The sequence below is a fragment of the Mauremys reevesii genome, linkage group 2 (assembly GCF_016161935.1).
Source record: "Mauremys reevesii isolate NIE-2019 linkage group 2, ASM1616193v1, whole genome shotgun sequence".
Taxonomy (NCBI): domain Eukaryota; kingdom Metazoa; phylum Chordata; order Testudines; family Geoemydidae; genus Mauremys; species Mauremys reevesii.
In genome coordinates, this window is record NC_052624.1 from 209,776,706 (window position 1) to 209,884,140 (window position 107,435).

The 107,435-nt window shown below is 43.1% G+C and overlaps 1 protein-coding gene across 5 annotated transcripts; it reads right to left on the bottom strand.

Moving 5' to 3' along the window:
• Positions 1-862: 862 nt before the first annotated feature.
• Positions 863-82,683, bottom strand: AQP4 (aquaporin 4). 5 transcript variants are annotated; one of them, XM_039525739.1, is made up of 6 exons: positions 79,557-79,643; positions 68,513-68,927; positions 67,521-67,685; positions 66,184-66,264; positions 8,956-9,026; positions 863-2,166 (listed from the first exon to the last, which is right to left on the bottom strand). In XM_039525739.1, exons 1-5 carry the CDS (start codon positions 79,586-79,588, stop codon positions 8,985-8,987), a joined length of 735 nt encoding a protein of 244 aa, XP_039381673.1. In that variant the 5' UTR covers positions 79,589-79,643; the 3' UTR covers positions 863-2,166; positions 8,956-8,984. The 5 variants fall into 5 exon arrangements, with proteins under 5 accessions (XP_039381673.1, XP_039381674.1, XP_039381672.1 ...); XM_039525738.1 differs by lacking the exons at positions 863-2,166; positions 8,956-9,026; positions 79,557-79,643 and adding exons at positions 61,854-64,210; positions 72,805-72,948; positions 82,623-82,683; XM_039525737.1 differs by lacking the exons at positions 863-2,166; positions 8,956-9,026 and adding exons at positions 61,854-64,210; positions 72,805-72,948 and having other exon boundaries at positions 79,557-79,615.
• Positions 82,684-107,435: the final 24,752 nt, after the last annotated feature.

A 107,435-nucleotide genomic window follows, 5' to 3' on the forward strand; every position in this document is an offset into this window, starting at 1 on the left:
ATGCCGCCCCACGCGCCTGCTTGGCGCTCTGGGGTCTGGAGCCGGCCCTGAGTGCAACATGTTACAGTGCTCTTCAGCTTATACCCTTTTAATGTGCTTTGCTGTGCCATGTAGACAAGCCCAAAGAGCTAGATAGTGACTTTAGGCACTGCCCTGAGCAGAGAGTGGTATGTGAATTGCATCACAGCATGAATAGCCTCAGCAGACACTGTGACTCAAAGACAACCCGATTCACAATTCAGTGCCTACTACTCTGTCTTTGCTCATAGGTGTGCAGGGTGTATTTATTGCTAGTGTAGATACATGGAGGGTAACCTATACCAGAAGTAATTTGTTAGCTCCTACTCTTCTGAAAATTCTCCATTACTTCCACAAAAGTTGTAAGAGTTAAGGGGATCCACTACAGGCTTCAGCATACAGCACTTGCCTCCAAACTTAAGGTACCCAAACCATACCACCAGATTTTTAGACAGGAATGATGTATCATAGTGACAACCTACAATGAGGTCAACTACAGTACCAAGAATCATGTCAACCAAACAAAGCTTCTACTATTGAATCAGCTTTCACTGTTCCTTCTTTCTGGCCAGATGCAATTGGACCAACCAATTCAGAACAAAAGCCATTTACTTCTACGAGTAGTTCATATTCTCTCTTGCCCCCTCTTTCCTCGTATACACACACAATGTTGGTGCAAGGTTTTGTACACGGTCACATTAAAATTTTGTTAATCATCAAATTTAAATGCATCAAAAACAATGAAATCCCGATCTATGTATTTATCTGTCCAGAGCTTAATCCTGGATTGTGCCTAGGGAGAAATATTCCATTTTCCTATATGCTTTAAAAAAGTCAGAGACAATATCTTTCACCTCATTGTTTATAACTGATGTGCACATTTAATCAAGCAACCTTTGGACCAGATCTTTGTCTGGGGTAAATCAGAATAGTTACAAAGGATTCAATGGGGTTATGGTGATTTATACCAAGGCATCCAGTCCTTTGTCCTGTTTCTCTAACACAAACATTAACATTATAAAATTTTGAAATACCTGAAGACATTAAAAAGAATTGCATTGTAACAATTAATCTGATGTGTTGGAATATATAACAGGATCCCCCATATACGTCTCCCCCTTATCCATTGTTTTGTATATCCATTGCTTATCAATAGTGGAATGTGTTCCAATTCACATCAGTACCAATCCACATATTCCTCATTTACAACTTACTTGCTTCACCTTTTGTGTCTTAGCAACCATTGGCAGTGCCCTGCCTCAGCATCTCCTGTCTGCCAGCAGCCACGTGGGTTGCCGATCAACTCCTTCTCTTCCCTCCCAGCACCTCCTGCATGCCACTGAACAGCTGGGATGGGGCATGCTTGGAGGAGGGGGCGGAACTGGGCGGGAAAAGGTGGGTGGACCATTATTTCTTATACGGAAACATTCCCCAGTATCCGTCATTTCAGTATCCATTGCCCTTTTCAAAAACACAACCCTGATGTATACCGGGGACCCCCTGTACACATCTTGTTATAGCCAGGGTTGTTGCAGCCATGTTGGTCCTGGGATATTAGAGAGACAAGATAGGTAAAGTAATATCTTTATTGGGCCGTCTTCTGTTAGTAGAGAGACAAGCTATCGAGTTTACACAGAGCTCTTTTTCAGGTCTGGCTGTATACAGGATTACCAGACTTGACAGGCAATGCAATTGTGGTTTTGTTTGAAGGAAGGTTTTTCTATAGCATTGTGTATCTCCACATTAGTGAACACAATGGAATTCATTTTAATCATTCAAGTTTTCAGAGCTTGTATTATGCCAGATGCAAATCTGACCATTTGTGGCAAATATTTTGTCTAGACAAAACAAACAAACAAAAAAAATACAAACAGATTTGACATTAGCACCAGCTTTTCCTCCTGGTACCTGGCAGAGGGCAAATCAAAGCAGCTTTCCACTCCTCTGTTCATTTGCTGAGCTTCATCTTAGAACTATACTGAAGCTGCCCCTTTCTTCACTTGTGTCACGCTTTGAGTAATACAGCCTATCAGCAAGTCCTCCTCCTTGGTTATTGGCAGCTCACTTTCCTGGAATATTGCTGTAATATATCTTCAGAGGAGAACTTCACTCTAAGGCTGTTTTAGTGTAATACACTCTTCCTGCTTTCTAAGATGTTATTATAAGAAAGAAAAAAGGAAAGACATTATACGACTGAAGCAAATTCTTTCCCAGAAATAACAGTTAAATATACTAACCGATTTAGTTTATCATATGAAAATTATGTTGGCATCAGGAGAATACATCTTGCCATTAAATATACATTCTCTCCCTCTACGATACTATAAAATCTTAAATGTCCACCTTTAAGAATGCAGTTTCGGTGGGGAGAAAGAGATAAGTAGTACAGTAGCTATGTTGCAGAAATAAATCAAGCTTGTCTCCTCTGGAAAAACACACCACCAAAATGTACTAATACCACATGATCCTGCCAGGAGATTTCCCTCTTAAATAAACTCATACTGCAGAGTGTAGCAAGAAAGTCTCCCCCCTGTCTGGATAGGCTAATTGAGAGTCAAGAATGATTTGAGCTGGTAGGAAAAGAGTGCTGTCATGTCATTATTATCTGCACAGAAGCAAACTTGCTGGAGTCTGTATTGCCCTAATAATACAACAGTGTGGTTTTGCCCAGAATGAATCCTAAGAAAATTTACAAAAATATTTTTGTAAGTTTCTCACCTGTTACATTTTTCTTAAGAGAATATATATTTCAGTGTGGATGACTTATTTTAGATTAAAGGACACAACAAAAAACAAAAATAAAGTCTTCAGGACACAGAACACAGTGTGTTGAGGGCAGGTTTTCGCTACTCACCGGATCGGCGGGTAGGGAATCGATCTATCGGGGATCTAGACGCGGATAAATCGATCCCCGAAGGCACTCTCCGTTGACTCCGGAACTCTAGCTTGTAAGAGGTGGAAGCAGAGTCAACGGGGGAGCGGCAGCGGTTGACTCACCGCCGTCTTCACGGCCAGGTAAGTCGACCTAAGATATGCCAACTTCATCTACATGAATAGCTACACGAAGTCAACATATTTTAGGTCAACCCCCGCCAGTGTAGACCAGGGCTCAGTCTGGATTTGTTTATGCAGTGAAGTTGCACCAGTTTACCATTCAGTCATTCAACTGATACAACTGTGTGTGTAGCCAGGCATCTTGAATTAGATCACAGGGAGTGCCCTTCTGGACAGGAAAGAGTGCCCAGTTTACCTTTCAGGGTGCTTTACAGTACAAAGAAAATAGACGCACCTTTACACCCCTACATACACCATACCGTCTATGGAGAAATACGATACACAGCAGTACTGTAAAAAGCAGTGTATGCTCACATTTTTGTTGAAGAAACAATAAAAACAGGACATTAAGTTTGATTTTCTCTAACTATTTGGATATTTGGCAAGGAACTAGACACCACACTGTCCAGGTCTTTTGCATGAAATTTTTAACATCAACTTTTACTTGTTTCCCTTGAATTCAAATATTTTAATGGAAATATAGGGGTGTCTACATGCTGCTGAAAGAGTTCTGCAGTTTAGTGTACATAAATGTATAGCTCCCTTAACATGGGTATAAATAGCAGTGGAGACAGTGAGGCCTGGACAGTCATTGAAAGACTCCGGTAGTGGGGGTATGGCTGAAATAGCTCTCTGCTGCTGGAGCCCTTCTCCTCCACAGGGAAAGGCTTGGGCAGAGGGGCAACAGGGAAAGGCTATCAACTCCCTGCATCTTCTCCGCTGCCTGGAAAGACTCTGGCAGCAGGAAGCAGTGGGAAAAAGGCTCACTGGCTCCCCCCGTTCCCACCAGAGCTCTTCCTCCCCACAGGGAAAGGCTCTGGCAGTGGGGAACAGCTGGAGCCATGGCCCCTGCCTCCCCTCCCCTGGCCAGAGCCTTTCAATGACACATGTACACCACACTGCAGTGGGGACCCAGTACACTAAAGGCCATCAAAAGTGATGGGTACTGTACATGCTGCCTTAGTAACCAAAAATAGCTCCACATTCCCCATGAAGGGTAATGGCCTAATCATGGTCCCAGTTGACTTCATGGGAGTTTTGCCTGTGACTTCTATCAAACCGTGATTAGGTTTTAAGTAAAGTTCTAAGTAAAGATGGTCTATCCTGGCATCTCAGAGTCTGGTGCTGCCACCATTGAAGTCAGTATTAAAACGATCACTCAGAGGCCCTAAGTGAGTAACCTTTCTGCTAAACAGGCTTTCTTAGCTTTATTTAGACTCCTTTATGCTCAATCTGACTCCTGTAGAGCTTCTTAGACCCCACCCCCCACCCCCAATATCTAAGGAAATCCACGTTGGAGAAATTTGCACTTCAGGAAGATGGAGGGTGGGGTAGGAAGGTTTAAGTTAAAGTAGCATGGGGGCTTCTGGAACATGCACCTTCTTCCCATTCCTTGGTGTGTAAATTACATCAACTTTCACTTAGGCCATGTCTACACATACAACGCTGCACCTGTACTGATACAGCTGCACCAATGTAGTGCATCTGGTGAAGATGCTCTACGCTGACAGGCGAGAGCCCACCCCCATCGACACTAAAAGAACACCTCTGTGAGCGGCAGAAGCTATGTTGGCAGGAGAAGTCCTCCCGCTGACATAGTGCTGTGCACACAAGCGCTTATGTTGGTGTCACTTATGGCACTCAGCGGGGTGGTTTATTCACACACTCCAAGCAACATAAGTTTTGCTGACATAGGCTGTAGTGTAGACATAGCCTTAGATTTAGTTAGAGTGGGGTAAATAGTTGTAATGGGGACTAAGTCAGTATAAGGGGATCTAAGTTACTCAGCATCTGCGAGGCTAATGGAGTTTAGTGAGCGTCTAAATTGACATAACACACTGGGGTGTCTGGAAGTGTAAGTCACCATCTGAGACTCTTTCTACACTTTCTTAAACTCACCTCTGAATTTGAGCTTCTCTGTGCAAGTCTGCTTCACATTTCAAAGGTAGCAAGTTCAAATCCTGCTAGGATTATACTTTTACTTACATGCTTACTAACATTTCCCGGAGTAAAGTGACCCTACAGATCAGTGGTCCCCAACCTTTTTGTGGCCAGTAGCACATTCATGTTTTCAGAAGAGTGTGGCGGGCGCCAACAATTTTTCAAGGCTTATTTTGCATTTGTACATTAAAAAAATCCGAAAAACATATTTAATATAACATGAATCCAGAGAGAAGAGAAAAGCCGGAGAGAAGCTATGAGGACAGAGAACACCGGCGCCTGTACCCTGCAGCCCCGGAGTTCTCTGTCCCCAGCAGGCGCGGGGCCGCAGCTTGTCTCCCCTGCTGGGCACTAGGCGGGCCCTGTGCCTGCTGGGAACAGAGAACTCCGTGCTCCCAGCCTGAGTTCTGTCCCCGTCAGGTGCTGGGCCACGGCTTCTCCCCCCTGCTGGGCACTAGGCGGGCGCACATAAATGCCCCCGCAGGCGCCATGGTGCCCGCAGGCACCACGTTCGGGACCACTGATAGATTAATTATTTTCCTTTTTCTAAAGCAAAGTTTCAGATCCAAAATATTTCACATTAAAAACCCCTACAAAATTAAAAAAACCCAAACTCTTCATCCATGGAAAGATGTATAAAAATATCTATGTTCAAATTTAACAAGAGACAATTTGGGATAACTTGTCCCTCCTTCTCAGGCCCATAAACCCAAACATGGAGCTGTGAGTTGAGGAGAAGCACTGGTTGGTTGTATTTTGTTTAACTTGACCTTTTAAACTGCCAACTCTTTTTATAGCTAAAACATCTTCATGTGGTTGAACTATTCTAATGTGAAATATTTTGGATCAGATCCTACAGAGAAGGCTAGGGAAAGTAAACACCTGAAACACACTCCCATTTAAATGCAAGGAAATGCCCAATAATGATTTTAGAATGGGATGGTCTCCCCACTCGTTTCAATTAACTATAATTTCCCATATTACCTAGCAAGGAAATCTGCCTTCTAGATGCAATGAAACTGCTTATTCCATCACACTAAACTTTCCCCCAGTTGCACTGGTAAAGCAAAGAAACAGCCTTTCCGCCCCATGGCATTATTTTCCATAGTTTTTTTTCCCCTCTGGGATCAGAGAGGTCACAAGTGGCTGGAAATGTACCGAAAACTCTATTAGTTTATTTTTTTTAAGGTGGAAAGCAGTCAGTGATGCCAGGAAATGAGCCCATTAGTGATTTTTCCCATATTCCTCTAGAGACATATGCCTAAATTATATTATACATACCAATTGCTGAGTTTTCTTGTAAAAACAATATAAACTGTAGAGTATAAACAATATACTAAGTAACTAAAAATGTGCAGTGGTTATTTATTTAGGGATCCCGATCCAGCACCCACTAAAATCAATGGGAACCTCTCAGTTGACTTCAATGACCATGGATCAGGTCTTTGAATAGGTCCTGACACTGGAGGTGAATAAAATATTAATCATTATTAGTAATAAAGAAATATTTGCCTTTGGGGGTCATATCCTGAACTTCTCAATCAAACTTCATAATCTCACTACCCACAAACACCTGATCGTGGAAGGGGATTCACACTGAGTCCCTCTTTCTCTCTCTCTGCATAGGCACCTTCAAGGGCTACTGGTTCTTGAGAGAGACTGGTTGAGATCAAATTTCCAGCAGAGGAGGAAAGGAGCTAGTTTTCTTGTGCTCCACAGCCACTTCTGGTCTACTGTAGAACTTCAGTCCTCTTGGTGCTTTTCTGGGCAGAAGTATCTAACTAGTTAGAGAGGTACTAATATGGCCATCATCAACACAGTATCCAAGCACCACAAATATTAATACATTCATCCTCACAACCTCTCAGTGTTTTCTTCATTTTAGACATGGGGAATTGAGGCACTTGTCCACAGGAAGTCTGTGGCTAAGATGGTAATTAAAACCAAGTTTCTTGAGCCAGCCCTGTTCACTAGACCATCCTTCATTATTTTAGCAAGCACTCCCTATGATTCTTCAGATTTGGCCTCAACTTACTATTTTGTTCCATATAGCTTTCTAGTTATGAAGTGTGTGTTTCATGAAATGGGTAAGATGTTTCTACAGGCCTTTTTTTTTTTTTTAAAAGTGGTGTTGCTATGTATAATACTTTTATTACCAGAGGCTGTGGAGTTACTAACCTACAAACATCTGCAATTATACTGCACTCCATTGGTGAAAACAATATGATCACATAGAAGAGGTCATGGGCCTAATTCTCCTCTGTCCTGCACCGCGTGTAGTCAATTACACAAGGGCAAAGTGGCAGTAGAATGCTACCACTCTGATTTGGTTGCGTTTTACACCCACTTTGCACTGGAGTAAACGAGGTGCAGGGCAATGGAGAATCAGGCCCCCAGTATGTGAACCAACCACTACAGGTTTCCTTTTCAGCAGCTATTCTTTTCGTTAGTGGTGGTGGTTGGCTGTCATGGGGATTGTTGTTTGGTTTAGGTTAGTATTTTTAATTGGAAAATGAAATAGAGTTTGGTTAAGAATTTGTTTAGAACTAGGAATCAGAAAATAATGTATTTAAAATATATTCCAACTACTAAACAACTGGAGAAATAAAAGCTGGCCTTGAGCCACAACCTGTTCGTTTTAGTCACCCAAGCAGTGTCACTGACTGCACTGGAACTATTTGCATGACTGAGGAAAGGAGGCTGTCTGTGTCTTAAACAATTTTCTAACATGCTTTACTAATGGATTTATTTTTAAAGTATGTGAGTTTTGTGAGTTGCAACTGTTGTTACAAATTGGCCACCCTGGTGCAAGAATCTTCTCCAGCCCCTTGTAATAGCCTTCGCTGTAGCTCTCTGCCTCACTGACTCTCCACTTCTTTTCAAATCTCATCAGAAAATATATTTCTCTCTGCTGTTATTTAATGCTATAACTGTTGCATTTTGTTGTACGTTGCAAATCATATAGTATAGTCTTCTATAAGTTATTGTCATCCTGAGAGATGTCTGTTTTTTCCCCCCATGAATAAATGTCAATATTTTTGTTCTTTTCATCCAAAAAGTCAGCATGGTCCAGTGGGTAAGATCTAGGAGAGGAAAGACATCTGAATTTCATCATGAGTTCTGCCACTGACTCACTGAGACACCTTGGGCAAGTCAGTTAAACATTCTGAACCTCCATTTTCACCATAAGAACGGCCATACCAGGTCAGACCAAAGGTCCATCTAGCCCAGTATCCTGTCTACTGACAGTGGCCAATGCCAGGTGCCCCAGAGGGAGTGAACCTAACAGGCAATGATCAAGTGATCTCTCTCCTGCCGTCCATCTCCATCCTCTGACAAACAGAGGCTAGGGACACCATTCTTACCCATCCTGACTAATAGCCATTTATGGACTTAGCCACCATGAATTTATCCAGTCCCCTTTTAAACATTGTTATAGTCCTAGCCTTCACAACCTGCTCAGGTAAGGAGTTCCACAAGTTGATTGTGCGCTGTGTGAAGAAGAACTTCCTTTTATTTGTTTTAAACCTGCTGCCTATTAATTTCATTTGGTGACCCCTATTTCTTGTATTATGGGAATAAGTAAATAACTTTTCCTTATCCACTTTCTCCACATCACATGAGTAACAACATGGGGATAATAAAACTTATCCACCCTTATAAAAGGCTGTAAGGTGTACGGATATAAAAATGTTATTTAAGAGCTTTCAAATTCCAACTTTTTTTTTTAAAAAAAAATCTGATTTCAGGAATAAGCAACTTGGTTTAGGAAGCTTTTAAAAGTAAATTAAAAAAAAAACTTTGGATTATACCGGGTATCCTAAATCCATTGAAGTCAAGCAAAAGATTCCTATCTACTTCAGTGGGCTTTGAATCAAGCCCTCAGCGCTGATAACACTAGCCAGAACTATCTTTAGTCAGGTATGCCCTATGCTAACTTACCTCACGTGCATAGTTTCAGCCACGACACCTCAGGATTGCTGATATTCCAATCTGTTGCCTCCAGCCAGTCTCTGCGCAAAAGAATAAATGGACACAAATAAGACATCAAGAATTATAACATTCAAAAACCAGTTGGAGAACACTTCAGTCTCCCTGGTCACTCAGTCAGCAGCAGGGGTGGCCCTCTTGCTACAAGGTGGTACATTCTCCTCCCCCAGGGAGATGATTACGGGACAGGAGCTGGCTTTGTCCAGCCCCTCCCTCTTGAGCTTTGTCCTTGAGCCCCGGGGCTACAGGAACTGGCTACAACCATCCCTGCCCCCAAAGCTGCATTTTTTTACTGCTACAGAGGAATCTAAAAGAGACACTCTCCTATTCTCCCAGCAGTCCAAGTGACTTCACCCCCACCCCCCGGGGCTTTTAGCACAAGATTCCTTCTCACTGTTAACCAACCATGGGACAGATTCTGTCACATTAAAGAAATCATTCCTCAGTAGAAACGGTGCAAAATTGTGTGCCACTGTAGCAACAGTCAGTTCAGCCTGCAAATGATTAGTTTGCATGTGTACTTTAGCTAAAAGGTGCAAGGACTTTGTAACTGCCCACCAGTTCTAATTCTGCCATTTTACCTGGCAACAAATCCTTCTCCTGGATTAGGTCCCTCCTGACCACAGAAATTTCAGCCCCCATATTGATGAGTCCAAGAAGCACTTTCCCATTCAATTTAACAGCATGCATATGCTCACTGCTTGGTTGTGTGGAAGCAAGCTTTACAAATCCTGTGCGGAAAGAGGCAGCAGCCAGACTCTGAGAAGCAGCAGCTTCCTGTGTTACTTGTTGCCTGCTTCCACTCAGCAAGGGACACTTATTCCTCAGGTGCTCAGTAGACATACAGTGATAGCACCTCTTGGGCTCCTCTGCCTGTACAGGAAATTTGGGATGAGTAACAGGGGAATGGGGAGGTGAACGCCCAGCCTCCTTTTTCCCCAGGGGCAAAACATTGATTCTGCTTTCCCCCAACCCTGTACCCCCTACCAAAAGCTGAGGGAGGGTCCTTTAGCAGTGGAACTTCCCAGAACCCAACATGAGCACTCTCCTGTAGCCATCTGGCCTGACCCTGTCACAGTTACTTTTTGTGCTATTTTATTTCTATGTAGGTTGTAGAATAAAATGGTGACTAAAAGGAAATAGTGATTATCTTATAGCATTCAAACATCTCTTGTTCCCAGTTAAGGATGGGCCTGGTGCTAGTCCGGGACTTTGGAGACCTGGTACTGACACAAATTTCCTCAGTGAGCTTGAGCAAGTCATTTAGTTTCGCTGTGTCTGAGTTTGCCATCTAAAATGGGACCACCACCACCACTTCCCTACCTCACAAGGATTTTGTGCGGACACATGCAGTAAAAGGATTGTCAGGCACTGAGATACTATGGTAATGGGGTGCCACATAAGTACCTCAGACAGACAGGTAATTCAGAATAGCATTCAAACAAACCTTTAGAAGTTCCCTTTGAGGCTGAAGTTTGAAGATTTTTCAGTCCAAACTGCGCCTTTTAAATAATGTTTTAAGTGGCTAGAAGAAGATGAGCCTCATATGGCCATTTCATTCTAAGGGCTTATCTACACTGTGGGGTAATGTGCACTAAGGGGAAAGAAGGTTGATTTCTAAAGCATGCCAACATATTGCACATTAATTGGTCCTCTGAGACCCTGCTGGTGTGCACTAAAGCTTCCCTAGTGAGCTTTAATTTAGTGAGGTTTCCAAGAGCTTTTCAAAGTGCACTAAAGTGTTGACATTAAACGGTCCATGTAGACTCTGCTGGTGTGCACTCAAGATTCCCTAGTGCCAGCAGGGCCTACCTGGACCATTTAACGTGCTTTAGAAAGTGCATCCCCCTAGTGCACATTGCCACACAGTGTGGACAAGCCGTCAGCATTTATTACAGCATCCCAACTATAGCAGTGTAAGTGCTTGAACCAACGTGCACTGACCCTGATGCCCATTAATTTCAGTTGGTTTTGGATTAGGCCCTAAAATAATAATAAACAGACTTCAACAAACAGTACTTGCAGCCCTGCTATTGCTACAGATGCGATGGATAAAGCTGTTGGGTTCAAATGTTCCAGGGCAAATTGCAGAGGCTGTACCAACAGCTGAGAGCAGAGCCCTGAGTCCCAATCTGATACTCAACATTCTAATAGTTTATATTTGCTAATTCAGCCTCTACAACTCTGCAGCACCTAGTGGAAGGAAAGTCCTCTGTAAAATCTTGCCTTGCATGCTCTAGCAATAACCTTTATTTCCTCTTTATACTGCTACTAGCAAAATTTGCAAAGGCTATAGACTATTCCCTGCACATGTAGTCAATTTCCTGTGACCAGTTCAGACTCTAGCTTTCATGTGACCATGTCTAAGCTGCAGAATTTGTCTAAATTGGTCTAACCTTCCATGTACATCATTTCTAGTAGTTTCAAGCCACCCCATTTGGGGAAGTGCTTGAAAGAAGCTCCACTTTTTAGAAACTAGCAGACAGTATGGGTGGCCTGGAATCCTCAAAGCTGGGGGGAGGAGGAGGAAAAGAGAGAGAAAAAAAGAGCAGATCAACATCAGAGAAGCTGCAGCACTGTTCATTAGGGAACAGCCTGGAAATGCAGCTACCATTATGCTAGTGGCAATGTCTGCTTTTACATCTTAACTGAGGTAGTACAAAATTTAACTACCATTCACAAGGGAATCCCCCCACTTTGTATTCATGACTCAGACTGTGCACAGGGAAACACAGTGCATTTAAAAAAGAACACTAAATCTCTTTACACTGTTTCTGACACCAGATTTCTTTAATTAAATCACTAGTAGCTGAGGATGACCAGGGACTCAAAAAAGGTATTCAACTTTCTGCTGAGAGGTGCTGCAAAAACACTCCATTAAATGAGCTCTCTCTCCTCCTGCTGGACAGAGCAGAGAACTGTTGTTTATCATTACAAAAAGAATCCCTTTCTTGCTTGCTTTTCTGTAATTTATAATGTCCTGAACCACTTAGATACTATTGTGATGGGTTCCACATACAGACACAAGAAGATAGGGAAGTTCATTTTAAAAGCGTCTTTCTTAAAGCAGGTTAGCTTGTGTTTTAATCCCGGTCAGGAAAGCCTCCTGCCTTTTTGTTTGTTCCGAATATTAACGAAAAATACTCTGAGCTATTGAATCTGAGTGCTAGGTGATGAATACAATGTAAAATCCTTACAGTCTAAAACACATGCTTGTGTAAGGCAACAAAGCAATAGCTATTCCTAATAGCTAAAATTGTAGCATTTCTCCATATAGTTTATTTGGGGGAAAAGGTAGAGAAAACAAGCAAGCCAGCTGTTCGCATATATAAGTGTAAGGAAAAATGGCATCAGATGTGCTGTGCCATCTTTAAACTGTAAAGATGTGTGGGGTTAATAGGGTAGGAATGGAAATGAGATGGCTAGAGAGGGATTTGCTGTTTGCAACAGCTCCTTGAAAAAGAAAGTTCATTACAAAACTAACACTGCATTTCATCAGATTGTACACCGTTTGCCTGCTAAGAAAAGAACTTGCAAGACTATGTGTAACAGTGCCATCTGGTGACTCACATCATAGCAATGGGATGTCCTCATAAGTTTAAAATATTTAGGGTCAAATTTTCAGTGAGCCTCTTAAACTTGCAAATTTTGAAGATTTATTTAATCAGCTTTGCAAGTGCAAACCTCTATTTGCACAAACAGGTAATTGTATGCGCAAATCATCATTTGTGTGTAATTTATTCTTTAAAGGCAAATATCTAATTTGTATACACAACTGCCAGGTTTGCACACTGAATTAAGTTTTCTGGGTCCAAGGAAGGGGGAATGTTTTCTAATGCGGGTACAACAGATGCACTGAAGACAATGCAGATGCAAAAAAGACTGTATATAAACATGGTTGTGCAAGCACAACTAATACATGCACATTTTTGCAGTTGTTCCCATTTTACCTTCCTGGCTCATGATTTTGGAGAAATATTACTTGCTTATTACAATCTGCAAGCAATTCTTGGTGGCTGGGATTTCAGGCTGAAATCCATTAGACATCACTTCAGCCTCTAGAAGCTACTGTTGGTAACCTGGGCTGACTACAGGCACTGGGTTGCAGTTCGTTCTGGAGACAGCTGCAGCTCTTGATGCCTACCAGTTTAGTTGGCTTCCCTACTGCCTGTTCGCTGTGCAGAATAGGGGGTTAGCAGTGGTACCTCCTTCCCATTTCCCTTGAATGCCCATATGATGCTATGGTGGGGAGGAGCAAAGGTGAGCATGGGGGTGAGGAAGGAAGAAGGGACCATGTATCCAACCCTCTGCTGCTGCCTACATCTTCATGTCCAAATTTACTCTTTCCCCCTCCTCCACTACTGGTGTCAAGATGGTGGAGTGGGAGAGGGAGTTGGGCAGTGCCAGTGTTCAGGAGAGGTTGCTGGGACACAGCAAGAGGTGATGGGAAAGCAACCTTCTCATCAGTCAAAGAAAAGGAAGGTGCAACCTGTATGCATATTTTTGTATGTTTGATTGAATTTCCTGAAAAAGCTCACACACAGAAAAGTTTTGACGGGGTCCGACTCAAGATTTTGGAATACTGATAGAATATTCATGGTTTGAAATACTGATAGTCCAGTTCCAGCATGGTCAGCCTGCTAGATCCCTATTCCACATCTAAATTCTCAGGAGTATCTTAAAAGGTCACACTTTTTTGAATTGATATTAGGATCTTTAGCCCTGTCTTGTTTCAGCACCATGTAGGGTGGGAATGGGGAAAGTTTTGCACAAATGTTTGGAAGCAAACAGATGACATGAAAGATGGAAACATTAGAAATTAGATGTTTAATTGCTCCTGGGAGAAAAAAAAAATCAAATCTGTAGTGTGCATAATCCCTGAATGTTGCTGTGTCTCTTGTCACAGAATAAAACTACTCAAGGCATTAAGACTATCTTTGGGTACTCTCTCAGAATGCTTCACAATTAACTAATGCCACCAGATAGTAATACCCCACCTCAGAGCCCCTCAGTAGTGACTGAAGCAAAGCAAACTTGAGAAGTCATATTATGGTAGCTGCTGGTAATTTCAGGTTGCAGACAAATCTCTCTCTCTTCACTGCTTAGATGATATTTTACGTAAGTACAGCAGCAAAGGGAGAAGACAATATTAAAGAATCACAAAGAGTTTCTTTCTTCTAACACTGATCAAAGAACACTGTCAGAATAAGGAAAACAGCATTACCCCTAAAGCTAATGTTTCATTTTAGAGCTTCTGCCTAGAGGGCTGGGTATAGGTCTTCCTCTCTGGTTTCCTGCTACAGTTTTCAGGAAACAGAAGTCATATATATCCCATGTGGAGTTCAGGTACCTAACAAAGTCCCATGTTTCTGTAACCCTGCTTTATACTGCAGTATTTGACTTATTTTTTTAGTCAAAAAGGAAGGGAGAGAGAGCTTTTAGTTTGAATACTTGGGGCTTGTCTCCAGTTACCAAGGAATTGATGCGCGGTGATCAATCCACCAGGGGTCAATTTAGTGGGTCTTAAATCGACTGCCGCTCTCTGTCAACTCCAGTACTCCACCGGAATGAGAAGCATAAGGTAAGTTGACAGGAGAGATTCTCCTGTCAACCCAGCGTGGTGTAGACACCACAAAAGGTCAATCTTAGGTATGTAGCTGGAGTTGTGTAACTTAGGTGGATTGAGCCCTGTAGCGTAGACCTGCCCCTTGGTGTCTCTGCAGACATGCAGAGGGCAGGACAGTGGCCTAGAAACATCCAGAATGAGGGTGACTTAATATACAGTTTCAGAAAAGCCTACTAAAAATGCCTATGAAGGTTTAATTGTGGAGTCTCGCAGGTCCCACACATATCCACTGTTTGATATGAAGCCAAGTAGTCAAGCTTGAAGGGCATATCGAGTGGAGTCCCACGGGGATCAGTTCTGAGTCAAGTTCCGTTCAATATCTTCATCAGTGATTTAGATAATGGCTTAGAGAGTACACTTACAAAGTCTGCAAATACCACCAAGCTGGGAGAGGTTGCAAGCACTTTGAAGGATAGGATTAAAATTCAAATTGATCTGGACAAACTGAAGAAATGGTCTGAAGAAAATCTGATGAAATTCAAGAAGGACAAATGCAAAATACTCCACCTAGGAAGGAACAATCAGTTGCATACATACAAAATGAGAAATGACTGCCTAGGAAGGAGTACTGAGGAAAGAGATCTGAGGGTCATAGTGTCAGAAAAAAACAAACAAAAAAACAAACCATCATTCTGGGATGTATTAGCAAGAGTGATGTAAGCAAGACATGAAAAGTGATTCTTCCTAATTCTGATTAGGCCTCAACTGGAGTATTATGTCCAGTTCTGGGTGCCACACTTCTGGAACAATGTGGACAATTTGGAGAAAGTCCAGAGAAAAGCAACAAAAATCATTAAAGGTCTAGAAAACATGACCTGTGAGGGAAGATTGAAAAAAATTGGGTTTGTTTAGTCTGGAAAAGACAAGACTGAGAGGGGACATGATAACAGTTTTAAAGTACAAAAGAGAGTGTTAAAGGAGGAGGGAGAAAAATTATTCTCCTTAGCCTCTGAGGATAGGACAAGAAGCAATGGGCTTAAATTTCAGCAAGGGCGGTTTAGGTTGGACAGTAGGAAAAACTTCCTACTGTCAGAGTGGCTATAAATTGCCTAGGGAGGTTGCAGGGGGAACTAGATGACCTCTCAAGGTCCCATCCAATCCTACGATTCTACGATGCTATGATTCTAGGATTTACAGAACATTGGGATACCGTCTGTGATTAGGTGACAGCGTGGATGATAGCATCTTGGCTTAGGCAGATGGTGTGCTGTCTTCCTGTGTGAAAGCTGGAAGAGTTCACTTGGTGGGTTTCAAACCAACTAAATTATAGGATGGTGTGACACCGGCAGGACAGAAGCCAGCTCTTGACAAGGCTGCAGGCATTAGCTAAGAACTGACAGACTCATAGCTTGAGACCAGACCAGTTCACTTGTGTGTTAGTGTTGCTCAAAATAGGTATTCATTTTATAAGAATGTATTTAGTGTTTGGACACTATAGGATGTTTGTAAGGTGATGAATGCACTAATCGTATTTGTAATTTCTGTTTTCCGTGCTATAAGGAAACATGTATGTTTTTCTTGATAACTTTGACAATGTTTTCTCTAAACTTATGACCTCATATCGGAAGAGTGCTTTCCCCTCCCCCATCTAGAACTACTATCAAAATCAGATGGGCCATCAAGGAACATCATAATACAATGGATTGCATTGACTACAATGCCGAATACAATGCACTGGTGAGGCCTCATCTGGAGTACTGTGTCCAGTTTTGGGCTACAAGAAGGATGTGGAAAATTGGAAAGAATCCAGCGGAGGGCAACAAAAATGATTAGGGGGCTGGAGCACATGACTTATGAGGAGAGGCTGAGGGAACTGGGATTGTTTAGTCTGCAGAAGAGAAGAATGAGGGGGGATTTGATGGCTGCTTTCAACTACCTGAAAGGGGGTTCCAAAGAGGATGGATCTAGACTTCTCAGTGGTACCTGATGACAGAACAAGGAGTAATGGTCTCAAGTTGCAGTGGGGGAGGTTTAAGTTGGATATTAGGAAAAACTTTCACTAGGAGGACGGTGAAGCACTGGAACAGGTTACCTAGGGAGGTGGTGGAATCTCCTTCCTTGGAGGTTTTTAAGGTCAGGCTTGACGAAGCCCAGGCTGGGATGATTTAGTTGGTGTTGGTCCTGCTTTGAGCAGGGGGTTGGACTAGATGACCTCCTGAGGTCTCTTCCAACCCTGATATTCTATGATTGATTACTAGCCCTACTGCACCTTGGAAATGCTACGTGCAAGGAAACTTGCCCTGTGGACTTGGAGGCTTAATGAAGGAAATAAAACAAAGACAGATGGAAAATTTTCCATCTCTTTGCAGTTTGAATGCTCACGGAACCAGAGCCACCAAACTGAAGCCAGAGATCCCCAAGGGCTGGCTTCTGGGTCTGCCCTGAAAGACGCTTTGAGTTGACAGATCACTACACTGATCTGGGATTTAGACTGCAACTCATTTGTGCATATGTTTGCTTGCTTTAAGCTGTAACCAGCTTTTATTTCTTTTTTTTCCCCCCAGTTAATAAGCCTTTAGATATTTTATTACAGGATTGGCTACAGGTGTTGTCTTTGGTGTAAGATCTAAGGTACCAATTGATCTGGGGCAAGTGACTGGTCTCTTGGTACTCGGAGCAACCTGAATATAGTGTGATTTTTGGTGTAAGTGACCATTTATCACTAAGTCCAGTTTGTCTGGGTGTCAAGATAGACTGGAGAGTCTAAGGGGACTGTCAGTGACTCTGTGGTGAGACTGTTATAGTGATCCAGGAGTTCATGTTTGTTTCTGGCTTGGTGAAATCTAATTATAAAACATGCCACCAGGTTGGGGTGTCTGCCTTCTTTTTGACAGTCTGCCCGGAGGTAGGCACTCACGGTCGTCAGCCACTCCAGGATGCATGACAGATGGCCGGGGAGGAAGAGATTCCAGTTAACTCAAAATCTGCACGTAAACCCAATTTCATTTAAAAAAAATTAAAATAAAGATGTGCTGCCACAAAAGTGGAAAAAGATCATAAAAAGGAGTATTAAAGGAAAACACTAAAGTAATGTGTAATATATTCTAGACACTATATCTAATTATGAAGACTAATTCACATGAGTGTTTTAATATCTTAATTATAAAGGAAATTAACAATGCAGATATCTGACAGTCTGATGGTGCAAAAAAGACCAAACAGCTTCATTTTTTAAAAGGTTTGGAAACTAGAAAGCTCTACTTTTAAAAATTCTTTAATTTACAATAATCACTAACCCTTGCACAAAATATATACATTTGTCACAAGTGGTCCTAGGCTTGAAGTAGGAGCACAATGCCACTCTCCCTATGTGCTCCTAAGTGGTTACATCAGTCCATAAAGGCCTCCTCTCCGGCTGTTCACAATGTTCACCAATGTGCCCACCTCCTGCTGCCATATATGTGAAAGTCTCTATCCTTTGTTCTCAAAGATTATGCAAAACACAGCAAGCTGCTATCATCACGGAAAAAATGTTCCTCCTCAGCATCTAGCCTCGACATCAGGATCCTCCAACTACTTATCAGTCTTCCAAATGAGCATGCCATAATCCATTCTACAACTACTCAGGGTAGAACTGAAATGTTCCTTTTCTCTATCTCATTGGCCAGCAAAAGGCTCTGAAAGCCAGGGGCGGAGAGGATAAGCTGGATCTCCCAGAATGACTGAAGGAATGGCAATCCCATTAAACATCCATATAGACTATGAGTGACAAAGTTCTATTTGTTGCTCCATTAAGAAATCCAGAGCTTCTAAAGATACTGGCATCATGGACCTTTGTGGACCACACCACATAAATGTTGATAAACCATCCATGATCAGCCAGGTCTTGCATCACCAGAGAGAAATACCCTTTTCTGATGATGTACTCCAAGACGTGATGTTGGGGGCAAAGAATGGGCATAAGGGTCCAATCAATGACTTGTATACAATTAGGGGACAAACCATGCAAAGCCCTTAAATCACCTGCACATTGACTAGCCATATGTCCCAGTGGGACAGTGCCTTCTTAATAGCTAGCAGCCTTAATAGCAACCTCCATTACAACAGCCCTGATGGTTGATCCACGAACACCAATCTGGTTAGTAACTGACTGGTAGCAATCAGGGTTGTTGAGCTTCCAGAAAGGGATGGCCATGTCCGTTGCCGCACTCAGAGGAGTGTTCCTATAGCTGGTCCACCACCGTAGTTCTGGGGTGAGCACTGCACTGAGTTCCAGGAAAGTGGCTTTTGACATCCTGGAGCTGTGCTGCCATTGCTGGTCATCTCAGGTCTGCAGCACTATCCTGTCCCAGTACTAGTTGGTAGAGCCCCCAAAGTGGCACTCCACCGAGTCAATCTGCTCCAGGAAAAGATGTAGAAGTGTCTGATGGTTTTCAGCCTCCCTGTGTGCCCTCATCACCCTGATTTTAAAGGCACTGCATTACTTTAGATAGTATACCAGCTGTCTGTTTAGAGCCATGACCTTGAGGAGTGCAGCAATCATTTCCCCCATGCTGGCTGACAGCACTTTGAAAATGGTGTAGAATCACAGAGAGGAGGAGGATGAGGATGGAATGAAACAAGAATTATTCTGTTTGACCCTAAACCCCAGAATTCCATTGCCTTCTGGGTAGAAATCCCAGCATGTGGTGCGTAAAAAAATTCCAGAATCATACACAGCAGTGGCTGAGCAATGCACCACGGATGTCTAACCACAATGCTGAGCATTCATTTCAAAACTGCGGTGCTGTGTCCCCAAAGATACATGGTAAAATTAGCTTGATCTTAGATTACTACTTAATGAAGATACACAAAACCCTTGCTGAGTTAAAACTGTAGGCATGTCCTTATTGAGCCCACACACCTAAACAGGGGTGGGGCATTTCTAAAACGACTTTGAAAAATCCTTTAAAATACTTAGTCAAAGTCAAAGGCAGTCCTTGATAAGTCAATGGGAGATGTACCCTTCTACACCATGTTTTAAAAGCTATAAATACAGAAATATTTCTCACTCCCCACAGCATCCAATATCAGTCCATACACCTCAACCACCCAATACCACCACAGACACTCCTGTGCCACTGCATCATTCCCATCACCCACTTCAATACTGTTCTTGGCTAAAATACCCATGTGTGAATGTCATCTCTCCTCTCACCCCCCATCTATTTCAGTTTTGCACCTCCCCTGCAGTATAAGTGACTTTTTTAGTGGGTCCACAAGAAACCATCGCAAACACAGAGACTCACCCCTCTACTTCTCTTCCCTGTCTCTTGGTGCCCTCACCTGCCTGCTGTCTCTTCAGCTTTGCTTTCATCATTGTTTACCTATAACAGCAGCAATCTCTAGAAAAGTACAGGGAAGAGATTGCAAGTCAGTGCATATTGTAACAGGGCTGCAATTAACCCTTCTGTATAACTACTGCTAATTTGTGAGAAGGCATTCAGTGGTATTACATGGGCACTTAGAGCACATGCAGAGGTGCAGATATTTACTAAAGTTAATGCATGTATTTTATGTAGTCGGGCTAATTATGTAGTCAACAGATGTAAGAAACACCCTTTTCCTTCAACTGCAAAGGTAATATGCTGTCAAACAGTCTCATACCATTACACCAGTCGTCTCAAAGGAAATGGTCACATCAAGATGGCCATATAGCCAGAGTCCATCTGTGCTCATATCTTTTAAAGGAAGACAGAATGAACTAGTCAAGAAGAAATATGTCAAACAATTGTCAAATCTTCAAACAATCCCCAAAGCTATAGGTGAATAGATCCCTCTCCCAAGAGCACGCAGATATGCTTTATCTGAGAGGGATTGTGGAAAAAGGCTTTTTGAGAGTCACATTTGTTTGACAAGGACACGTCCAATAGTCTAGGAACCTAGCTTCATAGAAATGTCAGGCTGGAAGGGACCTCAAGAAGTCATTAAGTCCAGCTCCCCTGCGCTGAGGCAAGACCAAGTAAACCTAGACCATCCCTGACAGGTGTTTGTCAAGCCTGTTCTTTAAAACCTACTACGACAATCTCCCTTTGAAGCCTATTCCAATGCTTAGCTATCCTTATATTAACTAGCTATAAGGAAAAACTATCTAACCTAATTCTCCCTTGCTGTAGATTAAACCCTTTACTTCCTGTTGTACCTTCCGTGGACATGGAAAACAATCGATCACCATCCTCTTTATAACAGCCGTTAACATATTTGAAGATTTATCTGGTCCCACTTCAGTCTTCTTTTCTCAAGAGTAAACATGCCCCTTTTTAACTTTACCTCAGAGACCAGGTTTTCTAAACCTTTTATTATTTTTGTTACTTTTCTCTGGACCCCCTCCAATTTGTCCAAAATTTCTTATTGTGGCACCCAAAACTGGACACAGTACTCCAACTGAGGCTGCACCAGTGCTAAGTAGTAGTGGGACAATTACCTTCTGTGTCTTACAAATGACACTCCTGTGTACACACCAGAATGATATTAGCCTTTTTCACAACTGTATCACATTGTTGACTCATTCAATTTGTGATCCACTATAACTCCAGATCCTCTTCAGCACTACACTATCATCTAGCCAGTTATTCCCCATTTTGTATTTGTGCATTTTATTTTTCCTTCCTAAGTGAAGTACTTTGCACGTATCTTTATTGAATTCTGACCAGTTCTCCAGTTTGTCAAGGTCATTTTGAATTCTAATCCTGTCCTGCAACATGTATTCCACTTTCTAGGCATCTTTTCATTCTTAAGGGTTTAGATTAGCAGTTTATAAATTTATCATAGCAGAATCTATAGTTAAATTGTAATTTTATTATATAAAGATTAGGGTGAAATCCTTGCCCATTGAAATCAGTAGTTTTGCCATTGATTTAAACTTGACCAACATTTTATTCATAATGTTTGAATGTATTTAATAAACTATTTTATAAGTCAGAGATAGTAGACATCTTTTACAGGCTTTCATCCATTGTTCTAGACTAAAGGCAGTTTATTCTGAATGCCTACAGATTTTACAAATAAGAAATAATTTAATATGCAGATTTTTAATTTAACACATTTGCCATTGTGTTTAAACAAAGGACTTTTCAGTTTACAAATAAAATATTACACACACATGCACTTATTGACCAGCATCCAAGTCCAATTGAATGTAGTTTTAGTACTGTAAGTAGGAAGCCCCTAAACACTAAGTTGACAACAAATTCTGTCAGCTGGCAGTCACAAAGAATCTTTATTCATAATTTCACTGTCACCAAACATTCTCTTCAGCTCCTTCATCACACACTTTTCTACGTAAGCCTTGAAGCAATAGTTAAACATGTAGCTTCAATTTGTAGACCAGTGGAGTCATATGCACGTACTAGCTCCTCAGAGAAACTTCTCAGAAACACCAGGCATGTTTGTTTAAATGCACAAACCTATCGGGTCAGGATTTTCTGCAGAACTATATCCAAGTTGTTCTATATGGAGTGTTTTTCTACTTATATTAAGCCACCCAATTCATTCTGAAAATTAGTATTCTTTTACCAGTCATACATATAGTTTCTATTGTAGGTTATGGAAAACCTCAGCTAAAAAACTGAAAAAATTCTATGGATGTTACCTTAGGAACTCTAGGAGTGTGGAACATGTATAGATAAATAGCTGGCAAAAAAGAACTGGAAGATAAACATTCATTCATCCTAATCACATGGCAGGCACTAACTCTTGGACATAGTAGGCATCAACTCTTTTAATCAAGATAATGTGAAGGACCCACTCATGTTCTGCTTCCACTAGTGGAGCATATCCAGGCTGGTTGATGTGTCCTGAGGAGCAGCAAGAGCGAATTTATGTATAGGAGTTCTTGGTCCAAGTCCCCTGCTCCAAAACTTGATTGGATAGACAATATCCCTACGCCAGATACAATAAGGAAGAATAGCTTCCTGGAACAGACTTAACATAAGGGCTATTTTCTTTACTCACCAGACAAGGTAATATCACTTCTACAATATAAAGACTGCAATTACTAAAGTAAATGAGGGAGAGCACTAGCATCAGACAGGATCAGATAAGTCACAGTACTTTCCAATGCGCCACCCGCCACCGAAACAGAACCTCCATACACACAAATATAGACACTTTCCCCCCTTCCCAAATCTCCACACAATATGATGGAAGTTCTCACACAATGTAGATTGCATCAACTGTGTGTGGCAGATTCCTGACAACTGATGCAGATCCACAACACAACTCCCTGCCTCCCAGTGATATATGACACCCCCCACATTCCTCACAGACCCTCCTCACCAGCTGACAGTCTTTGCTGCTCCTCTCCCCCCATGAAGAGGGCAAATGTTTCAGCTGCTCTCCTATGAGAATAAAACAGTATTACTAGCCTCAAAAGCTTTAAAAAAAACAAAAACAAAAAACCCCCCCAACCAACCAGGGGTCAGCCCCAAATTTATTAGGGGTGGCCAAAATCATGATATTTTTAAAAAGAGACTAAAGCTTGATTTGAAGTATTTTTCTCCTCTGCCAATGTGTGCAAGAGAATTTCAGGTTGCACACAGTTCAGTTGACCTTCAATGCACACAGAAATGTGTGCCTCTCTCTGGTGGCTCAGATGGAGACTCTCCTTGCTATCACCTCTAAGATAGGGGAGATGCCATCCATTTCCTCTATTACTGCCTTACTCTCTCCCCTCTTAGTTTCCCACTTTCTCCCCTCACACCAATATTCCCCTCCTGTACAAGGGCTATAAAATGGATCTGGAAAATGAATACCCAGGAAACACAAAGCACTTTCTCTCCATCTCAAGGTTTCCAATTATTTTTCAATAAAGATTTATGTGAGACGTGCAGATTTTCTAACATAAGAATGTCTTTACAACATCAATCAGATCTATTTTAGCTGAGGGCAGCCTGACATCAGGCCCTTTGGAAATAATGGGAGAAGGTGGCCATTTTTACTAGGAAATTCTAAGCATAGAATCATAGAATATAGATTCATAGACTATCAGGTTTGGAAGGGACCTCAGGAGGTCATCTAGTCCAACCCCCTGCTCAAAGCAGGACCAATCCCCAAATAGGTTTTTGCCCAGATCCCTAAATGGCCCCCTCAAGGATTGAACTCACAACACTGGGTTTAGCAGGCCAATGCTGCATAACATAACATTTATCAGCAGAACTTTCAGTCACAGGACTACAGCCATTCCAGAAACAGCATATGGAACAGAGTTTCCTTCAACCCTACTTCTCCCTTGAGCTCCCTTCAGACACTAATTTGGAATGAGGGTAGGGCACACTTCCAAGAGCTTAAAGTCCTTAGTCTTGAACAAGTGTGTTGTATCAACCAGGCAAGTTACTAACAAACTTCAACAGGACTTGATTTTTAAAGTGGAAACCTCTTTACCAAGCTGCTGCTGCACCCTCTGTAACTCTCACTCTGTCTTCTCAACTCCTCCCCCCTCCTTCCTGTTTCCTATCCTTTCAGACTCCCAACAGCCAGTGCTCCCAGTTCTAATAATCACAAGCAACATCTAAACACCACAAAGTGGGAAGATACATTGGACATAAATGTCCAGTGAAAGAGTCAAAAGTATCTGTTAAAGACTATAATGGAGGAAAAATTCCAGAGTTGGAAGAATCAGCATGCAGAGGAAAAGTGATAAATCAAGAGAGTTTGTGGTGCTACACAGAGGCAAGCAACTGATCTTAGGCCTATGTGAGCTGCTTTGTGTCTAACAGAATGTATGACAGAGACAGAAAGACAACCTAGAACCAGATATGAAAAAGTGTTAATGTCATATGCAGATGTATTCACAGGAAACAGGTGCCTCCCAGTAACATGCAAGATACAGTTCAGAGATGATGCAGAACCAGTGGCACATGCTACATAAAGTGTTCCTCTTCTAGCCTCTGTCTTAAGGATTGTGGACCTGCAAAACATGACAGCAAATGCTATCATTTGGAGAATAGAACAGCCAGCAGATTGAATTCACTCGTTAGTAATTGTAGAGAAAAGAGCTGTGGATGAACCATAAGAACTGAACAAAACCATAAAAACAGAATACTTCCACATACCCACAAGAAGTGAACTGTTGTCTGATATGGCAAGAACCAAATTCTTCAGCAAATTAGATGCATTGGTGGATTTTGGTAGATCATCTTGGACACAGTGCTCTGATAGCTACACTTTCAACTCACCATTTGGCAGATATTGACTCCCAAAACTGCCTTTTGGAATACGAATGGCTCCAGAAATATTTCACTGTACAATAAGCCAGATGCCAGAGGGTCTGGCAGGCATGTGAGGTACATTGATGACATGGCACTGCCACTGAACATCAGCAACTACTGAGAAGAGCACTCCAGTCTCTAGTCAGGCTTCCAATGTCTCAGACTTCTCTCAGCCTGGGAGTATGTCTACACTACCCGCCGGATCGGAGCGCAGCGATAAATCGACCTCTGAGCGCTCTCCTGCCGAGTCCTGTACTCCACGGCCACAATAGGCGCAGGCAGAGTTGACGGGGGAGCGGCAGCAGTCGACTCACCGTAGTGCGGTGGTTTGACGAAGTGGGTATTCACCCACGAAAGCTCATGCTCCAATACATTTGTTAGTCTATAAGGTGCCACAGGACTCTTTGCTGCTGCTTTTACAGATTAAGTCTTCCAGGAGGTGTAGAGATGCCACAAACTCCGGAAGCAGTCTGTGGCTTCCCAGGATACACTTCCCACTGGAGGCAGAGACAAAGAAGGAGAGTAGTTGCAGGCTGCAGCTACCCTTGAGTAGTAGGAAGTTCTGTTACATCATTCTGTACATAATTCCTGTTCATAATGAAGTTTATCCTGAAACAGGCCTGGCCATCAGTAAAATATTGCAGCTACTTTTCTCTAACACTGTCTAGGTGAGAGCCACAGGGGAAGGAAGAAAAGGACCAAAGAGACTTTAAAGGAGCTGAATGTGCATTCCTCCAAGTCACACACCCAGGAATCTGGTTTGTATTGAGGGAGCAGCTGAAGCTACAAGTCTCCAGTGTCCCCCAAGGGCAGTGTTGCTGTAAGTACAGATACAAAGGACTCTAGTATAAGTGCCAAGTACTCCATTACAGAAGTACTTATACGTACAAGTATGCTGTGGAAATAGAACTTACGTATTTATATGTAAAAGCATGAAGAACAAGTGCAAGTACTTTCAGCTCCCATATTCCCTGCAATTGTCTGGCAAGAAAATGTCAACAAACACATAGTGGAAGAGTTTCCCCACTGCCAGTTGTAGTGACCAACCAGAAGGGAAGCAAGTGGGACTGCCACCCTCCTTGGCAAGGCCAATAGAAAAAAGCCCTGGCAGGCAGAACTCAAAGCCTGAAGCTCCCAAGATGGGATAGTGAGTTCTGGGGGCCCACCAGAATCCCAGACGGTTGGGAGGAATGTGATTGTTCAAACAAACTATTTTGAAAAAATACTTGCAGATTTAAAAAGTTACTTATGCTTCAAGTACCTTTAAAAAGTGTACTTAAATACAAGTTCCAAGTACAGAATATGTAAAGAATTTATTTACAAGTATGTAGAGTACTTCAAATACTTAAATATGTAAGTACACGAGAACACTGCATAAGAGAAGTTAGAAAGATAGATGCTCCAGCTCCCACTCTCTCTCCTCCCCTTAGTGTTGCCAACTCTCAATAATTAATTGTGAATCACTTGATTTTGCTTTCTGCTGCAGGAGTTTTTGCAAAAGCTCCTGTTGTCAGGCAATTTTAGAGCAAGTGCCAGAGATATCTTGTCCCTGAACTCTAACCTCCCTATTACAGTTTCCTGACCAGTCCGCTCTCTCCTGTTGACCTCAGCCTTGTCCCCTTCCATGCCCAGGTCCTCCCCAGATACCACCTTATCCCAATTCCATCCCATTCCTCCTTTCCAACACCCTGAGTCCTCTTTTACACCCACAATCTGCTATGCTCCTGCTCCTCTACCACTAGATTGGTTGTCTGGGACTTCCTTATTATCTCCATTTTCTGATCCTTTGCCTGGACATTTTCACCCGTTACTGAGGACCTGGCACTTCAGGGCCATCACTTCTCTAAGTTCTGAAGTGGACTTCTTCTGTGTGCCCTCTGGTTCTTTGTCCTTCTCCTGGTTATTCTAGTAATTCTACAGATCATTCTGTGGAGGGCACCTCGGACATGGATCATACATATAGTGGTCAAGGTCTGCTGTATATTTACTGCCTTGTACCACAACCTGTGACACTCACAGTTGCTGCACCTTTCTTGCTTTCAGCACATTCAGAATTGACATGTATTGAAAATTCTTGTTATAAAAATGTTCATCTTCAAAATGCTGGAGTTTGAAAGATAGTATCTGCTATTTTGTCTATTAGAAACTAATAAACAGCCTTTCTGTGTACAAACTGGAATGTCTTCATTGATGTTTTTAATATTATATGCATCACTTTGTGGAGGTTCTGGGAGAATGAAACTTAACAAGCAGAGTTCATTTTGTTCATAGTTGTTGTTGCTAGGTCTTAATTAGCAGGCTCAGCATAAACCATTTATTAGTCTCTTCTGATCTCCTGGGAAAAAATCCTGAACCTATTGAAGTCAATGGGAATTTTTTCATTAACTTCAATGGAATCTCTATTTAACCTCTGGTTTCTGCTTTGCCTTTGGAGTAAGGCTATGAAATCCCAAACCATAAACTGGTTTGGAGAGATCTTTTTCACATCTACAGCATAATGTAGATACTCCTTTCACCCTCTAGGGATGGGAGTGACCTGATCCTGAGTTACGTTCTGGCCAAAGAACTGTAACTGTATTGTGAATACAAGGAGAATAGAGAAGTTCTATTTTTGATGGCCATTTTTGGGATGGGATAGAGCTTACATAAAAGAATGATCATCTTAATTACAATAAAAATACTTTTATTTCCTAAGAATCAAAGCATTTTATGAATTGGTTTTTTTAGTGAATATTTTTGATGCTTGAATCTTTCACAGTGCCAAAACTATTGATGTTAATTTGTTAATTAGTACACATTTGTTGATATTAATTTGAGGGATCTGATTTGTGAAGAATTGTTCTTTGTTTTAGATTAAGAAAAGGGCAGATGTTTTAAACTCTTTGCTATTCAGACTCTCTCATTTGTTTCCAAGGGAGGGTCTGAAAAAAATAATCAAAGCCTTAACAAAAGATGACAATATTATAATGACAGGTTATCAGATATCGTTATGAATATTCTCAAATCCATTCCCCCTCATGTTTGCTGCTGCTGCTTGTACTTTTTCTCCTAATCCAGGCTGCACAACTTTCTAACCATTATCTTGTAAAATGTGTACAGTTCCAGTAATCACAAACATAATTTATAAGAGCAAATGTCATATTTCTAAAGTTCTTTGATGAAGTTAAAGGCCCATTTTGAATTATGTCACTGCTAATTAAGTCCAAGTTCTGGATCATTTTCTTATACAGGCATATGCAATCTATTTCTCACCTTGATACTGTCACCGGCCTCCCCCTTCCCACTCCCCCTTTTTTTATTACTATCTTGTGTTTGCCTTTTTATCTCTATAGTGGTCCCTTTGACATGAGTAACACGTGCCATCCATTCCTGGGTATTGTTTTGAGGCCACGTGGGAGACCACAAATTCCAAGATTTCTTATTAGTGTAGATTACAATGAGTTTTATGCTGAAATCCGTAACTAATGCTTATAAAGATCCCTGTAATGACTTGGAATATAGCTCTTAGCTTCATGAGAAACTGCTAAACTGATATCCAATTAACATTTGTCTTTTAATTTGGGACCAGAAACATAAGAAATTATTTAGATGGAACTTCATGTGACTTGTCTTTGTGACAGTTCTCAGGGTACCAAGGACTATGAGGTCTACTAAGGGAAAAAATCGATAGATACGCACGCAGCTCTTCAGCTGTGAGAATAGAGTGAGAGAAGTATCTTATATCGATCACTACCGATCCTCCTCGGGCGATCGGATGTCCAGGCTCTCTCCATGTCGACTCCGCCCGCCGCCGTGGTGTGGAGAGTGGGTGTCGTCGGGAGGCGCGTTAGGGGGGATATATATCGCGCCCAGAGATGAGCGCCGATATATATCCAAAAAAATCGAATCGCGCTACCCGATACGGCGGGTAGTGAAGACGTAGCCTGAGTCACCTTGTTACCCCTCTTGCCTCCAGCTTGAGGAAGACTTACTTGTGCTTAACTGGGTCTCAGCTTCCCAACACCACCAGCCAACTAGACACTGAAGTGCTCTGGACTCTGCCAGACCTTACCCTGCCTTGCAGGTTAACAGTAGCCGCACTCCAGTCCCCGAGCCCCTTCAAAGCATTCTCCTGTAGTGTCCAGCCCCTTATCCATTGAACACCCTCACAAATACCAGGTCTGCTGTCCCCAAGGGTACATTGTACACACCAGTTTGTATGATTCAACTCAGGATCAGCACCTGGCTTAATACAACATTGAAATATACATATAGTGAAAACAACAATTATCAAAGATTCAAGAGACAGTGAGTAAGGGCAATACAAATATCAGGTTACATATAAAACAACATTATAACATGCTTTCTAAAGATTACATTTAACTTAACAAGCTAACTTCCCATCTAAATAAGTTTTTTATCCTTCAAAGTTCTCTGCAGCGTTTCATCCAAACTCAGTTGAGAACCCATTGTCATGAATGTAACTGCACTGCCTGTTTACGTCCTGCGTGCAGCATGACAGGATGTCTTCTTTGTTGCCCAAATATAGTCCAGCAAGCCTTGGAAGCGTTTCCCCTCCCCCTGGGTTTCTATACTTGTTAATTATTGCATGCTCTTCCTTGTGGACTTTGCACCTCTGTTGACTTCATATGTGCAACCATTGTATTAGTCTGCAATGCCTAATTTAAATGCTGTCAGAGAAACAGGTGAATAAATATCTTCTGTCTGACAGGAAACCTGTTTCTCCACCTCTGCTGCACACATACCTAACTCCTTACATAGTATCTGTACATACATTTCACAGCAATATCAAAACCAGTGAGACCCTGACTTTTATTTAAGACCCCCCAAGACATTCTTTGGTGAAACAGAATATACATAACAGAATCCCCTGCTCAGTTCACACTAAGAGGTCCTTGGGTCACAGTCTTCTCCTAGCAACTCTTGTACCTTTTGAACATGTATTCATGAGTACTGCCAGAAATGGCACTGGTTCATGCCCTTTGATGGTGCATTACTTCTTATGAAAAGAACAAGTGTTGAGAATGACTCCACCTGTAAATGACACAAAATGAAAACCTATGTCCCTGCAGCAAAATTACTCTCCCTATTCTATTAATTATCAGGGGCCTATAGGTAGCATAAACAGATAATTTAAGGATTTTGATCAAGTTGGGTGGGGGGTAAGAGAAAGCTCTTTAGCAGGGAACATGTTGTGATTGAACTCATACCAAGTTTCAGAAACTTGGGGAGGAAAGAAGCATCCCTTTCTTAAGCACAAAGGAAACCTTTTTGCTACATTAGGGGACAGCATCCATTAAGCAGACTTCTCAGTCAGTGAATTCCATGTACTATGTTACCCTAAACTTCTAAATCCTGACATAGAAAAGTCTTAAAAGTGTATATCTGAAAGTACAGTGTAGTATACCACCAACAAAACCACATATTTTAGCTCCATCAATTTAAAAATTAATTGCTCTGCTGTCCTACAAAATTACGAAGTATGCCCTGTAAAACTGCCATAAACTGGCCAAATTACTCATCAGAAATAGCAGTTGCTGCCAGGAAGGTCTTTTCCTCAAGGGTTAGAGTCAGTGAGTGAAATCCTGGCCCCACTGAAGTCAACAGCAAGAAGAGCAGGATTTCATCCCAAGGCAATAAAATAAAATAATTTTAACAATCAGGGAGCACACACATGATTAATTTGCTTGGAATTATTAAGATCCCAAAGGAATTTTCTGAACAAGAAAAGGCCACTTGATGCAAGAGGTCTGACATTTAAGTTTCTCCTTTAAAAGCTAGCACTGCCATAATTTAAAAGAGGTATTAAACTGTTTGCATCTTCAAACTTTGGAATTCAGGGGTGAAAGCTGCATACCTCTGTAGAAGCCTGCCTGTAACTTTGTAAGCACACAACCAAACAAGAAGCTTTTTTCCTCCACAATTCTACAGCACTAGTACCTATAAAGTCTTTGTTATTTCTGCAATTGTAGATAAAAGAATTGAAGAATTTCTTTGCATATCTGAGACACAAATCAACATATTAATGCAACATTCAGATAACAAAAAAAAGCAAGAACCAAAGAAGTGATTTTTGTTTGGTCCTGGATTTTTTTGTGCTAGGGGATGGGCATATTCTGGTCATTGCTGGCATATGAACTAAGCACAAAATACTGATTTTTTCCCTTTTGTGGCTTTTGATTCTTTCCTTAATGGTGGACTCTAGAGCTGTTAGTAAGTTATTCTATCTATATCTATATTTTAAATGGCCCAAATTTATAGATTTACACACAAAACTACATTTAGCAGTTTAACATTTTCTTTAATTCCACACTGTTTTCAAAAGGTTATTAGTTCAAAAATCACACACCGCCTTTCTCAGCGATGGTGGTTTTCATATAAACACTAATAAGACCCAGTGTATTTTTAAAAGGTCATAATTCACATCGGAGAGATGTGGTTAATAGAAACTGCTACGAAATACAAACCCAACAGTATCCATTTCACAGACTTGCCCAAGAAGTACTGAATATACCTCACTTACATTGTCTTACTTAATGTATTTCAAATTATCCAAGAAACAGCATTTGCTTACGTTAGGGAGTTTATCCTCTTGCTACTAGGCAATGAGGTCATTCAGAGAGGGCTTACCACACCCAGGTATCTGATACACCATGCCCTCTTCTGGCCCGCCAAAGTACTTGCATATGTCTTGGTGCTTCAACTAAAGTTCCCATTTCAGGGGCTTTGCTTACTTAAAAACAGCAAACAGTTTATTTGGTCTTCCCAAGGTGCAAGGCATTCCTTTCCTGGTCAGTAGGGTATCCCAAATATATAGTCCTCTGGGCATAGTCCTCATAGTCCCACCATACTGGGGCTCTGTGGGCAGTCCTTCTCTCCTGGGAAAGGTTGTCTGCTTGTCATTTATGGAAGGCACAGCCACAGGCGTATGGGAACCCTCCTCATCTCCATAAGCCTTTGTCTGCTTTCAGGCTGAGCCCTTTTGCAGACTTTGCTTACTGGTCTCCTATGTGGCTGCTCTGGAGAGTTGTCTCCTCACAGTTCTCTCTTACTGTGTGAAATATACTCTTACAGGAGTGGCTGATATTGGGGGCGGAATAGGTGCTAAGACCACAGCTGCAGGTTAGGTGTCTGATGAATGCTTCTGGAGTGTAGTAAGAGGAGGCCCTAAGACAGGCCCGCACAACTCGTAAAGCGGCGAGGGCCACATTCCTCCAAAGAAAACAGCTGAGGGCCGAAACCTCCCAGCCCCGCGGAAACACCCCGCCCCAGGGCCGCCCAGCCCTGCGGAAACAAACCCTCCTTCCTCAGCGCCGCCCCACCAAAACAGCTGTGGGCCAAAAAGGAAGGTTGGGAGTGGGGAGGTGATACTTCATTTTAAATCAACCAGGGGCTCCCAGCTAAAGAGGTGGCTGGGAGCCCTCAGGGTCAAGTTAAAGGGCCCGGGGCTCCAGTGGCTGGGGGAATCCGGCAGGGCCAGCTCTAGGTTTTTTGCTGCCCCAAGCAAAAAAAAAGTTTGGCTGCCCCCCTTCCCAGCCCTGGGCTCCCCCCTGTACCCTCCTGCTGCGCCAGTCCTGGGCTCTCCCCCTATCCACCCAACCAGTGCCCTCCCTCCACCCTGCTGCTGCCCCAGCCCTGGGCTCCCCCACACCAGTGCACCCCCCCACCTCCTGCCGCCCCAGCCCTGGGTCACTGGTAACTCGCTCCCAGGGCGGGTTATTCAGCAGGAATTTTGGATGTGCACAAAACACAGACAGGATTGGTTCCCATATGGTTACAGAGCTGCAGTAAAGTGGAACAATTTTCAGCTTGTGTGATTGAAGGATATCTGGATGCATATTATAAGACTGTCCTCCATAAATGAGGAAAAGTTGAGGTGCCTATTATTTTTTTGTTCCACTCTTTCTTTCTATGGGGAATTTGCCAATGCAATATCACGGTCTTCCTTTCAAACAAACAAAAAGGCAATGGCTGTTGAAAATAGCCATTCCAGTCCTAATAAGCATTTCTTGCTCAATTTTATCCTACTTTTTCTACAGCAAGTTACAGTGGATCAGTATATTTGATTTGGGAGAAATGAAGTAAAAGCTGCCCAAACTGAGCTTGAGCACTCCTGAATTTTGAGGTGTTCAAATCTGGAAGGCAGGTGCTGGAGGGGAGGGGGCTGTGGGCTCCATGGAGGAGCATGGCAGCAACTGTCTGGAGCTGCACGGAGTCAGACACGCTGGTCTGAGTGGCACGGTAAGTGGGCTGGGGGTTGGAGAAGGGGTAGGGGGTTCTGGGGGGCAGTCAAGGGACAGGGAGCAAGGGGGTTGGATGGGGCAGAGGTTCAAAGGGCCAGTCAGGGGACAGGCAGCAATTGGATAGGCATGGGAGTCCCAGAGGTTTATCAGGGGACAGGTAGGGGGTGGGGTCCTGGGGAGAAGTTGGGGGGTCTCAGGAGGGGGCAGTTGGGGCCAAGGAGAAGGGAGGCTTAGATAGGGGCTGGGGTCCCAAGGGGCAGTTAGGAGCAGGGGTCCTGGGAGAGAGGTATCAGGGGACAAGGACCAGCGGTGCTTAGAGAGGGGATGGGGATTCTGGGGGGCAGTTGTCCGGGGAGGGGGCAATCAGCGGCCGCGGGCTGGGATTCAAAGGGCTCTGGGCTGCCGGCAGCCGCAGGGAGCCCTGAGCCCTTTAAATCCCAGCCGTGGCTGGGAATCTCTGCGGGCAGCCCAGAGCCCTCTGATTCCCTGCCGCGGCTGAGATTTAAAGGGCTCTGGGCTCCCCACAGCTGCGGGCAGCCCAGAGCCCTCTGATTCCCTGCCGTGGCCGGGATTCAAAGGGCTCTGGGCTGCCTGCAGAGCGCCGTGTGCGGGGGATTTAGAATCCCCCCGTGGGCCGCACAGTGAGGCTCCGCGGGCCGCATGTTGTGCAGGCCTGCCCTAAGATATAAACCTTGGTATCAGAGGCCTGGTATGAGGCCTAAACTAAAGTAATGGTCAAGACTTTGCTAACAAAGCAAAGTTAAGCTGTGAGCCAGAGGCAGGCCCTGCTCACAGAAGCTGGCAAGGAACGGGCTAATGCTGCAAGAAGATACGTACCTAAAAGGTACTGAACACTAGATATCAGAACATTCACATACTTGCACATTCCACACAGATAACAAGGAACAGGCTGGCCCATCCTAATGGCAGAGGCAAAAGGGTAATATGATGGATAGAGTTGTTTTGATCGAACCAACATGTACAAGGTGAGAGGCTGCACCTTACTACGTAAAGGGGTTGTACCTTGCTGCGTAGAGGGGTTGCACCTCAATACGTCAGGTGTGATGTGTAACTTGTTTGTACCGGTGTATAAGAATGCATCCCTGGGGCGGTGTCTTTGTCCAGCCGAGGGGGCAGTGGAAAGTCCCGCCACTGACTGAGCTGAGTCCATTGTCAAGGAGTACATATGTACTGGCTAGCTGTATCTTAGCAGCACCTTGGACTACGTTTGCCAGGGAGCTGGAGACTGTGCTTTTCTTCGACAATAAACCTAGTCGACGTGACTTTGCATCTTACTAGACTCTGTGGTTATTGGGGGTTCTCGTCGGGTTTGCTGTGTCAGCTATCTGCGCAGAGCTGGGACAGCACACAGAGGGAACACACGCACGCAGCTGAGTGATGTCAACATTGGAGAAAGCAGAGCACCCTACCTTACTGGTCTCCTATGTGGCTGCTCTGGAGAGTTGTCTCCTCACAGTTCTCTCTTACTGTGTGAAATATACTCTTACAGGAGTGGCTGATATTGGGGGCGGAATAGGTGCTAAGACCACAGCTGCAGGTTAGGTGTCTGATGAATGCTTCTGGAGGAAGTGGCTGGTGGTTGGGGTTGCTGCTGGGGGCTGCCTATGGCCATTGTGGGTGTGTGTTTTTCAGTGATGAGGTTCCAGCCATGCACCATTGGGAGCTGAGACAGAGGAACCCAGATGGATAAACAGAATGTGGCTTTGGACAATCAGTGTCCCCAGATAGACAAATGGCCTATAGCCAGCTGTGTTGAACAGGCTGATGGTAAAGAAGGTTTTACCTAATTGCAGCCACTTTTGACTTGCCGATTAAAATTAAGGACTGTTCCTCTCAGTTAATATCGGTGTTAGGTTTCATAAATGCTGAATAGCCATTGCTCATACTTTACAGAAGTATAACACATGGCACTGATGTATTCCTTTGTGTCTTCTTAAATACATTACTGAATATGGCTACAGGTACCTTTTAATCTGATAAGGGTTGCAACTTGTGAACCATTCAGATTTATTGAACTGAAAAGCCAAGCCAGATTCAGTATAATTTATCAGATTTTTTTTAAAGTAATACTTTGGATGCAAGTTTTGAAAATAAATATTTAAATATGGGTTCTTTGCATTTTATATAAACCAATGGAAAATTTTTTACCATTTAGGGGCAGTTTTGCCTTTGATGCAACACTAGCCAATCGGCTTTCTCTAGTTCTAAATGGCACAAGTGCAACAAAATCTGGAGGTGGAACTTAAAGCTTGATAGGACAGTTTCAGAACATCTGCAAATATCTGGCAATAACTAGGGTGACCAGATAGCAGGGGTGTGTGTGTGTGTGTGGGGGGGGGTAATAGTAGCCTATATAGGAAAAAGCTCCAAATATCGGGACTATCCCTATAAAATCAGGGCATCTGGTCATCCTAGCAATAACTAGGGTGACCAGATGTCCCATTTTTAAAGAGACAGACCCGTTTTTGGAGACTTTTTCCTATATAGGCTCCTATTACCCCACACCCCCGTCCTGTTTTTTCACAGTTACTATCTGGTCACCTTAGCAATAACTGACTGCTAAGAAAATTAGCTATATTAAAAGTAACATATACCCCTATTTGTTCCAGATTAGATGAAAAACCCCCAGTCATCTTCCTGTAGTTTCTTTGCAAAAGGAGCACATTATAATGGAGCTACATTGTCGACACTGGCTCCACTTAGTTTATAGATGAAGCTGAAGGTATAGTTTGAGAGACTGCCTTTCACCCTCTGGGTGATACCCTGCAATTGAAATTTGCAACTGTGCTTGAGTTAATAGCTCAATAGAGCTGAACAAGGGAGAAGGGCATTTTACGAGTGGTCGTCAGCTAGATGTTTTATGTTCACCCTTAAATCCAACAAATCGACTTTGTTGAAATCTGGGACACACCTCAAGGCTCACACAGTTTCTTGGGCTTTTCATGATGGGTTAGATTGAAGGCTATGGGATGATCTTGTGAGAGGGGTTATTATTTTTGAGAGGATTTGTGATGGGGTGGGACTATCCACTCTGGCACCTCCTGCTGGTTGTCATAGGAATTAGCTCTGCTCGCCAGGGCACCCTCCTCTGGCGATGCCTCACCATGTCACTTTCATTTCAGGACCCCCACCACTCAAGACTGCAGCATCCATTTCAGTGACACTGCCTTTGTACTGTGCCACAGTCTGTGTTCTCCCCTTCCGGGAGACTCACAATCTCTATCCAGCCACTACCTCAGCGGCAATTACAGTTCTTTCTCCCGGGGCCACTTCCCATGTGGCTCCAGCACCCTTTTCTGCCCTTACCTCAGGGCCTCAGCTTGCAGGCCATAGCAGCCCGCCAGGAGCTCTCTTTAGCTTGCCCAGTCCCTGCTTGCAGCACTGAATTGTCCCAGGTGCTGGGCTCCTTCCTCCTGCTAAGAGTCTGGTCTTCTCCCCTCAAGTTCCAGTTAGTTACTGAACCATACTCTGCCCTGCAGCCTTTTTTATATGAGCCTGCCGGGCCATGATTGGCTACTCCTCTCATCCCCTTTCTAATTGGCTGCCTCCAGCACAGCCTCCTTAGGGCTGCTTTTAACCCCTTTTCTGCCAGTGAGGGGCAGCTGCCCCATCACATGACTGAATAAATTGGTACTTTAAATTTTGAGAGACAGGTTTGGTTTTGGAGAGGGCAAGTGAATCTGGTACTGTGGGTATGTATCTTTGGTGCTGTATTCTAATTTTGTACAGGCAGCTGAAGTCTTGGATAAGTGATTTTGAAAACAAATCTAAAAGACAGAACAAGATACAATCCTGGAGGAACAGTCAGCCGCAGCTGCAACTGTTGTTAGTATTCACCTTACTTTGTTTTACCTAAAGAGTTTGTCAGACAACTGGATCTCTGCTAATCCAGTCAGCAAAAAAAACAAGTGAGCAATCTCATGTTTGATGGTTTGCATTTAAAACAGTTTAAAACTTTGTGATGGTCTTCCGGAGGAGAAGGAGAGAGAGTGTGTGTACACACTCTAGCCACCAGGATAGCAGTAGACTGTATTTCAGTTTGGTTTTGCCTTACAAGAGTAGAAATAGCACATTTCAAGTTGCTTGGTGGTTGTTTACAGCAGTGGGAATGCCCCCAACACTCCCTTTGGCTGCTCAGAAATGAGACTTACTAAGCAAGCACACAAGCTATTAACAAAAGAAGAAGTGCTTTACTTATTAGTCAATCTTCAGGGTGTCTGCAATACTAGAGCACTTTCCCCATTTATTTAATACAGGGACATCTAGCATAGGGAAGGCCAATAGCTCAAAACAGACATATTAATCACAGCCCAAGGAACCTCCTCTATACAAAACACAAACATATGTGCATAAAACCTTAACTTACTCCATGAGTATTTCCCTAAAATCTCCAAAATATCTTATGCAGTTAATGAAATTCACCTGGACCAGGCTGATACAGTAGAACCTCAGAGTTACAAACTGACCATTCAACCACACTCCTCATTTGGAACCGGAACTGCGCAATCAGGCAGCAGCAGTGACAAAAAAGAAAAAAAAAAGTGCTAACGTAAGGCCAACAGACCCCAGTCGTCGACAGGCAAGATCAAACCTGGGACCTCTGAAGCTAAATGCATGAGCCTCTACTGCATGAGCTAAAAGCCACGTGGCTGTTGGCTAAGGCTGTAGAGCAGACTCATTAATCTCTCTCTAATTAGTCTCAGTGCCACCTAATGGGACAGAACCCTACACCCTGGAGGTGTGTGGATTACACAAATACAGTACAGTAGTGTGTTAAACGTAAACCACTAAAGAAATATAGGGAAAGTTAAAAAAAGATTTGACAAGGTCAGGAAACTGTTTCTGTGCTTGTTTCATTTAAATTAAGATGGTTAAAAGCAGCACTTTTCTTCTGCATAGTAAAGTTTCAGAGCTGTATTAAGCCAATGTTCAGTTGTAAACTTTTGAAAGAACCACCATAATATTTTGTTCAGCCTTATGAACATTTCAGAGTTACAACCAACCTCCATTCCCAAGATGTTCGTAACTCTGAGGCTCTACTGTACTCTTGAAAGACTTCCTTCTACCATACTCATCAGCCTCAGTGCTCAGTAATGGTCTGCAACTCCAAGTCATGGTTTTCAACTTCTTGTCAGTCTCTCCTTGCACAGTAGTTCCCAAGAATCTCATGACGAAGCCAGACTTGGGGAACTGAGTCTCAGCCAAAATGGAACCCTTCTCTCCAGTACCTTCAGACATAGAACTGTGCAGGGGAGAGCCCCCATTCCAGGGGCACCAAGGCCCATACAGCCCAACCCTTGCCCCCAGCCATGTGGGCTTAGGGAAAGTAATCACTGCAGGGGTTTACCCAGAAACTCAGCCCTCAGCAGCAGAAACAGTCAGTCACAGAAGCACCTATGTACCCTGTGAGGTCATCAGTCCCCAGCAGCTTTTTACCACTCTCTGGATGTTCTTTCCCCTCTGCTAAATGCCTATTCTCTCCAACTCCCTCCTGTCATCTCCAGTACAATCTTTTTATTTGGATCTCACTTTGCCTGCCCTCCATTCTACCCTCCTTCTGCCCTGTATTCTTTTCTCCTATTATTCTTTCTCCACTCACTTCAGTGTCCCTCTACCCCATGTTTGCTTTCTGTTTAGCTAATCCCCTCAAACAACAAAGTATAAAAAAGCAAAAACCACACAGCTTGAAACAAACCAGCAAAAAAACCCATGAAACTAATACGATGTTTGCAACTCATCACAGTGCTTGCCCAGTTTGAAAGTTTTATCCTTTCTTCCTCAACTGTTTCCCTGTCTTGGCTATCAGAATGTAAGGTCTTCAGGGCAGAAGTTGTCCCTTACTTTACTACACTGTGAGGTTCTATTCTCAGCTGGTGTCCTTAGATGCTACCATATTACAAAACATCATAAAGAATAACAATACCCCATCAACATGGCATGCCAAGCCCATTCAGCTGGTTGTCTGAGATGTCTTCTCCCTTATTTCTGTCCCATTACTTGAATAGTTTGCTGTCATACTGTTTGGGACTGCTATGGGTATCACTTCCAGATAGAGTTCTGGAGGAAGGATGACTCTGCTGGGATGTAATGATCCTTTTAGCACAACTCTCTCGCTCAGCTACAATTTATTGCTCAACCCTGAGCAACCTGCTGTCTACTAAATACATGACACAGGTCACATCAGTTCCCAATTATTGGTCAGTACTTAGGGGAAATACTATTCCTATTGCCAGTCATATCACTCAGCCATGCTAGGAACTCAAACAACTTTTCATGATAGGTCATGATGACTCTCTTTGTTGCATCTTTCTGCTTTGTAGCATTTTTCAGGGTGGAACTCATCTTTAATAAGGCAAGAGGTAAAATCAAAGCATTGGTCAGTTTTAAGTTGAGCAGGGAGCTATTCTTTCCTAAGATTACATGGAGATCAACTTCTCTGGCTCTCCTGCTGCTATCTTCAGTTGGAATTTTAAAAAGATGATGTACAGAATGTGTGTTCTTAAAACCTCATCCTTTATATATCAAAATCTGCAGGTGTATTTCTAGAACATTGAGTAATGTAACATGGAACTCTTGTCTACCTGGAAGCAAAATTCCATTCCCCAAATAGCATCTAGACTGACACTCACTTATGGGGCTGAGGATCCAGGGAAACTTTCTTATTCTGTTGCTGTCAGCAACCATTTCATTTCCCTGTACATACAACCTCGCTCCTTAAACAATCTGTTTGCAAGCGAGCCACCATTTTCTGCCAGCTAGCAATGCAGTGTTACTAGTAATTGCAAAAGCCATTAATAAGAGAGGGGAAAAAAGCAAAAACACAAAAGGGAATAAATACTGTACATAGCCTGAAGGGTTTTCCCTCCCACACATGATTCACTGTTGTTCCTTGCCTCACTTGGGAAAATGTTGTCCTGCTGAAAATATACCTCAAAGGCAACTCTGCCTCAGAGACATCACATATGCATATTGATAACATACACTTTGTAGCGCCTAGAGATGTTTTTAACGAGGCATGCTGAAACATACGAGCAACTTTCTCTCTCTTCTCCTTCTGTGCACCACAGATGATTTTAAAACATGTTTCCTGGTGGTCTTTTTCCCTTGTGAGAAAGAAAAAAGATGCCACAGACAATAATTCTGAATGGCAGGAGCTGAGAGGAATGACTTTCCATCTTCCCCATTCTGGACACGTATGGGTGAAGGAGTTCCCTTCAAACCTCCAAATCAGCTTGTCCATTTTTCCTTACCACTACTCCAGAACCATACACAGATTTTTCAGTCAAGTTATAAATAGATATCCAGAAGGAAAGACCCTCCCCCAAGGGCATGTATTTATTTTGTGACTGAAAACAAGGGACGGGAAGCTGGTCACTAAACTGTAACAGGTTTTTTGTTTTGGCAAGGGTGGGAGGAACATTTCAATTTTCTTGATGCTAGATTGCCACCTTACCTGCTGTGTGGTCATTTTCCATTAACACGTGACTGAAAATCAATCAATATTTATATTAGGGTAGTACCCAAAGGTCCTAATCTGGCTCAGAGCCTCACCGTGTTAAGTGTTGTACAAAAGCATAGGAAGATGTGGTGACTGCCTGGAAGAACTTTTTGTTAGGAAGGTGAACCTGGTACATTTATCAGCGCAGTATAGTAGACACCTTCTACTCAGCTGTATTAGTGGATGCTCAGTGGTAATCAAAGAGCACAGTTTATATTTTAGAATGGACAGAAGAGAAATGGCTTTCTGCGCAGGAGGACTGCACTGTGACTGACATCCTCTTCTACATTCATTAAGAACCACCTAGTCACTCTATAGATATATTGACATTCAAGATCTGTAATGCATCATCTTCAAGTGTCTAAAAACAAAGTCTCAGCTTGCTCCTTCTTCTAAGCTACTCAACAAATTGAGTTAAACTGCTTTGCAGTATTATGGTAACCACACTTGTGAAATGCCAGAACAGGGGAAGGCAACCTATGGCATGCATGCCAAAGGCGGCACGCAAGCTGATTTTCAGTAGCACTCACACTGCCCGGGTCCCGGCCACTAGTCCAGGGGGCTCTGGATTTTAATTTAATTTTAAATGAAGCTTCTTAAACATTTTAAAAACCTTATTTTTAAATAACTAAATTAAAAATTAATAATTAAAAAAACTATTGCTTTACATACAGCAATAGTTTAGAGTGTGTGTGTGTACATGAATATATGAATGACTCCTAGAAAGAGCCTTCTAAAAACGTTAAAATGTATTACTGGCACGCAAAACCTTAAATCAGAGTGAATAAATGAAGACTCGGCACACCACTTCTGAAAGGTTGCCGACCCCTGTGCTAGAATTAGATGTGCAACTGATGGGGTTACAGAGAACATCAGAGAAGAAATTACACCATATATTGTATCTGCTGGCAACCAGAAGTCTTTCTTAAATTGATACTTCCAAAACCTACCTAGGAAAATGTATCCACGCTTGCATGAAAGTTTCCTGCCTTTGAGTAATAAGACCCATTATAATAGGTGCTTCAGCCCGGGGACATAACCAGGCTTGTCAGTCACTGGGAGCAAGAGAATGCACCACTCCCTCCAGCTGTGACAAATACCACAGCCTGGATAATTCTATCCTTTTTCCCCAAGTTAGTGATTTTGCTAACTATGCTTTGAAAAGGACAATAGTTTATCCTACTGCTGAGCAGATGAAATGAACCTGAATCTTTGGATGTCAGTTACCATCTCTTTCTGACTCCAGATGATCCCAGGGTAGGCCAGATCTATGGACTTCATTACTCGAAGAAAAGACATTTTCACATATGTTAACCTATTCTTCATCATGCTGATGTACACAGAGCCATTACAGCAGGCTTTTCACAGCACAGTGCCTGCAGGGTGGGAAGCAGGATCATATTTTAAAATATGGACATCCAAAAATGAGGTAAATTATACACATTTCATCTTCCCCTTACTAGGGCACAAAAGCATAGAGAAGACTTCTGCCAAAAATGGCATTGGATGGGAACTGGATGACCAATTTATAGAATTTGGTGAACTGATGGGCAGGTGACCACTGGACAGATCTCATGACAAGAGACATCGGACTTCTCTGCCAATTAAGTTGTCAGTGCTCCTAAGAATTGGACTGAGGCTTGATAGCAGGAAGGAAGATATTTCTTGAATTTTTGTGACAAAAAATGGAGTTTGCTTTGGGAATGAATGTTGCAAGTAATATTGTTGTAGCTGTGTTAATCCCTGGATATTAAAAAGACAAGGTGAGTGAGGTAATATCTTTTATTGGACCATCTTCCGTTAGTGAGAGAGGCAAGCTTTTGAGTTCTCACAGAGCTCTTCTCTGTCAGTTGTGAGGACTACTTGGGGGTGGAATCAGGACAAAGTTAAGGTTGGTTGGGTCACTTATCTGTGCATTTCTTACCTTACCATATTTTAAGTGCAACCTTAACTCTGAATTTCTGAGTTCATAATGCTTGGTTTGAGGATAATTACATCACTGTAATGATTTTTCCCTTAAGTTACTGAGACATACCCTTACTGTAAACTCCATTTTAATGTACCATTTTGCCTGAGAATTTCCTTAAGTTTTTAAAAATTAAAAACACATAATGAAACAAACATTTTCTGCACTAATGCTAAACAGGAAACCCAAAAGGAATGCTTCGTGCAATATTTCGAATGATTTGAACATATGTAATATCAACTGTAAGTAATTTTTTAAATTTTAAACTTTTAAAGGCAGATTTACCAGTACTCCAAAGCAGGGCAAAGCAGCCAGAGAGAACAAGCCAGTTAACTTGGGTTTACAGCTGCTTTGCATTGCTAGAGCAAGGCAAAGCATCTGCAACATGCAAGGAAATCTGGCCCTTATTTTCCAGGTGACTTACTGATTTGCAGGGCGGTATAAGTGAAACTAGTACTATGTAAAGTGGAGGGCAGGAAAAGCTCAGTCCTTGAATTCCATAGTCTCTGTGCGCTAAAGGCTCCTCATGCACTCCCGCCTCCCAGGAGTGCTGTCCCTGTTATGCATTAGAGCCAAGGCCTCTTACTACACCCTTTGGCATTGGCACTGTCTGTGTTGAATCCAATGCCCCCCATCCACCACCCGAGGGGAGAAGGCAACTGAGCTCTACAGTTAGGAGTCTGGCTGCTCGTGTGTTCAGGCACGATTTTCCATCTTCCAGCACTGTGCCCCTCATGGAGATGGGGGAGGGGCAGCCACTCATCCCTGAAGCTAGCTAGCCTCAGTGAGTCGCTCTGTGAAGGGCTGGAGCAGGAGACACAGGTCTTTCCTTTTTACCTCTGGCAAAAAGGGAAGCCTTCAGGGGCCCCAGCTGCTGCTAAAAACTACTCAGAAGGGGAAGAGGCATTAAGGGGGCAGTCTCTTGGAGAGACAATCCGCCCCATGATATGGCTGACAATTAGACAGTCACTTTACTGATCTGGATTATTACTCAGAAGCTTGAAGCAAACATTTGGAAGTTTTTCAAAAAAAACCTTTGCAGCTGGGAGGTCTGGCTGAGCCCCAGGCTGCTGGAGAGGCGGATAAAACTGGAGGAGCCTTCAGGAGTGACTGCCAAGGCATGAGGCATTCCTCTGCTGCCAGTGTCTGACAGGCCCGGCTCTGCCCTCAAGAGGCAAGCGGGGCTGGCTGAAGGACCCACTGTAACAGATCTGTGGACCTTAGCACGAAGAAGAAAAACAAACCAAACATTAATTTGGCTAACTAAAGGAGGTCACACAAATATGTTGCACCGTAATAGCAATCACTTCTGTTTAATGCTGTGTTAGCCAGTTGGCTTCATATTTATATTTGTTTGTTAAAGTTCTCTCACTCGTGTGATGTGTAGTTTATTTTCTTGACAACTTTTCGTTATTTAGCTTAGTATGGGCTTGTAGTTAAGGCACTGAATTGAGACTCAAATGATCTAGAGCAGTGGTTCTCAAAGCTGGTCTGCCGCTTGTTCAGGAAAAGCCCCTGGGCCGGTTTGTTTACCTGTTGCGTCCGCAGGTTTGGGCAATTGTGGCTCCCACTTGCCGCAGTTCACCGCTCCAGGCCAATGGGGGCTGCGGGAAGCAGTGATCAGCACAACCCTCAGCCCATGCCGCTTCCCGCCACTCCCATTGGCCTGGAGTGGTGAACTGCAGCCAGACCTGTGGACGTGGCAGGCAAACAAACAGGGGCTTTCCCTGAACAAGCGGCGGACCAGCTTTGAGAACCACTGATCTAGACTGCTTCAGATACAAACTTCCTCTGTGACCTTAGGAAAATAACTTTCCCTCTGTGTCCCCCAGTTCCCAATCTTCTGCTTATATGTATTATACCTGTCTCCTACCCTTTGTCATCTTGTCTGTTTAGACTGTATGCTCTTCAGAGCAAGGGCTCTCTTCTACTGTATTAAACCACCTAGCACAGTGAGGCTCTGACATTGCTCAAGTATTCCTCAATAGTGGATTTAGAATGTGTGTGTTGCATTAGGTTTAGACTTGCATTCATATTCTGGTAGAGCTCAGTCACAGAACTTTGTATCCCCACTGGAGAGCGAGATCAGGTAGATGGTTAGCATGCTGTGTAGTTTTCATTAAGAGGGTCATTTAAGGAGCTGATTTATTTTCTCTTTGATCAAATAATATTTGACTGACATTATTTCATTAGTTAATATATCTACTGTTTATTTGCTTTGCCTAAGGCTATGTCATTTCTGGATATAGTCTGCACATATATGACCTGCACATATATATTCTGTAAAATATAATGCAACTCTCCTAAGTATTATTTGTGAGAGCATTAACCAATATCACTACAGATCCTATGCATAGTTGCTGAGATTAGAGTATTTTCTCACTTTAAAAAGGAAAAAAACCCCAAACCTTAGATCTATATAGGCAGTTACTGGCACTGATTTGAGTGAGGGTTTGTGTGTTTAAGACATGGGTATGCATTAATCTAACTCCTTTGTCCATAAAAGGACTGATCAGAAATTATCATTTGTGAAAGTCTTAGAGGGAGGTTTGGTGAAAGAAACATGAAGGTCTTGAAGCTAATGACCCACATAAACAGCATTTAATATATTTAGCAAATGATGCTAATGGTGAGCAAAACCAAAAAATTGAAGAGGGAGGAGGGGCAAATACATTCTTTGACTGGGAAGTTATTGAATATTTATAGTCAGAGTACAGATAGTTAAAGGGAGGAAAATGGAGAAAAGTGATGTGGCAAATTTCCTGGCTCTGACACAAACATTGTTCACCTCATTACTCATGGTCACTACCATATTAGCCCAATCCTATTCCCTTTGAAGTAAACAGGAGAAGGATCAGACATTGTGAATGAAGAGCTGCGTTCCACAAGCAGCAGGAACAGCTATCCTATGGTACAGGAGACAGCATGCTCAGCTGCCACATTTCAGGTCAGATTTCCTTACAGACCTCTCCTAGAGGCACTCCCTGTTCATCCCCAATTCCCTCTATGACAGCGTGCCACCACACTGCCCCCGACTATGGACTACACGTTAAAAGCATGATCTAAAGCTCATTGAGCTATTTACGGTATATTAATCAGAGCTGGGGGAGTTGTTTAATTTTTAACAGTATGACCTTTTGATACACAAATACAAGGCATAAGAGAAATAAACAAACAAGTTGAACTAAATGACGTTGCATGTGACCTTTGATGTAAGCTTAGTGAGGGCCACAGTCTGATAACCTGACTTCCATTGAGACACCCCTTACTTGGATTCTGGGACAGCTTGTGGTGTAAAGTACTGCAATAAGGGTGGCAGAACTTGACTCAGTTGCAACGTGCCCATTGCCTGTCTCAAGTCTTTTGGTACCTCCACCTCCACTGCCAACCAAAATCAAGAAGTGCAAAGACAACTGAAATCCTTTTAATTAATCTTATCAGAGATCTTTACAAATCTCACTTAAAGCCTAGGCTCAGTTAAAATTTGGTTCTTATTTTATCCAAACTAGTTTGCCTTTCTCTAGTGAAGATAATCTGTCTTTACATTACTAACCAGAGGTACGGGAACGGAATGCTTTTTACATCATTGGGATTACGGACAGATTTGACTTAGACTGGAAAACAAAGATCAAAGCCCTGCGCCATTGCTGATGCTGCCATATCAACTGAAAAAAAAATATCATTAGCCTGTTTTGTTTGCTTTTTCAGTCAGATGACACAGGTGAGCAGGCCCAGTGGAGTGAATTTTGAAGGCTGTGTGCCAGATGTAAAGTATATACACAAATGAATTCCAGTAAGAAATACCAGGGTGTGTGCACATGGCTTCTAGGCACCATTACCTTAGTATGACAGGTCATTCTGGGAACAATCTATACTTGGAGTATGCAGCATTTACTATCAAGACAATCTTGCCATCATTTAGTAATAGGTTTTATGATGATAGTAACAGGTATAAAGGGGAGGAAGGGTATGTGAACTGCTGATCACCGCGTTGTCATCTTAGCTGTAGTTTATGACAAATAAAGTTCTTCACCTTTACAAGTTCTGCCCGACTCTAGAACTGTAAATCTGGAGTACATAGAGGACATCAAATTTCCTGCTGGCAGGTAAAATGTCTGGCATAGTGGAATATTGGGGACAGATGTGTCCAATTTAATGAAGGAGGATGTCCCATAGAGTGCAAAGGGTTGAAATAGCCAATGAGAGCAAAAATAATGTGTCAAGTCAGATGTAAAAAACTGTTGTAAACAGGGAAATAAAGAAGAAAAAAGTAAAAGGGAAGGAGATGAAATGAGACAATAGGTGAAGAGGGCTTGTGGGAAGAAGTGCTATGGGAGGGTGTGTAAGCTTGTCTTTTTCACCATCAGAAATTGGTCCAGTAAAAGATATTACCTCATCCACCTTGTCTCAGCTAAAACAAGTCATATGGATTTCACTGGAAGGGTATTTTCTATTGAAAGAGTCATCTTTAAATATACATAAGAAGTCCCTAACTATAATATTTGACTGACTCCACTACTCTAAATACTGTACTGCTACAAGAGAATATGGAAGGGATGTATTCTGTAAAGGGTTTGGGACATAAAGCATTGAATCCAGGTACATGCAATTTACTTGATGCAGTTGTTAAAAGGTGAATTTTTATTTTCTTTTTATATATATATATAAATAAAAAAAACAGGGGGAGGGATAGCTCAGTGGTTTGAGCATTGGCCTGCTAAACACAGGGTTGTGAGTTCAATCCTTGAAGGGGCCACTTAAGGATCTGGGGCAAAAATCAGTACTTCATCCTGCTAGTGAAGGCAGGAGGACTGGACTCAATGGCATTGCAAGGTCCCTTCCAGCTCTATGAGATAAATATATGGAGATATACCTATTTTTATATATAGACAAACAAACAAGGCTTTTTAGGTGTGAGTGCCAGACAAGTCAGCAGTATAGATCAAGTATGACAACATTTAACCTATATTTTAAAATTTCTTCAACTCTTTCAGTGCATGTGAAACATGGGAGATTTATAGCCATGCCACAGTTTCTTGGCACCTTAGAAAAGAAGTTGGAATCTCTGTCTTAGTATATCATATTTAACAATTCTTCTCTTTTCAAATCACTTTCAAAATAATGAAAGATAAAAAAAGATTGCCTCCCCACTGTATGAAGCTAAAAGAAACTGGTGTTACCATAAGGTGGCACAATGTGGCTGTCACTTAAAACAGAGCGAGAAAAGCTCTCTCACTAATGACAAGTGCCGAGTTCTTCCTATCCGAGATTGTACAATGTGCATGTAATGAAGCAAGTGCAGGAGGCTCTGATGAAGATTGACAAATGCTTGTTGTTTTTACCTTATGGTTGCACTGATTTTTTCCTCCTGCTTCTTGGCCATCTCTTTGCTTCTGCTTGTTTCTTCCCCTCTCTCATCTCACCAGTTCAGACCTCTTTGGTTGCTACAAAGTGAAAGTTTCAAAGCTGGCAGCTCTATTGAAGAAAAGTTAATATTTTTGCCTATAGTTTTAATGACTCAGGGATGTTGGGATTTCCTAGGTTTGATGTATTCTAGTCAGGAACGATAGCAGGATATGACTGATAGTCTCTCACCAGCAGCAAGTAGGTGAGCCGAAAAACTGCCTGGCATGCCCTTTGCTTTTAGGATGCCGTTGGCTAGGTCAGGATGCCAGAAAGGTTTGTGACATGTTCAGTGAAATGCAGCAGGCAACTCTAACCAGCACCTGGATCAATCAGTTGGAGGCATGCCACAGTACTTAGGCCATGTCTATACTACCCGCCCTGGTCGGCGGGTAGCGTTCGACTTCTCGGAGTTCGATATATTGCATCTCATCTAGATCCGATATATCGAACTCCGAACGTGCTCCCGTTGACTCCGGAACTCCACCACCGCGAACGGCGGTGGCAGAGTCGATGGGGGAGCCGCGGACTTCGATTCCGCGGCGTCTGGACAGGTGAGTAGTTCGAACTAAGGTAGTTCGAGTTCAGCTACGCTATTCGCGTAGCTGAACTTGCGTACCTTAGTTTGACCCCCACCCCCCAGTGTAGACCAGGCCTTAGATAGCAAATTGTGCTCCTTGCGGGAATGGTGCATGGGCTGGCAGGACAGCTGGACCTCCCTAGCACATAGAGCATTGACTAGGCTTCCTGCCCCGATGCTGAATGGAGGCAGGACAAAGGAGGAGGTAATGCTGGTCAGGATTAGGCTTGGTGCCTTATGTTATATTTGTGGAGTTTCAAATTGCCCCCACCCCAGCATTTTAAAATTGTAATTTTCATAGTGAGATTCAAATTGGAAAAACAATCTGAAAAATACAGTTAATCAACTGGAAGGAAAGAGCCAGCAAACAATAATGCTAAAAGAGCACTAGAGGTGACTTTAGGCACCAAAGTGGATATGATCATCTACTTATGAGTGGAAGGATAGGCCAATAGTTAGGGCACTAGCTTAGAGTTTAGGACACCTGGAGTCAATTCCCTGCTCTGCCACAGCCTTCCTCTGTGACCTTGGGCAAGTCCCTTAGTGTCTCTATGCCTCAAGTCCCCATCTGGAAAAATGGAGATAACAACACTTCCCTACCGCACAAGGGTGCGGTGAGGATAAATACGTTAAAAAGATTGTGAAGCTCTTTGAGAGCTACTGAGGAAAAAGCATATTAACATCTTCTCCTAGTCTGTCAATGGTGTGGAACTGCACAGGTAATAAATCAGAGCAGAATTTGGCCTGTTGAGTTTATAATGCAGCATGGCAGCAAGCAAAGGCAATTTTGAGTTGCATATTCTGAGGCATCCTAGAGCTGGGAGGTATTAATCTTTCTCCCTACATCAGTGTGACCACATCAGTAATGCTGCAATGAGTTCCAGGTGTCACACAACCACAAAGGCATTGACAAATCCAGGGGAGTTCATTTTTCTTGCCCATCTCTGATCAGAGAGCTGGCAGGATTGATTTGTAAAGAGAGTCCATGCATTAAGTACATGTAGTTTGGGTTACAGATTATCAAAGACAGACATGGATGGTTGTTTCTTATCAGGCTCCAGCTTACTTAATAATTACAATATCAGTAATAATAGCTAGCTCTTCTATCGCGCTTTTCATCATTAGAGCTCAAAGTGCTTTACAAAGGAGGTGATTATCATTGTTCCCACTTTACAGATGAGGAAACTGAGGCACGGGGCAGTAAAGTGACTTGCCCAAAGTCACCTAGCAGGTCAGTGGCACTGCTGGAAATAGAACCCAGGTCTCTGGAGTCCTAGTGCTGTATCCACTATGCAACCTGGCTTAGTTTCAGCTGCCATTATACAGTATGATATGCTGGCTCTTAATTGTTATGCTAGCTTGGGCAGAAGTGCTCTCCACAACAGTGTACATAAAGGGAAAACATTAAAAACTAATCAGAAGTCCATGCATAAGTGCACACAATGTATTTGGATTTGGGTGCATATTTACCACAAGTATCAGAGGGGTAGCCGTGTTAGTCTGGTTCTGTAGAAGCAGCAAAGAATCCTGTGGCACCTTAGAGACTAACAGACGTTTTGCAGCATGAGCTTTCGTGGGTGAATACCCACTTCTTCGGATGCAAGCAGTGGAAATTTCCCACAAGTGTTCGCGCCGATCAGAAAAATGTGCCCATTGACAACTCTGTAGGTTCCTAACAACACATCTGAATGCTCATGTTCCCAGTTTTCAAGACCAAATGCGTTAAGTGCTTGCACATTTCTGGCACCAGACACACTGCTCTAGATTTAAAAGTACATCCCAAAGGGCTTAGCTTCTTTACTGAGCACAGTTAAATTGGCCAACCTTAATACTATTAATTAGGATGCTAGTGCATTTCAGACTTGTACTTTTAATATATTTTTTCTGGACAGTAGTGAATTTTCCTTGCAGTAGAAAATTAAAACTCTGTTACAGCGTATTGATACGAATGGCCATCATAAATCAGGTGACGTTTTGCAGAGATGATAGCTCATTCCCCAAAGAGATTAGAACAAATATCATCTTCCCCTGAGACCATGAGCTCATCTTCAACTTTGGCCTGGTCTACACTAGGACTTTAATTCGAATTTATCAACAGTGCACCTGTTGACGCTCTGGACAGCAGTCCGAGCTTGGATTCTCTGGCCAGCCACACAGGAAATGTAATCATAGGAGAAGGCAGGCAAAAACACAACAAACATTTATTTTTTTTATTTTAACATTTTATATAAAAAAAATAAAAAAAATATATAATAAACATTTTTAAAAAAAAAAAAAAAAAACACAGCTACACAACACACAAGCAATGGAGCAATAGTCTCTGGGGATCAAAAAAAAGCTCTCGAGAGCAGCTGGAAAAGCCTCAGCAAGAGGTTTCTTGGGAGAGGTGCTTCAGGTGTGGCATGGTTGTGGAAGTGCTGCATCTAATTAGTCTAATTAGTGTACTGTTACTATTGTGCTGTGTGCTTGGACTTTTTATAAGAACATAAGAATGACCCTTAAGTTTAGTTTTTTTACTTTACTATTCTCGCTTAATATAACAGAGTTTTTTTTTGCATAAGAATGACCCGCAACACAGTTTTTACTTTGCATAAGAAACTTGGGGCTCAGAGGAAAAAAAAGCATGCAGGGTCTTTCCGTTCACTGGCGGAGATGCCGCATAACGCTCTCTTTTCTGCTTTTGCACATTGCCAGCAGGGAGAGCACAGCTAAGCACAACTGATAAGCACTCTGTACTGTAAGGCTTACCAGGACTTTGTGCAAGAGGGATGAAAAAGACGACATGTTCTCAGGAACTGATGGCCAGCTCCAGAGCGGAGCAGAGCAGCAGCAGTCGAGGAGAGAGAGAGTAGGCCAGCAGCATCGCACACACACCTGGCGGGAGGGATAGGTGTGGCAGGAAGAGACCAGCAGGAGCTCAACGCTGCTTGGTCTAAATGAGAGAGAGAGGGACACGCCCGCCCGGCTTGTAGATTCTGCAAGACCGCGCAGTCAGGAGGAGAGCCCCTGTTAGAACATACTGTAAATTGTATTTGTACAACCTCTTTCTTTACAGCATCAACCAACAGTCCCAACAAGTTCAAACCCATTACATTGTTAAAAGCATTTGTAAAAGCGTACTGACTGTTTCCTTCACGTTTCTGGTGTCAGAAGACTTTTTGTTGTTCTGTGGGGGGGTAATTAATGTCACTGCATAGCCCCACAGCCCATGCTGCAGACTTGGCTGCAGGGTCAAACTGCAGGCACACACAACTGTCACACTAGTCACTAGACAACAGTCTGTGTGTGGTATGCTATGCCTCGTCTTTCTTTGAGGTGTGCTTGTGCAGGAGGTCTGGGTGCCTGACATCCCCGAATGTAGGCAGGCTTCCCCTTCACATGCATTTGGACCGGGGGGATGCTGATGTCGAGCGAAGTCAAGGTCCGCCATCTCCTTGAGAGACGTCCGAAAGCACACCACCACCCCACCATTGCTTGCTCGCCGGTAGTTGAAGAGTTCCTTTTCAGTGTGCAGGCGCCTGTATAGGCTCATGAGCCCAGGGGCATAGCGGCGGGGGGGGTCCCCCGAGATCTGATAGGCATCTGCACATCCCCCCCCAACCGTTTTTTTGGTCGGGAAGAAAGTGCCTGCCTGGAGGCGTCTAAACAGACCAGAGTTCCTGAACACCACTTGCAGCAGCACCATTGAAAAGTAGCCCCGGTGGTTAATGCTGCTGCTGTGGCTGGTGCCCAGGCCAGGATAGGGATGATCTATAGCCCCCCCCCCCGTTGTTTGGGAAATCGCGCGCGCGAAGCCCATGATGACCTGGACATTTTCCGACAGTCACTACCTTTGAGAGCAGTTGACATCCTGAAGTTTCAGCTCCTGTGTGTGTGTCCAGACCTGCAGCACTATGCCCCCCCCCCAGTCTGTGCTTGTTTCGGCCCAGAGAAAATGCTCCACACCCCATGACTGACCCATTGCCCACATGATCTCCACTGCCGCATGCATTCCCCACAATGCAATGGGCAGCGGGGCGCGGGGGCTGGAAACCCAGGATAGCTTCGCTTCCAAAGTCTTCTGGCCCCGTGAATGTGGATGTGAATGGACTCAGAGTGTATATTTGTGTGTATTATATGATACTTATTATCGACTTGTCGAATCCACAAATTCGACTTAAGTAGATTCGAAATAGTCCTGTAGTGTAGACAAGCCCTTAGACTTGCTAATTAACAGCACAAACACCTTCCCCACCAGGCTACACTTGCAACTGTATTTTGACAAAAGCTTTGTAGATGACACGGAAAATATTTTGATGGAACACTGAGTTTGGTGAACAAGCAACACTACAATATATAGCAACTCTAATACTGTTACTCCAGTTGTTTGGACTCTCAAAAGAGTCAACTTTGAGGCCAGACAGGGTCTATGCAAGAAATCTGTAAAGAGAGACATTTGGTATCTATAGGTTTCTCCCAACTACTCTACCATACTTAGCAGGGGGCAAAAATCTTGTATGTGGCAACCTGGAAGGAAGTTTTGACCAACTGTAATTATGGTGAGGGCTCCCTCTCCGGTAGGTTTTACCAAACTCCCACCCCTTGCCTTGGGGTGAAGAACACTCCTACAGCCTTTGGGGTGACAACATTTTGCCCAGGAATTATTCCAATGCACACCTCTTTAGTCCAACACCTTTATCGCAGAACCTCAGTGTCACTAAAAGGGAGAGGTAGTGCAAACAAGACAGTATTGCCAACACTTGTGATTTTATCACCAGTCTCACAACAGAAGGTGTATGTCCCAAACCCCAGATATGGGGGTCACATATATACGTGAGAATCCCACCTTTTATTTATTATTAAAAAATAAGTTTTCAGCCCTCATGATTGCAGAGGAAATTGTAAAACTATGACTCGACTGCACACAGATTCACAATCCAGAAGGTAAATAAAAAGAAGCCAACATTTATTTATTTATTAAATCTCATGACCTTAAAGCCAATTGTATGATTTTGGGGGAGCCTAACTCATTAGTTTTGAATAGCCGGGTCTGGCCTTACTGGTCTAATGGAGCCAATACTACAAAAGTAACTCAAATGCTATCAATAAGCACACAGTTCAAACTGCCCCTCCACAGTTGTCCCACACTCACCAATCAGGTCACCTCTGTTCCTTTTGATGGTGACTGAATCTTGACTGTAATGCAAGCTCATAGTAGTCATGCATCTAGCTGCTCCCTAGGCCCGTCTCCCAGCTCCGAGCTCACACTACGGGCCTGAAGCATGATAGACCCTCCACAGCAGCCCATGAAATCTTTTCTCCAGTGGCGTCCCCACCCTCCAATGGAAGAACTGGCAGCAGACAGTAGGGGTGGGATTTCCCGCCAGTTCTCTAACCAACCATGGCTCTGGGTGGATGGAGAGGACCATCGCATGAACAATTAGGGTAGCCCTTCCCGCTGCTGCTGCTGCCACCAAGTGGAGTGCGGTTCCACAATAATCACGATACTCTTGAATAAGGTTTTCAAGATGACTTTGCTTTCCAGTTCACTGATGGGTTAGTTGAGGAAAAATACCTGCTTTAAAGGCTGTGGGGCCTGGCACATACACTTCTGCTAGGCACTCACCCTCACCATGTGTATCACCAACACTTGATACATTCTGAATAATTCTGGTTGTGTTATAAAAATGGAGATTAACAATGTTCTCATTGTTATTTGCATTGTATTTTTATGGGGGGAGTGGTGGTGGTGACACTACCAGGGAAATTTAGGAGTAAAAGCAATCCCTTTTTGGCTGATTTATTGTAGCTCTGAGCAAGAGTTATCCCTAGGTTTTATTTCCATTCAAGGTCTGTTACTAACTTATTGGGACACATCGACAGATCACAACCTCCCTTGTACCTCATGTTTAGCCATCTGTAAAACAACATAGCATTTAGCTACTTCACAACGGAGCTGTGGGGTGCAGTGTTTTCAAGGTGCTTTCAGATTCTTCGATGAACAGTATGCGTTAAGAGATCAGGAGCAGAAAGACATCAGACTTCAAGTACTTAGCAGAGAGCAACCTTCTATCTAGAAGTCCCTACTTTATTAAGATCCTCGTACAACTGGGCTTGGCAAACTTTTTGACGTGAAAGCCACATCTGGGTATGGAAATTATATGGCGGGCCATGAATGCTCACAAAATTGGGGGTTGGAGTATGGAAGTGAGGGCTCTGGTTGGGGGGTGCAGGCTCTGGGGTGGGGCCAGAAATTAGGCATTCAGGGTGTGGGAAGAGGCTCTGGGCTGGGGATGAGGGGTGCAGAAGGGTGCTCTGGACTGGCACTGAGGAATTTTGGAGGGTGGGAGGGGGATCAGGGCTGGGGCAGGGGGTTGGGACATGGGAGGGGGTCAGAGGTGCAGGCTCTAGGTGGCGCTTACCTCAAGCAGCTCCCGGAAGCAGGGCATGTCCCCTCTCTGGCTCCTACATGGAGGCACGGCCAGGCAGCTCTGTGTGCTGTCCCGTCTGCAGGCGCTGCCCTTATGTGTAAGAGCCAGAGGGGGAACATGCTGCTGCTCCCAGGAGCAGCAGCATGCACAGAGCTGGGCAAGCCCCTGACCCCGCTCCCTGGCTGGAGTGGGGAAAGCCCTGGCCCCTGGTCCCCAGCAGGAGCTTGAGGGCCGGAATAAGATGTCTGAAGGACCAGATGCAGTCCCCGGGCTGTAGTTTGCCCATCCCTGTTGTACATCATGTCCTGGTCCTTTCTGGGGTCTGGCAGATCAACAGCTTTATGAATTCAGCTCAACTACACAATCAATACTACATAAATACAAACCAATTATTATTAGTGCCCGAAGAATTCTGCATTTCTATGGCTAAGAAATAGGTCATGGAATCCACCCCTTGCTACAAAATTGACTCTGGAATCTAGGCTTTCATTGAGCCCTCATGTGAAATTTACGTTTGGTTCACATTTTCCAGGTTAACAAATGCAGTGTTATTTTCATTCATCTGCAGAGAGCCTGAAACAATAACTTAGGGAGGTGTGAACTGCCCTATTGTTCTCAATGGGTTGAAACCTAAAGACCAGAGTTTCCCATTGTTAGCTATTTATTTGATGTTCATTTTAGAACAAACATCTAAGGATACAAAATGACTGTGCTTATCTCAAATGTCTCCCATGCTCTCTCAGATGTCAAAAGTCCCAGCTATGCCCTCATCCCTGCTAAAACCTCCAGTTTGCCTCTAACTGACTCTGTCTATGATGCAGTTGTGTGTTGGGGACAACATACACTAAATTGATTTTAGTACATAACAATGCAGGGCTTGTATTATTCTGCTTTCGTGTTTGCTTTAAAAATGGAGGGGATTTTAATTTAAATTATGCTTCCACATAATTTCCAGTCTGCTACATCAAAGTCACAGAATCCCAGAACTTAAAGGCAGAATTTCAGTCCTGCTGGTAGTGAAGTTCATGGTGTCTTGATTATTAATATAGAAAATTATCAGCAAAATCAAAGTTCAAAAGTTAAAAGTTTCTATCAGAAACTCAGACATTTGCAACTTCATTGTTAAATGCCAAGCTCTGTTGAACTGCATAGAAAGAACTTCTCTCTGTGGAGGAAAGATGTAGAAATGGAGAACATATAGCAAAGGATGTAAACAGATATTGCAACATGATGATATTAATCATTTAAAAAAAAAAAGTTCAAGCATCCTCAATCCATATTCCTGGGTGAATAAGGAGAATAAGAGACATCACTGTGGTAAACTGTAAACTAATTGTGCTGTTGAAGTCTGAAAAGCGTTTCAGGATGCAGCATGTTGGAAAGATGGTATATAAAATAAAGTTGTGATGTACAGAAAGGACAATAGATATGTAAGAGGGAAAAAATCCTACATATACACAAAACCATGCTCCTCTGGCTGGAGAAAGAAAAAGATCATTTTGCTCTGGCCTTTTCTCCAGCACTCAGACAAAATAGCAATAGGTGTTATATTGAAAACCTTAGATGCTATAAATTTGTATCCTAGGCTAAAGGAAAGTGGTATTAAATGAAACTAGATAGAAGTTATTTACACTCAGTGTAATTAATCTATGAAATAAATTTTCAAGAATCACTCTAGGAGTGACCTGGATGGCAAACAGATCCAGAGGGACTCTCTGACCTTCTATATTAAGACTGCCTATGTTTTATTTTCCAGGCTTTTTCGAAGATAAAAGGTTGCAGGACACACAGCATTATACTCACATTTTACTCTCGAGGCTAACGCAGCTTCTGCATTGTAGCCTAACACAGTATGCCCTCCCCACTGTAGACTTGAACTGCTCTGGACAGCTGTGGGAAGGGGGGAGGGAAGTAACTGCATTTGAAACATTTGTGTTTGATTGTGTGCAACCTACCCAGCGCAGCTGGTCTGAGCCAGCTCTGAGAAGATGCTGTGCAGCTGTTTCTCTGGAGCAACACCAGTGGGCAAACAACAGCACAGCCAAACATCTCTATACATCTGCCTGGTCTTTGCAGTTCATTTTGTCCTTACTCTGTCATGTTTAATCATTACACGTTAGTCTTTATCTTACTATATATTCCTGGGTATATGCTCAGAAGGCACAGGGACAGCATACTGCTGTACTGGATTTCTCCTCAATTTTTCATTGTCAAATCAGAGCCCTGGACGTTGCCACAGAAACACATTAGCCTTTTCAAAATGTATTATTGGACCTCTGGGCCATTGCTGATTCTATCCACATTCTAAAAACACCAGGGCCAGATCTTCAGCTGGTTTAAATCAACATAGATCCAGTGAAGTTGAAGAATTTGGCCCCTGATAATTGGCGAGCCCATTCAGTTAGAATTTATTTGCACAGAATAAATAACATGGCAGCATGTCAATCTAAAGAGATCCCTGTCAAGTAGCTAGGCTCACAGATACCATGGAGATGGGAGTGGTATGAGAACCTGAATAGAACAGACTCATCATCAGAATTACAAAGGCTCAGGCATTTTTGAAAAAAAAGAAACAAAGAAAGAACCAAATGACTGCTGAGTCAGCCTGACCGGACATTAACTAATGAGATGCTGTTACAAAGCAAATAATCAATTGACACAACATAGCATACAGAATACCTGGACTTAATCATGATGTAAAAGGGAACAGTCCCCGGTTGCCTAATATTGGGAGAGCAGTACAGTACTTTACAGTGCTAGAACCTCAGGTTCTAAAACACAGTAAACCACCACATTGCCTTTAAATGGCTCAAGTGAAAAAAAGTCTACATGACTCTTCACAGGAAATAATGGACTTCAGCAACACAGAGAGGAACATGTCAAGGTTCTAGCACCTTAAGATACTGCACTACTATACCATGTCCTTTTATGATGGTGGAAGCATGGGAAAGATTAAGTCCTGCAGCTATGTCCAGTTGTACATTCACCCACACAAGCCTATTATACTTTATACCAATATAATCTTCTGAAAAAGAAGATGAATTGCATAGCTTTTTTGAGCATTCCTAGCCAAAAGAGAATTGGAGATGAAAAGTTTGACAGGCAGCTACCATATGTACTTACAGGATACAGGTTATGACCATGTTTGCTATGAGTGGAATAGTGAGCCCCATAGAAGGTGCCTCTTTTTTTCTCTCATAAATGACAAGGTTAGAGATTAACACAAGATTTGTTGCTCCATTGAAGAGTATCTTGTGATTTTAAGTGAGGTTATTTTTACAGTCTTTGTACTTGTATCAGTTGTTTTTCTAATTGGTAAAGGACTAAAAAGAAAAGAAAGAAAGAACGAAAAAGCATTAATAGCCAAGATAGTCCTATCAGACTGATAAAAGTTAAGAGGGGTTAAAATACATGAAACACTCTACAATCTACTCTTGATAAGAGTCCAAAAGAAAGTTTGATTATGAGGAAGTTGATTTGAGGAGTATTTTGATTTTGAGGAAATGAGGTAATTTTTATCAGTAGACTCCGTGAATTACCATTGATGAGGATACAGTTGCCATTGATCTGACACACTTTCCACATTTGCTGGCCTTTCTGTTAGCTCCTCAGCAAGTTTACCAATCATCTTCCAAGGTCTTGAGTAAAATTCTCAAAAGTGCACATGTGACTTATGAGCCAAATTCTCATTTTCTGGCTTGTCTGGCACTTAGCGCTCAGGGAAAGACAGACAATACGACTTAGGCACTTTTGACAAATAAAAATTTGAAAAATGTTACCCCTTGGCTCTACAAGAAAAGTGGAACTACTCTAACTTAATTTTAAATCGATTTACCTAAATGGGTGCAAACTCCTGATGTCGATGCACTTAAACCAATTTAACCCCTTGCCTAAATTTGTTTAGCTTGCGTCAGTAAATTTGTGAAGTCTTTCCAGAAACACATCCATCTGTTCACTGATGGGAGATGCTCTCTCTCACACAGTCATTCATTCTTTACAGCACAAATTTGTTCATTTGAAGGTCTCAGACACCTGCTGTTTGTTTGTATAATGTATTTTAGCTATAGTTTTAAAATATTTTCCAGTGACCAAATATATTTTTTTTAAACAGACAATAGTTTATTTACAATAGCTCAACACTATGAGATACAGCAATGCAAGGGAAATGCACCAGACAAGCACCTATTTATTTTATAGCATATATTTAAGTAGATTATTCCAAATGTTACATGTTGGAAGTTTAAAATACTATTACATTAGCTTTGATATTGTGGTGACTAATGTTTCAATAATACATAACTTTGTGGAAACATCCCTGTATTCAATTTGTTTTACACAATTTATCCTGAATTACAGTAACTTATACAATTATGACTTGGTTCATAAAATAGAATAATAAATACTTGAATGTATATTTTCATGCCTGTTTATTTAATGAGTCCTTGCACAACTCAGATGCGCACACCTTGATGGTGAGTTATATAAATTTGATAACTAGTTTGCATCTCTGATCTAAGAATAAAATATCCAGATTGTAATTTCTCTTATATAGTCAACATTGTCGAGTGTAGAATATCTGGCATACATTTTCATAAGCTGCAGACTAAACATTTGCAAAGCACAAATGTTACATCTTTGTAACCAAACATTTAAAAGATAGAAATATGTAAGATTATTTTAAGGGATATTTTTAACTAACTGCTGTAGCAGAGTACTGATAACTAGAAACAAAATATATTGCAGAAAGTTTGTGTACTAACACATATACTAGATATAAGCACAGCATGTGATATGAGATTTTTGGCCTACTCCTATTCCCATCGTAGTCAATGATACAGCTTCTAGTACTTCAATGGGGTAAGAATTACAATATATCAGAAGCTTCAGGAATCACATTTTTGCTGAGATCAGTAATCATTTGGGTGATAGATTACTTAAGGTATTTGCAAACTGAAAGTATTTGTTTAAGTTCACCCCACCTTCAATGTTCATCTTTTTCCTATGGTTTACAGTAATTAAAAATAAATATTTTGAACACAGTAGCCATGATGTGCATCTACTGTAAGAAACAATCCTATATTGACAGAGCAGATACAAGAAGTCTTCTCCATCTCTAGTTTCCGGGATTATAATGACACACCTGGTGTATTTATTGCAGTGACCGTCTGCCATAATAAACAAAATAAGTTTTAAGCTTTAAACTTTCCACATATCACTTAATAGGTCATTGGTTACATTACCAGCTGCAACAAACTTATAGCTGAAAAAATGTATAGCATAAGTGAACATGAAAGAATACTAAAATACAAATAAATATATTTTAAAAATTAAGGCAATCACACATACAAACAGTTAAAAAAATTGTGTAAGTCTATATTGTTTAACCCAAACATTGTATGTTAATGATACCACTATAAAACAACTTAGAAGCAACATAAAAATCAATACATCAGGCTAAATCAATTTCTTAGAGAGATCAAAGTGTGGCTTGGATAAATGGTGATCTCTCCTTGTGGTGCTGAAGAACAGATGATAAAGAGGAGTACGGCTGGAGTTTATTTTAGGGTTGGGTCATAAAACTCAAATCCAATGCATCTACTTGCAAAATGAAACAGCATACCTGATGGCTCTCTCTTGACCTCTGATTTTGCAAAACAGATCATAGAATCTCAGGGTTGGAAGGGATCTTAGGAGATCATCTAGTCTACCCCCTCCTCAAAGCAGGACCAATCCCCAGACAGATTTTTGCCTCCAATCCCTAAATGGCCCCCTCCAGGATTGAACTCACAACCCTAGGTTTAACAGACCACTGCTCAAACCACTGAGCTATCCCTAGAAGTGCATCATGGGTCAGAGAACAGGAGAAAGCCCTAAGAAAGGACTCAATGAAAACATACTTTAGGCCTTGATCCTGTTTCCATTGCAGTCAATGGCAAACTTCTTAATGACTCTAATTCAAATGGAATAGGAGCAGAGCCACTGTATCTCACTTTCTGACTCTTCCTTCCTAAGTCTATAGAGAGCAGGGGGCAATATTCTACATCAGTTTGTCCTATTTGTTTTGGCTGCCTCCTTTTTTCCCTTCGTTGTTGAACATTCTGTATCTTATCATTGTTTCTTTCCTTGTGTGAGGCGCTCTCCTGGGACTGGGTCTGAGTGTTTGCCATGCTTCATTTACAAAGAGTGTTACAAGGGGGAAAAAAGGTCTCTGTATTGACTTGGCTGGTTTCATGCTCACCTCAGCCACAGTATCTGGCTTTTGTCTAGACGAGCCATGAGTGCAAAAACCAGAGCCTTGTATCTAAAGAACATGAGGCTGTACAAACTTCACAAGTGATGAGTCACTGTATACTGTGCTTCTTAAAATATTGAAATGCAAAAAACAAAGTCTATCTAACAGTCCATGAATGTTGTACAACTTGTCCCTTTTAGTTAGCCTGTTGAAATCATGCATTTATTAAATGTTTAGCAAAATCTCTCTGGTAAGCATATGTAGCGAACTTGCACTGTTCTCTGCACAGAGATAAGAACATAAGAACATAAGAAAGGCCGTACCGGGTGAGACCAAAGGTCCATCTAGCCCAGTATCTGTCTATCGACAGTGGCCAATGCCAGGTGCCCCAGAGAGAGTGAACCTAACAGGCAACGGTCAAGTGATCTCTCTCCTGCCATCCATCTCCATCCTCTGACGAACAGAGGCTAGGGACACCATTCTTACCCATCCTGGCTAATAGCCATTTATGGACTTAACCACCATGAATTTATCCAGTCCCCTTTTAAACATTGTTATAGTCCTAGCCTTCACAACCTCCTCAGGTAAGGAGTTCCACAAGTTGACTGTGCGCTGCGTGAAGAAGAACTTCCTTTTATTTGTTTTAAACCTGCTGCCTATTAATTTCATTTGGTGACCCCTAGTTCTTGTATTATGGGAATAAGTAAATAACTTTTCCTTATCCACTTTCTCAACATCACTCATGATTTTATATACCTCTGGATTTCATCCTTAGCACATGGCAACATTCATCAATGCAATTTGAAATTGTCTTGCATGTTCTTATGTTTGAATTCTTGACTTTTGATGCGGCACTTGTATCAGATATATACAATTCATGAAAAATATCCCCCTTTCCTACAGAGACAGAAGCTATCAAAGAGAGGACGAGATCAGGAATACGAATATAGCATGATAATGCCTGGACTACTGGTTGAAATAAATTGGTGATAGAGATGCCCTTATGCAATGATGCACAGATTTGAACTTAGCAGTGGTCTATTATCCCATTACTATATATACATACATATACCCCTCTTACTCATTTTAATGAGTTACACACTTGCACATATTGTAAATCAAAGGACAGAGAAGTCTATTACATACAATCCACAACCTTTTTTTTACTGTAGTTAAATAATCATGAACAGATTTCAAGTTTTAGATATAACCTATACAACTAGGGTGACAGAAAATGGTGTTCCAACAAGCACTGTAATAGCATATTGCCAAAATCACAAAAAACCCCTAAAAAACAACAACAACAAAAAATCCAGTGCAGCTAGTTAGGAACAAAGCCACGAGCTTGTTAAAAAGATTCTATAACGGTTTTATGTTGGGTTAGCTACCTCTGTTGAAACACTTCTATAAAGGAAGGATTGGTCACTTGAGCACTTTTGCATGTAATATCATTGGGGCATCCCTTTCCCTGTTTCTCTAAAAAGCATCACATGCTTGCATTTCTTACTGTCAGATTTAATTAACAGAGAAAACTTTGCCACAGAAATGAAAGAATAAGATTATATGAACAGTGCCACAATCATTGACGCTGTTCAACTAACTAGAGACCAGTTTGCAAAAAAAGTCAAAACCAAAAGCAATCATATCAATACAACCTGTTATTACAAATATTTTCGAGTCAGTGCTTCAATGTAGTTAAAAAAAATTAAAAATGCACCTTTATTTTGCTAATAAATAAAAATAAAATTGTCAGCAAAGTGGGTGAGTAATTTAAATGTTTAGTTATATAAATTAGCATGGTGATATTTGTTTGAATAAGTGCACTGAAAACAGATAACGCCTCCCTTTCTTCTGATACCTGAACATTTATTTCCTTTTGCTTGAGTTACTGAGTAACATGTGGGCCTTCAGGTTCCCTGCATGACCTATAGTCAGCTAATACTAAATGGTCAATAGCTGAACCTCAAGACAACTTTTCACCAGATGGACAACTATGCTAACCTGCATACAATACATTCAAAGGTTTTACAGCATTATTGGAGTAGATCAGAGCCTTTGGCTTCAATATTTTTAGTTGTGGGGAATGGGAGGAAGGCAGTGTTTTTTACACCAGAACATGGATATGTAATGGATGAAAATTGGTAGGATGACTGACAGGAAGCAATTTTTGCCTATGAAAATACAGTTTTTTTCAGAATTTGTAAAGAAATAATGTCAGGATATATAAGAACAAAAAATGCTACCTTAAATTTGGATGACTCTGTTACATGCTGTACTTTGGCATTATTGTCACTGAACCTTGCAAAGAACACTTAATGGATAAGACATTCTAATCAGGGTTGACAACAGCCAATTAAGTGTCAGAAGAATAATCTGATAAATACGCCTGCATGCTATAGGCATTTGCAGATAAGTCTTAACTGTCAATCTGAATGTTAAACATCTCTATTTCCATCTTGCTTTTGATGGCCTTATTAAAATGGGAATACTATCAGCTCTTTCAAATTGACTTTGGGGATGCTCTCTCCCAAAAAAGGACATTTCTGAATTTGGAAGAATCTATGGGGACTCTTAAATATAGTAAAGTTCTAATCAAACTGAGCAGGTGTATAGCTTGGTGAAGCAACTACATAGCTGCTGTCATCTCCATATATTTTCAGATATTGCAGGTGTCTGGTTTACAGTAGATCTGTCTCTTTAATAGGTGGAAGGATATCTGTGGACATTCTAGTAGGCCGTTCTCTGCTTTCAGTGCTCCTTGCTAGTCATACAGAAGAGAGCACCTCATTGGTTGGATCACTCCCCTTCTTATCTTCACTCTCAATGTCAATCACATGAACCGTGCCAGGCTTCAGGATCAAGTCGTCAGTCTCTATTTGGCTCCTGCTATCATCCACCTCCACGTACTTCCCTTTAGACTGATGGGTAGCCTTACCGAAGACATCTTTAAAATGTCGCTTGAATTCAGTATCTGGGCAATATACATACTCATAAAGGGCACCTGCAAGGACTGCTCCTATTATTGGTCCCACCCAATAGACCTACAAGAGAGGGAAGAAATCCCACAAGGTACATGATGAAAGGAAAAATGTTTCAGAGAAAAGCAATTTAGTGAAGACTTTAAATGGAAGACTGTCCACAAAGCCCCTTGAGTAGAGAGCTTAACCGACCTCTCTTGCTCAGAGGTGGACATGATCTGAGCAATGAGGCTGTGTCTGTCTAGGTACTCCTGTGGCCTTTAACGCTGGAGAATCTGAACATTTTATAAACGCTGATGAATTTGAATTAGAAGTCTAACTGCCTCTTCTGGGTGAACAGAAATCAGGTATGCAGAGCTGTCTGCAATTTCAGAGACCAGGTTTGGATTCTTTTGAAAATGTGGTCCTAAAAATAGAAGTAGAAATATGTGTTTATGTACTTTGATTTGTTTTCTGCATTTATACACAAATGAGATGGGTAAGTGCTATCATCTCAGTTTTGTAGAAGGGAAATCTGAAGTACAGGGAGATTAACACCTTATTTTTTTTGTGTATAAATGCAGAAAACAAATCAAAGTACATAAACACATATTTCTACTTCTATTTTTAGGACCACATTTTCAAAAGAATCCAAACCTGGTCTCTGAAATTGCAGACAGCTCTGCATACCTGATTTCTGTTCACCCAGAAGAGGCAGTTAGACTTCTAATTATCCTATTTGCACACAAATCTGTGGTGTGCCAATTTGCTTCAACATAATTCCCAATAGTCCTGCAATACTAGTTAGCCATGTACTGTTACAGGTCCCACCTGCCTTTGCTAAGGGCAGGTGACTGTCTCTTATTTCAGGAGCAGAAGAGATCTTTCAAGCAGCTAGGACAGCAGTTCTGCTTCCCCTGGGCTGATGCTACAATAAATACTATACACATATTTACAGTTTTGGTTGTGTATTAGACGGCTTTAGATAATTAATTAATCTTGTGAATAATTACAGTTGTTTTAAAAGTTGAATAAACCTTTTGGTGGTAAGAGTAAATCCACTTCAGTACGTTGACAAATGGGGGAAAAGTTATGCATGGTGTAAGCGTTTGCAGGATCAGAGCCTATGGGCCTGATCCTACTCCAGTTGAAGGCAATGAAAGTTTTGCTATGAACTGCAGGGGCAATAACATGGGCCCATTGTTTCAAATGAGGAAATATAGATAAACACGAGAGTATGTGGCCTTCTTAAAAATAATATTAGAAGTGTCTCTAAAAATGCCTGTCATGGCTTTAATTAGAGGAAAGTAAGACATTACCCCTCTCTCCTAACACACGTGAATTTGTTTTTAATAATTATTTTATCCAGAATGCTTTAATAAACTATTGCATTGTCAGCACTGCAAAATCTATTAATCAAAAAAGCTTCCTACACACGTACTCTTAGTTGGGCTGATGCTTTCTCATCAAAGCAGGTAATATCTATGCTTTTAGCTGTGGTCTTACTCTTACAAGGCCAGATACTGATCCCATTATCTCACATTGGTGAGCAGTTACTCATGTATGCCCACTGATGCCAGATCAAAATGGAGAAGTTCTCATGTTGTATATCTGGCCTGCTTTTTTTAGAAGCATTTAGAAAATGTGAAGCCAGTGGATTACCTGAGTAACTACTCACCAGCTTGACTGAGGGGTTTGCAGTCAAGTTCAAAGTATCTTTCTTTCCAATAACAATTCTTTTGATCACATTGAGTTTTTTTGTTTTTAACATGTCCTGATTCTCTCTCCATGCTTGCAGCCTCCTCAAAAACCCAACCTCCAAATACACACTAGGCAATTACAATTCATCCCACACAGGACAGACCGAGCACAACTTTAAGACTTGTACTTTAGGCAAAGAATAGATCAATATGGTAAAGTTTGTGGCAGGTCAGTGGCCATCTCTCTCAGTGATTGTCTTTATGGAAAATTATGAAGAATAAGAAGAGCAAATGAAGAAAAAAATATAATTTGGTAGCTGGTTATTGCTATTGTAAACGAAGCATAAAAGCAGTTACCCAGTGGTTTTCCCATTTCCCCATGATAACGGCAGGTCCAAATGATCGAGCAGGGTTCATACTGGCACCAGTGTAGTTGATCTACAGTAAAAATAAAACGTTAATTATTGCTATTATTAGAACATTATTCAACCATTTACTATCGTCATTTGCTGTAATGCAGTACAGTAACTCCTCACTTAAAGTCGTCCCAGTTAACGTTGTTTCATTGTTACATTGCTGATCAATTAGGGAACATGCTCCCTTCTAACGTTGTTTGGCAGCCACCTGCTTTGTCTACTGCTTGCAGGAAGAGCAGCCCGTTACCGCTAGCTGGTGGGGGCTTGTAACCAGGGTGGACGGGCAGCTCCCCCATCAGCTCCCGCTCCCCTAAGTTCCCTGTGCTGCAGCTGCCCAGCAGGCTAGCAATTGCAGCTGTCCCTCTCCCCACTGCCATGAGCACTGCTCCCTGAGACTCCTGCTTGCTGTGTGGGGGAGAGGGAAGGAAGAGGAGGGGCTGTCAGGGTGTCCCCCTCCCCCCTGCTCCTGCACACCCCATCTTCCATAGAGCAGGGGGGACACACCAGGGCTCAGGACGGCGGGAGCTTGCAGCAGCTGTGGTCTCAGCAAGCTGATCTAATTAACAAAGCAGTGTACTTAAAGGGGAAATGCGTATATCTCCCTCATTCCTGCTGCCTTGTAGAGTGAGAGAATTAACCCTCGAGGGCTCAGCCAATTGCTATTTCATCATTTAGCAGTAAGCGAAATATCCCACCCTCTGACTCCTCCACCTCAACCAAGCTTCATAATCATCATCACTGTGTACCAGTATTAAATTGTTTGTTTAAAACTTATACTCTGTGTGTGTGTGTGTGTGTGTATATAGTCTTTTGTCTGGTGAAAAAAATTTCCCTGGAACCTAACCCCCTCATTTACATTAATTCTTTTGGGGAAATTGGATTCGCTTAACATTGTTTCGCTTAAAGTTGCATTTTTCAGGAACATAACTACAACATAAAGTGAGGAGTTACTGTATTGTCACCCAAACCACTTTGAGCCATTTCTGATTTTGTATTCCTGCCCACCTTTGTAGTATCAGACTATATTATCATTCTCCAGGTCACCCTTCTAGTGAAGTGACAGAATTAACAAAATTAACATATATATAGACAGATAAAGGCCTGATCCAATGCCCTATCAATAGAAAGCCTCCCACTGACTTCAATGGGTTTTGCAATGGATCCCCAACAGGCTACTAAAGAATTACAACTCTAAAGGCTCCTGGAGCTCCCACCTAGTTCTGGACTAGGGACAGTGGAAGAAGGGCTCTATTATTTAAACAGAAGTCATTAACTTACAGCAAATAAATGTCCAATTGCAACAGAAAATCCAATTGCTAAAGCCACTGAACCAGTGACATCGCTTCGTTTTGAATCACAGCTGGCAAAAATAGTAAAAACCAGCTGGAATGTAATTATCAACTCCACCAGGAGTCCATGGCCAGCGGAAAGATCTCCATGTACCTGGAAAAAGAAACAACCCCCGAAGATGAAGCAAAGGTGAGTTTGCAGTTCAAAAAGCTACTACAAATATTAATTGTTTTGTGATTTAAAATGTTTAGTCATGCAGAGTGATGAAACGACACTGTACTTTGGAAAGGTATGGATTCATTTTCTACACTTTTTTTTTTGACAGCCATGGAAAATTACTGATGGACTGACCAAGAAAGTTCTTACTGTATTTTAATGTAGAACTTCAAAGCTAGACTGCATTTATTACATATCGAATTTGCAAATGCTGCACTTAAACTTGCACAACTTTTTTTCTTGGGAGCACTGTAATTTACTATTCAATTATAAATTCATTAATTAGCCCTGACTTAATTAATTGAAATTTCAATTAAAAATTAAACAGCGTGTGGCTCAAGTGCATTTTTAATAAGTCCTGCAACAGGGCTAACTGATGGCATTCCTTATTAGTTTAGAACAAAGTGGAAATCTAAGGCACAATCTATTTCAGAAGTGTGTCATTTTAAATTGATGTTTTTTCAATCACCATCATAATGGCATAGAATTAATTTCAGAATTCTTCTTGAGATTGTATTTCATGCATGTATATTTAAACTGTGAACATAGATTAACATTACCTGCTGTTACCAGATTTGGGGGAATTCTAGAAGAGAAATCTTCTGTAAAAGAATTGCTCAGCATAAACCCATCCTAATGAGAGATCTAAGCCACATACAGGAGTTGTAAATAAACCAGCAATGCACTTAAACCATCACTTCTACTTTCTGGGTTTAAACCTGACACTAAAAAGTTATTCTACTTTAAGGAGCAAAAGTTGTTACCATAGTAACTCCCAAGCCTCCCACCAAACTTGGGGGTGTGACAAGGTAGAGAATTCCTGCCCCTACTATGGCACCCAGGCACTGGGCAACAATATAGAAGACAGACTTGGCAAGGCTGATCTTCCTAGTGCAGACCATAGCAACAGTCACAGCAGGGTTAATATGGCCACCACTGATGTGTCCAAAGCACTGCACCATGGTTGCAATGCTCAGTCCAAAGCAGAGAGCGATAAGGACCATGTCTACAGGCAGAGGCTTTTCAGATCCACCCCAGTTGATTGTAGAGCCAAGGCTGAGAAGGACAAAAATTAGCATGGCCAAAAATTCTGCTGAAACAGCTTTCCAGAAAGGCTGAGTCCAGACGCCTTTAAATGCCACCATGATGCTCTCACACTTACACAGACGTCCACACTTACTGAAAAAGAAAACAAATCTGCATCAGAAGTCACCAAGTCAGCCTTAGATTTTGCTGCATAGCATTATTATCTGGCTGACCTTCTGGGGATGGCAGCAACACTGGGCACTCTATGGTGGGGCTAATAATAAAGATATGCATTGCGAGAGAGACTGACCTCATAAAGAAACATCACTCATGCTCAGGAGGTCCTGTTCTTAGTATACTGCAGTCTAAAGGACACAGGGCAACTGGTCATTGTGTTTGATAAGGAAAGTCTCTCTGAACAGATGGAGTTTCAGGTAAAGAAGCCTATAGTTTTTTTTAAACTAAGTAGGTTTGTCCTTCTAGTTGCACCAAAGTCTGCATTGAACTTGCATACTGTAAAACCCTATTAACTTCAGGGGTCCCTTTGTCCCTTGTGTTTATTCTATGGGTAGCTTGCCTTTCTATGCAAATTTGTACTTTTACAGCACCTATACAATATTTCAATAAAAGGCCAAGAGCCCAATCAAAATCATAATTTCCCAAACTGCAACAGTTTTGGAAGTTGCCCTAGAAGGGTTTATAAGGGAGTCTCTTTTTGAAATATTATTTTGTGTCAATAGGAAACAACATGTTTATGCACAGAGGACAATTTCTTCAGAATGGACATTGGGTAAAATTAAGTCAGTCAGGAGAATACAAGAAATCCTAAATTTTGTCCCCTGAATCAAACATTCAATTTCTTTTGGGCTCTGTTTGTAGGATGAGGAGCGAGATGTAGTGATATTTATTGTATAAGTAGTGTGGAGAGCCGTGGGTGGGTGGGGGGGGAGAAAGTACCACATTGGGTTCAACTGTGCACCAGCACTGATATTTACTAGGCTACACTGCCTTCATGATGAGTTACATTTTTGTTACCTGCCCAAAGACCTATGAAAGTGGGTTACTGGACAAGAGTTATTGTTAGTATTAATAAACTGAGAAGAAACCAAAAAGGGAGCATTTTATGAGTTTCCAAGGAATGCAAACAAGATTTTCTTTTTCTTTATTTAAACAAAGGAAAATAAAAATGTTGAACTGCTACAACTCAGAGCAGAATTTCAAGTGGAAGGATGGAGGAATTTGATAACTGGTTACCTAAGGTAATTTGAGCCATAGTATATACCTAATAACACTTACACTTGAAAGAATGCATTATGTATCTTCATAAGCGCTAGAGGCACACATGACCATGAATTTCTCAGCAGTGCAGTTTTGATGCTCTCAGGGGAGGTATGGCAGGGCCCACTCACTTCACATGAGCACCTGTCCTGGCTGAGTGTGTGTCTATACCTGCACTCCCTCTGCATTGCTCTGCTTGTGGTGACCCCTGCTGGCAGTTAAACTACTTGGTAGATTTCAGTGACAGCCCTCTGTTGTTGTGAAACAACAAACAGATCCCTTCTGGATACAAGTTCAACAGGGCCTATCAAGTACCTACAGTGGGTCTGTTCCTGCAGCCCTCCCTGGGCTCAGTCTTAAATTGTCCTTGCTCTGGTATGGAGCAGTGCCCCTAGGGCTTCCTCCTTGGAGATTGTTCACCTATTGTCCCAGCTGAATCACTCTGTACAGTTCAGTTCCCTTCAGGGTGTGTTGTAACAGAAGTCCCACAAATGCGGCCCCTCTTCCTAGATCTTCAGCCCCTTCCCTGGGCTAGTTTAATCTCCCCTTCTTCAGGGAATTGGCCACTCCGCCTGTGGCCAGTGTGTGTGTGTGGGCGGGGGAGATGGACCCAGGCATGCCTAATACTCCAAGTCCCAACCAAGGGACCTTATAAGTAGCAGCCACCTGCTGCTTCTCTTTAACTATTTACTGCTGCATTTCCCTGGGACAATTACCCACGGAAGCAATGAAGATTAAGCAGATGAAGAGATGAAGCAAAACTGGAACCTTAAACCCCTTTAAAATGCTGGATACACAGACATGAACCAGCACCTATAGTTTTGGTTTCAATCAGGGCCCAAACAAGAATGGGACAAAATTTTTCTTTTTTAGACCCAGATGAGATTGTTTTCACAAGATTTCAACCACGGTGTGAAGAATTCACCTCTTGGGCACCTTCCTGGGGCTGGATGCAGTACTGCCGCGGCGCCGGCTGCGCCGTCGCCCTCTGCGTCGCCGCCCCTCCCTCTCTTCGTTGAGCTCCGCGGCCCCCCGGCCAGCCCGCCAGCCGGCCGGGGCCGGGCCGCCGCGGACCTGCGCGAGCTGCGCTGCGGGAGCTCGCCCTGGCCGCGGAGCGGGACCCCGACCCGCGCTCATGCCTGCGGTCCGCTCGCGCTCGGTCCGGGGTCCGGCCCCCCGCAGGCATGCAGAGCGCAGCTCGGAGCCCGGGCCGCCCCGGAGAAGCGGCCCGCCCAGCGCGCCTGCTGTGCGCTGGGGGTCTAGCCGCCCCTGAGTACTGCAGTCCTTCTCTCAGGTGCTTCCTGCAGACTGACTTTGGTGGGTGTTCAGTGGCTGGACCTCTGTCCAAGTCACAAAGTCTGAGTGAACCCCTCCCAGGGTATTAAAGAGTCCAATAAATAATCTCTTGGCCCTCACTAGGGTCTTCAGCAGTGGCTCTGGGTCCTTTAAATTCAGCCACTTGTTCAGGCTCCCAAACAAACTCTGTCCCCTTCTTGGGGTTTATGCCATGTTACCTGTGGGGGAACACAGGCCTGCACACTACTCTGGGTTCCAACCCAGGTCAGGGACCCTACACAGGGCAGCCACACACTGCTTGAGTCAATCAGTTGCTGCCTCTTTCCACCAGGCCTTTTAACTTCATCCTTATCCCTGGGTTAATGTTCTTAGGTACTATCTCTCCTCGCAAACCCAGCTTTGCAAAATACTGCCAGAAAACAATCTTTGGCTATCCCCCAAGCTCCTGTGGTCAGAGAGGAGCACCCTTCCTTTCCCCTCTGCTCCCAGCCAGGAACTGAAGAGCTAAGGCCCTTGCAGTTCCTTTTATCTGGGCCACCAGGGCCTGACTGGCTGTTGCAGACCCCTCTAGCCCTTGGAGGACCTGGTGCCTGTGGTTTCCAAAACAGCTGTTCTAAAGACTCCTCTTTAGGCAAGCTTGGAGGATCCATATTCGCTGCTGTTCGCCTCTCAGCTCGCTATTTCTTGGGTTGGGGTATAGTAGGACCGCGGGGCTCCCCGTCAGAGAGCTGCAAAGGCGCAATACACCTAGTCACACTAAGACTGTGGAAATCATGCAACAGCTAATCTTGCAACATTTCTATCATTCAAAATGGCCAAATGTTCACAAAAACAGCTTATGAAATCAACAGTGAATTTGAACCCTAAACCAGATTGTCACTTAAACCCACCTTCTACCACTGGCCTACCTCTAACACAGATCCAACCAAATACTACCTCCCTGGCAACAGTCTGGTGCATTGTGCATGGAGACAGGAACTCCTAGTCTTCACCTTGGATTTACTCTCGAGTCATTGTGCAATGTCACAACCACTCTGTGTTTAATTTTCCTCCTCTGTAAAATTAGAATAAAAATACGTTCCTGTCAGATAGAGGGCACTGTGGCCTGTCCTGTATGCTGGTGGAATGTAAGGGGGCCTGAAGTGCCTCCTTATTCCCTTGCACCAGTGTGTTGTACTATTGCCTCCAGCACGCAGGGGCAGCAGGCACTTCATTTCCCCCACTCCTGCACAAGTTGGCAGAAAGGGGCAAAGCCTTGGCAAATGTACCTGTTGGCATAGCTACAGTAGCACATCAGAGGGCATATGATGTGTCAGGTTTGCAGATGACACAAAAATTGGGGGCATGGTAAATAATGAAGAGGACAGGTCATTTGGTAAACTGGACTCAAGCAAACAGTATGCATTTTAATATGACTAAATGTCATCTAGGAACAAAGACAGTAGGCCATACTTACAAGATAGGGGTCTTTATCCTGGGAAGTAGGGACTCTGAAAAGGATTTTGTGGTCGTAGTGGATAATCAGATGAAGATGAGCTTCCAGTGTGATGCTATGGCCAAAAGGCCTAATGTAACCCTTGGACGCATAAACAAGGGAATCCTGAGTAGGAGTAGAGAGGTTATTTTACCTCTATATTTGGCACTGCAGCAGGAATACTGTGTCCACTTTTTACTCCTAGGGGAAATCTGTGCCACTGCACATGTGCAGAGTTCATGTCCCTCACAGATTTCTTTGCTTCCCCACAGAAAAATGACTTTCTGACAGGGAAGCAAAGGGAAGCCACAAGACTGGTCATGTGCCATTCCCCTGCAGCGCAGATGCATTGTTTTGGGGGCCCAGAACAGCCAGCAGAGTGGTAATCTTTAGGGAGGGGGGGTGGGCTAGGGAGGTCCTGGCCAATGGCTCCTACCCTGTGCCAGGCTCAGATACTAGTCCTGGCTGGCAGAGGATGGGACTTCCTCTTCCGCTGCAAGAAGAAGCAGGGCTGGGTCAGACCCACTTCCAGAAACCTCCCTAGCTGCAGGAAGCCCTGCACTCCTGCTTCTTGCTCCCATCACCCCTCAGCTGTGGGGGACAGGGGTCACTGTACGGTGAGCTACTCCCCCATTTGCCCAACCCCCGTGCATCCAGACCCACCTCATGCCCATATTGCCCTGCCAAGCCTCATGCCCTGCACCCAGAACCACCCCCACTGACTTCCTTGAACCCAAACCCACACCCCAACAAGCCTCACTCTCTGCATCCAGAGCCTCCTGCACCCAGACCCCCGCACCAAGCCCCCCCTCCCTGCATCTGGACCCCACTCCTGCACCCAGATCAACCCCTGTATTCAAACCCCCATCCCTGCACTTGGACCACCCTGACTAGCCCCCCCCGCACCCAGACTCCCACCCCACTGAACCCCACCAAGCCAGCACCTGGACCTGCACCCCACCAAGCCAGCAACTGGACCCCCCCGCTGAGCACTCCACACCCATACCCCCCCGGCTGAGCCCCAAACACCCTCACCTGGACACACCAACACAGACCCATTTTATCTGCATCCAGAAACCACCCCCCAAGGAGCCCCTGTTCATTCAGATCCCTCTTGCACCCAGACCCCCCACCAAGCCACCTGCATCCCGACTGCCCCACACAGAACCCTATCGCCCCACACCTGGATCTCTCTACACTAAGTCCCTCCATACTTGGATCCTCCTGGGCTGAGCCTGCCTGCCTACATCTAGTGTGCTTGGCACGGAGGGGCAGGCCTCTGGGGTGTTTCTGGGACAGTTCTGGTCCTAGCACTATGTCAGGGTCAGGTGTAACTTTACCGCCGAGTCCATGTCTGGGTGAGGGGAGGTGCAGGGTCATTTCCTATCTCTGTGTAGTCGGTGGCCTGTGCTCCCCACTGCCATGCTGGAGCCTCCACACTTATTTATTGACAAATAAAATTTGCAGAATTTTAAAATATTGTGTGCAGAATTTTAATTTTTTTGCCACAGAATTCCCTCAGGAGTAACTTCTGGTGTCCACAATTCAAGAAGAATGTTGATAAATTGGAGCGAGTTCAGAGGCAAGCCACGAGACTGAGGAAAGAACACGCCTTACAGTGACAGACTCAAAGAGTTTGATCTATCTAGCTTAACAACGAGAAGAGTTAGGGGTGACTCGATTACAATCTATAAGTGTCTACATAGGGAACAAATATTTAATTAGGGGCTCTTCATTCTAGCAGACTAAGATATAACACTATCCAATGGCTGGAAATTGAAACTAGATAAATTAAGATTGGAAATAAGGAACACATTTTTAACTGTGAGAGTAATTAGCCAGTGGAACAATTTACCAAACGTCAATCACTAACAATTTTAAAATCAAGATTAGATGTTTTTCTAAAAGATCAGCTCTAGGGATTCTTTTGGGGAAGTTCTATGGCCTATGTTATATCAGAAGTCAGATTAGATAATCACACTGGTCCCTTCTGGCCTTGAAATCCTTACAAAGGGCAGGTTGTAAACTGGCAATCAGGGTAAGAGTGTTTATGGATTTTTCAGTTAATGTTTATTTAAGGTCTTGAAAGTGTAAAGTGCTATTTAAGAGCCAAGTATTATATTAAGGCATTACACAAATGAATAGTCAGGCTCTGTTTATCAAGAGAAGGTGAATTTCCAGCCTGTTAAGCTTCATGGAAAAACAAAGTAGCCCTGTATTGTTTCATCTATATTTTTACAAGTATTATCTTAAGTGTTTGCTTTGTTTATGCACATGTAACCCGCTAATGAGTGTGTTACTGGTTCCCCTCTGTGCTGATCCACAGAGGATATGAGTTGTTACAACCCTTAGTTACTGAGCTGTAACTCTTTACTTATGCTGGAGCTGCTCATGCTTTTTGCTCTGGAGGACCTGGGTGTCTCAGCCAGCATAACGGCCATCACACACATCTCTCCTTTAACATCCTATGGGCATGGATGTGCCAGTGTAGCTATGACACTGAAATGTGAACTGTGATCACTAAAAAGATTGGCATTATGGCCTAGAGCAGGGGTAGGCAACCTATGGCACGGGTGCCGAAGGTGGCACGTGAGCTGATTTTCAGTGGCACTCACACTGCCTGGGTCTTGGCCACCAGTCCGGGGGGCTCTGCATTTTAATTTAATTTTAAATGAAGCTTCTTAAACATTTTTAAAACTTTATTTACTTTGCATTCAACAATAGTTTAGTTATATATCATAGACTTATAGAAAGAGACCTTCTAAAAACGTTAAAATGTATTACTGGCACGCGAAACCTTAAATTAGAGTGAATAAATGAAGACTTGGCACACCACTTCTGAAAGGCTGCCGACCCCTGGACTAGAGGGTAGTGCAGTGGACTGGGAGTCAAGAGACATCAGTTCTATTTCTCACTCTGCCACTGATCTGCTGTATGACCATGGGCAAGTCATTTCACACTTTCATGCCTCAGTTTTCCCTCATGTCCTTTGTCTGCCTGGTCTATTTAGAGTGTTAGCTCTTTGGGGCATGGACTGTCTCTTAGGGTACATCCAGACTACCCGCCGGATCGGCAGGTAGCAATCAATTTATCGGGGACTGATATATTGCGTCTCAGCTAGACGCGATACATCGATCCCCGAATGCGCGCCCGTCGACTCTGGAACTCCACCAGAGCGAGCGGCGGTAGCGGAGTCGACGGGGGAGCCGTGGCTGTCGATCCCGCGCCATGAGAACGGGAGGTAAGTCGAAATAAGATAAGGTATTCCTGTAGCTGAAGTTGCATATCTTACATCGATCCCGCCTCTTTAGTGTAGACCAGGCCTTATTATATACCTACCTAGTGAAATAGGGTCCCAACCTGAATTACGGTCTCTACGCATTACTATAAGCAATACTACTAATAAAGATGGCACTAAGAAAGTTCACTTACATTTTAAAAATTCATCCTTTTCTTACGAAAATTATGTCAGTGATTAGAAGTGAGCAGAGCAAACAAAGCAAATGCAGGATTATTACAAACAATACTCCATGTGTCACTTGTTTCAATATTTTGTGAATCTCACAAATATTTTAACAGTCATCTGTACAGCAAGCTGGAGCACCCTGAGACCTGCTGTGGCACAGCAGCTCAGACAGACATTGGATGTCTAAGGAGAACTCTGGATGGCTTGAAAGCTTGTCTCTCTTGCCACAGAAGTTGGTCCAATAAAAGATATTATGTCACCTACATTGTCTTTCTAATATCCTGGGACGGACACATATACAACTACCCTGCATACAACTTGTGAGACAGTCAGCTGCTGTAGCAGTGCAAGCGCATGCTGTCCTAGGCTTTTCTCACCAATTTTGTTTTGGTTTCAAAATGTAATTCAACCCAATTTTGCAAGGAACACATGTGTATTGTAGTTCTTCGGGGGAAAATAACCCATAATTTATAAGCCAAACCAAACCTATGGCCTGGTTCGATGGAAACATCCAGTGCAGCGCTTCTCAATCTTTTCTAGACAGTAACTAGGGTTGCCAGGCATTTGGTTTTCGACCAGAATGCCTAGTCGAAAAGGGCCTTGGTGGCTCCAGTCAGCACCACCGACCGGGCTGTTAAAAGTCTGGTTGCAGCGCAGCAGGGCCCGGGTCTAGGACAGACTCCCTACCTACCCTGGCTCTGCACTGCTCCCAGAAGCAGCTGCCAGGTCCCTGTGGCCCCTAGGTGCTGGGATGGTCAGGGAGGTGCCACACGCTGCCCCTGCCCAAAGTACCGGCTCCACAGCTCCCATTGGCCGGGAAGAGTGACCAATGGGAGCTGGGGGGGGGAGGGGTGTCTGCAGAGGCACTGCACCTATAGGCTGTAGGGACCTGGCAGCCGCTTCCTTGGAGCCGCGATAAGTTGGGACCCCGCATCCTCTCCCACACCACATCCCCCTGCCCCAGCCCATAGCCTCCTCATGCACCCCAAACCCCTCATCCCAGCCCCACCCCCAACCAGAGTCCTCACCCCCCTGCACCCCAACTCCAATCCCTTGGCCCAGCCCAGAGTCCCCTCCTGCACCCTAAACCCCTCATCCCCAGCCCCACCCCCAGCTGGAGCCCTCATCCCCCCCACAACCCAACCCACAGCCCCAGCCCAGAGCCCTCTGCTGTACCCCAAACCCCTCATCCCTGGCCCCACCCCAGAGCCTGCACCTCCAGCCCAGAGCCCACACTCCCTCCTGCACCCCAACCACTGTCCCAGCCCGGTGAAAGTGAGTGAGGGTGGGGAAGAGTCAGTGACTGAGAAAGGGGGGGATGGAGCAAATGGGGGCGGGGCCTAAGAGAAGGGGCAGGGCATGGGCAGGGCCTCAGAGAAGGCATAGGGCAGGGGCATTCCCTTTTGTGTGATTAGCAAGTTGGCAGCCCTCACAGTGACCCCATATTACAAGCGAAAAACAGCATAAGAACATAAAGAAAAGGAGGGTGGTTGCAGCTCCCTGGCTTAAGAAGCCCTGGGAGAGTGAATGAAACCCCCTCCTCTAGCCATTTCCCTTCTGGAGGAGAGGAAAAATGGATAGTGCTGCCCTGGAGATAGCCCACCCCCTGCTGGCCCATTCCCACCATAGTACTTGCAGCAATACAGTTCCCCAGCACCTGACTCGGGATTCCAAGTGACAATTGTCCAGGTTAAGAGTGCAGAGAGCAGACAAGCAGAAGCCTTATCTGTACACGCAGAAGAGAGTAATAATAAATACTGTATTTCATGGGCAACATCTCCACCGTGTTTTCAAGTCACCTGTTAAACTAAATGCTGTGGAAAATGTGGATGATTAGAACTCAGGTCCTAAAACAGCAGAGGGGGATTTTTAAAGAACATAGCTCACTCTTGCTTAAAAATACTATATCACTCTCTTAGGGTTCTTCAGAAGCAAAATCTGAAAGGCAGCCACTGAGGCAGTGACTTTCTGCAACAAGCCCCGGACCCTAAAATACCGACTGGTGTATTTAAGAGGCAGCTTGCAGCAGGGCCGCCCAGAGGATTCAGGGGGCCTGGGGCAAAGCAATTTCGGGCCCCCCTTCCATAAAAAAAGTTGCAACACTATAGAATACTGTATTCTCGTGGGGGCCCCTGCGGGGCCAGGGGCAAATCGCCCCACTTGCTCCCCCCTCTGGGCGGCCCTGGCTTGCAGCATTTTCCAGAGGAAGGTATTTTTTGGACCCTGTCCAAACGGGTGCAAGACAGTGCATCGCCTCTGACCTTTCCGTGACCACTTCGCAGCCCCGGGTGGTTCCTGTTTCACGTTCTGCACACGGACAAAACACCCCCCCGCCCCCTCTCTCCCGGACAGCGAGGGGCTAACCCAGATACCGGGGCGGCTTCACCCCACTGCCACCACCAACTGTCCTGGCCGAGTATCCCTCCCCGGCCCTGCCTTGCTCTGGAACCCACCCCCGGCTGCCCGCGGGGCGGTGAGCGCAACTCACAAGCGAGCGGGGACCCCAGTCCAGCAGCCCCGGCCGGGCCGGCGGGGATGGTCGGGGACGGCGTGAAAGGCGCCGCTCGCGGGTTGCTGCTCGGGGAGCGGGGAGGAGGTGGGGCTGCGGGGAGCGGGGCAAGACAACGCGAGCCGGGCTCCTGGGTGCAGGGCACTGGGGAGGGCAGACGAGGCGCTCCCACTTGCAGCGCCCCCTCCACCCCCAGAGCCGCAGCTGCCTTGGCTTCACACCGGCAACAGGCGCGCCGAGAAATTTAACCCTCTCGGCGCTGCAGCCCCCGCTCTGCCCCCTGCGCGCTCCGGGGGGAGGCGGCCGATTGGCCTCTGGCTGCAACTCGCACTCCCAGCCCGGCCCCAGAACAAAGCGGGGTTTGTTGCTCTGAACGGCTTGTGCCGGCGCCTGCTAATTTCTTTCAAGTCGCGCTGGCCGGCCAGCCCTTGCCGAGCCAAGCTGGAAAGCAGGGAAGCGCTTGGGTGAGTGCTCGCTTGGGTTTGGGGTCGGGCTGGGAGATGCTGAGTGCATTGGCTCGGAAGGAGATCTATATTTTCCCCACTTTGCCCCTCTTCAGACTTCCTTCGTTGCTCTAAAAGTGGCAGGAAAAATACAGTCAGAATACTCTCTAATAAATACATCTGATTACAAAAGATCAGGAACAAACCCCCTCCCCACACCACCCATGCCTACCTGCACTACCTTTGCAATTTCTAAACATCTCAAGTCCACTAAACAAACTCAGGCTTAGCTCCCTAGTAAGAGCAAGACACTTACACCCAGCTTCTTGCTGCTGGTCTGTCACTCATTCCTTCCCTGGATGGTGTGCAGTGAAGACAGAGCTCTAAGAGCCAGGAGCACAGCCCGGAGTGCACTGGGAGTCAGATTACTGCTACTTGTCTGATTGGGTTTTTGGAGTGGAGGGGTGGAAAGATTTTGAGCCATGTGGCAAGTCACTAAGTTATATTTGAACTCAACAATTTCCCCTTACCTGATCATCCTTTTAGACACTGTTTAGAAACTGTCAGAGTTGTTAATGATGGAAACATTTATATAATGCATCTGGTTTGCTGTGTCTTATAAATGAGCGTAAGAAACAAACAGCAGCAGAAACTACACCTTCCATTGCAGCAGAGGCTTTTAAGTAATTGGAATGAAGAAAAAATTGGAAACAAAATTATGCATGTGTTAGGTGGTGACTGCTACTGTCAGAGTATAGGGCTTTAGTATTGTTTACTCCTATACAGTTGACATGCAGTACTTTGTGATTTGCAATCTAAACTTTATTCTGCCGCTGACTACCGGGCAATATTATTGTTATAAAGTATCAGAGGGGTAGCCGTGTTAGTCTGGATTTGTAAAAGCAGCAAAGAGTCCTGTGGCACCTTATAGACTAACAGACATATTGGAGCATGAGCTTTCGTGGGTGAATACCCACTTCGTCAGATGCATGTTATAAAATAACTCTAGATTCATTAGCAGAACTAGAATTACTGCAAAACATGGACACCAGCAAGCACCTCCTCAGGTTGCTGAGTTCACTGAAGTTTGGCCCATGGTGGGATCACAATGAAGATGAAAAAAAATGGTAAAACTGGTGAATTCAGACCACTGAGCTACTGAGAAATTCAAACTGTTCCCACCTTGCGAAAGAACCATTGGAAACTACAGAAAAAGCCTTAAGGTAACACTAAGCACCAGGTCACTGCAGTGTTATTCTGCACAAGATTATTTTTGGAAGGGGATTAATATGCGTGTCTGTATAAACTGAGACTTCAAAAAAGGGGTGGGTGGGGATGGATCAAAGCACCAAGAGTACTTTCTAGTGGCTTTTGGCCTTTGAGTGCATTATATATAGAATTTGCACGTTTATGTTCTATAGGAGAGCCTTTTAAATATGAAATTGTATGGTTTTAAAAGCATGTTAAAAATGACATGCACACAGGAAATACATGTATTTGTTATCAAAACTATAATAAGCTTCAAGATTAATTATGTGATTGCCAGCATGTTCCAGGCTGATTACAGTGTTTTGGGAAATCTTTCTGACTATTGGAGAGCTCCTGAGAGCTGAAGAGGCATTTGGGAAGGTACAGAAGCATGGATAGAGCCCTACCACCACCACTTTCGACCGCCTTTTCTTTTGCTTGGAGATTTTGGGTCTGTAAAGGGGTGGCACCCACCTCTCGCAAGCACCCCCTGATCGAGTGTGTGTGCGCCTGCAGGTTTTTTTTTCTGCTCATGGTGCCCCTTAGGCTTTTCAGGTGAGTGTGCGAATCAGCTGGAGGGCTGAGTCAACAAAGACTCACCTGACAAGCACAAGGGACGCCATGAGCAGAAAAAAAAAACTGCAGGCACAAAAAAATCCCTTCCTGGGTACACAGTCTACAGAGTCTCCAACGTTCTGCAGCGCTCCCTGGGCTCAGTCTTCTAAAACAGTCCTACAGGCCCCATTGCGGTACCCTCGCTTGCTCCAGCTAGGTTGCAAGGTTCCTCCTACTCTGGAATTGAGCAGCGCCCCGAGGGCTTCTTCTCTGGGGACTCCTTGCCTCTACTTGAGTCCTCAGTGACCCCAGCCTTCCTGCTGAGCCACCCCTCTTGGACTCAATTTGCTGACCACAGCTCCTTGCTGAGTCAGCCCCCTTCCCTGAAGTGCCACAGTGCTAATTTCCTTCCTTAGGACATAGTCACTTCCTCCAGTGGCTGGTGTTGGGGGAATGGGACCCAGTCCCACCCACTGCTCCAGGTCCCAGCCCAGGGACCCTTTAAGTATAACAGCTTTGTGCTGCATCTCTTTACTAACTGCTGCTCTACATTTCCCTGGGCCACTACCCTGTAGCCCATCTTAGCTGAGTCCCAGCAGCCAGCCAGAAGCTCCTTCCTCACTCCCCCTTAGTTGAGTCCCAGCAGCAAAGCAGGTGCTATTCTTGGGCTCCCCCATTCTCTGCCAGCAACTGATCTGTCCAGCCCTTTTAGCCCCAGCAGCTAGCCAAGAGCACCTCTTACTAGCCTGGTCCCTGCCAGCAAACTGAACTCATGTTGGCCCTGCAGCTCTCGTTATATGAACATGCTGGGCCCTGATTGGTTGTATCCCAAGCTGCCTCTCTAGACAGCTTGGAAGACCCTTTCCACTGCCCTTTTCTGGGGCAGGGTCAAGTCCATCCTGTCACAGGGTCCCTATTATGCTGCACCATGTGTAGTTTTTTATATCAGTGCAAAGTGGGTGTAATTTAAAACACTACCAAATCAAAACAGTACTTGTGTAAATGACTACGCATGGTGTACGGTAATAGAAGATCAGGCCCACATATTTAACACTAGCTAGAGATTGTAGTAAGCACAAGATGATAAAATGCGAGCATACTTGTGTTTTATCGTGTGTGTGTACCTACCTACATCCAAGTGGCCAGGGGTATAAAATCAGGAAGTGCAAGAGGTGTTTGTGATCAGAAACAAAAGTAAAACAACTGATTTAGTGCTTGAATGTCTTGTTCTCAGGGTTTCATTTGATTATATCCAACATCAGTCAGCAAGCAGCACAGCTGTAACTGCACAGCTCTGCTTTTATGCTCAGTACATTGGGTAAGGGTTTTTCAGGTCATGCCATTCACACTCTGATACAGTCAGTGATTCCAGAAACTTAACCTCCTCAAAGCATCACATTAACACATAATCCCATTTTACATTCACCACACTATTTTTTTTTAAATATCAGAGCTGCAAGTAGCTCCTGCATCTCCTCTTACATGAAGGGGATTGGGATGGGGGTTCCTCTGCACAGGGCTTTATCCATGTAGCCCTGGTCCTGTGTCCCCACCCCCACCCCCGGTCCCATTGACAAACCTCTCTCAGCACTAGCAGACAAGGGAGCCCCTCAGAAGTAGATCCTCTGCATGGACTTTCCTTCCCCATCCGTATAGTTCACCTGCACCAGTTCTGCTGTATTCAGTACCTTCTGCACCTGCTGAAGGGGAGCAGAGCTGGAGAGAGAGGAGGGGGAGAGAGTTTGTTTCACTACACTTCTACACAACTCTGTCGCTGCAATTCCTCCAACCTTTCTTTTTCCATTAAAACACACAAGTAATTTTCTGGCTGCTTCAGTCCACCACATACAAATGGACACAAAAGCCATCATCATGACTGACATTCTTGATCTCACTCTTGGTAGAGAGGCCAAGGAAGGATTGGGCATGGAGACTGATTTATCCTTTCGTTCCCAGATGTCATTCCATATCCGAGTTGAGGTGGTGTGAGGTAGCTTGCACAGTCTCTCCACATAATGCACTTGTCCTGTGGCTAAATTGAGGAATTTCCTTCTAATGGCTGTCAAACAAGCAATTTTCACACACCCTAAATTAATTTAGCAAAACAAAAGACCACACTCCCTTTTCTTGTATGTGTCCTGTGTCTGATCTGAGTGATCTGCCATATGCTACTCGATCAGCATAAAGATGAATATTAAACGTAATCAAAAAATGGGAGACTCACAAGAGAGAACATAAGGTGCCACAAGTACTCCTGTTCTTTTTGCGGATACAGACTAACACAGCTGCTACTCTGAAATGTGTCACCACTATTACTCAGACAAGGTTTATGGGACGTTAGCCAACACTCAGAGAGAGATGTTCCTGCTGCTTCTATGTCCAGCACAGCTAAAGAACAATCTAGTACAAGAACATATGAAAAATCCCAAAATGATGTAATAGTAATATAGTTGAACGTCTTCCTTCTCCTCTAACTGTTAAAATGCCTCATTTTTAGAAGTATTACAAATTAAAGGTCTTACAGGTGTCATTGCACAATAAGATTAGACATGTCCACTTGGAAAAATTCAGATCCAGCTTCAGGGATGCTTGTATGTGGGGGTTTGGTTTGGACCATTATGGATGAAGAGGCAAACCACAAAGTTGGGAAGGGACTGGGATTTCCTCAAATTTATATTTTTTACACAGCTAATTCCAGCCAAAATAATCTTGCATAGTTATGGAGTAGGCTGAAAATCTCATAGGATCAGATTCTGATGGTGTACATTGAGTAGCAATCTGTGGATAGTCCCATTAATTTCAGTGGAAATACTTGTGGAATAAGGTGCTACTCGGCTTGAGTAAGTGTGCCAGATATGGCCAATAGGGTTTCTGAGATAAAAACAGGGTGGTTGGGAGGATAGAGAATACACAACATAACTAGGAAGCAACTTGTGTTTTCTTCTTGGTGCTCGCAACTCCCGTCACCTTTCTTGTACTTCAAGTGTTCTTAATTTTTTCTCCCTTATAATCTTGTTGTTAGAATCATAGAGTCATAAGGTTAGAAGTGATAACAAGGCTCATCTAGTGTAACCCCCTGCCAAGATGCAGGATTTGTTGTGTCTAAACCATCCAAGACAGATGGCTGTCCAGCCTCTTTTTGAAAACCTCCAGTGAAGGAGCATCCACAACCTCCCTATACAAATGTATTCTAGACAGATTGAGAGTAGGTAAGCAACAGCTTTCAGGCTCTGCACGGGTCTACTTCTGAGAATACCTTGTAAGAGTCATCTGAGTAAAGGGATTGGGAGACCCTGTTGACCGGAAGGCATGGGATGCATTGTCCTAGGGATCGGGGTTCCATGACCACCACTCCCAAGAGGAGGGGAAGCATGGTGGTGGTCAGGAACTCCCTCCTAATGGGGATAGAGTCATCCATCTGCCCTCCAGCCCGGGAATCCCAAGAAGTGTAGTGCTTGTCTAGAACTGGAATTCAGGATGTTACTGAAAGTCTGCTGAGACTCATTAAGCCCTTGGACCACTACCCCTTCCTACTTATCCATGTGGGAACCAGCGATTCTGCCAAGAATGACCTTGAGTGGATTACTGCAGACTATGTGGCTCTGGGAAGAAGGATAAAAGAGTTAGGGGTGCAAGTGGTATTCTCGTCCATCCTCCCTGTTGAAGGAAAAGGCCTGCCTAGGGACTATCAAATCATGGAAGTAAATGCGTGGTTACGCAGGTGGTGTCAGTGAGAGGCCTTTGGCTTCTTTGACAATGAGCTGATCTTCCACAAAAGAGGATTACTGTGCTGGGAAGGGCTCCATCTATCAAATACTGGGAAGAGCATCTTTGGTCAATGTCTAGCTAACTTGATAAGGAGAGCTTATGAAGAAAATTATGATTTACTGAATTGGCATTACAGAGACTTGGTGGGACAACTCCCATTATTGGAGTACTAGCATTGAGGGGTCCAGCTTGTTCCAAAAGGATAGGTATGGGAAAAAAGGAGAATGTATACACTTGCTCTGAGGTCCAACGGGAAGTGAGCTGACTTGTGGGTTGGACTAGATGACCTCCTGAGATCCCTTCCAACCTTAATATTCTATGATGATTCTATGACTTTAAGCTCCCCAGATACCCTATTCTCACACAATTCTTTTAGAATATATAATTTTTTACACATCACAACAAAAATGGAAGCTTGTTTTAATCACAGATTTCTCCACTTCTTGAGCACCTTACGGGGAGTAGCTAAGGAACCACTGTTTTAAGTGCAATTTGGATACAATTTTTAAAAGCGCCTAAGTGATGTTGCTTAAGTCCCCTTTGAAAAAAGTAGGAGCGTAAGTCCCATGGTGACTCAGGCTCTTAAGTCCAAGGTTTTTTTTGAAATTAGGATGTAACCACTTCTGATTATCGATAGTTCTTTTAGAAGCACAATTCCACTTGCAGAAGCTCTGTGTCCTTTTAAAATCAGATTGAAGACCACGTTCCCTTGTAAAAATAGTATCAACTGTTCTATCAATCTTAAGTACTCATATGAGTTCCATTACCAGAGTCTCTCAGCACCTCATGAACTGTCATATCATATCTCATAGAGCTAGAAGGGACCTTGAATCCAGTCCCCAGGATTGTTCCTGACAGATTTTTTTTTGCCCCAGATTCCCTAAATGGTCCCCTTAAGGATTGAACTCACAACCCCCTGGGTTTAGCAGGCCAATGCTCAAACCACTGAGCTAGCCCTTCTCCCTGTATATAGCTGTATTTAGTTGTTGTTACATAAATATTAGAAAAATTCTCTATTAGTTTTCCCAGTTTGTTTAACTTTGAGTATACAATAGCACTTTGTTTGTTTAGAACAATCAGGTTCACTGTTTTGTTGATGGTCAGTTGTACTTCCTGTCTCATAGATTTGTAGAAATGTAGGGCTGGAAGGAACCTTGAGAAGTCATCAAATCCAGCCCACAGTGCTGAGGCAGGATCAAGTAAACCTAAACCATCCCTGGCAGGTATTTGTCCAACCTGTTCTTATAAACCTCCAGTGATGGAGGTTCCATAACCACTCTTGGAAACTTATTCCGGAGCTTAACTATCCTTAGTTAGAAAGTTTTTCCTAATATCTAACCTAAATCTCCCTTCCTGTAGATTAAGCCCATTACTTCTTGTCCTGCCTTCAGTGGACATGGAGAACAATTGATCACTGTTCTCTCTATAACAGCCCTTAACATATTTGAAGAATGTTATCAGATTCCCCTGAGTCTTCTTTCTTCAAGGCTAAACATGCCCTGTTTGTTTTAACCGTCCCTCACAGGTCAGAATTTCTAAACCTTTTATCATTTTTGTTGTTCTCCTCTGGACACTTTCCAATTTATTCACATCTTTCTTAAAGTGTGGTGCCCAAATATGGACACAGTACTCCAGCTGATGCCTCACTAGTGCCAAGTATAGTTGGACAATCACCTCCTGCATCTTACATACGACACTCCTGTTAATACAGGAATGATATTAGCCTTTTTTGCAGTTGCATCACATTGTTGACTCATAGTCAACTTGTGATTCACCACAACTCCCAGATCCTTTTCAGCAGTACTACCAGGCTAGCACAAGTGGCAAGCACAGCAGTGCTCACGTGGTAGCCTGACACCCCTATAAGCAGTGCTCTGGGTGAAGATCACCTAACCTCTCCACAAAGGTGTTTACCGCTGATAGAAGCAATAAAGCTGAAATGGAAACCACAGAGGCAGCAGGCCTGTGTGAGCAGAGCAAGAGGTAGAGGATGCTGGGGGAGAGGTCGTCCTGAGCATATTTGGTGCTCATCTGTGGCACACCCAAAAGATGCTTCTAAATTTCAACCAAACAGGAGAAAACCTATATTTTTTAAAAAGAATTAAATAAAATCAGATCATACCATTTAAAAAGTGCTCTACCAGAATTTTTTAAAATTAGCAATTGTACAAGACTCATGTTGACAACATCCCGATAACAACTAGCTCAATTAACAGTTAAAAATATCTATATCCAAATTAAGCTTGTCCTGCTTATCATATGTACAGCGTTGCTACATTTGTTTATTATGGTAGAGACAGATGCATCTGATTACAAATGTCAATTGAGTAAAATGAAAGATCTCAATCAAACCCCAAGGAAATGTCTTAAGATCGCAAATATGCTTAGACTTCAGCTTTGTCAACTAAAAAGATCTTAAAACCATTCTACCCTTCATGTAATTATAATCTTTGCATATTTGTAAAGTTTAAATTATTATCGTTAATACCAAAGTGTAGTCTTTTCACATAGGTAGCTCAGTTTGTCATGCCTGGTATCAGCCTGGTCCTGATTGGGCTGCAGGGATGTGCACTCCTGACATTTAGATCAAGAATTCCCTGGGAAATCAGTCAAGAGATTTTGACATTGCTGCTGGCTATTCTCCAGAGGGTTTAGTTTTACCCTCCTTCTCCATTTTCTGTGGACTCTGTACCTACTGTGGATGTACACAGAGTCCTATGCTAGGTAAAGAGCAGTGAGAGAAAGGGACAAAATGACTATTCATTACAGTGGTTCATTCAAGATTTTGTTAGAGGCTTTACAAGAGATCAGTAATGTGGATGGATGACTGGCTAGCTTCTTTAGTCCTTATCCATTACCCATCTAATGTGACAGCTTGGAAACTGGTTGTTTTTCCAACTCAGTAAGAGCAAACCACAGTAGAAACAAACAAAACTGAAAACTTGGTCGGCTGGGAAACAGTTTGAGAGATGCAGGGTTTGGACTGCCATGTTCCTCTGTTAAACATTATTTGAAAAACAAAAGTGCAATAGAAACACAATGTACGGTGCGCAGACATGGCTAGAAACTGCTGTGATTATGCAGCGGTAACTACAGCAACTTTGGGTATGCAGTGGGAACACAAGAGAAACTCCACTGCACACCCAAAGCTGCTGCAGTTACTCTGCAAAGTGGTGTGGGGAAGATGGGTCAAGTGGGATTTTAGTGGTGTATCAGCCTTGTGATAGGAGTAAAAGTGACATTCATTTATGCAATCACAAATTTTATCAGACATATGCAAATTAATTTTCCACTTCATATACGCCACCACCTTTTCCCATTCTGCAAGGTTCACCTACAGTTTCCTCAGTAAAAGTAAAAGTGTTGCTCTTCATGTGCTCCATTTCTCTATGTGGATGGCTGCATTTGTTTGCAAAAAAGAGAGTATCAACCTGTGCAAAAATTCCTGACTTTTTTATGACACTTAGGAGTCAATTTTCAAAACAAGACTCATGTATAAACAAGCACATACAATTATGAACTTAGATTTAAAGTCACGTATCAGAGGGGTAGCCGTGTTAGTCCGGATCTGTAAAAGCAGCAAAGAATCCTGTGGCACCTTATAGACTAACAGACGTATTGGAGCATGAGCTTTCGTGGGTGAATACCCACTTTGTCGGATGCATATCAGATTTAAAGTGTAAATGTCCCAGTTGCATGCACAAAGCAGATGGTTGATCAAGCAAAAGGTGATTTAGCGTCTTCACTACCCATTTGTTCAATTTTCACTGGTTCTTTCAGTAACTGGGTGAACAGTTGTTGACACATGATTGGCCATAAGGAACCATTAGATCATCTAGTCTGAGGTCCTCTGTATCACAGGCCCATAAATTTACCCTAGTTACCCCGTATTGAGCCGAATAAATAAATTGTTTTTAACTAAAGCATAATTGTGTTTGGCTAAAGAGCATGTTCCGTAAAAGCATCCAGTCTTCATTTGAAAACATCAAAAGATGAAGAATCCATCACTTCCCTTGGTAAATTGTTCCATTGGTTAATTACGTTCACTGTTGTTAATGTATGCCTTATTTCTAATCTGAATTTGTCTGGCTTAAGATTCCAATCATTGGTTCCTGTTATGCCTTTTTTTTCCGGATTAGAGGGCCCCTCTAGTACCCAGTATTTTCTCCCCAGAAAGGTATTTATCCATTGTAATCTAGTCAACTCTCAATCTTCTTTTTGATAAACTAAACAGAGTGAGCTCTCTAAGTCTCTCACCATAAGGCATTTTCCCAGTTGTTTCAAATCAGTCATTTTTGTGGCCCTTTTCTGCACCCCCTCCAATTTTCCAATATCCCTTTTAAAATGCGGATGCCAGAACTGGACTCAGTATTCCACTATCAGTCTCACCTATGCCATATGCAGAAGTAAAATCATCTCCCTACTCCTACTCACTATTCCTCTGATTATAAATCTAAGGGTGGCATTAGCCATTGTTACTCCAGCATCACGGAACTTGTGTTCAGTTGCTTGTCCACTAGGACCACTAAATCCTTTTCAGAATCGCTGCTTTTCAGGATACAGTCCTCCATTATGTAGTCACGGCCTGCGTGCTTTGTTCCTAAACCTGTAACTTTGCATTTGGCTGTATTAAAACATATTTTGATTGAACAGGCCAGTTTACCAAATGATCCATATCATTCTGTAGTACTGCCCTGGCTTCATTGTTTTTTAGTACTCCACGAATCTTTAGAGCCCCGCAAATCTGCGGATGTCCGCAGATGCGGATTGCAGATCGGATACGGATACAAATTTTATATCCGCACAGGGCTCTACCAATCTTTGTGTCACCTGAAATTTTTATCAGCAATGATTTTATGTTGACTTCGAGATATTAATGGAAATGTTGCCTAGCATCAGGCCTAGTATTGATTCCTGTGGAACCTCTCTAGAAACACCATCATTCAATGTTGATTCCCCAATGACAATTACTTTTTGAGATCTGCCAGCCTGTTCTTAATCCATATGCTCTAATGACATTGTATAGTGCTAATCAGAATGTCATACAGTGCTAAATCACATGCATTCCAAAAGTCTCTTATTTCTATGCAGCACCAGACTTGTAATCTCAACGAATGAAATCAGGTTTGTTTGACAGGCTCTATTTGTACCAAGATGAACATGAACCTTAGACTTCCCTTTCTGAAAACTGTCCCTTGCTCTATGCCCACAAGAATCAAATTTCCACACAGTATTAGGAATATCTACTTTTGAGCTGTCCAAATCCGTGTAGAAAATATGTCACAAATCTTACCTGGCACCCAGAATCTCCTGACTGTCAGCTCTCTGCTGTAATCACAAAATAATCTTTTTTGATGAAATAAAATATAAAAAATCATCATAAAGATAAGTTTTACTTAGCTGCACTAAAAACTTACATCCTGCAAAGCTTATGCTGTCTATATTTGGAAAAGCCAGATCTGCTTCAGATATTTTAGACTGTCCTTGTGTTTTATAAAATAGTAACTGTCCTCTTAATAGTTGGGACTAATAATTTATTTTATATTTTCTCCCTCGATGTTAAGACCTTCTAAAAACTACACCTAATGCCTTTAAAGGTGTTATTGCTCAGTTTTATAATAAGGTCCAGTTTCCACTGAACTAACTGAAAAGTAGATTCTGATGACGAATGTTTGTTTACAAGACTAGCTATTTTGCTGTGCAAGGTTATAAAGAAAAACGGACTGCATGTTTTTCCTCAAATACTTTGGGGAACAATGTTTTCATTTCTGACAGTATTTAATTTTTCATCATGTGATCCTGATAGATTGTAGCATAGATGCTGCAGTTACATAAAGCTAGTATATTTAATAGATTTGATAGATTTTTAAGGTGAGAAGAGACCATTATGATCAGTCTTGTCTCCATCATAACACCGGGCATAGAATTTCATGCAGTGATTCCTGTCTCTAGCCCAACAATTTGTGGTTGAGAAGAGATACAGTGTGCATTTTATCAAGATATACAGTCTTGATTTAAAGACTCCAGCTGATGGAGAATTTGCCACAGCTGTTGATAAGCTGTTCCAAAGCTACACTGTTAAAGTTGTATCTTATTTCCTACTTGGCCATTCTTAATTGCAGCTACCAGCCACTGGATCTTGTTATGCCTTTGTCTGCTAGGTGTAAAGACCTCTCTCTTAGTCCATTACCTATGCATGTCCTGGAACTACCCATTGTTGGACAGTAGGGGAGAGAGGCAGTAGAGCGAGAAACCGGACATGTCAAGATTGGTATCATGTTTTATTCACTTCTCATAGGTTGGTTTGTTTTTGTTTTTGCTACTGACATCTTGCTAGGACACACTAGAACATGCAGGCTGTTGCTCTATAAAGCTGATTTAAATTTTTTTGTGGTGAATGAACAGATACGAAATAATTAAAAAAAAATTCTCTCCAAAATGCCCAAAGTCGACACTATTCTGGAGGTCTTTGGGAGTAATTTTTCATATACTTGTTTGCAAATTAGACAAGTCGTGTTTAATGTGCCATAGACCAAATTTGAGGCAGTTTTCCATAGCATGTAGCTTTAGAATCAGCAAGTTTCTCTTTCCCTTAACTCCCATTTTTGGATGGGTGTGTCCAGAGTCCTGTTCGAAGTGTTTCCTTGGTGAAGGCAGGTAGTGCCTTAGAGGTAAAAAAGGATTCAGATATTGCTAATCCCTCCCTTACCTCCAGGCCATATTCTAGAAAAGCTTGATCCCTGAATAAATAGATTCACAGGGATGAACATTTCCCAGGGATTTTCCCCTTGCACATGGATTTTCCACACTTTTATAAACTAAATGCCTGCTGTACCCAATGCCTTCCAGTTTAAACCATATGCCAGCTTACTCGACTGACAAGTTTTTACCACTGTTAGTAATGCAAAGCCAGCACATCTACGGAAGAGTGAGCTAGATTCTTTTCAGCTACACGCATCATCAACACGATTATCAGTGAGGCTCTGATTGTGGAATCTTTATTCCTGGAAGTGTAAGAAGAGGCAGAAAAATACACAGCCTGTTTTTCAGATCCAGGGGGAGTTTGCAGAGCTGGTAGTCAGCTCTTTTTGACTTGTAAAATGAGCACATTTGATGTGGAAGTCATTGAGAGGGACTGAATATGCCACTGCACAATGTTATTTTTGCAGTCACTTTTCTGACTGTGACTGAGCTTTAACTGAGGGCCTGATAGTTCTGTCTCTTTGAATAAAGGATTCTCTCTCGTATAATGATTCTTCAGGAGTTTAGCAAATTTTGTACCTAACCGTGGAGTCAGTCTCAAGCAGCCCATTAACTTCTTCAGACATTAATGGTGAATCTAAGATCTGGGATCTTAGAAGGCTTTAGGACAAAATAATGGTGAGGAAATAAACATATTAACACACAAGACTAAAACGATAAAATGAAAACCTCCTGATTCTTGGGGACATGATTGGACAGCTTGCTTTCATTTGTAACAGGTAGATCAATAAGTAGGTGAGGCTTACAGATCAAGATGGATCCAGCTGTGACACATAATTTGCTGAATTAGTGGGTCAGATTCTTGCCCCCCCCCCACTCTCTTTCTGCACTCAGGCAGTGCAAAGGAAGCAGAGACTGGCCATAGCCTCCCTGCTGAGGATACCCCCGTGTGAAGCCCAACAGCTGACTCAGATGCTTTCCTCTCCCCAGAATCTCTGGTGCAAAGGGCATTTCAGGGGTGGAGCGGGGGGTGGGAGAGTAGCTCTACTGTGCTGAGCTGTAGCTGTTTTCAACTGGTTGGCAAGTCCTAGGGGACCATGGCCAATGGGTTCAGCCCCTAGGCTGTTCTAATCTGTGCCTTGTGCCAGGGCAGGCAGAAAATGAGAGAGTCATAACTGGCTCCCTGACAGCACCCTCTTGTACTGCACTCAGCAGATGCTGCGTTCACTGGAGAATCAGGCCCACTGGGAGGAGTCAGGGAATGAGCCGCACTGAGTGAAGTGAGTTATCTGGTAATCTCATGTAGCTCTGATTTGCCTATTATTCAAGTAAGTGTCAGTGTGGATCTCTTTATGTGCTCATGTTCTATGGGAACATGAGACGGCACAGAGCACTTGTTTGGCCCTAATAGGGACTGCTAGTCAAATAACCTCCGGTCTCCTCTGCATGCTAACCTACAATGGGATCCCCACTGATTACACCATCTTGTAGAACCAGTGTTACTGTAGGGTAACTGGCTGTTCTTTTCTGACACGGAACAGAGTCCTGTCCCCTTTGCTTTACAGTGTGCATTTTCTGGGAGGGTTCCCAGGGGAGAGATTATGGAAGTTTATGACACCCAATTTGGGTGGAAAACAAGTTAAATTTTATTCATCGTACAAGTGAGAAGGCTGCAAAAACAGGGGAAAAACAAACACTTGACTTTCAGGCAAGTGCAATTTGCTTGGAAAGTGAAGAATTTAAGCCACATACAGAAAGTGAAGGGAATCTAAGCCTTTGGGGACACCCCAGAGATTTCTTAGAATTACAAGAGTTATTGGAGACTTTTTACGCATTTCAATGGAAAGTGTCCTGTAGGCACTGGAATGTTCTGGTTAAAAGAACAGAGCCCTTTTCTACATTGCTTCCCTTGTATGTGAGTGATTTTGAAAGGCCTGGAGCATTTCAGAGGTTTGGGAACACAGACAATTGCAAGGGTCTGTGACAAGCATCCCCCCCACCCCCATCCTATAATTGTCCAATCACTGTGCTTTTGCTCCTGAGCCAAAGCAAGGGGTAAGGCATAATAATAATAGAAAGTCCAGAAACTGTAGATTTTACATGACAAATACCCTGCTTCTCTCATTCAGCAAGTGCACAGCTCTGCAACCAGTGTGGCTTAGAGAAAAAAAAATAGCAGTTTGTAGCCTAAAAAAAGTTGTCACTGGGACAGCTTGTTTTCCTTTGGCAGATTAGAATAAACTAGAGGAATGCATCTATGCTCATAAAGAAGAGATGTCCTGACAATGATAAAGAGAAGCCTTGGGGTGTCATGAAAGTTTCTCTCCCCCTTTTTTAATCAGCTTGTTAATAAAGGAAGTGGCTTAAGGCTTTAAGATAGCCTTGAACATTGCCTTGAAGAATGTTTCTATGCCCAGTCACGAAAGAACAAATGAGGGATAGTGGTTGCATTTGGTTTTTTAAAAGAACTTTGCCAGCATTTTTAAAGCTGGATGCCTAAATTCAGGCTCCAAAATCCAGTAGAAGTGGGCTGATTTTCAAAGGCGCTGAGCACTTCCTATTGATTTCAATGGCAGTAGCAGGGAATTTTCAGCTGCTGTGAAAACAGGCCATTTCTTTTAGGTGCTGATTTAGGAGCCTAATCTTAGACACCCAAATTTGGGCCTTATTCTCTATTAACTTTTTAAATGAAGACAAGATGGGAAACAAAATGTGGGCCTTATCCTGCCTTCCTTTGCCCACCCAAAACTCCCATTAAGTCAGTGGAGTTTGTGTGTACAAAAGGATCTGTTCACATTATAGCAAATAGTCTGAAGACAGCAGCTGAGAAGATTTGTGAGAGGGGTTTGCATTAGCAGTGGGTGGGAGAGGGACAGATTTTATAAATGTTGCTGTTTTGCCCTGCCTTCCATACAAGGGAGCTTGCCCAGGGAGCTGAGAGTGCTTCCCAGAGCCAATCCTATGACATGCTGATTCGAGAGGCACCATTCCTTAGAACGTGTCATCTCCTCTAGCTGCACTTGAGCCTCCCTGCCTCTCACTAGGGGCTATCTGCTACCCGCTCTATTCCTACTTCCCTCTTTTTAGAAAAATGGCAAAAGTCAATGGAAAAGGGGACCGCTGCCATCTGTAGACATAAGATGACCAGAGTGACCAGGGCATTAGTTATGACTGCACACTTCACACATCCTTAGCATTGGCCCCAACACTTCCCCTGTATCACCTCAACCTGGACAACCGAAAAAGAAGGCCACTAATGATGCAAACCTGAAATTCCTGTACTACAACCCAGATTCATTTGGGATGACTGGAGTAACTCACAGGTGGCTTCAAAACATGTGAGACTCATAAGAACGGCCATACTGGGTCAGACTAAAGGTCCATCAAGCCCAGTATCCTGTCCTCTGACAGTAGCCAATGGCAGGTGCCCCAAAGGGAATGTACAGACAGGTTATCATCAAGTGATCCATGCCCTGTCACCCAATCCCAGCTTCTGGCAAACAGAGGCTAGGAACGCCATTCCTGCCCATCCTGGCTAATAGCCATTGATGGACCTACCTTCCATGAATCTATCTAGCTCCCTTTTGAACCCCGTTATAGTATTGACCTTCACAACACCCTCTGGCAAAGAGTTCCAGAGGTTGACAGTGCATTGCGTGAAAAAATACTTCCTTGTCTTTGTTTTAAACCTGCTACCTATTAATTTCATTTGGTGTCCCCTTGTTCTTGTATTATGAGAAGGAGTAAATAACACTTCCTTATTTACTTTCTCTATACCACTCATGCTGATAAAACACACAATATATGTTACACACATACAACATGTATTCACCACCCTCTCTTCATTATATCTAATTATTCTAATCTCTGTAAGTGCAAAGAGCATACAGATAGGCACCATTTTATTTTGATATGTACGTCTACAGTATAGATAATAGAGATTTTCAAAGCCAGCTACAGAATTTAGCCATAACACCCATTGAATGGAGACATGTGGCTAAATCCCCAAGCCCATATCACAGATCTTAATCATATATGTTGGGGGTGTGTATATGTAAAATCTATACACATAGAGAGACACATGAGAATCAGTGAATTGGCAAGAGAGGGGTGAGTTCAGTTGTATGAGCAGAAATTGGTTTTCTAAACGGGTTAGAATTTTGTTTTCCCTCCTAGTCTTTAAAAAAAAATTGACAATGTGTGTATGTTTATTTTTATATAAAGAGAAATTGTTTCACAGGTTGAATGCTAATCTATCTGGATCCAATCTTTTGTAGCTAAGTAATTAGCTTGAGAAAAAGAACATATTTCCTGTGCTGATATTTTTAACAGTAATGTCTCAATGCGCTGCTATAGTCCATTTTAACAGTTTTCAAATGTGACTGGTTTTATCATTTATGGCTAGAGATGAGACTGCCTAATGTATTTCTCTCATTTGCTGCAGCACCTTCTTCAAATGGACATCTGAAAGTTCTGCTCTGCAAGCCATTTTGGACAAGGCTCTAAGATAGTAAGAAGCTGGGTGGGGAAGAAGGAAAAATGGTAGCAGCAGAAGAATGCTGACAAGGAGGAACTGCTTGGGAAACAAGATGCAAAATGGCCTTTCCAGAAGAGAGAGACTTGCAGAACTGGCTTTAATATTTTGTGAGCTCCTAAATGAATGTACTCTTATGAATTCCCTAAAGTCAGCTCACTTCCATTGACCACTGGGTCAAGTCTTCCGGATGAACATGAATGAATATTAACAACATATGCACCAAACTCATACCTTGATATGTCATTGGTGTCTTCAAAAGGCTTGTGAGTGGCACGAGGAACTTTAGAGGCATCCAGGAGATCCTCCTCCTGATTTATATATGCTGGTATGCATCTTAGCATCAAGCTAATCTTAAATGCTTTTGTCACATGTGCTCAGAACACCAAGTCCTATTGGTCAGGTCCGTGTTATTTGGCTGCAGTAACAGGGGGTGCATAGACATTTGCAACTTTTTAAGAATAGTTCCCATTCACTCAGGTAAGGACAGTCAGTCATTTGTGACTTGATAGCGGCGAGGACCAATTTGAGTGGCAGGAAAACCTAAGTTTTAAATATATATATATATATATTGAGTCCATCAGTGTGCTTGGCACTGTGAAAACGTGGAAGAACTCACGGTCCCACTCTCTAGCAGCTTACAGTCGAAGGCCCCAGGGCTGCCCAGAACTCTGTGTAAGTGGATCGCTGCACCTGTACTGGAAACATTGCAGAATGGGGACACTTGCACCATATTTACATAGTTATTTAGGTGCTAAAAATGCCGATAGGTACCTTTTGGATTTTACAAAAGTATGTGAGTAGGTTATGTGCCTAAATACCTTTGAGGAGCTGGGCCCTGTTTCTGAGCCCAATGGGCGTTAGGTGCCTACCCTCTTATGGGGCTTTTGTAAATCTCAGCCAGGCACTTTTGTGAATCCCACCTCCCTCTTTATGTGCCTACATACCTTGGTAAATCTGGGCCCTAATTCTGACACACAGTACCGTTCTGATACAAACTCTCTGGATGATGTTTCCAATGTGCAGCACAGCAGAGCTTTGGGAGCGAGCAGTGCTTAAAGCAAGGTTTTGTGGAAGAAGTATGTGTTTGAGGAGGAAACTGAAAGACAAATTGGCATGGGAGACATTTGTAAATGTAAGGGACATGAGAAAGCAAGAAGATGAAAATGCAAAGATAAAAGGGAGTGATCGAGGGCTATTAGAGAAGAAAAGTTATGGTAGTCACAGTGGGATTTTCTCTTTATTTTTGAAATGTAGGTGACTATTTCCCCTCCTTCTAATCATTATCATAATCACTTTTGAAGGGTGAAAAGTACCCAGGATAATATTTCAACATGTTCTGCAGTTTTCCAGTAGGCCCCTGTAGCGGGGTGGTCACCTGCTCCTGCCCTGAAAGGGCTTGAGGCCAGCCCTGGGAGAGGGCTGGGGCTGCGAGCTAAAGGCTCGCTGACTGGGGAAGCAGCCGCACCAGGGCTATGCCCCCGTCAGACTGCAGCTGGCCCTATAAAAGCCAGTGAAGCCAGGAGCTGAGAGGAGTTTCTCTCTGGCAGCAGAGAGAGAAGGGCCTGGCTGCAGAGCAAAGTACCTAGAGTGGAGCAGGGCTGGGGGAAGGCTAGAGGAGCCGGGGGAGCTCCAGCCTGGAAACCCCCCAGGCTGCAGGCCTTTGATGAAAGGCCAGGAAGGGTACTGGGGTTGCAGAGGTGCAGCCCAGGGTAGGCCAAGGCAGTAGGTCCAAACCCCCCTTGCCGGTGATGAGTGGCACTTACACTGCAGTCTGCCCCAGGGAACGGGGGCTAGGTGATGATTGGCAGTGGCCATAGAGTGAGGTGAGGTGAGGATAGAGGGTGGGGGTTCCCTGGGGAGGGGAGACCCAGATCTGCACCCCGGCCTGAAAAGGGCACCGGAGTCCAGGAGGGACTCGGGCCCAGTGGCAAGCAGGACACCGGCCTGCAGAGGGCGCGCCGGAGGCTGGAAATACTAATTCCCTCGATGACCAGCAGGAGGCGCCGCAGGGTGAGTCGCTGCTCTGTGACATCCCCCATGAGTGTAGCTACATGGGTGGGCTTCAGTGCACTCAAACAGTGCACTCAAAGCTTAGGTCTGTAGAACAGTACATCTGAGTATCATTTTATTTTGGGATATTATATTGAAATGAAATGAATTAGTCTAATGATCATAGTAAAATTAGGACAAGATTGTTTCTCCTATTCTAGATGCTTTATGTTGGATTAAAGGGCTGGAACAGTGTAATGGGACCGTTCCTCCAGGTTAGACAACTTGGCTGTAGTTTTATGTCAGATCAGTGCTTGGTGAACCCTTAATAATTCTCGGTGTTTTGACACAGAGCTGAAACAGAAGCTCTGATTCTTGAGACTGCCAACTGCACAAAATGGAGCTGAAGCAATTCAGTGAATTATTTGAACATAACTGAAAAGTCCTCAATTTTCTCTGACATCTTCAGAATAAGATATAAAGCAAGGTTGTGTACCCTGAGTACGAAAGCCCAATGAAATTCAGAGGCAATAAATAGAAGTCTGATGTACTTTTTTACATAATGCAAAATAAGTCATGGAACTCACAGTTGTGGGAAATTATGTGGGGGAGAGGGGGGCCACAGTTAATTATTTAATGATGGTAGACAGATTCAAAAAGTTAAAGCTTTTTAAACCATTCACACAAATTGTCAACAGCACATGTCAAAATATACAAAGTAAATATCCTTAAATCAACAAATGGTATCTGTTTTTACTCATCATTCACTAGTTCATTTGTAACAAGCTGAATACGAAAGTCTAAATCACTGGATTTTTACTATACTAAGTTCTCAAGAAGCATTTTTCTTACTTTGTCTATCTGTGTATTTAGATTGTTGTCAATGGAAATATTTGTTCATTAATTTGTGTGTACAGTGAAATCGATGTTTACTGTCATTTACCAATAAAAATATAATCCTCCCAAACGTATATACAAGTGTTACACACACACACTCTTTCTTGGAGTTCTATTAAGATAATTTCCTCTCCAATTTTGTAAACGTGTAATTTTGTAATTTTCACTACATTTAAAATTAAATTGGTGATTTCCAAGTTAAAAGCAGCCACCTAACACTAATATATGGGGCCCAAATAGCTTCAGTAAGTTTGGTCTTTTGGGGAAGTTCTCCTAGTGAGTGCTTTGGTGTAAATTTTATTTTAAAGTTGGCCTCTAGTTTTCATGGACACACAAACCAGTGTATTTTAATTTGATTTGAAGAATTAATTTGGATGCCTTAAAAAAAGGGAAGCATAGGAAATTTTACTTTCCTCATTTTGCCTAAAATAAATAACTGTTAGCTGTTTGTTCCAGGAGGATGGCAGTGCAGTCTAGTGATTAGAACAGAATGAACATTGGAACACTTCTACTGACTCATTATAATGCTTTTGCCAAGCTATTCAACATCTCTGTGCCCAAGTGGTGTGACACTTAACTGACTTATGTCTGAAGAGCATTTTGAGATCCTCAGAACAAAGGTCGTACAACACTACTACGTATTATTACAGCAAAACCTGTATCAAGTGACCAAATATTAGGTACATAGCACAGTAAGCTTAAAAGGTCAAACAAAAATTGAACTGGAAGACATGTGGATACCTTAACATAGCTCCCAGGACAGGCATTGTTTATTGCAGTTGATCCTTATAGTAGGCCTAAAGATACTATTGCCTACTATACTGCAATGTGCATTTTTGTACGTCAGCCAAAAACACGTCATATAATTCTGAGTACAACAAATATTGGTGGGCTTTTATATTGATTATATTGGACGACCTTCAATTTATGATTTCACTTACTGATCTTTCTAAACATCAGCTGATTTACAACCCAGACTCCCTGTGACCTTTTAAAATTTACTTTTAAAAATAGAGGTTATCTGCAAATTAGTCCTTTATCTATTGTAATCCCACAAGTCAAATATCACAGTCCCAATTCAATTATACTAAACTCTTTTATGTTAATTTTAAATCATGTAACTTAATTCCTGGCAAAGCAGGATGGTGAGTTTCAAAATGTGGTTAATGAGGCAAAGTACAATCTAGAGTCTGCTACTGAGATCATCCTAATCCCTCAGATTGCTGAAGAGGACCGGGGAGAGACTTTTCCTTACAACAGTCCGGGTTAGATTTTCAAAAAAATGAATTTTAAGTGCAGTTAGGGGCTATGACATCTGACGTTGAGCACACACTGAAGTTAAATTACTTTCACAAGTGTGATTGAATAACAGTGCAACTAAAACAATTATGGTTTTGTGTATACACCCTTAGCTTGTCCCCTCCCACTGCAAATCGTAGATGCAAAATGTATTAGACTTGCGAAATCCAGGGAGATGATGTGTGTCTGCAAATGCTCATTAATCAGTGCTCTTTGTTCATTTTTGCTCTCATTAGCACAAGTTCAACACTTTTTAACACCACCTCTCTCCTCTTACCTGTTCTGTTTGTTCCCTCTGGGGCATCTGGCAGTGGCCATTGTCGGAAGACAGGATACTGGGCTAGATGGACATTTGGTCTGACCCAGTATGGTCGTTCTTATGTTCTCTTGATTCAAACACTGTTTTTAATGAATAAGAATTAGTTGGTGAAATCTTATTTTCCATGATGTGAGACCATGCCACTTATCCAACAGAAATATAAATACATATTTTCTAAAATCACTTTCAGGCCCCAATCCTGCACTAGTGAGGACAATGGAAGTTTTATCATTCATTTAGTGGGAACAAGTTGAAGGTTTGGTTCTCATTCAGTGACTTCGTAGTTTATCATTCTATCTATTTGAACTGGGAGTGAACACTCATCAGGACAGAGAAATAACAGAGTAGAACGTAGAGGTCTTGCCTTCACTAGGGAAAAAGGTGCACTTGAGTTAACTAAAGAGGTAAAATCCTAGTGAAGCCTAGGCAGTTAATAGTTTTCACATGACTTAGCCAGTAGATCTGCATAGGGACAATACTTGAAAATCAAAAGTTCCTTGTGAGCAACCTTCCATTCTTTTTTGAAGGCTGGTGTGCATACCCACTCATAGGAAACTAGCAAGCACTGCCCCTTGGATAGAAGGGGGGTGAAGTGGTCTTGAACTGTAGCAGTGCTCTCTCAAATTGGGCATCAGAGTAGGATACCAAGTCTAAGGAACAGTACTTGGTAAAAATTTGCATTGAATTTCATGTCATATCTGCATAATAGGAATACGCTCAGACGTGCTACAGGTGCAGCAGTGGCTCTGGTGGAATACGTCTGTAGAACCGCAGTCTCTGTAGGGTTACCTAAGATACGTCTTTTTATTCAATTTGACCATCTCTGCTTGGAAATAGGTTCTCCCTGGTATCTTTCCCCATAGACTATGAATAATCTGTTGGGTTTTTTAAAAGGGCTTGATTTTCTTCAGGTAAAAGCAGTGTCATTTTAACATCTAGAGCAGTGGTCCCCAACGCGGTGCCCACGGGCGCCGTGGCGCCCACGGGGGCATCTTAATGCGCCCGCGTCCTGGCCCCTGGGAGAGCACCCGCTGGAATGCCGCTGAATTTCAGTGGCATTTCGGCGAGGATGCCTCTCGATGACGACGCTTGTCGTTGACAAGTGACGTCATCGAGAGGCGTTGCTCCCAAATTTCGGCGGCGACGCCTCTCGCTGACGCCGCTTGTCGACGGCATTTCAGTGGGTGCTCTACTGCCGCAGTGGTTCTTCAGCTTGCGCCCGCCAGCCAAAAAGGTTGGGGACCACTGATCTAGAGTGTGCAGAGGTGTTTCTTAGCAGTGGAAGTGGGGGTGTAGAGAGAACTCCAGAAGGGAGATGTATTGGATAAGGTGAAGTCTGACATCACCTTGGGCATAAAATTAGGGTGTGGCCTCAAGGTCACCTTGTCCCTATGAGCTATGGTGTAGTGTGGTGTGGCCACGAGTGGGTGGAGTTCACTAGCCCTTCTTGTGGAACTGATGGCTATAAGGAAGGCTGCCTTTATAGGGAGATGCTCTAAAATACTGTCCTAAGAGGCTCAAAGAGAGAGCCTATGAGTTTGGTCAGTACGAGTTTAAATCCAAGGACAGAGGAGGCTCCTTTGTAGAAAGAATGGTTTTCAGGGACCTAAAAGCAGAGCATGTAGGCCCGTCTTTAATATGCCTCCGGTGGGCTCAAATGGCAGCTAAACACACCTTGAGGGAAGCTGAGGCTAGTCCTTGTGATTTCAGGTATAATAAGTAGGCCTGGGTTGCAGGGACCCTGGCTTGAGATAGGGTTAGGCTTTGTTTTTGTTTTGTTTGAACTGGGCCAGAGGGAGAACCAAATCCATTTTTATTTGTAGCACTTGAGAGTGGAGCTTTTCCTAGATTGCAGTGGGATGATCTGGATTCCCTGTGAGCAGAAACAGTCTGCAGTTACCAGAATATCCTCCACTCTGCTAGATGGAATGTAAATGTCTCCCTGGCTGCGTACACAGGAGGTTTAGAGAGAGAGGCAGAAGGTAGGTGGTTCTCCAGACAGGTGTAGGGAGGTCTAGGTACCACATTGGCTGTGTCTGCCTTGATTTTTCTTATGGGCCCTGGGGGTCAGGGCCTGGGAGGTGATGGTATCCTTTCTGGGACCATTCTTGACCCATGTCCAAGACACATCTCAGTTGTCTTTCTTGGATCTCCTATAACAATGTTATTTCTTTCCCTAACCATTTTCTCATCACTTCATTTCTTACTTTCTAAAGTCTTCAAACTCTCAGTAGTCCACCCAGCTAGTTCATTTTCACTGTCAAAATCTTTTATTTGTTGGCTTTCATCAGACTTCAACATTCCGGCCCATACGGCAGTGTCAGCACGATAACTGTTTCACACATACTGATTTTTGTTTTTATCGAAATGACTTTAGCCTTCCAGCTCTTACAGAGTGCTCTGAATGCAATAGTGGCTATTCTGATTCCTCTTTTTGTGTCATCTTCAATGCTAGTCCTCCAAGGTGCACAATTTGTTCCACTTGTTCCAGTTCTTTGTCTCCAAGTTTGATCTTTACCTCTTTCTCTCATCTTCCAATTGCCTTGATTTTGTCTTCTCTGTGCTGATCTTCAGTCCAAATTTTCTGCTTTCCCAATTTACTTTCTCAGTTATTTTCTGTAAATCCTCCTTGGTCAACACTATGAGGTCAACACTATCTGTAAGTCTAAGTTTATGCACACTCCTCCCACATAATAGGACTCCTCTTGTTTCATCTCAGAGTGCTATAGCCATTACTGATTCCAAAACAAATCTGCATCCTTGTCTCCTCCTATGGTCATGCTGAACCATTCCATCATTTTCTTGTCTACATCTCATTGCAGTCATCCAGCTTGATCAATTTCTCAGGGATGCCATACATTATCAAGACTTGCCATAACCCTTTCAGCAACATGATATCAAATGCCTGTTTAAAGTCTATACAGTTGTTGTAAACAGGTTCAGTTGTGTTCTATGAACTTCTCCAATATCTGTCTTATCACAAATAGCTGATTTACTGTACTTTGTCTGAATCTGGCCTGTTCCTCTGCAAGTGGTGCTTCCGCATACTACTTCATTCTCCTCTGCAATGTCTTGATGAATGCTTTTCCTGGCATTCTCAATAAGATGATTCCTCTTATCTTCTTTTTTATAGATTGGTACTATTATGACTTTCGCCCATTTGCTCGGCACTTGCACTTGTTGTTTGTAAAGCTGCACGGTTGTCGTCACTTCCTGGCACCTTTTTATTTTTCACGACTTTCTATTGAGATCTTTACTTCTAAGAATTCCAGCATCTGCTTTTCCTTGTTTGTACTGGCAAGCTTCTCCAGGACTGTTTCATTTACTGTGTTTTGTATGTTGCACAGCTCTTCAAAATACTCTTTCATCAATTTATTTCTTGTTTGTCCTCAATTATTTGCCCATGCTTGTATCTCACCACTGACATCTTCAACTCATATATCCCAGTCAGTTTTCTTATCATGCAATACAATCCGTGCCATATTTGTCTTTGTGTATTCTTCTGCTTCATTACGTAGTTCACATAACCAGTTGTTTCTGTCTCTCTATTTTCTCTTTCCAGTCAAACTGTTGAACTTAGCTCTTAGACTTATGTCTTCCTTTTTATTCCTTCAGCGTCATGTGCTTGTCACTCAATTGCAGCACTCCATCAGTATCCACTTTGGGTTCTTCATTTTGGCTTTGTAGCCCAGCCTCTCTCATAATCCCATTTTTTATATTGTTCCATGTCTTTCAACATTCATTTCTTCTTTCACCAGAGATGTAATGTTTCTCTGCATGGCTTCTTTGTATTCTTTCAGGATATCTGGCTCTTTCAATTTGTCTGTCATACATTTTATTTCTTGGCACATTTTCAGTTGCTGGTAGCCTCAACTTCATTGATGTCAGCACTAATTGATGAGCCAATTCAATATCGGCCACAAATGATCTGCACAACCACACATTTGATTTCCATCTGTGATTCACAAATACAGAGTCTATCATTTTCTTCATTTGCACATCAGGTGATATCCAAGTACACTTGCTCACAGCTTTCTTTGTAGAAATAGTGTGTTCATTATCACCTGGTTGTTACTTAGGCTACTCAATTTCTGCCTTTCTTCTCTTGCATTTTCTTCACCCAGTCTGAATCTGCCTATTGCTCTGGCACAGGAATTCCAGTCCTATCCTACTTTTGCATTAAAATCTCCCATCACCAATAACATGTCTTGTCTTGAAGCGTCTTGTATTGCTTTCTGTAGATTGCTATAAAATTCATCATTTTTTCCCTTGGGCACTACTGTGTTCAGTACATATATTTTTGTACATATATTTTCAGATTTGATTCTAAATCTCACCTTCAACATATGAGGATACATTAGGTTAAATACCATTAGAACTCAGCTTGCCTTCGGCTTTAGCACTAATGCAACTCCATCATGGTGTCTACCATCTTCTCATCCCAGGATTGATATCCTGTGTTCATTGTGGTAGCATTCTTATTTGCTTTCCCGTCTAATTTCACATAGACCGATGATGTCCCACAAATATCTTTTCAACTTGCATATCATTACCCTCAGTGCTTCAGCCTGGTATAATGTTCTTACATTCCATATTCCGGTAAATGTCTTATCCTTTGGGTTCATCATACAGGTCCCTGTTCTGCATATTGTTGTGTGTGTTCTGTTCACATACTTTTTTCCCCACCTTGGTTTCTGAGCAGTGAACGTGGCCTTTGTTTGCGTGGGCAATGACCAAGCCATGTACCTTACACCAAAGAGTGCTGTGTACTTCAAGCCAATGTCTCAACAGTCTCATGGACTGATGAGTATAAGGAATGACATATGGAAGGAGACCAACAGGCCCAAGAACCTTATGTAAAATTGAATGTCTGTTCTGGTTGCTCCCTGAGTGTAGTCAGAGTTTGTTGCATCCTGAGGTATGTCTTTTCTGTGAGAAAAGCCCTGGCTTGGGTCAAGTGGAGAAGTACCCTGATAAAAGAGATCCTATGTGTGGTATGAAGAGGAGCTTTCACCCTGTTAATTAGGAGACCCAGTGATTAGAAGAGACTGCATATGTATTGAATTGCCCATGTCAAGTACTGAGGAGACTTGGCTATTAGCAGCCAGTCATCAAAGTACAGGTAAACAAAGACACCTGGGTGTCTGAGGTGAGCAACTGCCACAGCAAGACACCTGGTGAATACCTGAGGCATGGGGATGGAGCTAATTGTAGGACTTTGAAGTGATAGTGCTTTGACCCTACACAGAACCCAAGGTATTTGGTGCGAGTCTTTTGATCACCACATGAAAACAGGTGTCCCTCAAGTTGAGACGTTCTAATAGAAAGTTTATGCCTCTTTCTGTCTAAGGGGGTGATTGAGAGGCTGCAGCTCCCTAGACTTCTCCTGTGCTGCAGATACCACCAGGAAATTGGCCAGTGGCTGCTGGAATAAAAACTGGTGGCCCTTGCTAAATGTCCTGCTCCTCTGGCTACAGGAGGGAATGAGCCAGGTGAGAGCCAGGTGTTCTTGGCTGAATTATGACAGCCACTTCTAAGGGACAGAGCTGGCCTCTCTGTAGTTCAAATCTAGAAAATGTCAAGGTGGATCACTTATGTACAGCCATTCTTCCCAAGAGTTCCTCGGGCTGCCTATGCTCACCAGGCAGGGAGATGGATGATGCCCCAATTTGAACTTTGGACAGGAAGCATCTATATTCTCCCTCAACAATGACTCATATGGGTCCTCAGGAGGGTTACCTTGTGCAGGAAGAAATTCTCTCAGCCAGAGCAGCACTGGCTGAGATAGTAGCCCCCAGTCCAGGATTGGTGCGATCCTCGTCTGGAACCCTTAGTGGAAGTGGAGTTGAGAAGTGATTCTGTGGTTTGATTGGTTAGGATGTTGGCACTGAAGCTGGTCTCCACACCAGCAGTGGATCTGCCAGAGCACTTGGCTATAGACATCTGAGCCAGGGGAGCCTGGAGCCTCATGTGTCTCTTTCCTTTCTGGTCCAGAGATTAAAGGCACTGCACACTGGGTGATGATGTGCAGTCTGTGGCAATTCACCCAGGCACAATAGGCTTTGGATGTGGGCATCAGACAGTAGTATAATAGCAGAACAAGAGACACCTCTTGAAATGCTTATGAGGCTTGGGATGTGGCATAGCCCTAATGAAGGAACTAGGAAGTGCCCAGGACAAGGGACTGCTAGAAGCTGGGAGTGGACAATGGGGATGGATCAGTTGAGAATTGCCCTGTTCTCATAGACTCATGGACTCATAGACTTTAAGGTCAGAAGGGACCATTATGATCATCTAGTCTGACCTCCTGCACAACGCAGGCCACAGAATCTCACCCACCCACTCGTGTAACAAACCCCTAACCTATGTCTGAGTTATTGAAGCCCTCAAATCATGGTTTAAAGACTTCAAGCTGCAGAGAATCCTCCAGCAAGTGACCCATGCCCCATGTTGCAGAGGAAGGCAAAAAACCTCCAGGGCCTCTGTCAATCTGCCCTGGAGGAAAATTCCTTCACAACCCCAAATATGATGATCAGTTAAACCCTGAGCATGTGGGCAAGACTCACCAGCCAGCACCCAGGAAAGAATTCTCTGTAGTAACTCAGATCCCACCCCATCTAACATCCCATCACAGACCATTGGGCATATTTACCTGCTAATAAAGATGAATTAATTGCCAAAATTAGGCTATCCCATCATACCATCCCTTCCATAAACTTATCAAGCTTAGTCTTGAAGCCAAATATGTCTTTTGCCCCCACTACTTCCCTTGGAAGGCTGTTCCAGAACTTCACTCCTCTAATGGTTAGAAACATTCATCTAATTTCAAGTCTAAATTTCCTAATGTCCAGTTTATATCCATTTGTTCTTGTGTCCACGTT

Bases quoted from the DNA above. Each gene is read 5' to 3' on its own strand.
- AQP4 (XM_039525736.1), bottom strand. From the start codon at position 79,588: ATGAGTGACAGACCAGCAGCAAGAAGCTGGGT. The intron at 67,686-68,512 runs GTAACAACTTTT...TTCTTTTTCCAG, and splicing joins GAGGCTTGGGAGTTACTATG to GTACATGGAGATCTTTCCGC. The intron at 64,211-66,183 runs GTAACTGCTTTT...CCTCTCTTGTAG, and splicing joins GGAAATGGGAAAACCACTGG to GTCTATTGGGTGGGACCAAT.